Below are 140,591 nucleotides of genomic sequence, written 5' to 3' on the forward strand. Positions count from 1 at the left end.
TCCAGGAGAATCTCAACCACATCCAAGTTCTAGTATGTTACAGGAAAGGAATCTTTTATGGTCCTTCAATATTGCTAACTTAAGACTGACATCTTTCTGTATATATAAATGCAAAAGCCTCTTGTGACCTCTGTTTTGTTGTCTTAAATGCATAGTAAATTCTTCAGCTCATTGGCAAAAGGTTAAATAATGAGGATGCAAATTATTGTGCATTATTAGTAATACTCTGCTTTCATGTTCCAAACCTTAGTTTTCATGGGAAACATTCCAAAACCTGGACAGAAGATAGAAACACTAGTGGAGAACGTATCCATTTAAACATATGGCAATGCTTTGAGGAATATCCAAAAGTAAAATGACCAATTGATCATGTTTGCAATTTAGAGTGAGATGAAAGGACAGCCTAGCACTGAAGCGAGTGTTTGGCTAGCTCAGGAACTGACGTAAAATTCTGGTATTCAATCAACTTCCTTGCTGTACCTCTCCATCTCCGAGTCAGGGCATCTACCATTTGCAAACCAGGTTCTTTAAAGGGCATTATTGCTTCACATTGTTGAAACAGCTTAATGTTTCTAAATCTGAACTCTGCAAAATGCCTAGTAATTTCTCTCCTTGCAGCTCTAGCAGTACTTCAGTTGCAGCAATGGAAGTTACTAACACCAACGTTTGATATCCCAGTGTTTCCAAAAAATATGGAGGAAAAAGACTTCTTAGTGGAAAATGATTTCTAAATAGGATATTTATACAAGATATGCCACTCTGAAGATGTAGCAGGTAAATTCAAATTAACTATTAGATATGGAAGATTTAATTATATTTAATAGCTTAGACTTGTACACAAGCTCATCTGCTTTAATTCTAGTATCTTTTGTTTGTGAAGTTTTAAAATACACAATGATTGGATTTAAGTCAGTAGAGGGACCATGAAAAGTATTTCCTCGGGTATGAGATTCTGAAGTGTTCCATGTATTTCAGTTTATACTGTGCACTTGGATACCTGAATATACTTAGTGTTCTATAGAGACTGGTAAAACTTCCTTTTGATATTCTTTTAGTGAAAGTTGGCTCTGCTGTCCTGTTAAGTCACTTGAAGTTCTCTTCAGGTTGATACGGGATCTTAGAATTAAAAAAGCCATCTTCTGCCATCGGTTGTAAACTGCTCTTAACATTGCCTGACCTTGTAATGCAAGTGGTTACAGGATTTCAGTTATGAATGCCAATAGCATGCTGTTCTGTCAGCTTCTGCTGCTGGGTTAGCAAAGGTCAGTCATGAGCATCACATACACAATATTCCAGTGGCATGTTCACATCTTGAGCTGGGCTTGCTTGTTTTTTAAGGAGAAAATTAGGATTATTTTCTGAATGCTTCCTCTTTCTAAGAATTTTTCCTCATTCCCTGCTGTATGGTCCGTGACTGCAACTAATGGTCCATTTTTCTCTGAACTTGAAAACTAGTTTTGGGAAAAGAGATTTCTGTAAAGAGGCTCATGCCTTTCACACTGCTTGTTCTGAAAACACCCAGTGTGGCTTTGTGGTGGTAAAATGTACTGTGCAAATAGAGCTTACATTCACAACTCTAAATATCTGTGTGTTTTGAGTGTTTATTGACATGTGTTGTCATGTTATAGACACATATGCCCTATCGCTTAAGGCCAGGCAACCTATTTTGATTTGTGTGGTACCTGTTATGGGTAAGATGGTTTCTGCCTGCATGCAAGTATCGACGTTGGAGCACATCTAAGAGCTGCAGTCCTCCACTGCTGGACTCATTCATTGCTGCAAGCTTCTCTTCAGCTGTGTCCTAAGTCTGATTACCCTTCTACCCTCCAGGATGGCTTATGGAGCTTGTGAGTGGATTCTCATAGAATTACTTTTCATCCTCATACAACCCATAAATACCAAATCTCTTGGTTCCAGCCCATATGATCTTGTAAACATGGATCCATGGAAGACTGGGAGATGGAACTGCAGAACTTGCTGCTCAGCAGCTGCGATTATCTCCTTTGATTTGGAAACACTCGGTTATCACAGGCTGATACCACCTACGCTAACCTGAAAAGCTCTGGATTTATCAGCCACGCTGTTACAATACTAAGGGAGTGAGTAAAAACAACCTTTACCAGTAGAAACAAACACCTTTTGCTTACCTACCCGCGTACGACAGGGAGACTTCCCAACTTCACAGCTTCGTATCTTCTTACAGGTGGGCAGGAGATCGCTCCTGTATACAATAATCAATAATCTTCAATGATCTAATAAAAGTCCTGAGCCAAGGAAGGCTTTTCTAATCATTTTCTTCAGTAATGGGGCAGCACTGCATTAGCACCTGCTGCATGTCCTTGACCAGTTATTCACCATAACAGAGAAGCTACTGATAAGTCAGTCGACCTCCTCTCAAAAATCCTGTGCTCATTTAATACTTGAGCTCTAAGGAGCAACAGGAAAGCCAAACAGTTTACGCCCTTGGACCTGTGGGGTAGTGAGCTCTCAAGTAATGACGTATTTTGTGCAATTACAGGGTCAGGCACTTGAGGACAGGCAGGAAACAGGCTCTTGTCACCTGTGAACAATTCATGTCCAGATCTCCATCTCTTTTCACTTGGTCTTGCCCATGTGATGGAGGACAATTAATATAATTATGTGCACTATGATGCGCATTGCCATATACCCTTCAGGGTACAAATGGACAAGAGGCCTTTACCTTAATTTTCTTTTCTAACTAGTCAGGATACAGTGCACATGAGGTATGACGGTATGTACAAAGTGAACCTCAGGTGTGTATCCTTTCCTCCTACTTCTGTGCTGTTAGATTCCCATTTGAGTTGTTAATAGGCCTTTTTAAAGCTGGCTGTGTAAATATTCTCATATATTTAATGCTAGGCTGATACCTCTTTAAAACCTCATGTCCTTTAGCTCCTGATAGCTTACCAGCACTAAAATGGGTTTAATAAACATTTTAATGAAAAGCATAAAAACTCTGCAGATATTTCTAACGTGCCTGGCCCGCAGCTGTTTTGATTATGATGCTTTGTCTAGTGTCCGAATAGTTTCTTGTCAGGGTCCATGATAACATGACACTGCTATGTTTTGTCATAATAAACTGGTACTTATTTGGTACTAATAAACAAAGCTGGGGGCAGAATGAATTCCTTGTCAATCTGAAGAAATGAAAAGCATTGGTGCAGTGCAGATTTTCCTATTTAGCATTACCCTTGCTTGTCACGCAGAAGTCCATCTCGCCCAGTATTTTACTTCCAAGGGTGACCAGGGTGGAAAGGCTGGAAGAAACTTTTCCTACATGCAGAGAGGCATCCCTAGGCTCCCCCTGCTCCCAGCTTCCACTCCTCAGCTAACTCATCAATGAAATTGCTACATATAAAATGCTTCCGCTATTTTAACAGCTGCTTTTGTATAGGGGAAGAGCTTTCACCGCTCAAACGGGATTTATTTTTATGGAAACGGAGGGGAAATAATGCAGACACAGCTTCTTACCCATGAAAACAGTGCAAGAGGGCAAAACATCCTTCTTCCAGCACCCTCGGTGCCTTGCTGGTCTTCCTGTAGCTCAAGCAGCGTTCTTCCCCAGCTGTCCCCCCACAATCCATCATCCTTCATCTTTAAAAGCTAATGGAAAACTTTACTTGTATGCGCTGAGGAGGCTTCCATCCTTGCCCAGCAAGGCTTCGAGGCAAACGGCTTTCCTCAAATTCATTAGATTGAGACTTAATTTGGACAAATACCCCGAGGGAAGGGGCTTCCACCCTGGGACTCCAACCTCTGCTCCAGACATGTCTTAATCTCCAGCCTTTTCCTTCTCGGGTACTGGCATAAGCTACAGCACAGCGGGAGAGAGGGGCTTATTGCTCGGAAACGTACTCCGGCCTTTAGAATGGGTTCAGTTTAATGAGCAGAGTCACAGGTTCATGCTTATCTTTAAAAAAAAAAAAGGAAAGAAAAAAGAAAGACCGCCCTGCCGAAGCCGGGGCTGTATGCGTGATCTTTACGAGCCGATCTTCATCCCCGCCCCGATGCCCCTCACCGCGGTCTCGTTTCACGCAGGTGTTCGCTGCACCGCCCGCGCACACGCGCGCTCCCGGGCGGGCAGAAGGGGAGCGGCCCCTTTAAGGCTCCGGCGGGGAGGGGCGGGGCTTTGCGCGCGCGCCGTCACGTGACGCAGTGGCGGGCTCTTCCGAACCGCCGGCGGCGGCGGCGGCGGGTGCTGTCTGCGAGCGTAACGGCCCGGAGCTGGGCCGGGCCCGGGCCCGCCGCGGGGTGAGCGACCCGGGGCCCAGCCGGCCCCCTCCTCCGCCTCCACTCTCCTTCTCCGGTTCTCTCCGGCGGGGGGGGAGCGGGCGGGTAAACAGCGGCCTGCGCCCCGGTGACCGGTTGGGCCTGGCGAGCGGCCGGGGGAGAGGCCTCGGGCGGCCTGAGGGACGGGGAGGGGCGTCACCTGGGGCAGACTTGTGAGGGGAAAATTAGAAGAAATGATAAAATTAGGCAAGGTGGGAGTAGCCGGTGGAGGAAAACCAAGGGAATTCTAAAGCGTGGTGCGTGGAGAAGTCGATAAAGGCTGGGGTGAGCGGTGGGCGACGGCTTGGAGCATGTGTGCTTGCTGCGGGTTTCTGCTGCCTGCCCGGGGGTATTTGGCTCCGGCGGGGGAGACTGGGCTAAGCAGGCTTGCTCCGATAGCGTCGTTGTCACTAGTGTGCCTGCTCGGGGCTCTCCTTGGCTCCACATGGGCGGTTGGTCTCCGGGAGGTGCTGCTAGTGATTTCGGTATCTGGCTCCTGCCAAGCCCCGAGCCGAAGTCACCTGAGGAGGGTTACTTCCAAAGAGTAGGTAAATTTCCTTATTTCATTCAGTTCCCCTTGACTCTTCGTGCCTCCCATCGTGCTCCTCTGCTTAGCACTCGGGAAGGTGGTGCAGATGCATTGCAGTGCTGGCGGTGGGGGAATCTAAAGATCCCTTCAGACTTCTGCAAGGTGTGAGCAGTGTTTGTGGGTGTCAGGAGGGCCATCTCTTAGGCACAGCCAAGCTAGAATGTCAAGCGCCAGCTTCATGTACTACATCTCCTAACATGACCAAGATACTGCTAACAGCAGTGATGAGATACTGCTAATAGCAAACTAGTTTTGTTGTATTATATTCCTAAATACTGTGGAGCTCTCTATTAAGCTTCTTATTATTCCCTACCAGGTAACACAAGAGTTGTTTGGGTTTTTTTTTGTTTTTAATGTTTAATACTATGTAAGAAAGCACACAAAAGGTATTTCTTACGGCACTCGCTTACCACAAGCTAAGTGGGAGGGGAGAAAACCATCACATACTACTTTGGATGATCTGTTAACATATTTTGAAACATTTTGCACGTGTATCTTGCTTGAATGGTGTATGTTACATCACAGTATTTGGTTTTCTTCTAGTGGGGCTGTCCTGAATACTTGGTGCAATGGCTATGCAGGTACAGTTCGAAGCAAATGCAGATACATCAGCAGAGGAAGAGAGCTTTGGACCACAGCTCATATCTAGGTTAGAGGTAGGTAAGGAGTTAGGTCTATGGTAACTTTTCAAGAAATCTGCTAGTCTTTTTCCTTAAACACAACTTGTATCTGAAAATTGTGTTGCTAAATTCTTACTTGCATTTTGTCAAAAAACCAAAATAAAACAAAAAACCCAACATGTTAAATCATGTTTTATGTTATGTTGCCTTGCTGCATCCCATTTCCTAACATGCATTGGTTACCTCCAGCATCTATTAAACCAAACAGAGAATGATATCTTCTGTCTGTTCTATGCCATCTATATAGTTAGTAGCTTATGCAAACATTACACTGGTAAAAGGATTTTATTTTTTGTGGTTCTTTCTGTGTAAGTGAATAGGGAGGTAACATTCAGTATGCTGACTTGTAATAACAGAGTTTGATCCAAATCTGCTGAAGACAGTTGAAGGTATTCAGTGGAAATTAGATTAAGGTATTTGTGTCTTAGTGTGTCCTTTTTCCTCCCCTCCCTTTCAGCAATGTGGTATAAATGCAAATGATGTGAAGAAATTAGAAGAAGCTGGATTTCACACAGTTGAGGCAGTTGCTTATGCACCAAAGAAGGAGCTACTAAATATTAAAGGCATCAGTGAAGCCAAAGCTGACAAAATCTTGGTAAGGATGTTACGGAAAAGCTTTAAGCCAAGATATTCAAGAAGTTTTATTTCTACTGGCTTAAAGTGTTCTGGTGATTTTGGTCTCCATTAATGATATGCCGAGAAGGGCAGTAAAGATGATTAGAGGTATGAGGTAACTTTTGATGAGAAGAGACAAAAACCACTAGGATCAGCTTCAAGAAACGAAGAGGGAGGGACTATTAGAAAGGTCTATAAAAATTGTGGAAAGTATGGAGCATATGCCTGAGATTACTATTATTTCTAGCTCCATATTTCTCATGATAAGAAGGCTTATGATAAGCCTAAAGCAAAGAAAGTAGTTTTTCATACAGGCTGTAATTAAGTTATGGAAGTCCTTGTCCCAAGACATGGTGGACATCTGTAGCATAAATTGGTTTAAAAAGGGGCTAAGTGGAATGTTTGTGGGGTAATGTTAAGATCAAGAAGCTCGCTAACCGAACCCAGAGGAAATATTAGATAGAAGGTCAGTCCCTTGTTCTCTGCCTTGTTAAACTCTTTCCCTAAGTATCCACTGTTGGCAGTTGTCAAGGCAGAGGATACTGCATTATAACGACTGGACTGACCCAGTACAGTGTTTGTTCTGTTATGTTGTTCTTAAGCATGCTAATTTTGTACCTTGGGTAGATATTCACCATGAGACCTGGGGTTTACTTCTGGGGACTGAGAGTGAAGCCTGAGTTGTAATTTCACAGCATCTTCCAGTTCAGAATGTGGAGTTTCTGCCAAACTAGTTCTCATTTATCGAAATCTGACCTAGCACAATGTTTAACTCCAATACTTTTCTTACTTTGCATATTTATTCACTATTAGCAAGACAGCATTCCTAATAGGGTGTATGCCTTTCCTAAGTATTTCAAGTTTCACAGGGACAAAACTGAACTAAAAGGGTGGGGGATGAGGGGGGGAAGATTTCCATAAAATACACAAAATGGGTGTTGAAGCTTTTTCTTTGAGCAGAAGTTCAGCTCTTTTCAGAGGTACCAACTAATACATGGTCCATAAAATAAAATGTATGCATCAAATTATATGGAGGTGCTTCTCCATTTCACAAAATAGAAAATTACAGTATTAATTACTAGAGGGTGTAAATGAATGGGATGAACTCTCCTTGCACTGCTTAGTTTGGTTTTTTTTAGGCTGAAGCAGCTAAACTGGTTCCGATGGGTTTCACCACAGCAACAGAATTCCACCAGCGAAGGTCAGAGATCATCCAGATCACCACTGGGTCCAAAGAACTTGACAAACTTCTTCAAGGTAATAATTTTATTTCTCTTTATTGGTTAGCCTTAGTTACCTGCTTCCCCCCCCCCCCCCCCCCCCCCCCCCCCCCCCCGAACATGATCCTTGTACAAAACCACATAAGACACACAAGTTCTGGTTGAAGGAAAAATCTCCTCAGGTACTGCTCTCTTTTATCACAATTGATTTTCTTTTAAAAGCTGCAGAAATAGGTTTAAAACCTTTTAGTCATGATGCAATACCCAAAGCTGTTCATTTTGGATGTTTCTAGTTTATTCTAGTCTATGACCTATTTCAAGAAAACAAAATCAGGTATATCTTCTCTCCATTCCTACTTGTAATCAAAAAATCAAAACAAGTCCTTTCAGCTTTTCAGCATCTTTAGAAATACACTTACTTAAACTTCTTATCTGCAACATGAACAAACTTCAGCATGAAAACCAGTTTTTCCAATTAGAGTTTTGAAACTTTTAACCAAAGTAAGTGTTTAACTGAGTCTCTGTAAATGTAATACTTAATATGCGGTCTTTGATTGAAGTATGTGACTTTTTAAATTATTATTATTGTTGTTCTTCTTCTTATTGTTATTGTTATCATCATCATCATTATTATCTTTATTTTTATTTTCCCTTCAGGAGGAATAGAAACAGGGTCCATAACAGAGTTATTTGGGGAATTTCGTACTGGAAAAACACAATTGTGTCATACCCTGGCAGTAACCTGTCAAGTGAGTAGTCCACTTTATTAAAATCAAGTATTCGGACAACACAGCTTTTGGATATTTGCTAATTTGTGCACTTTTCTCAACCAATACAAATGTGATATGTGTAAACAGCTGCACAGAACGTGAGTATTTGCAGCACCCTTGGTTGTACTCGCAGCTTTCTAGGATCTTTTGTTTCATTCTTAATCTGCCTGCTAGGGTTATTTTAGCAGCAATTAAATTTGTGATGGTTTTTGCCTGTGTTTAACATGTTCTGTAGCTTTTTTTTTTTTCTCTCAGTATTCTGACAACAAAATTTAACACGTTAGCCTTGTAGTGTAATTTTAGGTCTTAAATGCAGAGAAGCGTTTGATCTCTCTTCAGGTGCTCTAGACTGCAGAGAACCTTTCTTATCACCGAGAGTGTTGAAAAAGAAGAAACTGTGCTGGGTTCAATGAGTTTCTTTGACTAGCTGCCTTTTTTTTTTTTTTTTTTTTGCTAACAAATCCTAAGCTTTCTTCACTTTACTTTTGTAAAAGCCTTCAGCTGGCTCTTGTGATCCAACAGTGGATCAGTTTGGAATAACCTTTTTTCTAATCTTAGTTTAAACAAATAATAGTGTTTATTACTTTATAGAGGTTGCTATTTCATAAAATATTAGAGGCTTTGGGCTTAATTTGATCACTTAGTTAACACCATTATGCACCTAAAGTTACCAGCTCAAAGCACAGCACCTGTCCTTTTATGTAGGTATCAGAGATCGAAACCAGGAATCTTTCTTCTCACTTTTCCCTGACAAATGTGCCTTTAATCACAATAGCTTGGTATGTTATTTATTGTATGATATCAGTTGAGGGTGTAAGGCAGTAACTGGATTATTTGTTGATACTTTATTTCATGTTCATTCATTTGCTTTTCCTTTAGCTTCCCATTGACCGAGGTGGTGGTGAAGGAAAAGCTATGTATATTGATACAGAAGGGACCTTCCGTCCAGAACGTCTTCTTGCTGTGGCTGAAAGGTCTGTACTTAGGGCTAGAAGTAAACTAGCATTAGTTGAAGAAAGGAATACATTTACTCATGGGACAACTTAGTTAATAAGGATCACTGTGTAAATCAGCCTGTCTCCTCAAATTCACAGAGCTGTTGCAGTAAGACCTGTCCCTAAAAAAACCAACCAAACGAAAACCTTTCTGTATTCTAGTTGTCTGCCTACCTACATGCATGTCAGGCCACTTCATTAGCTGTATTTTACAAACAAAGTTTCTAGTTTTACTTAGATATGACAGCAGCTAACATCATTGTCCCCTGGAATATGATGTCTTCACTTCCTACTAGTGTCTCTTTCAAATTCAGTTTTACTGTTAGTGAAATACATTCAAAGATTTTTCTTAAATTCTGTCAATAGCATTACCTTGAAACAAAGATTATTTTGCAAAAAGGTTATTGGAACACCAGCTGGCAAATTTTTGTTAGGAAATATGACAGCAACCACTGTCCGGTTGAAAAGCTGTTTTCTCATCTCCTGCCTCTATCTCAGAATGTTCTGATGTGTCTTTTATACCAACTGGAAAGTAAAAGTTAATTACCCAAATAAAAATACTGCTGTCTACACAGAGATTCTGGTTAGACTAAAAAGCCTGAAGTACTGGTTTTGCACATTAGAAAAAGGAGCTACTTCTGGTCTTGTGATTTCTTTAGACTTTCTCAAAATTAAAACTGCTTCTATGGGGTTTAATTCTCTGTGATTGTTGTTTCAATTAAATATCAAGATATATTTATGCAGCTTCAGTGAACTTGGGTTGAAGTATTTATTTATCTTGCAGTGCTTATCAATTGCTGAAATTGCATCAGCTTGAACAGAAAAGTAGCCCAATGCTTTGGGAAGGGCTGTGAAGCATGTCATAACTGACTGAAGTAGGAGAGGAATTTTAAGGATGCAGAATGCAATAATTCAGATTGGAATTTGGGCCTAAGCTTCAGATTAACAATTTCAGTTAGATGGTAGTTTTAAAAAATATTTCCACCTAGATACGGATTAGAATGTTCATGTCAGTAAGCTGTGCACTTTCTTTGGGAAGTAATAAGGTGTTTCTAAGCTGCAAGCCAAAATCATGCAGCAAGGCTGGGCTGATTTGAATACAGAGGCTCAGATGTTCTGCAAAGATAAAATCAATTGGCCTGTTTTCTACTACACTTTTGCTAGTCTGATTTAGGTTCATAGTTTTTCAGGCTGTGTATGTGGGGTTTTTTAAATAGTATTTTAAAAACTTTTGTACAAATATCCTAGCTTAAAAAGCAACTGTCTTCCTTTTTTTTTTTTTTTTTTTTACCATGCATTTAGAGAAGAAAGACTTAATTGCCAAGTGACTGTGTTTCCTTCAAGCAGCCTTTGAGTATACTTCAAGGCCTGGCCTATCATTATAGATGTTTTCTCTAAAGTTTCTTTGGTTTTACCCTTCATCATTCCTCAGTGTATGTTTTTTGGTTTTTTTTTTTCACGAAATGATTTTTTTTTTTGCCAAGACTCCATGTGGCCTCTTAGGCAAAGCTGCCTTCCTTATGCCATAGGCTGATTTCACAGTATGTCTGCTTTGTAATATCATGCTGCATAGCTAACAGTCTCTATGGGGCAGAAACTTAAGTTTTAATTTGGTTTAATGAGGCTTGATTCTGTGCCACTGCAGGCAGTCCTGCCATTCCTTTTGCCCCACAGTGTTGGCATGAGTGGCTGTTAGGCTGTAGGCTGAAGCAGAGCAGTTGCTAATGTGGTTCAAAGCAGGGCAGCATAAATTGCTGGTGCTGGAGCAAAGGATGGGGCAAGAATGAGCAGCTGGAAGCAGAGAGAATGAAAGGGTAGGACTGCTGCTTTTTAGTAGCACCACAGATTTATGAGGTAAGGCCAGTATTTATGGGCCTTTCCATGACAGTAGGTAGAAAAATCAAGTAAGATTTAATACCAAACCAATATGACATGCTAGCCCACAAGAGATTCTTCATTTTCTTTATAGAGGGAGATGATCTAATTGACATACCATCCTAAATGAATGAAGTAAGGTCAAGTTATTAAAAAATAGTAAGCTGAAGATTTGGATCAGTACTGGATTTGGATGGTTTGTTACTGAAAGCCAAAAAAAAAATCTTTGGAAGACATTTCGCACAGGTCTTAGAGGTTAATTTGACAGATGTTCACTTTGGAAACATCTGGTATTACTATTCCTCTCCCCTCTTTCTGCTGCTACTCTCTCCCCACAGCTATTGTGTAATTGTTCCTCTGCAGGAAGTAATTTCCCTCACTTTTTTGCTACTGGAAGGGAATCTGTGCTTCCTAATCATCTGGGGACAGTACCAACTAAATCCTGTTAACTCTCATTGAAGACAATTTGATCTAACACTGCTGGCTTTTCCTGCAGCAAGTAGAGGATGACTCCTATATTCCCTGTCACCAGTGGGTATTTGGCAACATTGCCCTTTTGGGCACTGATGAGAAAGTGAAATGATGTTTGCAGCAGTCATAGGTACATCCATAAGAGGGTATCTGTTCGTGGCTGTATACACAGAGTACTTCTTCCAGTCAGTTCCATCCCATCAGCCCTCAGTCTTTTTCTTCAGCTCAGCTAGGATGGAGGCTAACCATCTTTCAACTAATTTCTTTCTGTAGTCTACTGATTTGCCAAATATTTGACTAGCACCCTTGACTTTAATCTTGAATATATAATATTTCAGTGTGGTCTTGCTTCAAAATGCTAGTCAGGATTGGCTCTTATTCACTTTCAAACATAAGGTGCCAGTAGCCTAGTAAGGTTGGATTATTGGATTTGTTAATAGCTATCATGCAGGTAACAAATTTAATTGGTAACTGTGATTCTAAAAGTGTACTGTTCAAAGCTATGCTTAGCCTAGAAGTTGAATTAGGGAGGGAGATGTTAGGTGTCCAGCTGTGAAAAGCAGAATACTGAAGTCATAAAGATACTTACCTTAATTCATGTTCTTAATTTGATGTATTTTGGTGTGACTTGGATCTTTCATACTGTTCACTGATGAAAGCCAAATTCAGCCATACTAGTGTCATTAGAGTGTAAAACTGTATTGTTAGAAGTTGTGGTCCTTCACCGGAGAGCCCTCTTTGACCTGGGTCTTCAGGCAGAATCTAAAAAATAGTTCTGTGACAACAGAAAAGTTTTGCACTCTTCTCTCAGCACATCTTGCCAACTGAACATGCACTTATGTCCATTGATGTGTGCTTCTGCATTCAGTGTACCACTGATGTACGCACTCCATTTAATTTGCTTTACGTAGACATTTTAAGTATGCCTTTCCAAAATGCCTGTACACTCATGCATGCAGAATGGGGAACAAATGGGAGGAGTTAGACATCTGTGTGCAGTTTCAGGCCTAAAAACTCATTGTGATGGCAGAGAAGCAGTGACCATGAGATGGTGGAGTTCAGGATCCTGAGACAGGTGCAAGGCATTAAGTGGGATCGCAATAGTAGACTTCAGGAGAGTGGACTTTTACCTCTTCAGGGATCTGCTTGGAAGAATCCCATGGGACACGCTCTTTGAATGAAGAGGGATGTAGGAGGGCTGGCTGATTGTCAAGGATCAACTCCTCCAAGTTCAAGAACAGTCCATCCTGTTGAATAGGCAATCAAGCAAAGGCAGTTGGGGGCTGATATGGATGAACAAGGAGCTGCTGTTAAATGTAAAAAGGAGGCATACAAGAGGTGGAAGCAGGGACAGGGGACCTGGGAGGAATATAGAGGCACTGTCCAAGCATGCAGAAATGGGGTTGGGAAGGCCAAGTCTGTCTGGAGTTGAATGTGGTGAGGTATGCAAAAGGTAGCAAGGTTTTAGTGTTCACTGTGGCCAAACATTAGAACAGGTTGCCCAGAGAGGTGGTGGAGACTCCATCCTTGAAGATGTTCAAAATGTGACTGGACACAGTCCTGAGCAACCTGCTGCAGCTGATCCTGCTTTGAGCAGGGAGGGGAATGATCCACAGAGATCCCTTTCAACTTGAAAGAGTCTGTAATTCTGTGAAATATGCTGTAGTGTGAAATGAAAAATGAGAACAAATTATGTATGTGTTCTCTCATTGGAAAAAATATTACTACATTTCAGATCCAAGGAGGATAACCAACTGGTTCGCCAAATTCTAAGGGATTTCTCAAAGTGCCATAAAAATAATTTAAATGCAAGATATTGGTTTTATATTATTATTATTAATAATAATAATATTATTGTAAACCACTGACAGAGGTATTGCAGGTGGGAGGCTGTTTATCACTGCTTTTTATTACCAATATACTGCTTTCAGAATATTCTGTTCCAGAATGGTAGCTTTCCTTGCCTGTCGTTTTATTTTGAGGAAAATGTCTGGTGTTCTACTTTACTATTGTTCCTAGACAGGAAAATAGTCTTTAAAAATGGTTTCCAATCATTCTGTTCTCTTTTCATCCCCAAGTTGTGTTGCATTTTTTTCTGTCTGTTTTTATCTCTAAGACTCTCCCAAGAATGTGAATTTTTATTCTCGTCTTTAGGTAAACCTGCTAGATAACTCCTATTGATGAAGTTGTCACTTAAAGGTTTTTATTTTTCTTTTTCACGGATTTCTCCAGATATGGCTTGTCTGGCAGTGATGTCCTAGATAATGTGGCATACGCTCGAGGTTTTAACACAGATCATCAGACCCAGCTCCTGTATCAGGCATCTGCTATGATGGCTGAATCACGGTAATAAGACTGATTTAGATGGAGTGATTTTTGTGCTGGCACATAATCATATTATAAAGCTACCTGTAGATGATGAACAACTGCAAGAGAAGTATAGATTACATAATTGTGAAACGTCAAAGTAATTGTTTACTTCAAAAGTTAACTTTTTTGCAGTATACTTGCTTTCTTCAGTGCTTAGCTCCATTAGATCAGGCTTTGTTACTCTCACATTGGATTGTGCTTTGGCATATCCAGATAATAAGCTTGGTGTATCAGCAATCAGTTGTCAGTTAATACCTCTTGCTGTTGAAATGTTGGGTGACAGTGACTGACTTGAACTGTGACAACTGATGTTACTTTACAAAGAACAAGTGCCAGCCTGAGGAACAATTTTAAAGATCAGTTTATAATTGTTTTCAGAAACAGAGTGTTGATGTAGAGCGTGCCAAGCACTGAACCTGCGCAGACGGCTTTAGCTTGAAACTTAAGATTTATGGGCCCCTTTAGAGGGAAGGAGGTGGTGGTATGATGTGTATAGGAACCTGTCCACAGAATATCTGTGGTGTCGATAGGTTAAATTCTGGGCTAGTTTATAAGAGTACGGTAAATCTAAGTTTTTAATCATGCAGCCACTTTCTTAGGGTTTACTGGGTTTTATCATATAGTTAGTAATCTGAACATTACAGATCAAGTCAGTGTTGTTAAAAATAATAATTCTGCTAACTGACAGGTTGAGAGGAGCTTACATCCACATCTGTATGCAGCCTTAGAATTTGCTGGGTGCTGTCATGCACCCATGGAGGCGTTATTCGTGCCTGGAAATGTTGATGAGAACCTTGTACTTCTCCAGATACGCGCTGCTGATAGTGGACAGTGCCACAGCCCTTTATCGGACAGATTACTCAGGAAGAGGTGAGCTGTCAGCTAGACAGATGCATCTGGCCAGATTTCTGCGTATGCTTCTTCGACTTGCAGATGAGGTAAACTATGAACTTTGCTTTAGTCTCTAAAGGACTGGTGATCAGTTTTCTTTCTCTTGTAAAGCTTAGCAGTGTTGTACAAATGGCTTTCTGCCCGCTCAGTGTCTGCTTCCATTTTGTTTTGAGATGCATGATAAAGTGGCTATGGACAGCAGAGAGGGCAGCAGAAGTGCATGCATGTGTCTCTTCTTTATTTTTCTTTTTTCTTTTTTTCTGCCTGCCTTTTTTCTTTTTTTCTGCCTGCCTTTTTTCTTTTTTTCTGCCTGCCTTTTTTCTTTTTTTCTGCCTGCCTTTTTTCTTTTTTTCTGCCTGCCTTTTTTCTTTTTTTCTGCCTGCCTTTTTTCTTTTTTTCTGCCTGCCTTTTTTCTTTTTTTCTGCCTGCCTTTTTTCTTTTTTTCTGCCTGCCTTTTTTCTTTTTTTCTGCCTGCCTTTTTTCTTTTTTTCTGCCTGCCTTTTTTCTTTTTTTCTGCCTGCCTTTTTTCTTTTTTTCTGCCTGCCTTTTTTCTTTTTTTCTGCCTGCCTTTTTTCTTTTTTTCTGCCTGCCTTTTTTCTTTTTTTCTGCCTGCCTTTTTTCTTTTTTTCTGCCTGCCTTTTTTCTTTTTTTCTGCCTGCCTTTTTTCTTTTTTTCTGCCTGCCTTTTTTCTTTTTTTCTGCCTGCCTTTTTTCTTTTTTTCTGCCTGCCTTTTTTCTTTTTTTCTGCCTGCCTTTTTTCTTTTTTTCTGCCTGCCTTTTTTCTTTTTTTCTGCCTGCCTTTTTTCTTTTTTTCTGCCTGCCTTTTTTCTTTTTTTCTGCCTGCCTTTTTTCTTTTTTTCTGCCTGCCTTTTTTCTTTTTTTCTGCCTGCCTTTTTTCTTTTCCTTTGTTCAGATTGTGGAAAATAAATTGATTTTGATTTATTGCTTTTCTCCTTACAGTTTGGCGTGGCAGTTGTGATCACTAACCAAGTGGTAGCACAAGTAGATGGAGCAGCCATGTTTGCTGCAGATCCCAAAAAACCTATAGGAGGAAATATCATAGCACATGCTTCCACCACAAGGTGAGAGAATAGATTATCATGCCATTAGACTTGTTTTGGAAGATTTTGTGAAACTAGCTAAGTACCTTTAAATTTTGGGTTTCTATATAGTCTGTCAATGGCAAATACAGCCTGCTTCTCACAAATGAGTGCCATTCTGAGCACTCATTAATCTGCAGTAAAATCAACACAACATTTTCAGAAGTTCTTATAGCTCTACAGTGTTCTGTACTCATGTACTAACATAATGTTTTAGTGATTATGATAATGATTTACTAAAAGTAGGCTACATGCCCTTACCTGTTTTTTTTCCTTCTCCCTATTAGACTGTATCTGCGAAAAGGCCGAGGTGAAACCAGAATATGTAAAATTTATGACTCTCCTTGCCTTCCTGAGGCTGAAGCAATGTTTGCTATTAATGCTGATGGAGTGGGAGATGCTAAAGACTGAAGACTCCATTTCATTTCCCATGTAATCCAAGACTAGGTGTCCATAAAACGCTCCTTTCTTTGTGGCACCTTACAGATGCTTTCCCAACACAGCTGCTGTTCAAATGCTGGCAGAGCAATCTGTTGTATTTCAGCATAGAAGTCCATCAGGTAAATACACTTTGAGACACATCTGGAGGTGTTGCTTGGAAGAGATCTCCCATTCTGGGCTTTAGCCACATGTTAGATTAACGTGGTTTCTTGAGAACGTTTTCAGAGGACCATAGCCTTTGTCTTTTCCTCACGTCTGTTGCTCCAGCTGGATTCTACCAGTGGACATAGCAGAGTAAAATCTAAGAGTATGTGGCCGTAGTTCATAACCTGGGTTCACTGGTGGGTTTGTCAAATAAGAACAGTGGTGACTTAAATACTTAATGGATTGCTTTAATTACAAAATAAAGCAGAATGGTATTCCACAACAAGAATTTGAGGATATTGCTAGGATTGATGATGATCACCATTCATATTCTTTATATTAATTTTGTTTTGGATGGTGCAACATGCTAGGTTTTGGGAACTGTTAATTTACATTTCAATTACATTTTTTGTATTTCATTAATCCTCTGTGGAAATCTGCTTTTAATAAAAAGGACCATGAAAATATTGATGATGTTACAGGTTTCTGGGCTTCAGCCAGGTGTTAATTCAGACTGAGGCATTTTTTATCTGCAGGTAGTAAGAAGATGCATAAATCTTCAGTGAATCTCAGTCTGGATGTTTTTTTCTTCCTCTGAGTGGTAACAAAATGCATCAACTCCTTGATTTGAGATGTGCAGTGCAACTGTGCTCTAAGTGCCCTGTAGATGTCTTTTAAGAATTTTTGAGTTAAAAAGGTTCTTTTATATTATGCAATATTTTTATATAAGCTATGCTATTGTGAACTACTCTAAACTTGATTAAAGAGAATAATACCATATGGTGGTTGGCAGCAAAAAGTATTTTCCTTGTTCTTTTTCTCTGGCACAATTTTTCTGGGACGAATAATGAAGAATACATACAGTGGGATCCAACTGTCTCTTACAGGCTAGCAGGCATAGGCTACATTTATTCAGGTACATAAATACTTGTGCTATATTGACTACTAAATCTCATGAGATAGAAAGTTGTCTGCTGTCTCATAGCTGAATGCCTTTGTTCTTAAATTCTGCGTAGCCACGGAGTGTCTGCTGTTTCTATTCAGAAGATGTGCACAAAAGGCCATTGCTGTCACCATTGTCTGCAGCTAAGTTTCAAGAATCAAAGCTTGTAAAAATGTTAACTAGGGGATTAAATTGGGGTTGAACTCATCGGTAAGGAACTGAGATGTTCAGTCTTTGTAGTGGCACAGGTTCAGGATGCACTTGTTACTCAGACTTGCCCTACGTGTAGGTGAAGATGGTACAACATACTGTCTATGATTGCTGTTGTCTGACATGATCCTGTTGTTGCCTAAAGTGTTCCAGATGTTAATGATGTTGGCTGAAACCTGATGTGGCTGGGGTCTGTAATAGGCTGATACTTCTGGGAGGGAGGGTGGGGAAATCGGGCAAAGACTTTCAGCTGTCTTCAGGAGTGAGACTAGAGTAAAAGGCAATGTTATGCCCTGTCCGAAAAGTCCAGATGTCTGAGAAGTTCTAGCCTTTCTGGTTTTAAGAGCCCAGACCTGAAGTTTGGCAGAAGGTTGATCTCTGAAATGAAATGTCTCATGCTGCCCCTGCAGAAAGTTGCTTACAGGTAACCAAGTGGTTTTTGGTTTTTAAGCCCGACTTTGTAAACATGTACGTATGGTGTAGTATCATTTAGGTATAAATGACACGTTATGGGACGATGGAACGGTTTGTTTTATTGCTTTTGGCTACAGTAAAAGTCAAAGTCATGTTTCTTTTCTGCTCTGTTGCTTCTCTTCAGTGTCCTTTGTGGAGAAGGAGTTTTGCCACACCTATATCGTAGTCCCCTGCTGTTTGCATCTCTTTGTATGTTAGCGCTGTGTAATTCAATTTAATAGAACCTTTTTTTTTCTTCCTTTTCAAAGTCTGCTTAGGTCTTTGAACAACTAAAATTATATCTGAAGTCCTCTCTCTTCATGTAGTGCTCAGCATGGAAACCTATTTTTCTAATAGCCTGCAGTACTTCGCTAGCTGAAAGGTTTGTGACTTTGGGAGAGCAAAGGTGAAGAATCTAGGAAATATTTGTTCCTCTAAGCTGTTATATGGCTTAGACTGAACTTGGAGGTGGTTTTGGTCTGTTTCTTTTAAACACAAGAACCTTTTTCAAAAGATCTTTCTCAAGCCATTTATGACATCCCTGTAGCAGCTGCACAGGCAAGTATTTCCATAGAGGGTTTAAGTTGCTTACGACACAATGCTATGAAACACTAATTAAATAAGCTTATTGTCAATGTTGTTTCAACCTCAAGGAGGCATAATTAATATTCCTTTAGTAAACATTTTTCCTGCTGTCTCCTTGAAATAGTTCTCTCAGTGTTGCCCCAAAAGTTCCTCTCAAGGAAGTGGAATATGATGAGAAATCATATTCACTTTTAAATTCTAAAGTGTGTTTTTATGTGTTTGCGCAATTGTCTGGCTCACGTTCATCCAGCCAACTTTTGCTATGTTTGAACCCATGTCTAGAGGTGAAAAGGAAGCTACAACTGAATTGAAATGCATACAGAAGTACGTGCATTACTCTGAACTACTCGTGCCTTACTGGAGCACGATGGAGAGCGGTTTGATGAATTAAACCAACATAGATAGTCTGCAGTGTTTTGTTTCCACGTTTCCCTTGAGAGTTGTGTTAGTCTCCAAACAGCTGTCTGCTTTGCTGCCGGGATCGGCCGCTGCTCCCTCAGCACCGGTTCGTTACCAGTCACGCAGGCTCTGCCCATCCGCGGCTGCATCTGGTTTGAATTGCCAGAAGAGTTGGCGATGCTATTAGCCACACGCAACTTGCATTTTGTACACAAATTAAAAACCCCTCGTAATACAAATGCAAAGCACAGAGACCGCAAGGAGCGAAGCGAGGCTCACAGTTGGAAGGACACGAGTGTAGAGTCATGTTGAGAAATATTCCTGTTTTCTTTAGAAGAGAACAGCTACATCTCCTAACTCCACGCATCTCGCTTTGCAGACAGATAGCTGCCTGGCTGTATGTCGTGGTGTGCGGTCAGTGAAGTTTTCCCAACTACCCAGCTTTAGAAGCAAATGCTAAATTTTTCCAGATGCAGCTGTGGTGGTGCAAGTGTAAAGTGCTGCTCAGTGGCTCCAGTTCACCCTTTTTATTAGCTTTGCAAATACACAAACCCACTGTGTGACAACAGTGCTTCACTGGGATGTGTTTTTAATTGTGGGGAGGAATCTTTTTTAAAGGTCCCAACCCAGACCCAAAACAATCGGATCTCTGCGTCTGGTTTATGTTATCTCAGTTCAGTATTCCTGGTGCCTCAGTTTCCCCACCAAGACCTGAGGTTGCAGCATCAGCCTTACGGGGTGACCTCGTACAACCTGTGTTACTCTAGACAGGGAGGAGAAAAATAACCAAAGGTAGAAGTGTCCAAAGTCTAAGGTCACACTTAGTTATTTTCACTGCATAAGTTAATTAAACTACACAAACTTGTACTTGAGTTTATCGTTATGCTGCTGACCTTGGCTGATAGTGTGTATTAGTCTTGGCTGTGGTGGTTTTTCTTATAAGATTGATCAATGTGTGTTTATGCTATTGAAATGCAGCTTTAATCCTCCATCCTTCCTGGCACAGACCTCACTGTTGACGGTGAAAAGAACTGAAAGGACAAATTGTCAACTCCTGCTGGGACTACAACAACCATGCATGATCTACTGTTTCCCTGTCGGGTAGTTTCAGCCTTTATTTTCAGATAAAATATAAATTAGTTTCTCTGTTCCATAGAGTTACATCTTTCTTTCCTCTGTCTCACTCAAGTGGACTGTGTCCTTTTCCAGGAAAGGCAGAAAATACCTGTATAACCCAGCTACACTCTGGGGCTTTAAACACACTTTGGAGCACTCAATATTTGTTTGTCCAGTTATTAAATGCAATACACAAAGGAGGTTTTAACAACTGTAACCTTGAGGCTTCAAATGGATGAAGAAGAAAAGTAAAATGGAGGGAACACTGCAGCTTAAAGTTACATCCAAAATCTTTATAACATCTTACCAGAAACTAATAGCAAAGCCAAAGATTTCATCACCAGCCTGAAAACAAAGGTAATGTTTTTATTCTTCCTGTGCAGCAAATGACAGCAAGTTGCTGTTTTGGTACACTGAAAGGTGTTTGAGTGTGGAATGGATTTTGGGGAGGTGCAAGAGGGGGGAAGAAGGCGGAGGTGGTGTATCCTCACACCTTTTCAGAAAATAAACTGCAGGACTTCAAATTTCACTTAAAATTGTTCATTTTTATTAAACTAGTTGTATTCTACTGCTTCTTAAATTTATCCTGAGGGTTTTTAATTTTCTTTAGCTGGAGCTTGTTTGTAACTTGACTGTACTTGTTTCTTTGTCCATATTTTGTATAAAATATGATCCTTTAATCACTGATGGTCCATCACACATTTTAAAAACATCTAAATCTGCTGGAAAAAGAGAAAAGTTCAGTTGTGTGCAAATCTCCACCACCACCACCCCCCAGGGAAAGGCTTTGCTGGAGTAGAAACTTGGAAACGAAAGTGAATCTTTGAGCCTGGCTGGTCAGGGTTAATGAGCTCCAGCGCTTCTCTAGCTAACGACCATCAAATCCATCCTGTAGCTGTGGGGTCATCTTCTGCACTACACCTCGGACAGAAAAGTGAAATTAATATTCTTAATATTTGATTAAAGCAATCTTGGGACAGAAAGCACAATAAAAGTCAACTTTATGTATGCTTTGCTCTGTGACTTGCTTAAGTAACAGTTTTAGATGATTAAGTGTATGAAATAGAGGGAAAAGCAGAGCGACCACAGCACCTGGGTGGCACCTGAGAGGGTTCAGAAGACATTCTGGGTGAAGCCTGGGAGTGCCGGGACTTCCAATTGGGTGCACTGAGCAAAGCAAGGAGTTGTATCTACAGCTGCAATAAAAACCTGAGTGCTCAACCACTGCCAGAAATGCACGCGTGTGAATTTATTGGAGACTGAGCAAACAGATTATGGATGCTGTAGATGTTGAAGGACCCTCTAGGTCCAGGGAGGCTGTGTGTCTGGCAAGGCTAACGAGCAAACGAAGCTGCCCCCAGAACAAAGTGGGTTTGCGTCATTTTTATTCTACATCTGACCCTGGTCCCAGGTTTCCCCTCCTGCCCCACGTCTCCTCCGGCCTCGCGTGCGCTCCCCATCCATCGGTGGGCAGGAACGGGTTAAAGGCGCCTTTCCCAAGGTGGGAGCTGGCTGGAAGAGAGGAGGAAAGCAGTCACGCAAGGAAAACCATGCTGGATGGAGAGGGGCTGGCTTCTCACGCATTGCCGTGTAACCCTGTCATCTATCTTGTCGCGGGCCAGCCCTCCTGTCAGCATTAATCTGCGGTGACGGTGGATTAATCTCTTCTCCCTCCCAGGGGCGAGACGGCGGCGGGGGGGAGCTGGTCCCTGGCCAAGCAGCCTGCGCTGCCCTGCCTTGTGCTCGCCCAGAAACAACAGCCAGTTGACGGCGAGCGGTGATTATTTCCCCATTACACATGCCAGAGGGGACTTTCTCATTTCGGCCCCCTTCTTCTCGCTGGCAGGACACTCTCCCTCCCCGCCAGCATGCAAACACTCCTTGAATTGCTTTTAATTACGGGAAAAGAAAGGCTGTCAGACCATGCGTGGCATCCCTGGGTACGCTGGCATCATCTTCTTTGAGCAGGACTTTTAGGACCGGTTTATTAAGTGATGGAGAAGCAAATTAATTCCCTCGGAAGCCTATGGCTGCTGGAGGAGAGGGCTTCTGCACCCAGCCTTGCAGGAGATGTGCAGACCCTTTCAGGAGTATTTCAACACCATTTCCAGAGTCTGAACCCAGCTGGTTTGTAAACGTCTGGACCCAAGAGATGAGCCATCTCCAGCCTTTGCACAGTTGCTCCGTCACCACAGCCCTCTTGGGGCCAGAACTAAGCTTCCAGCTTTTCCTAAGACCTGTTTTTCTTCCCAGACAGAGTCCTTGTTTCACCACAGCCCAAACCAACTCGAATTCCTGCTAGAGACAAGGGCAAGAGTCAAGTGATATGGAGGCTTAACCCTCCTGCCTATAAATCCAGCCATTGCCGTTTATATATCTCCTGTTATATCCACCAGCCTGTAAGATTTGAAAGGTTTCTGCCTTCTCCCGTTGGGCATGAGCACCTGCAGAGCCACACACCCCAGATATTGCGTTGCTCTTTCTTACATCGTGCCAAAGTTCCAGCTGCATAAACCAGGATATTTCAGCTCTCCCTGCATCGAGCACAGGCAGGTTTGCAGATTTATCCCCCAGAATTCAGTGTTCATGCTACTAACGCAGAGGAAACATCCTCAAAGTGAGTGGGCTGGAGGGTAATGGTGGATCCCTGACCTGCAGCTGCTGGTCCATGAGATAGATGTCATCAGCATTGTGTCCGTCTCCCCCGCCCCCCATCTTGGGTTCGTTTTGAGGCTGAACACATGGCAGCAGAAACCCACAGTAACAATTCCCCGACTCAGAAACCCATCTCCCTTTGCTCCGGTTCTTGAGCAGGACAGATCCCAAGTGACCTCCCTCCCCGCAGGAGCTTTTCCAGCACCTCTGTAATCCAGGTCTCCCCATCTTCCAGCCAACTGTGCTGCTGGCCAGTTGCTCTTTGAAAATGTGATGTTCTCCACCCCAGTTTTTCGTGAAACCATGTATAATGGTGTCGTAATTGGTTAGGTAACGGCCTAACCCCACCAACTTAAAGCCCTAGGCAGCTCTGAATGCAGTGCAGGCAACGTCGTAGCATCTAGCTGGGCTACAAGGTCACTTACAGCTATTCAGGTTGAGTTGGAATAGATTTGAATAGAGTCATGACCTCCACAGTATAATTATCTGCTGCATGAAAAACGACTGCCCTTTACTTAGCCCGTACCTGATGCCCTCACGAGCTCGTCTTCTGCAAGCCAGTGCCCATCACAGCTCTTCCCTCACTTGCTCTCAACAACTCGAAGCCTGCTGCTCGCACTGGCAGCAGCTGACGAAGCCTCCCAAGGACTGAGCTCATTGAGAGTCGAGACAACATCGAGAAGACCTCCAGGGGCTCCAGAAGACACCTCCAAGAAGCTCTAAGCAAACCTGCAGGTCCCCAGCACAATCCTCTGCCAGATTTGAGGCACCGCTCAGACTTTACACAACAGCAGCCGGCACCGTGCGAGAGCTGTAGAAATAAACCTCCAGAAGCAGGAGAAGGAAGAACTGAACCAAAAATACCCTCAATGTGGGCAAAGCACTTACAGAGGCAACAGGGCCAGGGTAAAGATGTCTCAGGGGCATCTCGGTAAAGAAGGCTGGGGCTTAAAATAAGGTGAGGATGCTGCCCCGGGTTCCTGTGTGACACTCATCTGCCATATCCACAACTTCTGCATTATATATGTATATCCACGTTGGATGAAATTTTGGCTGTCTCGGGAATAGCGAAAGGGCCTGCCCTTGCCTTCAGTGGGGGAGAAACATCCCACATTGCTTTTTTAATGGATGTGTCAGGCCAAAGTGGCTTGAGTCCAGCGAGAGGGTAGCAGACGGCTTTCATTCCTTGCTGCTCCAACTTTGCGTGAACCCAAGCTGCCTGGAAATAGCATGTTGGCCTTTTAACATCCAAGTGCTCCTTCTGGTAAACCTCAGCCGGCAGCAGCCTCCCAGAGGGATGCAGCACCTTGGCATCAGCTTCCCTCCCTCCGCTGCCTTTCCCATGAGAGCAGGGAGACCGAGTTTATAGCACAGACGGGCTGTGTTGAATCAGATATTAATTTAGGCCAGCTATCAGGACCTCAGCTCGAACCAGGATTGTTGATCTATGGATTTACAGGTTGCAGAAGCCCAGTTTTAAAGGGGGGCTAAAGCTCAGCCTGGTTCAACCATCAGGGTGCAATAACCGTGGAGGAGCAGGTCCTCGCTGCAACTGTGAATGCCCTCCGTGCCTTGCACGAGCTCAAGAAGATCCTTCGACCCTACCTGAGCCATCGGTGCTCTGGGCTCCTTAAATATTTTGTGCTGCTGTTGGAGCAGAAAATCTGTACAAGATGGGGCTGGAGGACTTGGGGAATGTTATCCACCCAGTTACAGAGTGCAGTTGGGATCCTGGCTGGGTGACAGAGCTGGATGCAGTGGGAGAGGGGGAAGAGAGGAGGGGAGGAAAAAAAACCCCAAAAACAAAAACCCAAAAAAATCAACACCAGAGACTCCAGGCACTACAGGAACAGGGCTTGGCCCCCCCTTCTGCTGCTGCAGCTCCTCCGGGGCTGTTGGCAAAGCCGGTGGAGGCCAACCACGTCCCCTCAACTGGGGCAGGACCTCGCATGAGCTCTCAGAGGTTAAACCAAGCACCTGGCTTCGGGAGCTTTCCCCAAACCCACCGCAGGCAGGGCTGTAACCCACCTCTTCAGGGCAGCGTGGGAACGCCTTAACTGCAAAACCGTCAGCTGCCTTTCTCGGTTACAGCTCTGAAACTGGGAAAGAGGAGGCAGAAATAGAGGGTCAGCCATCCCGCAGTGCCCCGTGTCCTCCGTCAGGCAGGGTTTGGGCAAGAAAAGTACCCAGCCTTTGGCTTTATGGCAATCGCAATGCAACCGAGCAGGCAATTTAGTTCCAAAACACCTGAGATTTTAAGGGATTGGCCCTGCGACTCCCGAAGAAATTCCATACCACAAGGAAAACCGCCAGGCTGGAGCTTTGCATCCTTCCTACAGCCCTCTGATGCTTCAGCTAATAAAGCATTGGCAGTAACGAGCTCTTACTGTCTCAGCCAGCCACAGGAGGATGGGCAGACACATTTTGCTGCTGTGTTTTGTAGCTAATCCCCCTCCTTAGTGGTGTACAGCTATCATCTCCCCTCCTTGGGGACATTAAATTAAAATCCCCGTGGAGGTAGCAGCCGGTGTGACCGCGAGGGATGTGGCCGTGAGCTTCCCTCGACCCCCCCATTAAACAGCTCAGAGTGACGCTGACCGTGTTTTCCTCTTTACAACCTTCCTTACATCCCCAGAGCCACCAACCTGCGTCCCCTTTGGGCAAATCTCACCTGATCTTCAGCCGAATTAACCGGAGGGAAGCGCTGGCGAGAGCTGCATCTCTGCCGGCCTCCCAGGAGAGCCCAAATCGGGACTCTCTTCCCCCTCCGGTGTCTTCTCCAGGTCACCCGCAAAAGCACGCGAGGGACTTGCCACTCACTCAAACCCAAATATTAATAGATTTGGTTATTCAAAGCAAATAATTTCCCAACACCTCTGGGCAGGGGTTGAACATCCATTTGCTCAAGGCTTTGCTCCCATCTTCACTGGCTGCTTTCCCAGCTCCCTTATGTGTAGGTTTAATTATTTCTGAAGTGATTACTGTCATTAAGATTTACCATAAGGAGAGCAACATTTCTACCCTCGTTGGGTTAGTAAATCCAAGCAGAATTCATTGCAGGGATTTATGCTGGGGAAGCAGAACGGCGAATGGAGCCTAAGGCTTGTGGTTTTGAACCCCCTTAGCAAGATGACTACTATCAAGCAATGTGCCATTTATCTTGAAATAAATTTGAAAATGGCTAAAGAAAGCACGGCCATGGAGGAGAGGCGTGTATTCCCCAGCTGCTGCAGCGTTTAGTGGGGAGGACCGCCGAAAGAGAAAGTTCTAGCATCCGTATAACCCAGGGAAGGCAAAAATTAGACCAGCAGGAGTTTGGTGAGGAGGGGCGAGAGGAGACCTCCCCCAAAAAGTGGTTAAAGACAATTCTTCTGTTTTTGGTTCCCCCCACCCCGAAAAAAATAATCCCAGTTAAAGTGTACTTGAGGAAGCAGCTGGATGCACCCGGCGAGGGGCTGTGCCCTGGGACCCCCCGAAAACCAGCCTGGGCTCCTCTGCAATCCCAGATCCCATGGTGACGCCGAGGAGAGGCTCCGCCTGCCAAATCAGGTGAATTTTTCCTATTATTTTATGTTGTGCTCAGACACTGGTGGGCTCTTTATAACCATGCGGGATGAAAAATCCCCTCCGGAGCAGTTTAAAATCAGACCAGATAACATGTAAGCCAATCAAGGAGAGGAAATGAGATGTTACAAAAGATTTATTTTTCCAAATATGTTTTTAATTTAAAGAAGAAACCCTCTCCTCCCATCTGACACTGTATTTTTTTTAGGCATTTAATTCGTGTGCATTCACTTTTCTGGTCAGAGTTCGTAGGTGGCCATCAGCCCAAGGGACTCGGTTCGGTTTGGTGTTTGGGGTTTGTTTTTTTTCTTTGATTGATTTCCTAACTGTCTCCTATATTCGTTTTCCTATTTATCTTGTCTTTGATCCAAAGCTCACTGCTGGCAGAGGGAATCTGCAAAGTCTGACCTCAGCCGGTCTCGACTCCAGCTTTTCATACATCAGGCAGCGCCTGTTTTCTGTGCTTATGAAAATGATGTTTATGAAAGTACTGATGCATTCATTTGCAGGCAGGGCATTGCGGGAAGGGACTGGGTTTTGCTGCTGCAAAAGCAACAGCACAAGGTCCCCTTCAGCATCCCCTTAACTTGGGGACGACACCAGAAAGTCCACGACTGAGTTATTAAATTAATGGAAAAACCGTGCAGGTGTGTCTAACGCTGAGGTCGGCGGTGGGATTCAGCTCACCAGCATCGAGGACTTACGGGTTGGGCTCTGGTCCAGGTTAAGCAGCTAAATTGCATCTCTAGACAGTGGATGTGAAAGTGGGATTAATATCTCATTGACAATGCCGAAAGGGAGAACATTTCTTCTTTCTCCTTAAGGAGAACCCTCAATTAGCAAAAGAGGGGTGGGGGGGAAGCAATATAGTCTATAAGTGGCCAGCGTAGTTGAAATGCACCTTAAAGAGGAGGTGCAGAGCTAGCCGAGGTGGAAATTGCCCAGGAGGGAGCACGCCATCCCCAAAACCACGGTGATACAGCCTGCGGCGATGTGAGACGTCCCTTCCTCCCCTGGACAAGGAAACATTTCGGAGCGGTTGGCTTTGCGACCAGAAAGCAGCACCGTTGTCCAACATGTGTCCCGGGGGGAGATGACAGGACGTGCTGGAAATCCCAATGCGTCCCCGTGCCGCGTAACCGAGCGGTGGTACCTTAATTGCGACAGCAGCTTTAAGCCCCCAAATGACACCCCGCTGGCGGCGGGGGCTGGCCGTGTGTGAGAGCTTTGTCCTCCAAGAGCTCCGGGAGAGGAGAGGAGAGGAGAGGAGAGGAGAGGAGAGGAGAGGAGAGGAGAGGAGAGGAGAGGAGAGGAGAGGAGAGGAGAGGAGAGGAGAGGAGAGGAGAGGAGAGGAGAGGAGAGGAGAGGAGAGGAGAGGAGAGGAGAGGAGAGGAGAGGAGAGGAGAGGAGAGGAGGGCTGCGCTCCGCCGGGGCTCAGTTCTGCTCCTGGTTTCTTCTGGACACCTTCAGGCAGGGAAGGACACGAAATATTTGGGAGCTGGGCGATGCCTGGGTCCAAGAAGCAGCATGATTTCGGACCGAACCCTTTCCCAGGAACTTTTCCAAGGAAATTTAGGGGGGGGGGGGGGAAAACCCAAACTAACTTTGGAGAAAACCCCCTGGGATGGCCGAACAAGAGGGAGCAACGTCCCAGCGATTTCAGGTTTGAGCCCGAGCTCCCGGCCAGGTCTGCGCTCGGCGGTCCTCCCGGCACAGACGTCAGCTGCGATTAACAGCAATAACACATTTTTTTTAGGAATTGACCAGCTCCAGCCACCCCAGACACCAGAAGAGGTGTCCAAACCCCAACCCTAGAGCCCACGTACCCCCCCTGGTACCCCCGTGGGAGACGGGGCCGAGCCCAGCCCTCGCCACCCCCCAGCAGACACCTCGGACACCCCCGGACCACATAAGAGTCACCTTTTGGGCCAGCAGTTGAGCAAAGGGCCCTCCACCCCAATAGCTTTTTTTTTTTTTTTTGGGCCGGGGCTGATACCAGCGCAGCCTCCCACAGCCTCCCCCCGCGGCAGGGTGCTCGAAGCCATCGTATTTAACACCTCCCCCGGGCTTCAGCCCTTCAGCATATGCCCAATCCCCGGGTTTTTTTCCCTGCAAATAAGATTTTCAAGCAGCAGGAGCCCAAGTTTTGTCTCCCGGAACCCTCACTTGCAGCACTGCCCATGGGCTGCCGGGATGGCACGTTGCCCCGAGGCTTTTGGCAATATCGGTGACAAGTCCTGCCAAAAAAACGTCACTTTTACTTACATTTTTGGTCGTCTTAAAAAGAATTCACTGACTATGCTGGAATAAAGATTTCAATTATATTTCGAGTGATATGGGACTCTTGGTTACTTGGGCTGAGTTTATTATTTGCATCCCTTTGGAAAAAATGCATCATCTCTCATGTCCATTGATAATTTTAACCTAAAAAAAAAAAAAGTAAAAAAACAAATTAAAAAAAATTAAGTCAATAAAATAAAATATAAAATAAAATAAAATAAAATATAAAAAATATAAAGTCTAAAATAAAATAAAACCATTGAAAAAATCAAGATTATTGGAGGTTTATTATTATTATCTGTAGTCTCATATTAATAATTAATGAAATTATTATCCTTAGTCTCTTGTTTGTCACCCCACGGGCCATTCCAAGTGAAAAGCACTCTGATTCCATGTCCATCTTTTTTTTGGGGTCCCCATTTTCCTCCTCAGGGTCAGCTTTGCTGGAGCTGAGAGTTTCCTCCCATTCTCCCTACAGATTTCCTACACCCGCTCAGGGTTGGGATTTAAAAAACACCTGCATCGGAGATGTGTTTCACTTCTTCATTTCAGAGCAAGAAGTTTTAAGGACTAATTGCAGGATTTGCTGCCACCTTGTCCCCCCCCCCGCCTCTGCTCAATTCTGCCAGACCCAAACCTGAGGCTTTCGCTGCCGCAACAGCAACTCCGGCTCGCCTGGACCGCACCGAAAAGAGGAATATTCCCCAGCAAACAGCACAACAGGTTGGTCCCCCTGCCCCAGGGAAGCAGCAGCACTCAGCAATATTTCTGCCTGCCTCCCCACATCAAAATTCCTCCAGCATGCTCAGATTTTTTTAAATTTATATTTATATGTTTATATATTTATGTATCTGTATATTTATATTTATGTATACATTTCTGTATTTATATATTTCTGTATTTAAATATTTATGTGATTATATATTTATACATTTATACATAAATAGTTGTGCAGGTGAGCAGGCTGTGGGTAGCGAGGCCGGGGCAGCCCCACAGGTTCCCCTCACTGCCGAGCAGGGAAATGGAGCAGTGGTTTTCAAACCAATATCTGCAGTGCTGGGCCAGAGACGAAAAAACCCAAATCCATATATATTTAGTTGTATGGAGTTATCCCACAACCATTTTCAGACTACCTGTTGCACATCTGCCCAATGATTTCGCTATCTCTCTAAAGACATTAAAACTACATTTTTATATATATATATATATATATAAAAACACATAAATATGTAACAAACTAAAAGTTTTCCAAATGAAATGGGAGACACAAAGCTGGAAGAGCCCTACAAGAGCCCCCAAATCCCCTTGCCCTCCCTCCCCTCCCCAGGACAGCATTTCAATTTAACCCTGCGCAGCCTAACATATGTCCCGGGCTGGGGGGGGGGGCCGAACGGGAGCCGCTCTCCACCCCCTGAACCCCAAACAGGGAAAAGAAACCACCTCTGCGGGAGAGACTGGTTTTTCCTTTTCAAATAGCTTAATTATTAATAGCTTAATTAATAATCGACACCTTAATTTCCATAGCCTGATTATACATTTCTGATGTTGTAAAGACTAGACACTCACCAAACCCCAAAGTTTTCAACCTGGATTGATTTAGCTGACATTTTAAACTGTTTTAATGCAGCCTGGGAATCCTGCTGGGAAAAGCTTTTCTGCTGCTGTCTCTCAGCCTCCCGGCGCTGGAAATTCCCATCTGCTTCCTCGCCTTCCTCTGCCCACCCCAAAAAAAGAAGAATAACCCAAAACAGAGGACTAAGGAGCCAAAACCACCGCAGTTGCATCAAGCAGCCATTCCCCATTTTCCCATGGTGTGGAATTTCCCCCCCCCCCCCCCCCTTAATTTTCTTCTCTACTTGCCCAGTGATGCTCCATCCCCGCCTGGTCCGGGATGCAGGTGAAGACCCCCGAGGCGAGGACGGGACTCGAAGGGCAGATCCCAGTTCAGCCCCGGCCGCGGAGGCTGAGCCCCCGCACGTCGGCTGGAACCCCCCAGAGACGTGAACACCCCGATGCCGTCGCTGCCAGCATCCCGCCGCCTGCCCGGCATCTTCGCCAGGACGGTACCCAGCCGTGCCGCTCCCCTCCAGACCCCCCCCAGCAGCAAAAACCTCCTTTGCCGCTCGCACGTGCCCTGGCCCAGCACCAGCGTTTGGACCATGGGACCAACTGTTCTTCCTCTCGGGAGCTTTTAGGAAAATAAAGCAAAAAAAAGCAGAACTTAAAAAAAAAAACCCCAAACTTGCTGAATTGCCCTGAAAAAAGGCTGTTTGGGGAGAGATGGCATGGGCTGCAATGATCACTGCAGCAGCGAAGTTGTTAGTCTGAAAATGGTTACGGTAGCACTCTATACAAGTTGTTTATTATTATCATCATCATCATCGTCGTCGTTGTTTTTGTTATTATTTTATTATTGCTTTTATTATTTTTATTTTCTGTCTCTGGCCCAGCACCACAGATATAGGTGTGAAAACCACGGCTCCATTTCCCCGCTCGGCAGCGAGGGGAGCCTTCGGGGCTGCCCCGGCCCCCCTGAGCCCGGCACGGCTGCTCACCCGCACACGCTGCTTTAGGAACCTGTTGGCTGGAGACAATGCCGAAGAGCCGGGGGGAGCAACGAACGATCCCAAGACACTAGTTTTTGGGGTGACCAGCGTGGGAAATGGCTGAGAAAATTTCCCATTTCACATTATTCATGCAGAATTAATTTTCCTGCACCCAAGCAAATAGGATTTGCTACTTTGCTGTGACCAACGTACTTTTGAAGCGAAGCCTTTGCAGCACCAGGAGCCCTCGACCTTCCCCAGAGCATCCAGCCAGAGCTGCCGAGAAACCTCCCCAAAGCCAGCACACACATGCACCAGGCAGATCGCAAAAGTTACTGACCTCAGTGTTTTAAATGGAAGGAAATGCCATCGGGAATTACAGGCTAACCTCATGCAATGTTGTATGCTGGAAAACAAAGTTTCATCTTATAGGAACCCAAAAATTGCAGCTTAATCCAACCAAGCATCATTGTTTTGCACACCTATAAATATGAGGAAATAAATGCTGGTTTTTCCCTGGGATGGTTTTTCCCTTGCAGTTGGTGCTGGCTTCCCCAGTCCAGCAGAAACCTTACGTGATGTGACGTTTAATTCCTGAAAAATGAGACTTGATTGATAACAGGCGTGACAATGGCTGTAGCGTTACAACAGGTAAAACCGTACGTGAGCTCCACGGCTGAGCCATAAATCTCGAGGCTGTAGAAAAGCTGCCGGAGGGAAGGAGGGGACACACTCCTCTCCTCACTCCAGCACTGGCACTTGGGATGCTGCGGACCGTGCCGTCTCCCTGCCGGTGCGGTCGCTTGGGATGCTCGGCCGTACACTTCGCCCCTACACTGATGCACTTTAGCTTGCAGGTGCCTAAGATTTGATTTCGCGTTGCCGCTCCCTTGGGATCCGCCAGGAAAATGTCCGTTCCCCAGCACTGAGATCTCATGCAAACTACAGAAATCCCAATTTTCACAGGAAAATGCGGCAAGTACAAAATCCCTCCTGGAACAACAAACGCACTGCTGCGTAATCCTGATGCTGCAATAACTATCTAAAGGCTCCTCTCACGAGAAGACCTAGGCTTTGCCCGCTGGCTTCGCTCGCCGTGGACCGGCACACTTTTTGATTCTCCGTCCATCTCCGGACACTGCAGGGGCGTGGGGTTCGGCTCACGGCTCCTCCAGGAACACGAGCACGTGAGAATGAGTTACACCTCCATGGCCACGCTCCAGCTAAACCACGTGTGATCCCCGGTGTTCGCCCATTGCAGGACCTGCGGCACGGGGATGGCGACAGCGACGGCACCCACCGGGAATCCCTGTTGGCATCAAACCTGGGAAAGCTGCTCGTCAGCCACACTCACTCTAACTAACTGAGGTGGGGAGCAGCAAGTCTGGAGGACCCCCAGACGACCACGTAAATGCTATGGCTGTTTTACCAGACCGCATACACTCTGCTCTCTCTTTTTTTTTTGTTCCCACCGATACCACCATCCCTTTTTTTTAGAAGAAATCCAGTCTTTCTTTCAGGGGCATCGCCAGCACCCAGCTTCGCTCCATCCTACAAGCCCTGAGCGGGTGCGATGGGGGGCTCTGCCAGGGACCGCGGCTCCCCACCCGCAGACAGCCCAGCCGAAGCCGGAGCAGCTTCTGGAGGTGGGAGGCGGCGGCAGAGCCTCGGCAGGAAGGTGACACATCCCCGGTGTGACAGCGAGCGCAGAAATCCCCGCAGCACCGTGTTTGTTCCCGATTGTCTCGGTGGGACCTTCTTCTTCGGCATCCCGGGGGACATCACTGAGCAGCGTGTGTGAAGGGGGATGCGTGAGAAAAATGCCACTTCTCCTAATGAAAATAACCCTCTTTATCACTTCTCAGGCATTTCTATCCAGCTGTTTGACAGTCGCATGCAGGGGTGACCGCTTCACAGGCAGGAGAAAAGGGGACCGGGAAATTTGGGGCCAGCCAGTAACGCAGCAAACCTGAAATGTGCCCGCGCGTCCCCGCACCCCGTCCCGGCCGGTACCCGCAGCCTCACCTCTGATGCGCAGGCCCAGGCGATGCTCAGGACGCGGCAACGCTCAGGACCAAGGGCCGGTCAGGATCGGTCAACATCCAGCGTCAGATTCACAAAAACCCGCCCGGAGCCCAAATTCCACCGAAAAGCCGCAGCATGGGGCCAGGCTCTCAAAAACCGCAAGCGCCGAGGGGCCCTCTGCAGCACTGCGTGGGGAAAGGGAAAAGAGGGGAAAGCGCTTGGTGGGGAGAGGGGACACGGAGCATCCCCCGCCCTATTATTGCCCTGGTGGGTTTGGGGAGGGCGGCAGCCCTATTATTTTTTTTTTTTGCGGGGGGGGTGGAATAGGGCATTATACACATTCCCCGCTTCCCGATACATTTTGGTTGCCGATTACCTCTCCACGTTTCCACAGCGGAGCTCGCAGCCGGGCAGAGACCCCCGGCGCACCCCGCTTTTCCACCCACCCCCCCTCCGTTTTTCTCCCCCCCCCCCCATCACCGCGGCTCTGCCCGGCTGCGTGCGCCCCGTCGGGGTCCGCATCCCCCCCTCCCCAGCACCGGGCGGGCTCTGCCCGTCCCCCTCCGGAGCTGGGGGCGGCCGGGGCCGCTCCGGGGGAGGGGAGAGGCTCGTCCTCCCCCCCCCCGCCCCTTCGGAGGCGGCTATAAAGCGGCTCCGAGCGGCGGCCCCCGGGCAGAGCGGCCGCGGCCATGAGCGCGGCGGGGAGCCCCGACGGGGCGGCCGCGGCGCCGGCGCTCGGTGCCTTCCTCCTCCTCCTCCTCCTGCTGCTGCTGGCCGGGGCCCGCCGGCGAGCCGGGGGCCGGGGGGGGTCTTCGGGCAAGAGGAGCCCCCCGGGCCCCTTCGCTTGGCCCTTGGTGGGCAACGCGCTGCAGCTGGGCCGCCTGCCCCACTTGGCTTTCGGGCGGCTGGAGCGGCGGTACGGGGCCGTCTTCCAGCTGCGGCTGGGGCGCCGGCGGGCGGTGGTGCTCAACGGCGAGGCGGTCATCCGGCGGGCGTTGGTGGGCTCGGGCGGCCGTTTCGCCGGTCGGCCGGATTTCCCGTCCTTCGAGCTGGTGTCCGGAGGGCGTAGCGTGGCTTTCGGGTCCTGCTCGCCCCGTTGGAGGGCTCGCCGGCGCCTGGCCCACGCCGCCCTGCGCGCCCGCTCGACGGCGGCCGAGGTGGAGCGGCACGTGGCGGCCGAGGCGGGGGACCTCGTCCGGCTCTTCCTGCGGCGCAGCCGGGGCGGCGCCTACTTCGAGCCCTCCCCGCTCCTGGTGGTGGCCAACGCCAACGTCCTCTGCGCCCTCTGCTTCGGCCGCCGCTACGGCCACGCCGACGGCGAGTTCGCGGCGCTGCTGAGCCGTAACGACCGCTTCGGGCAGACGGTGGGGGCGGGCAGCGTGGTGGACGTGCTGCCCTGGCTCCTGCGCTTCCCCAACCCCGTGCGCCGCGTCTTCCGCGACTTCCAAGCCCTCAACCGGGAGCTGCACGGCTTCGTGCGCGCCAAGGTGGCGCAGCACCGCCAGACCTTCGACCCGCGCGCCCTCCGCGACGTCAGCGACGTCATGATCGCTGCCGTCGAGCGCAGCGAGAGGCCCCCCGAGGGGCTGGGACCCGAGGACGTGGAGGGCGCCATGACCGACATCTTTGGCGCGGGACAGGACACCACGTCCACGGCGCTCTCCTGGGTCCTCCTGCTGCTGCTGAAGCACCCGCGGCTCCAGCGGGACCTCCAGGCCGAGCTGGACCGGGTGGTGGGACGCTCCCGGTTGCCCACGGCCGAGGATCGGCCCCACCTGCCCCTCCTGGAGGCCTTCATCTACGAGACGCTGCGCTACACCAGCTTCGTGCCCATCACCATCCCGCACGCTACCACGGATGACGTGGAGCTTGAGGGCTTCCACATCCCCAAGGGCACCGTGGTCTTCATCAACCAGTGGTCCGTCAACCACGACTGCGGCAAGTGGCCCGACCCGCAACGCTTCGACCCCGCGCGCTTCTTGGACGCGCAGCAGCGCCTGGACCGCGACCGCGCCGGCAGCGTCATGATCTTCTCAGCCGGCCAGCGGCGCTGCATCGGCGACCAGCTCTCCAAGCTTCAGCTCTTCCTCTTCACTGCCATCCTCCTCCACCAGTGCTCCTTCCACGCCAACCCGGCGGAGGACCTCACCATGGACTGCATCCACGGGCTGGCGCTGAAGCCGCGGCCCTTCACTGTCACCGTGCGGCAGAGGCAGCCCGTGCTCATCCAGTCCTGAGCGTCTGCCGCGGGTGGCTGGTGGGTCCCACCTGTGCTGCACCCCACCTTGGTTTGGAGCTGGCAGGGCCGGGGCGGGTGGGGGGGGACGGATCCTGCCTTGCCCGCAGGTGGATCTCGCCGCAGCGCATCCCCGTCCCTGTTTGCAGGGCGAAGGGCAGCGAGTCTCCGCAGCAATAAACGCCTTTGACACAGGACCTGGCTCCGCTCCTTTTCTCCGGGAGGGTGGTGGCTGGAAGCATCGTTCACATCTGAGCCCCCATCCTGCACCCCCCTGAGCCTTCCCACCCCCAAACAGGTCCAAACCCACCTCCCCACAGGGACCTCCCTGCAAGGACCGGACCCCCGCTTCGCCCCAGGGTGCAGCAAGGAGTAATTTGCTTCACCAGAAAGCTGGAGGAGGATGTTTGTGGGGAGGGGGGGGTGCAACTCCCAACATCAAGGAAAGCCACGCGGGAGCTCAGGGAGGCTAGGCAGGGCGGGGGGGTGTGTGGTGTGTGTCGTATTGATGGAGCTTAGGAAGAGTTTAAGGACCAGCTGCTGGGGAGTGGGAGGATGGCCCCATCAGTTCAAAGCTGTGAGCAAGTCTCCCTGCTCCGGTTTGGGTGTGAAAGGAGGTTTGGCAAGGTTTTGGCGGGGGGGGGGGGGCTTTCTCACCCCCTTGCCCCCAAAAGGTAGGACAGAAACAGCCACACAAGCTAAAACCGTGCTTATCTCAGTGCCACCAGCCTGTGGCCACCCCAAGGAGCTTCAGAGGATGGCACAAATCCCCTCCTAATGACAATAATTTACCAACAGGCAATTTATCTCCTTCAGAGGCTTTACCAATGGGTAAGGCTGGATTTATGTCTTTTGGAGGGGGAAGGTGGCAGAAATAATTTTCCACCTGCCTGTGCTGGTGTTCGCTCTCATCAGGAAAACTCTGGTCCTAAAAATCACGCTGGGATTTCCCATAACAACTTAGAGTCAGTTGTTCTGGTCGCAGCTGCCTTTCACCTCTTGACTTCATTTTCATTTCCCCCATTGAAACACTGTTAGTAATGTTTTCTGCTACAGCATACTTTAATACCCACTCGCCAGCTCTTCATGTGTTACTAATGGTGCAAATGCATGACATAAATCCTTACCCAGAACATGAATAGTACGAGTAGGATTTGAAAGTCCCCTGAAGTATAGCACAGAAATGAAGTCCTGGTCGTGAGCATCAGGACTGGTGGGGTCCCAGTGCCACCGCGGTGTCCCCTGGGTATGCCACGGCTGCCTCCGTGGGCCATTAAAATCGCTGAGCGTGAACAAGTCAGTGGTCAGCAACAGCTCTGTGGTACCAAGGTTTGAAAGCAAGTGCAAGTTTTCTCCTCCTCGTTAGACACGCGTCTGTGAAAACATCCCTTGAGATGTCCTAAGACGGAAACCAGTAGTTATCTCGGCATCATATCCTGCCTGCTCGGAGTTTTGCCACCGATGGTCGTCTCCAGCTTTTGTGGTCCAGCCGGAGACCCTCTGCCCGACAGCAGCACGCGCTGGAGACGCCGACACCGCACGCTCCCACGGTCCTTGCCCGGTGGCCAGCCTTCCCGCCCGGGACCGCAGGCTGGTTATTTCTTCAACCTTATTTTATGGGTAGACTAAACCAGAGAATGAACATGGGAACAGCCCCGGGGCCTCAGCCCTTCTCTTTAAGCCATCTCAGAGCACAGGGACACGCTCAAGGCCATCTCACACCGCAGTGCTACCGGTGGCACCGGTACGACCACGACACCCATGGTCAACAGAAGCAACAGGCCCACCATAACCCCACGGGAACCGGCACGAAGCGAAGGCAGCGGCAGCCGTTTGAGTCGAAACAAGGCGAGATTCAGATCCCTAAGGCTCTGTGTAAACCCACCTGCACGTTGAGCGTGTTTTGCTCCCCCTTCTTGGCCCCCACCCACCAAAAAACCAGGTGAGGTTGCTGATGCTCATCAGGAATACTGTCAGATGCTGATAAATATCCCTTGGTTTTTCCTTGGCTTTATATTATTCTCTACCTGCCAGCAGCTAACACGGGAACACGGCGTGCAGGCCATCCTCTGTCATTAAAACTGAACATCCCTCTACTCTTTACATTAACCAAGGGCAAGGAGGAGGCAAAGGTGCTGGGCTGGATGAAGAGCCCCACCGTCACTCGCTCCCAGGCTTCGCCCCGCGCCATGGCATTGCCCGTGGTGCCGCCTGCCCGGCGCGCAGCACGGTTCAACGGCCCCGGGAGCATCCCGCTCCGCTTCCCCAGCCGCGCTTCCCCGGCCGGCTTGCCTCCCCACCTCCAGTTCCTACCGACCCATAAGGCATTTAAAGTTGGGGCTCTTCCAGCCCAGATCGTGAAGATTTAGGTGTACGCATTTGCTGCGGCACCGAAATGCTGCCGCGTAGGTCACGGCGGCGGCGTGCAAAGCGTACGACCGCAGCTCTTTCCCCGGCGGGGGAGGAACCCGCTTCCAGCACTTACTTGAATGATTTTGCAATACTTTGACCACCTCATTTCTCATGTTTAAGGAGAGCTGCTGCCAGGAAATATGATTTTTTTTTTTTTTTTAACATGGAAGCTGGATGCCAGGAAACGCATTTTGTATTCACAGTCCCCTGCGTCCAAACTCATTCCCGCTCCTCGTCCGCGACAACAGCCGTCTTTGCACGCAGGCAGGTACTGCACCCCTCCCACCCCAGCTTCTGAGCCACCGAAATGCTGGAACGTGCTCTCTATTATTAAGCAAAAGACACACAAGAGACCTGGCTGGAGAACTAAGCCTTTTACTAAGAAGAAAAGCAATCAGCCCATTATTAATCTTGCCTTCAAAACAATTCACTGCAGGTATGTAAGCAACCCAGCACAGGGAGCCTAGACAAATCTCAGAGCCTCTTCTGCTTTTCATAAACATCTTAATTATTAAAGCCTGATCCAAAAGGTCTTTAACTTCTACGTCGCAGTCAAGCTGACATCAGGCCAGTCTGTAAGAAGCTGACTTTTGTTATATATATGGGACTCTCCAGAGACAGGGGACAATCCTGTATTATCTCGTCTGCCTTCAGGGTCTTGAGTCCTTCTCAGATTTCTACTTTGGAGAAAGCAAAAATTAAATACATTTTATGAAAAGAACTAAATCTCTGGCTACTGAAGTTACAGAGATCATGTTTTCATGCCCGATACTGCCGTGGCTGCCTGTATGTGCAAAACCAGAAGCACGGCAGGTCTATAGGAAGCAGTAATTGTTCAATCTTATTCCCCACTCTCTTCCCCCACTGCCTTTTGACCTTGATTTCCCTTCACAGTGAAAACATTTCCCTAAGGTCTGCTTTTTCTCCAATTTTACTGTTTGCTTTGCATACAATACTCAAATATTAGCCAAGTCAACTTATGTAAATTTTAATTCTATCAGTGTTTTCTGCTGAAAAAAACCCCAACAGTTTATTTACCATATTCAGGAGACTTTGAGGTGCACTTATGCTAAATAACTCCGAATAAAACAGCGACTGGTCCTTCACATCACCTGGCAGTTAGTCATGTAGCAGCAAGAATTGCTGTAAAAACAAGACAGCAAGGCCATTGCTTGTAACCCTCCCGCTTCAGGTTGTCTCTCAAACCAAGCAGAGTCTGTGCAGGTCAGATTTTGCCAGGGAATTTCCAAGGAATTACAAGTGTCATTGAACCAAAAAAATCTGGGTTTAGCAGAAATAAGCCAGGGTGGGAGTCGGAATGACTGTCCCATTCCTAGGAGAAAGGGATGTTGACATTCCTGTTCCGAGTCAGAATTTTCCCAGCACATGGGAGAGGTGGTCACAGCTCTGGTATGCTCTTTTTATTGGAAACCAACTACATAACGTAATTTGTCTGCTTTCAAAGCCCTCTTTCTGACCAGGCTACCCTGTCCCAAGCCAGAGGATCCATGCTGACCTCCTCTCCCAGATGTCCAAGCTGCTCAAAACCATTTTCCCAACTGCGTTCTAAGCCACCACTCCCTCAATCACTGAGTTATCACTCAAGTATTGCAAAACATCCCTTTTAAAAGTCATTCGGAAACTTCTGATGATCAAAGAGTCAGAGATTTACACTAAATGACAGGGTACCTATATGTCCATCCCCGACGCGGTGTCCTCGGTGTGTCACACCTCTGGCTAAGCCAAAGACCTGCCTGTGCCACAGGTCCCATCCTGCACAAGCCCCTTTTCTGCTTTTGGAGTCCTCTCCAAATCAGCAGACCTTGGCAGGATGCCCCTCGTAACGGCTCCGGCTCCTTTTCTTCAGCAAATCAAAACTCTCTGTAAGGTGACCCTGTGCACTAGAGGATGCTACAATCTCACCTTGAGAAGGAAATAAAAGGAACGAGATCACAGAGACGTTGCACACTGAAGACAGCCCTAATTCTGCACCAGGGAAAGACAAAGCTGTCTAAGCGATGCTTGGTGGTGCTCAGGCCACCTTCTGAGAGAGGACTTCTTCCACGCTCACGGTTGCAGGCGACTCCCATGTCCCTTGTCCGAGGATGAGGAGCCTAAACCTTGTTTCCCACTTTCCTTATTCCTTTGTACGACTACTGCATTAGAACTCCCGAACTGAGCGGATTTTGAGGAGCACTGAAGCACAGTTGGTGTTATCACTCACTCTCTCTGCAAAGTAATTTGAAGTAAAATAAGCTAAAAATCAGGCGGTCTAAACCACCCAGACCCAGCACTAAACATAGCCTGCAAGCCCCTTGTTTATGGTTTTTGTCCCAGGGAAGCTGAAGATGGCCTTCAGGATCGTGAAGGTTGGACGCAGAATACTCACACTGGGTCACAACCGATTATCCGCCTTTATTTAAAAACAACTTCACTTGGAGTACATCATGTGCCACAAAGTGTGGCTGGATTACTTTGGTGCATTTTAAAAACGTAAGCAGTAGTCCTTGTATTGACATACAAAATCTGCTACAGGTGTAACCCACATCATTATGTATACAAACAGTGATCTATGAACAATAACATTGTACGTTACTTTCCCATAATTTCCTACTGCATTTGGCACAGCCACCATGCGTACCAGTACAACGATATTACGCAGAAGACCTCCACCCGGCTGTCGGGTTTCTTCACCTATGTATGTACTGGCATAAAAAGCAAGAGAGCAACACGGGTAACTTTAAGCAGGATCCTCTTCTCCTTATTTATAAATACTTTATTTCAAACAGAACAGCACAGTGAGGATAAATTAGCTAAATAGCTTCAGTTATTCTTTAGTATCATAATTTAACCACAGGTAGGTATGTTTTAAAATTAAGACAACAGGAGCCCCAGGAAATTATTCTCTCTCACCCTGGGATAAGTCCAGGAAAACTTATCTGGATGGGAGCAGGATAGAGTGTCTCTCTACCAAAATCGTACCAGGCAAATTAATTTCTTCTGGTCCTGGAATGTATACAGTGCAGGCGTCTTCAAGAAATTCACATTGTACTCTGGGATTAGTCTGCAAAGCATGTGCAAATTTTAAAAAGTCTCGATTTCCATGTTGTCTGAAAGCTACTGAAACGTATCCTCCCCTCACAAACAGGAGGAACGGCTTCCCCTCCCCAGCGTGCGGCATAGCAAGAGCCTAACAGGAGGCTGCACATTTTATTGCTAAAGAAAAAAATAAACCCCAAGCATTGTTGATTGGGAAGTGTTTTAGTTACACAGCCTTGCCTTATCTCCACATCAACCTGCAAGCTATGCTATTAGAATTAAATTATGTTAATTAGTCACATTCTTCTTATTCACAACAAGCCAGGAAAAGGGAAAACCAAAATGAAAAAGGTTCTTTTGATCGTTATGTCATAACTTCCTGGAGATCAGACTGAAAACGGCAAAATACAGCTTTTATCTGTACTTGAAAGGATCTGCGAGTTCTGTCATTGCCTTTCATCGTCATCTTAGAGACGCATTAATTAGGTTCCAGCAGATACAGCAGACGAGAAAAAATAACACGCTAGACACAAACCTCCGCCCCAGCTCTCCCGGCAGGAGCTGTGCCGCCGGAGGAAATCCTTCCTGTATGAAAACCAGAATAACAGACCTCTCGACTTCAGATCCCCCAAGAAAGGGACAAGACCACACACACAAAGGATATGGGGGAGCAAAACGCCAGACCCTGCTCTTTTAAGCCAAAACTGATTTAAAAAAAAAAACCAAACCAAAACATAAAAAGTGAAGCAGGCAATCAAACACACAGAAAGCTTAAAGCATTCACCGAAGGTCTGAAATAGAATAAATGAGAGCTGAAAGGTTGCATCCATGTAAAATCATCTGAGAACGAATGCCAAGTGAGAAGAATTACCATAATTTAATTACCACCTTTTCCTCCAGGAAAGCAGGTTATTTTTACTCAGAGACAGCAGAGGTTCTGGTCACAGCCCAGTATGGCCCACACGACTGCACCAAATGCCTTCTCCCCCCCCAGAAGAAAACAACTTCAGTTTCTATTGGTAAGAAAAACAAGATTTTTGGTATCAGTTTCCGAACAGGCAGTTTGGCCTGTAACCCAAAGCTGTGTTTTTACAACACTCTTTCACGAGGACTTTTAACAGCGGCTGCTTGTCCGGAGAGGTGCTGCCAACCAATACGGCCCCTTGGCAATTAACAAATTAACAAAATGCTTTCCTCATGCATCCCCCTCTTAAAGACTTAACAAACATAAATGGGATGAAACACTCAAACCTAACCCAGCGCAGAATCCCAAGCAGCAGATGAAAGGAACAGCAAATTGGCACTTTTTTTAACTCAAGCCTACAACCCCTTGTTGTTTTGAAACAGACACCCCCCAAAAATCAAAGGAGAATTTAAATCTGTGGAAACACAGAGTGAAAGTTATCTCCAGAAAATACATAATCCAAATGCTCCTCTGAACAGTTTATGTTTTGACAAGTTAAACAACAGGTGAAGGCTTGAAGAAGTCTGCAAGTAAGTAAAGCTACGGACTCTTTGTAGTGTAAATATTTCCTTTTCGCACTCTTCCTATTACATACACTGAAACCATTTACTTTTGGAAGGCAGCAACGTTTGAGCAACACACAGAACAGCAAACATTACTGATTAATATCACTCTGGGATTTGCTGGCAAGGAAAAGCAATGCAAGTACAGCTAACTATACGACTGTTTTGAGAGCTATTACCATTTCTCTCCAGAAAAAAACCCCTGCAAATCCTCCATGAAGGAATCAAGTTGCTGATCATCACCTCTCGGATATCACTGTTGAGGATTTCCCAGCTTGGCTTAAGCAACCAAAAAGAAAACAGCTGAAAAACTTGTGCAATTATTTAAGGATTGGATGTTTAGAAGAAGAAAATGGTCATCCACTGGGAAATACTCAAAACAAGACAGATTCACACTAAGTAAAAAAGGCAGCTTCATCATTCCACTGAAGAACTGCAAGAAAAGCATACATTAAGTACAAAAATGTCCCACAATTACAGATCAAGTGCCCTCTCATTGCAAGGGGAGCTCTGCGCAAAAACACAGGGATCAACTGTACCCTGTCAGGATGCAGTTCTTCATTTATAAGTATCAATTGTTAGCGTTTTAAGCAAATAAACTTGCTTGGATCTCATGAGACGAGTTCAGCACCAAAATTTTAGAGAGTTTAATTGGGGGGGGGAGCTAAAAAGTGCCAAATCTATAAAATGGGACGTTTTTAAGCTCGAGTTTGCTACGCATTTCCCCTTCAGTGTTATTTTCACAAAGTAAAAACCCCATCAGTTTAACACACATGTGCAAGGGACTAAAAAGGTGATTAAGAAATGTTTTACTCTTGCACTTTTTTACTTTACACTTCACAAACACTATACAACGTGGCAAGACATAACAAACATTAAAAAATAAGCATCCGGTTAGCTGCCAGTTGAAATTTGAAGGGATATCAAGAAAGCCTTGCTAAATATTTGGGGAAATTTTTTGAACATAGCTTTTGCTTCACCATTTGTGTCCGTGTACAGCACAGTTTACTTTTTCTGTTTGGTACCCAGCAGCTGTCAGAGGAAATGTCAGTTGTCAGCTTCACCTTCTCAGTGTCACCTCATGAGTCAAGAACTGGTAGAAGAACATCACAGGGAAACATCGCCTTTGCCACAGAATATTCCTGTTCCTGTAACCAGTGTTTCACTGATAAATAACTACTTTTCAGACTAAGTTATTACATCTACACCATAGCAGCGTAGTTTAGGACGTAAGAAGTTTTCAATCTTGTGTGAGTGAAGGATGAAGTCTTAAAATCTTATTACTTGCTTCTCTGACAAAAGCAGTGCACCTCTTAATAATAAAGTTTGTATTGTGAAGGAAATCTGTTGGTCCCCTGGTAATAACCCACCATAGTGAGCGGTGCTGGTTTCCCCCCAGTGGAAAACCAGTAAGGTAGTTTAGACATAGTTGGGAAGGACCAACAAGAGTATGTTTTGGCCACCGCCATCCATTTTTTCACAGCAAGGAAGAAAGGGCTGACAACTCGCTCATTTTAAGTCATTTTTGTCGTCTTTTTTTTGTAATTGCCTTTTCTTAGGTCACAGTGTCAGTGCCCATTTGAATCACCAGGCTGAGGGCAGGGAGAACATCCCGCTGCCTCCAGTGCGTCACGCTGGTAAAAATCAGCGGCACACTGACCGCCGAGCACAGTGGCTTGAAATTTTACCTCACCTAAACATCTATGAAAGGCATGCAATCAGTTATTATTTCAACTGATTCAATTAATACTTATTAATAAGGAAAAGAGAAAACGGTTAATTGGAAAAAAATTTTGGCTGAAGACTTCCTCAGGAATCAGTTGAGAGAGCTCACCAGCAAGCAGGCCTGAAGTTCAGGTTGTTAGATAGGTAGAGTCTGTGACATAAAATAGGTATGTGTACATATAAATATGTATATATTTGTGTCCATATTTTTATATCACAAAGTATGTATGTCACATATATCTATGATATATACATAATCACAAATATTTTTATATCACAAATTCTACCTATACACCCCCGCCCCCTGTTTTTAGGAATTTTACATTTTTTAGGAATTTTAAAATCAAACAGATGCAGTGCTGTAAGAAGGAAAATAATACAAAATTTTATCTGATTAAATCCCACCAAGCATTTTTCCTGGACATGCTGATGAGACTGCTGCGTGTTTTTTTCCTGTAAACTCTTGTGGCTTATCCATGAAGTGCAATCAATCAAAGTGGTCAGGATCATGAAACCCTTTTAACTGGAATTTTACTGTCTGTGCAGTATCAAGTGGAATAAGCCTTTACATATTTATTCTTCCCAGACTGACCGCATCTCTTCAAGTTCTCTCTCGCTTTCTGCATCCTGGAAATGCAGTAAGAGAACAGATAAATATACAGCTTAATTGAAACAATTAAAAAAGAGAATTTCCCTTTTCTTCTCCAACCCCATACCAGGTTTTAAGTATACATTTTCCTCCTAATGCTTTTTTTTTCCTCCCCTGTACCTCCCTCTTGACGCTACTGTCTTTGAAGCCTATTTAAGTTTTCTAAGTATCAAAGAGAGTTTTTCTTATGTTTCCTTTTGAGAGACAAGAACTGACAACCAAACCAGCAGAATTCAAACCTCTGCTCCCTCACTGACTTTCATCGTCTGGATAAATGCCTTTGTTTTTCCTTCTCAACATGATGGAAGTTATTTGATTGATGATGAGAACTAATATTTGCAAAGACTTAACAAAACCACTTAAGCACTGGCTTCCTTCCTCAACTCCCACTTTTAATTTCAGAGCGGGAGAGAGAATTAACTGTTCATGACTTTTCTGCCTGTCGTGCTCTCCTCATCTTTCCTGAAAATCTCAATGCTTCTCTGATTAAACTCTTATGCCTCCAACACATGTATTTCTTGTTCTTTTGGAAAAAATCATCTTCTATTTATCAGACATACCATTCTAACTCTGTCTAGAGAGACTTCCAACCAGCATACAGCGAGGAAGCTCCTCATCAGGCACAGTTAGGATATTTCCTTCTGCAAGAAGGGAATAAATCCTGCTCCATGCCCTGGTTTCCCCAGACTTGGCAGCAGCCGGTGGCCAAGTGGTTTATGCAATACTGGACAGTGCCCTGCAGGTGGTAGCACAGGCAAGCCAGCTCCTTGCCAGATGGTTTGCCCAGATCTCTTGCATACTTGTGGTCTGAATCTCAGCAGAATACTTTTACTACAGCAACTTAAAAACTTATGATGGCCTTAAAAACAGAGTGGCATGGAAATGCTGCGTATTTCTATGATTCTGCCTTCCACCCAGAATGTTTATTCCATCAGACTAAGGCTGAAGCTGTAGAGCTAGAGGACCTTGCTTACATTGCTTCACTTGCATTTTTCATGACAGTGCAAATAACATCAGATTAATATTAAAAGCTGATGTGTTTTTATTCAGTTTCTAACTGGCAGTAATTCGAGGGCGCCGTCTATACAGTTTCTACTTAACAGTAAAAGTGCAAAGGAAAGGAAAGTGCAAAAGAGCTCCCAGCTGGGGAACACTGCCAGATGGCAGTTTCTAAAACGCAGTACGGTCTGTTCTCCAAAACCCTGTAAAAGTAATAAAAGAGCTGAAATATCCTAGATATGAAAAAAAAAAAAAAATGCTGGGCAGCACACGCAAACTTCTGAATGGCTCAGCACAATCAGCTCCAGCCTGGGGGAGCTTAGGAGCTAACTCGGCACAAGAGTCAAATGTTGGCTGCTCCTCCAAAGCTACACAGGTAATTAGAAGAGGTAATACAGTGCTCCAGCCCTAGGACAACCACTCAGCTCAGGTGGCCCCATCTGAATTCTGCTGGCCACGCATGATAGTGCCCAGACAAATAAACCTTCCCCAGAAATGGTCTACTGGGAAGGGTACTGCAGTTGCTCAGCGGTTCTGTAGAAATTCCAGTTTATGAGCTGCAGTGCTGAATACGTGCTGCGCATTCAAATGTGTCTGTAACCTAACCCTGCAAGTATTTGCATGGTGGTGTGCTGGACTTTTAAGCCTGTATCAGACATACTCTCGACTTTTTAATATTTTTCATTATTTTGCTGAATTGCTTTAGGCATTCGGATAACAGGTCCCAAGAGGAGAAAAGAGTTCACACTAAGGAATAAAAGACTTTAAAACCTGGGCTTACAAGCTGGAACATCTTTTAGAAAACAATTTTATCTCTGTAGCCATTTTATCTCTGCTCATCATCAACGTGTGCTTACTGAGACTGCTACCTCTTTTGTATTAGCTGGCAGTTCTGAAGCAAGATTCATCCAGAGAACAGCTGCAGAGTTGTTCCCCAGGTCCCTGTAACACTGTGAAGAAAAAATGACAATATGAGAAGAGTTAAACGGGAAAAAATAGGCAGCAAATGTAACTGAGCAATTGTGAACCCTGGCAACTGATAAAAAGAGCTATTTCTACCTCTTAACCATTTGCACCGTGTAGTTTCAGGCTTCTGACACTTCCTGCAGTATCCTTCATTCACAAAGCATTATAATCACCATCAGATTATGGAATACTAGATTTCCTTTTTTTTATTTTTGTGTTGGGTTTTTTTGTTCGTTTTGGGCAAGGAGATTGGTTTTTCAGTTGGAAATTTTAAGGTGTCCCTGTGGTTTTCACCATTTTCGAAACTATTTTTATTTCCACTTAGCCACTACTCCTCACACTGCTTTCATCATAAAACCTCTACACCAAGAGCACATCATCTTATGAAGCTTACATTCCCTAGGCTGTTAAAAATTAGTTCAACTGCAAGCACTGTAACATCCAATATTTACAGGTCTCTCAGGTTTCACAACAGGTGTGAAATATTCTGCATCATGAACTCTTCTCCAATAGCAGAGAAACAGTCATCCCTCTGTGTAATAGGAAGGTTTTCGATGCCTAGAGAGTTGCGGAGGCATTTGGGGACTATGAAATAAGCATGGTAAAAGGAAGTGGTTGCTAAAAAAAACCCCATCAGCAATGCAGTTAATCATTGTTGTAATTGCCATAAAAAGCCAACATTCAGTTAGGATAAGGATGACAGTTAAAACTCCTGCAGGGCTATTACTTCAGACTCTGAAATGTCACTGCACAGTATGTGCATGTGTGTATTTTGGTGGTTTTCCTGTGTCATGGGATAGTTATGAAAGAGAACTATCTGTTCTGCTGTGAGCATTGTCAAATTTCTGCATCTGGTGAATCCAAAACAGACGGAGTCATGGACATCCTTGAAGCCTTTAAAAACCCTGTGTCCCTGCATATCAGTCAAAAATGCCAGAAGATGACTATAAAACACAATTCTTTTTTTCTTTGCAGTTTGACCCATCAGAGTACTATCTCCTTCAAAATAATTAGATACCAATTGCACTTTTCAAATTTTGTGATTAAGTATGTGATCCAAAGTGACAGAGCCTGGGATTAGGAAAAAAAAAAAAAAAAAACCAAACCAAAATCAAACAGATGCAACTAGTCCTAATAACCTCTATGGTAATCTGTGTTTGCAGAGTATTTCTGAAGCTCAATCACATCTGCCAGACATGGGGTGAACTATTAGCCCAATAAAAAACTATCAGATTACACACAATGAAACCCAAATTTTTACATCAACTCTGAAAATCTGTTCAGGTTAAGACTTGCAAGAATTTGCTGCTGCAACTTCGCTGGAAATAAGTTCCAAGTCTTCCACTCTTCACTCTATACAAGACATTTAGGGGTGATTTTGTATTTCCATGAATGCTGGCTATATTTACACAAGCAGAGAAAGAAGCAATTAAGAGCACATTCATCATGGTATATAAGCAGCCAGAAACAAAAGGCTAGCTGATTTGCAAATACATACCTGATTTAACCTAATAGGCTCATGACTAAATACACACAGTGAGTTGCAATGTATCAAAGACAAAGTCCAGCTGGTGTGAAGGCTACTCCTCCTCTGCTATCACCTTCACTTTCCTTTAACAAGATGCTTATTGTGAAATAAATTCTGCACCTAGGTTCCAGTAATAATGTACTCCAGACCAAGCAGATCCTACAACTTGCACGCTACCCTGATAAAATTCACATTCTTTGGGACACTGGGAATTCAGGAATTTCACAGAGAATGACTACAGCTACTCTTTGCTACACCCACTCTGGCTAATATTTCTAAAGCTATTTGGGCTTTAAATATTTCTAGGCTCCAACTGGAGGTTGTAGGAGTTAAGCAGCAATTTTAACACTTAAGAGTTCAAAACCAATTATTCCCTCAATGCAAACAAAGATCTTTGGAGCTCCAGCTCCATTCACTCATGGTGTATTTAATCATCGCTCAAGACTCCCATCTGCATTGGTAAAATAGAGACATACTTTATCCTTTACTTTTCTCCATGATTCTCTTTCTGTACACACCACAGAAATCCATGGTGGTGGTGGGATTAAACCCCCAGCCTGTGGTTTACAAGTACCGCTTTATATAGAATTTGATCTGTTAAAAAACAAGGAGAGTGCTCCACTGGATGACTCAAAGGCAAAATCTTCCCTGAATTTTAATGCCTCTGCGCTAGATAATTTGGCCTTTTTTAGAAATGTAATCATCTTATAAAATCTTGCTTCTGCATGGAGTAATTTACACGTGCTTAGCACTTTACAAAGACAATTTTTTAATACAAATATTTCTTATCCTAGAAGCATATGACTGAACGAAAGAAAGCAACAAGTGACTAGTTACCTTGGCAATGTATACTCTTCCTGCTTTGGAAAATCCTGGGCTCAGTTCCTCAACCTACAAAGAACAGAGGGGAGAGTGGGACAGGCTGAGAAAAGCAGACATTAGGATATAAAAAGGACACAGTTAATGCTTACATCAGGCTTACTGTATCCCTTAAAAAGAAAAGAAAAAAAAAAGATGACTAAGCCCTACTTTTGTAAATACATAGATCACTGTCAGAATTTCTCATAGGTTTGCCTGGCTGGGTTAAGAAAGTCCTCAGGTTCTCATAAAGTGCCTGTGACTCAATGAACAACATTCATACTCTCACCTAATGTCAGTGTCGTGGAAGAACGGCGAGGTGGTGAAGTTGAGCACTCAGAAGCAAAGGGAAACTCAGAACCAGCTTGACGACCTCCTCCTGAACATGTGCGTGCACTATTTTTAACCTCCTTGCCCATTCAGTCTCATCCACTGGGGCTTGTCCTGAATATGCTGGTGCCAAACCTCAGGAATATTCCCCCAATTTTTTATCTTCTCCTTCCCGGCTACTAATTCCCAGTTTCCTAGTTACTCATGTCCCTCTGCCTTCTTCCATTCATCTCAGTTATAGTCATCACTCTCCAACCAACTTTGCTCCAGTATGTTCCTATGACAAACCCTTGGGTTGACCCGTATCCCAGTTGCATTCAAACTCCCCAACGTGCTCCACCAAGACGCCTGAGCCCAGACCTCAGAAGAAGCACTGAGAGCACAACACAGACAATGTTCCTCCTCTTAATGCTGTTGTCTGGCCTTAGACCTAGTTCAGCTTGTGACTAACCCAGAGCTGCAATTTGCCGGAAGATTTCCATTCCCCTGAAGCATGCCAACTGTGGCTGAAAGCTGAAATGGACTCTGCTGAGCACATGGGAAGCGCACTTGTTCAGGGGATAATTACCTTCCAGAGGGATGTTTTTGTGTCCTTTTAAAATTCTCTCTGTATTTGACCAAAGTTAAACCTCAGAAAAATGCAAGTTTCTGTTTCAAACCACAGCACTGCTCTAACTTATCAGTAAAAGTGATAAGCTGTTTTTCTCTCTAATGAAAAGAAACAAAACACTTTGCCTCAAACTTATCTCTGAAATGATTTAACCACTTTGGTTGAAAAGTGCATGGCATAGGGCAGGTACCTATCACAAACTTCCCTCTCAACCAACTACATTTTGGCAAAATTATAAGAAATTGAAGTAAGTATGCTATTCCCTGACACTTTGCAGAACTGGTGGCCCAATCTATGAGTTATAAAGTGGTAGGGCAATTTGTTTCTGTAACACTTCATCAGATGTACTTAAGAGTAGTTCTCACAGGCACAGCCAAAGACAGTCTGTTTAACTCATTCATCTTGTGCAGACCCTTGCAACAAGAGCTATATGCTCAAACATGCAACTCAAGTCACGTCTTAAATCAACAATGGGAGGACAAAAAAAAAAAAGCCATTCAGAGGGTAAGATTCTCACAACATAGAAAGTACTTGTAAGAATTTCTTTCTAGAAACACATAAGCAATGTGCCCCTGAAACCTTAAAGTAGTTGCCTTCAAAAGTCTGAAATGGAGAAGTTTGACCTAATAAAATATTCTGAGAGAAATTAAAATGACAAAATATATCTACGCAAGCATTCCCAGGGATGCACTCAAACAGATCTCACAGACCCTGAAAGAGTACAGACCATATGTATTTAGTACCAAGTAATGAATCACTCCACTATGCAGCTTTTAAAAGGAAAACGAAAACCCTTAAAAACAATTCTGAACACTTTGGGTCTAGTTCTGACATCTTCAAAATCACGTTCTTCTGTCTGGCTGTTCTGTAACAGAGGCTCCAAAATTTTTGCTTTCACCAGCTTTTTCTTCCACAGGTTCTAGTCAATGGAGCTGTATCATGGAGCGCTTGGGGAGTGATGAGTTTAAGCAGAACACAAGTACTCCAGTTCCACACTTGTGATTGTATTTGTCAGGTTAGCGATTCCCTTGCTTATCAGATTTCATTACCCGTAAGAAGTTTTGCAGTGCGTCCTGTACAGTGGCTGTAGGAGGGGCTTCAAACAAAGCAGAAGCAGTCTTTTTTTCCAGCCATCCCAGGTGGGAAACCTGCAGAGACAGTAAGATGAAACTGTCAAACCCACTAGAGACACAGCATATGTAAAAGCATACAGACAAGGAATTATCCAGTTTCTTGTAGCTGGCTTGTGCACCTGGGAGAAAGCCAAAGATCTTGGTAGTGTCAGCAGATTCTGGAGGAGTATCCATGTCTGGCCACAGAATTAAATGTGATTTGCTTTTCCTTGTCCCGGGTCAGCTTTTGCAGTTCCATACATCAGCTGCCACATGCATAATGCTCAAAGTAAGATTTGTCTCTACAACTGAATATTGCAGTGTGGGTGGTCTGAAATCCCAAACCGTCGTATTGCAACCACACCAGTTCCTGGCAGTTCCCACCTATGCATCAGAGCAAATGCACATATGGAGCCCTCTCGGCTTAAATCTTGTACAAGAATACGTCCTCACCATACAAAGATCCCTCGAAAGAGGCAGGCTAAAGCCTTCCCACCAACAGATAGTCACATTTTGAGAAACAGGTAGCTATTATAATTATTTCATGAAATCTTATTCTCCCAGCTCCTCTGTCATAAGAAACACCCTGAAATTTCAATGGGGGAAAGGATGCATAGGACCGTAACTTCTGATAATATCTTCTTTGTTTAATACCATTTAATTCTGATAATGCAGAATAACAGAAGCGCTAACATATTTCTACATACATCTGTTTTTGTTTCATAGCTTCAGCAGCATTAAGAGCAGTAAGGCTGAGTAGAAAGTCCACAACAGAATAAAGAGCTAGGAGCTCCCCCTAGTTTAGCTCACTGTTTCTCTGTAATTACCAGTGTCAATTACCTCAGCTACAATCTCTGCAATGTGACTTCAATTTTGACAGCAGCAAAGCACTTTCAAATTGTATAAACTGAAAAGTAGATAGTTACTGCAAACTCTTATTTCTTTTTATAGGCACTAAATCTGATGTATGGTATTTGACTCCAAGCTTTTCCCTGTCAAGAAATATGAAGCAGCCGGCACGCTGCTTCTAATACCTCCAATACTTTGTGTAGCAAGGGCAGAGGAAACACATGCAAAAGATTATACAGATACACTGTGTGCAGAAGCTCTTGCCAGCCCTGAAATGCCCTTGATCGCATCCATATGTGCTTAAAGAATTGAAGGTAGTTTGTTTTTATTGAGTAGAGCATGGGGAACAGCAAGCTAGTTTGCAGCTAGTGCTTTTCCTAATCCATTCTTTGCCATTTCACCTCCCATGCCGCCTGCAGTGACTAAAAAACCAAGTCCGGAGCCCCAAACCCTCCAGACCTCCAACTCAGAGCAGTTCAGAAATAATACTTTTAGCAAACAGCTTCCCTCTGGGAAAGAGGCAAAAACCAGGGGAAAAATGAAGAGCAGAATAGTGGCAATAAATAAATGAAACAGCAAAGACCCCAACAGCTTTTACTCTATTGCACAGAGGTTCACCAAGTACTTTTAAAACCTTTTGTTGATTTGGGGACAAAAGTATTACAATAGCAAGAGCAAATGACATTGCCAATACAAACACTCTTAATGATTTTAAAAACTTCAGTGTGTCTTCAATACCACTAACCTTTCTCTATCTTCTCCTGGCCTTTGATTGTTAGCACAGAGCAACACGCTGAAAATGGGCTCAGCCAGCACTTGTCCTGATCACCACCTCCGTGTTTCTGTAGTCCCTCTCTTGCTATGAACTTACATAAACTCTTATTAAAAACCTGTACCATTTCAAATCTAGTGCTTCGAGTGGTAATACCAGTATGAAGGTACACATTTCAGGTTTCACAGGAGGAAGACAAGAGGGAGATGGACTGCCTAAGACTTCTCAATTACAGTTAAGGAAACAACTTAGATGGAAAGCTGAGAGATTCTGAATGACACTGTGTCCTGGCAAACAATAGTTGCAATAGTGCTTTTATAAAAGCATTGCGGTGCTACATGTACAAGAACATGGGCTTTTACATCATGAGAGGTTTCTGAATGCAATGCATTTATAGTATTGATCAGTGAAGTGTTTTTCCTGGCACTGTTTCAGAATTGAAATGAAGAGTTTCTAGATCCCCTGCAAGTGCAACTTTTAAACTACTTCTTCAGGCAACTAGGACATTTCCATACCTGTCCTTTCTGATACAGTATCTGAGTTCAGCAACTAAAGAGTGTCCTCAGTCCTTATGGCTGGTGGTTTGAATCCACCTATCTTTCATTCAAACAGGGAATTAAAATCCAAGGAGGAAGAAAACAGCAATAAGTAGTAATAAACTATTTTACCTGGTAACACCACCTGCCCAAAAGATAGTAAGACTGCGGATCCTCTGGTTTCAGTTCAATTGCTTTATCAATGTGTTCCTACGGAAAATCACGACCAAGACACATCACATTTTTGTTATAAGCAAATACAATATCCACAAAAGCAGATGAACAAATATGGAAAGAGGAAAGGAAGACGTCCACAATTTAAATGAAAGTGATCAATAAAATTACAGCTACAAAGAGATGTCAAACTTTCTTAAAATGGTTTCAGTGAACACAGAAAAACAGCATTTTATCAGCCTCAGAGACAAGAATCACTACACACAAAAAAATGAAGCTGCCTTTCAGTTTATTCTACCACCTTTTCAGAGCTTTGACATAACCAACTTACTGGTCATGTCAATAGCTAACGAGGTAATAATTATATGTGGCCTGTTCTGTAGTAACTGTTCCAGGTGCATCCTCTTACCGTGTAACATCCCCACTGTGGATGAAAGGCAAATAAAGGAGTCTGAGGCAGACTAAGTCCTTTTTGAAAAATAACTGCTTTGCTTTTAGGGAGGGTGCAGGCATGCTCACAGGTAGTTACTGAAGAAGAGTTGGTGCTGTATCCTATTACCACATGGTAGTTTCAAGTTTCAAGTTCTTAGTCTCATCATATACATAAATTTTATTTGCAAGACTTTTCTTCTTCTTCTTTCTGAGATTATAGTGTGCAAAAGGGCAGAGCCATACCAGTCACCCTCATCACATGTCGCTGGAATCACCATCCTCAGCCCAAACCACCCACTCACAGCATCTCTTTGAGACCTATCCCTTCCCTAATAAGAGCTGGAGCCAATTTTCCTAACTTACTACTACAGAAATAAGTAGTGTTCAATACTTACACAAAAACCAGCATGTCTATTCTACTCACCTTAAAAACATATCCAGTTTGAATGCGCTTCTGAATGCTCTCATGTTCCGATAACTGCCCGCAAAGAATAGCATACCTACACAGAGGAGACATTTGCATGAAATCAAACCTTTTAAAATACACATTCACATTCTGTTGATATCTTCAGAAGGAAAATATATAGGCACATTAAAGCTTCACAACTTACTGGGGAAAACAAGTAATACTCTATACCTTTTACAGGGAAGAGACATACACAGTAAAAATTTAGGTATTAGCTTGAAGGATGCTGGCAAGTCAACAGGAGTGGATTGATGTGACACGAAAGTTCATTGCACTGGTGGCTGGAAAGCCTTCCTTCTACATAAACACTTCTACACCCTAAATTTCTTCACTCGGCAGCGAAACTGCATCAAAACGCAGAGCAATGAGGAGTAAACGCTACTGCAGCAAGAGCCAGAACTACGAAAAGCTCTAATTAACTAAGGTGCGCAGCAATCTTCCATACACAACACTCAACCTATAGCACAGCAGTTGTCTACTTCAAGGGAAAACACTGAAAACCTACCTATATCCTGCAGCCCGACACGGCCACCAAACTTGGGAAACAAAATAACGTGTTTTCAGTGGTGCCAGTGCAAAGCCATTTAGTTTTGTCTAGTAAGAGATGGCAAATTTTGACCCTGAGAAGCACAGTACTTAGCAAAATTAGTTATTTCATGGGCTGTGAAAGTTAAGGAAGGTTCGTTACCCATGGATCTGCACCTTCCCATCTCACCTCCCCGCACCACAGTGGTTCAAACCCCCTCCCTCCCTGCATTGCTTCCCAGAAAACAACAAATCATAGAGGTGTGCAAGGGCACTGCTGTTCAACAGAGCAGGGGAACTGAAGTTTCAGCTGGGCCGATTCGGTCTTTGACCTCTGCCATCCCACTTAGGGGAGAGCTGTGGGAATGGAAGAGGCTTCCCCCCTCTTCTCTGAGTTTGGTTCAAAAAATAAAGCTGAAAAGAAGAAAGATGCAAGTAAGCCTCCCTTGAGATTTCTTTTACTACATCCACATCCCAGTGCTGCTGGATACTGTGTCTCATCTCACCACACGATATCCCAAAGCATCCCTGGTGATAGTTAACCACAACAGATGTTCGTGCAGGAATTTGTCAGAAGACTTTTGAATCTCCAAGTACACTTTCTTCAGTGTCACGAAAAAAAAACACAAAACATTTCACACCTCATTGCTCTTGCCTGAACTAAGTTTTCAATGTGTAAGTTACAATACAAAGAAGTTGCATTTTCTGAATATTTACAAGTTTTGTCATTAAATCTCATTCCTTTAACATGTTAATTCTCTTGTGAAACACTCTGGTTCAGTTCTAAAATTCTTGTTTTTTATGATAATGGAAAAGATTACCAGATCAATGTCTTGATTGGGTAAAATCCTTTTCCCCCAGTTGAAAAAGTTCACAGCTGCACTGCCATAACCTGTCACGTGCAGACGATGAAGTAAGTGTCATGACGATCTTTTCCAGTTTGTTTCACAACAAACATCAGCCAGTGCTAAATATCCCTAACCACAACATAACTAGGGTTTAGAAATACAAGCCAATAAAAGGCTTATTTTCTAAGATCACAAGATAAAATATTCCTGTACAATAAATCTTGTCGTCTGTAGCCCTGCCTAATGTACAGGAACTTGCCAGAATATAGCTCCTATAACCCTACTGTTTAGGCTCCCAAATATGTGGGCAGGCATTAAATACAATTAGGTCAAGTTTAAAGTTTTGCAACAAAACAGGGAAACACCGTGCCTTTTTAAAGTGGAAGCTAAAACGCTGCATAACCTCCCTTTATACTACCCTGTCCTTCTCCAGGGAAAGCCTAACGAGCCCCTTCAAAGCAGCAATAAATCCCATGGGACACTAAGCTAGTTCAGTCTGATCCCTCCACCAACAATCATATAAACGTCAAGTGGTGTGCTATGCAGCTGTCAAGAAATATAAATACCAGATATTTTTTAATAGCCTGGTGAAATGTTACATAAAATAAGCATTAAATAGTAGTCTTATCTTTGTGTCATGAAATAAACTTTAAAAAAAAAAAAAAGATAAGAGGTGCCTGAACTGTTTTTTTTTTCACTGCAGTCCCAAAAAAAGACAACTCTAGCTGACCCAGCTTTGCTGGTCTCAGCCCTTTGCATGAACCTTCCCTTTCAACTTGTGCCTCGAGCTTCAGGGCCACCGGCCTGTTGGTGATTTTCATATGCAAGGCTTTGCAGTTCTGAGATTTTAGGCTCCGGAGGTCTTCAGATCCCAACTTCCCTTCATCACTCAGCAGCACCAACATGGTTTTCTGCTTTTATCTCTTTTGCTTGTTTAGCTTGGCTTCTTGAAGCTATTTATTCTAGTTCATTTTGTGAAATGCCTTGGGATGAATGTCACAAGAGGCACCATTGAGTTGCAGGAGGACTGACTAGCAGTAATAGGATAGATTAAAAATAATGAGTTAGGGAAGGGGATTTTCATCTTCTGTAAACAACATGTAACCTCTGAAGCACTGTTCAGATCGATGTCTCAGCAGTTACCGAAACCTTATATTATGATATTGCTTGACTAATTATTAACCAGAACTACTCATTAAGCCGCTGACACTGGTCAAACTGTAAGTTCCCATAGGAATCTCATCTCAGTAAGGATTTCCCCATTTATTAGAAAATAAACTCTGTGGAAGCAGATACTACCAGTTAAGAGAGAGCGTCTTAAGCGTTCCAGCTTAAATCCCCCAGCTCAGAACACACAGCTTTGAAGAAACTTCATTTTCAATGCTGCACTCTGGCTGACTCCCACCGAAGCAGGACTTTTCGGCCTCTGAACACAAAACACACAGCTCTGCGCAGCCCAGCACCTCCAGCTCCACGGCCAGGGTGGTTTGCCAACCCAAATACATCTCTTATCTCTTTTAACTGTTTCAAAGACCCGCTAGCTGAGTGTGCCAGTGCTCCTTTCTGCATAAGACAATCAGTAAATTAAAAAGAAACGGAGAGGCAAAGAGGAATAAAAGGAGGAAGGGAGAGAAGTGAGGAGAAGCAGCTATTTTGCAGCCAACTGATAAAAGTGAGAGTGTTTTATATTGCCAAAGATGAGTCAAACACAAAAGTCTGACCACTGACAACAGCACGAACACATGAAAGTTCTTTCCTTTTATTGACATAAAAATTTGCTTCATAAGTAAACTAATTTTTCATCACAACACCCAACAAATTAATGAGCTAGAATATATTCCTATTCAAATCAGCATTAGCTGTGAACTCAATATATCAAGGCTAGCCTGTAAAAATTGTTCAGTGCCATTCAAGCAGCATTGCTAGTGAATCAAGAGAGATGTTTTATCACACACAGACAAGGAGATAAAAATCCTTGTCGGGGCTCAACTTTCAGTTACCAGAGTCAGATCAAAGCTAGAAGAATAAACCCCTTTCCAATCAAGTAAATAATTCGGAGAAACAGAGCTCCGAAATATACACCTTGATAAAGAATTTAGACGTTTTCCCAGTATTTTATCAGCATTAGCAGTTTTTCACCTTCCTATGCACCAAATAGATATATGTTAGTCTCTTCACTTGAGTAAGCAAAGGAGACAGATAATTAGCATGCAGGTATTTAGACTCCCAAACACCAAAAATGAAAATAATCATTAATTTAGGAATTAGTACCTTGGGAGAGACAGCAGAATTCCCACTGACTTAACCTGAAATTAATGACCGTCTGGTCATAAAGAGTTTGGAAAAAAACCTTTGGCTTTTCTAAGGGGAGACAAGATTGGAAGAAAAAAATGAGGAAGGCAGAGGCACTCCTCTAGGCATGTCTGCACAGAGAGCTCAGCGAGGAGGTTGGGGTGTAAATTCACAAAGCATCAGTTAAGCTGAATTAATTCCCCATTTGGATATACTTAGCGGTGCCGTACTGCAGTTGCACAACCAGAAGATGCCCCTTCCTTTCAGGCCATGAACATCCATATGGGAGGGTTTCTATACTCTCTATGTACGACCTAGTTTCTGCATTAACTCTCCAGCGCACGAGTCCCAAGTCTGTTTGGCTTTGCCCTACCAGCAGCGGAAGTCTATGAGCTGTCTGCCAGTTGAGTTATAATAAACGTTGGTTTACTTTGTAGAAAGCCGTGTCACTGCTGTGTTCACTGCTGGCCATACATCTTCGCAGATAGAGGAGTTCATCAAGAGCCTTGCTGGCTTGACATGGGAGATAAAAGCCCAGTTTGAGGCCTAAAATAGCCAAGATATATGCAGAGATAGCAAATCTATATGTATGGACTAGTTGAAAAGGGTACTTGAAAATGATAGATTTCTAGCGTACATGCTAAGCACAACAAATCATGTTCTTGATTAAAGCAACACTAATTTTCTACTGTCACTGTCTCAATTTTCTATGGGGATTAAAATTTTATACATGTATTTTCACACGAAGGGATCACATCAAAAACTGAAGTGATGAACATTGGCTTCATCCCTGTTCTAACTCACAAAAGTACTTATAGCTGCTCTTAAATTGTAAAAAAAATAATCAAGTATGTATACAGGAACACTTTTCAGGATGCTTTCCACCACTCCTCCAATAAAGTTTCATTTAATAAATTCTGAAAATTGGCCACAGCCCAACAAGTTTTGAGACATCAAATATTTTAGCCTTTAAATGATCCACACCGGTTACCATATGCATATTATTCACAACTTTTTGAATAGTTAATAAGTAAAGATGAAGTCCTCTTTGCATGCACATGTAATTATACAGCTTTGTTGTACAGGGTTTGCTGTTTGTGCTAAGCAATGCTTCAACCACCCAGGGTTTGCTTTGGCTCTGTGTTTCAGAAGCCTGACATTTCCTAACAGCAGAAAATTCTTCTTTGCACATCTATGTCCCAAACCGTCAAATACTGTGAGTGGGCATGGCAAGCTCCTTTGACATAAACACCTAAGTTCCCCACTCTAGAACAGGCAGCTAGCAATAGCAACCTTGATTTCCTGTGCATTGCTGGCATTTGCAGCCTCCTATTTGATTTTCTTGATAAATCAAATGCTACCTGCAATGTTGCTAGAGCCACAGCCTGAACCACTGTCCTAAGAGCACAGATCTTCTTGGGTAAGTCATTTTAACACTCTATCCTTAAAATTAAAAACCAAGTCGCACAAAAAAATAGTGTGTGAAAGACTTTGCAGCAGTTCCTCCTCTGAAGTCTTGCTGAGGGCTGTATCTTTTCAGGAAAAGATTGGCTTCTGCTTCCTACAGAGCAGGAGTAGACTTGGTCTTACATTATAATTAAAGCTTTGATATATCACAAGCTACCTGAGCTACAGATATTACCTGGAAAAGGTGTCAACAGAAATATTCTAGAAAGCAGCTCTTGGTTTTGCCTGGCATCACTCCAACCGAGGTCACTGAACATCAAATCCGCACAGCTTGTTTGAACTGTCCATTATTAAGATGATGAGTTATTCTAAAGAAAAGAAACCTGCCATACTTACTAAAATATTATTTTTCCTGGCACACCATTTGATGAAGCCAGAAAATATTTTGTCAAGTGAGAGCAGCTATGCTGGATCAAACCAAAGGGCACCCCGACCCACTATCCTATTTCTGTGTGCACTGCTGGAAGCAGCTTAAAATCAGGAAAGGCACAGAGCCATCGTTTACTGAAAGCTGGGAGAACAACCAGCTTTTATCAAGGCTTTAATGAAGAACCTGAAGTTCAGTTCACTTTCTTCCGAGCTGAAAAATCCTAGTGTATTTAATTGCTCCTCTAAACTTTCTTTTATACCATTAATCAGTCTTATCACCTTCATGGTAATTTCTCTACCTCTTTATCTATTCCAAAAAGAAACTGCCATGTAGATATACTATAGATGCGTACAGTGAATTAAGATGCTTTCTTCGTTCTCCTCTTTCAACCCATATTTTGCCTTTTGACTCCTAGGAGTGAACACTTTCAAATAACTGCTTAATTAAGACGCAATCTCTCTTGTTTTAAAAGAAATAGAAAACGACACAATCTCTCTTGTTTATACATGCATAATCAGGAATGCTTTTTACCTGTGATTATTACTTTGCCTCTACAGACAACCTCTGCCATTTTTGCATACTTATTTGATGCAGTGACATCTGTCTGCAACTTTCTAAAGTCAGATTTAGCTCACATTTTAGCTCTATTTATGAATATGCTTAATAGTACACATCCTGGCACAGACTTGGTAACCTCCCCCAGCTCTGAAAACACATCTTCCTCGGTTTCCCATTTTTTAGCCTGTTAAGCCAGCACTGTTTACTCATGATAGCTTAGTCTCATTCAGACCTGCACGAGGGAGTTTGTCCAGGAATTCTGAAACTCCAAGTACACAGTATCAGCGGGCTAGCACCCTCAGCCCCACTGTGAGGCACTTCTGTACAAGAGTTGCATTTTCTCACAGAGGTGGCACATCCTATTGGTCTACAACTTATATTTAAAATAGCTTTGAGTGACAGGGCAGGCAGGGAAGTTGGGTAAGTTGCTAGTTTCCTGGATCCTCTCATTACCCTCTAAAAATCAGCATTATGTTTGCCACCTTTCACTGCTCTCTTAGTGGTGCAAATTTAAGCCATTCATAATGTATCACAGCTAATATTTCTCAATTTCTGGTAATAGTTCTATTTTTAACACCTCTGAAACACTTTAGTAGTGATTTTAATTTAACTTGCTAGAGTTTCCTCCCTGTTCTACCTTCCTCTGCTGTACAGGACATTGAAAGATGTCTTGTTGTAGTTCTAATAGTCTCCTCTGCTGTTTAAAGGAAATTTAAAAAGTACTATGATTAAAGGCTTCTTTTATTTTTATTAATGAGTAGCTTATTATTTACCCTGGACCTCAAAATCTGCCTTTAAACAAGCTTTGAATTATCTGCAAGCATTTTACTCCTATGGCTCTTCCTGTACTTTAGCTTCCTCATAGCCATTTCGTTTCTTTTGAAGTTATCATTACTCGCTGAAATCTTTCCTCTGCTCCTACAAGGATGTTCAATCTCAGTATTTTATGGTAATGACTATAAAGTGGGTTTGCTGTTATAACACCTTGAACCAGACCCTATTCATTGCTCAATGCCAAATCAAGACTTGTTTCTCTGCTTTTAAGGCTCAGGGACAAGTCATTGTCTTATCATATCATTTATGATGCTTATAAAAAAAAAAAAAACAAACCCACAACAAACCACAAAAATAATTGCTACAACCACTATGAACTTCTTTAAGTCTGATTTTTTTTCTTCTTAAGAAGAATTTTTACCTTGGTTATAGCAGTAGTACATATTGCTACGTCTCACCCACAGCCGTGCACACTATTCCCGCCCTCCCAGCATCTTAGCAAATTTTCAACTTTCACAACAGCCAGTTGCTCTTAGCTCCACAGCTCCATACTTTCCTGGATATCTACTATACTACTGTATCATCATCAAGCAAAAATTTTCCCCAAGTTTTTAATTGTATTAATATTCACTTACTGCTACAAAACTGTCAATAATGGTGCTGTAAATTGCTGTAGCTCTTGCATTTCATGTCAGACTGTCATCTATCAATGGCTAGTTCAAGGAGATCTATATAACTTTTATCCGACTCAAGGGAACAGGACCTCTCAGATTTAACTAGCATACAAGATTATTTGGAAGAGCAATTTTTTTTTTTTTTTTTAATATTTTCCTCTTTTCACTCCTGCAATTTCCTAGACAGATTGGTTTGGGAATACTACAGAGGCAAGATTTCTAGCTTTATATAAGAAAAGTAAACAGAATACAATTTGTACAACTTGGGCTTGAGCCACGCGTATTCCCTTAAAAAGAAAAGAAAACAAAACCCAGCAAAAAAGCAAACCACGCAGCAGCACAGGTCTTTGAGGATGAAGAGTGGTAGGATGGGAGAATACAAAATTTGGAATTCAGCAGGGAAGCCCACGGTCTATAGGAGAATCCATCACACTCCAAATGACAGTGTCAAGACTGACTACATGAAAACTGAAAATCACCATCTAGTATGGAAATATATAACACTTGGAGGGACTGTCTTACAACTGTGCCTTGGAAACCAATAGACATTTAAATAAACAGGCTTTCCGCTGTTCCCATTCACCCTGAAGCCAAGCATCAGCAAGGAAAGCAAACCTACCGAGATGTTTTGTTACTCAGCATAACCAACTGCAAATCCTAAAACACTTAAGACAGTGCTTTCAGTTCCTGGGACCTGCTATACAAAACATTTAAACAGCTAGTAATTCATGGTGACGTTTGCAGTTGGCTCCAGTTAAGAGAATATTCTTTCTTTCCTTCTCTAGCTGTTGTACTGGCCAGGCAACACAAGGCTGAGAACAGGAACAGTGCCACGTTAGTGGGAGTTCACATGCTCCTCTGAGCACCCAGGGGCTGGCTAAAGGCAGGGAAACCAATCAGCCAAGTGTGGGGTGAGAAATGGGATCCAGAAAAACTTACCCCTGAGGTCCATAACTCCTCCTCCTTCTTGCAAGCTAGAGGTTTTAAGAGACATATCTATTTGTTCTGCCTGCCTCCTGCTGCCAGAGAAAGATTCCACAGTTATATCGGAAGATGACAGCTGTAGGGAATGACAGTTCAAAACCTGCAGCCAGGGTGCTGGTTTGAAGTCAAGGATCATACTCAATCTTGAACTGGGAAATTATTAATGAATTTCAGGTTTCTTGCCCGTTTGCAAATCTTGCACCCAGAAACAACATGGCCGAACCATACTCCACGTATTAGCCTTCTTTCTGAGCGTACACGTTTGATGGTTGCATACTTCCCATTCCGGGAAAATAAGGAGGCATAAAGACATAAGGAGGCATAAACTACTGACTATAAAGACTCCACCTGCATGGAACAGTTCATAAAGTTAAAACAAACTATGAAGAAACATGATTTTAAATTAAAAAAAAAAAAAAAAAAGTAACACTGAGACTATTTTTAGCTCTTATATGCTGACAATTATTCCCCTTCAGTTAAACGCTGCAAGATTAACTAAGGAAAATGGTGGCAAAAGACAACACATTTTGAACAAGATAGCCCATATCTTGACTACCCGTCATCATTATAATGTCATATGTCTGCAAAACTAAAGGTGTTGACACTGGCAAACAGGATGAACACAAGAATGGCCACACAAACTCCACGTATTTTCTCCGAAGTGAGAAACAGCAGGTGCATAGATAAGCATGTAAGAAAGGGCAAGCACATAACGCCGCTTCCTCAGAATATTCACCCAGCCTCCATTTGGTCAGGTATTGTCTGAATTTTTCTTCCAAGGCATTGTCTGAATTTTTCTTGCCATGTCCACTTGCTTTTTGAACCCACATAAGCTTCCAGTAGCCACCACAACCTGGCGCATGGCATTCTGCAGCTTAACTGTGTGCATGATATAAAACACTTCTGTTTGAGCCTGATATAAAACATTTCTTTTGGTTTGAGCCTGATGCTTAGCAACTTTATTTGATGCTATCTAGTTCTTGCTTTGGAAGAAAGTGTTCCTACTTCACTCTCCCCATGCCACTTGATGTACAGATAAGTTATATTCCTCTCAGTTACCTTTCTTCCAGCCTGACAAGTCTTAAATCTATTAACTAATTCCATTTACAAAAGCTGTTCTGTGCTTTTGATCTCCCTTGTCACACACCTCTCATGATTCTGCAGTTTTACAATACCTTTTTAGAGAAGGCAAGGATAGATTTGCATAGTTTTTAAAGAGATTATGTTCATGATATTTCCATTTCACACAAGTATAACTCCCCTTTCTTCAAGTGAAAAATTATTCATCACAGCCCACAGATACTTACCTAAATGAGTTTTTACTCACTTGAACATGATGCTGAGCCTACTTAGCACTTACTGGTTTAGTTGCAGACCCTCAGCTCTGGTGAAACAACTAATCTGGCAGCTTTCTGCACATTAATTCCCCTTACAAAGTATTAAAACTGCATAATGCTAAGTAAGTTGACTAATATAAGGCTTAAAAAAAGACATACACACACTTCCTAAGCCACAGACTTGTGTCTGCAGGTTATTTGTTTTGGGGTTTGTTTTTTTTTTTTTTTTACTAGTATAATTATTTTACTTGCATGTGTGAACTTTTTTCTCAATACACCATAATTAAACTGTGTGTCTCCTAATCTAGAGACTGGTATACTGATTTTAACTGCAGGTATGTACACATGTATGCATGGTGAGAAAGTGAGGAAAAAAAAAGAACAACCCTCACTTCTTAAAATTCCCACAGACCCACTCCAAACCTTTTTTCTTTAAGTAGCTATCCTCCCATCACATGCTTGCACAACTTGGTGGAACAAGTAATAAGAATACGTAGTTCTAGCTGAAGTGATATGGCAACTGGGAGCAAAACTATGCAAAAAGCTCTCTGTAGGCTTCTCGTGACTGCTCTGGATGATAGTTTGGGAACGACTTCAGTGTTACTTACACAACCGCAGGAGACCTCATATGAGTTTGACTCACAAGTAGAATCCACAAGAGCCATGGTTACAGCAAAACGAACATTAGCCCATTGCCAAGCCATAAAATTCCCGAATGCCCAGATATTTGTATGAAGGTCTTCACTATTTTACATGAAAACAACTTTAATTTTTAAAATTGAGACAATACTGTATATTTTTTTAATTTTTATTTTTGTTACTTATTGCACAGTCGAGGCAGATTATGGCTCATGTCTGCCAAGTAACAAACTTCTCAGCTTTGCTCTAGTGGAACCAACAAAAACACACAACTGAAGCAATTCACAATAACTCTTGTCCCTCTGCAAAAGCAGCCAAAGCCTGCTACACAAGCAAAGCCTCGCCCTTTCCAAGGGCAATCAGCTCCACAAAGACTACTTTATTTGACCAAGATACACTAAGATGGAAGCAAGAGTCCAACATACACTAATGAGTAATTCCTATACCACCTTAAGGGCTTGAGGCAGAGTATCACTGAAAATAGTATCTCAACTTGGAAGACAGAAAAGTGCAACCCTAGGAATCTCAGGATGAATTCAGACGATCACTCAAAACCGCTTCCAGTTACAGACAGAAAACCTGCTCAGATGCTTGGTGTCATCTTTAACTTCTGTGCTTTGCACTGGTCACTATCAGTGAGTTGTTCATGGTTAATGCAGTCTCAATGTCTTAGCAACAGACGGCACGCAGAAGTTTCTAGCAACTTGAATTCCCAGTCTTGCCAATAAGAGAGACAAGAACAAAATACCAAAATAACCTAAATCTCCTGCTTTTAGAGAAATGAACAGAGGACAAAACAGACAGACTGATGTATATTAAGTTTTAGGATTGCTAGCATCCTTTTTGTGAAATTCCCGTAAGCAAATAAAGGAAACACGGTATAGCTGTAACTGGTATAAAGTTGATTTTGCCATTCATTGAAGGGTGAACGTGGGAGGTTCATCACTGGAGGTCTGCCTAATCTGTTTTGAAAAGTACCCACCAGAAAGAACATGACTTTGTTTTGGAGTGAATAAATTACCTGAGTTTCCTTTACCCTAATTTTTCCATGATTAACTGTTCTTTGAAAATTACTGTGAACGAATGGACATTGAATGGAGTGGCAGAAAAATCCCCTGATGACAACACTGACGCTATTAAATAACTCCATTAAGTTGGGTAATATAGTAGAGCTTAAATTTCAATAGGCTGCAGACTAGCATATGCTAGAAAATTTGTCAATTAATGGGGGGCTGGCTGCAGAGAATTGAATTTAAAGGTTACAGTACATCGTAAGCAGCCCAAGGCAGTAATATGACGCTGTACCAGCCAGCCTCAGCTAAAGTACTATATACAATTTTTGAGTAAAAAAAAAAAAAAAAAAAGACAAAAAACTGACGAGCTGGATAGAGTCCGTAAGACAACAATGAGACTAGGAGGTTTGCAGAACACCACCACACTAAAAGGTTGTGACAAGTAGGTCTGCTTTCTTTCAAAACACTGGATGAATACAACAGCTATTGTATTCTCTTACAAATAGTTCCTCATGTTAAACTTTTTTCCCATGTCTAGAGAGGATAGAATACAAAGCTTAGGTTGACATCAGGAAAAATCCATATAGTTATATATATTATAATTAAATACACCACTTGATAAAACAGGAGAAAGGGGAGAGAAAAAGACAGGACAAGCCCCATCACTAGAAGTTTTTAGGGATCAGGGACAGTTTCGGTATACCTGGCATGCACCATTGCAAGAAGATGAGCAAGATGACTTTCTGGAGGTCCCTCCCAACTCTGTGTTCTTGATTCCTTAAACACTAGAAACCAAACACTCTTCTGGATCAGTGCTCTGTTTCATACTTAATTAACATTGCTATGAACATATTCAGGTTCCAAGGAGACCTGGCAAATTATGTTAAGATACATGTTAGCTAGTAAGGAGTTTACTCAGGCACATGGCTAAAACCAAAGTTAATTTTCATTAGTGATTTAAGTCAAAATTCAAATGACTGCCACAGAAAAGAAAGGCTGAAATATCCCCTTCTCTACCTGCACTGAAATCCATCTTTCCTTGATCCTAAAAAAGTTAAAATCTTCATTAGCTACCTCAACTGAGACACAAAATGCGTCTTCAATTTTGTTCAGTTTCTATGCTGGTTTTATCTGCTGAAGATCTGTAGTCTGCCTCGGGAGGTGGTAGTAAAGGACTATATGCGTTCTCTTCGTAGAACAAAATGTATTCATCCCCAGTGAAATCTGAAGATACAAATGGTATTTATTGTTTAGAACATACAGTTTTTATGGAGTGACCTCATGCTTATTTAAACCTCTGTTTTTACCCAGAAGACTTGCAGTTTCAGCTGTCCTCCCAAGAGCTACCAGCAAAGAGCCTGGACATACCTGTGCAAGATGTTCAAACTACAACAAAAGACTGCAGGAACTACTAGTGCTTTCAAGGAAGGTGTCACCTGCAACAACACTGATGAGAAGAGCTGCAGAATGAAGCCTTTTGTAGTGCATGAGTTATTTTCCACATTTGTACCATTATCACCTGTGCTATGAGAGCCTTCTACTGACATACTCATGCTCTTAAGGTCTCAGTTCTCAGAACTTCTCTTTTCTTTATGCCTAACAAATAAAAAGCAACCCACAGACTGTAAATGTCAAGTTACTTCACTATTTCCAAGGGAAGGAGGGAATACTGATCCCTGCTGAGATTTCTTTTGTCCCTGCTCCTACTTTTCAGTACTTTCTCTTCCTTGGCTCCTCTCTGGTGTTCCCACCCTCTGAGCCTCTGTGGCTTGGGACATGGAGATGTTTCAGGGTACCAACACCCCTGATGAAGGGAGCAACCCTCCTGAGTCGGGGGATGCTATCATGCGGCTCTAGCTGCATGCTATTTTTCCTCCTCTAAGTTCTGAAGTATCTTCTAAGGCCTATTGCTATTTGCTATAGTTGCTTCTGCCCCTCATCTATATCGTTAGTAACTTCCCTGTTTAATCCACCCGCGGAACAGAAAATGCTCAGCTCATAAATCCAGACATAGCTCAAAATTGGCCAGATCTGGGCAGTAACGAAGAGTTAAATCCTGAAATAATGCCAGTTCTTCAAATTAAAGCTACCTTCGAGACATATCCAGAATGCTGTCACTTTTTAAAAAAATGGTATCTACCCATGGACAGCCAGACGTATGAACAGAATTTAAGAGGGCTGGTACACAATTCAGTGGCTATCAAGTGTGCAAGATGCTCCACCAAAGTGACAGACTCTTTAGAAGAGAGGGCACATTTCAGAGCCTCATCCAACCCAAGAACGTATCCTCCTCCCGCTTCTTTATAACTTATTATCTCCAAGAGGGCCAAAGCTTATTACTTCTTCTGCAATGACAGCTTTCAGCAGTCAGCAAATAGCATTGAATTTCCGATGTGAAATATTCAACTCAAACAAAAGCTGCTAATACAGCACCTGCAAGTTTTTTCCCAGATGGACCTCTGAAATCCCTCGCTACTCTGGTTGTACTTCCAATATTTCTTTTAACAACAGGAGTAGAAGCCAAGGCAAACACGTAGCTCGCTATCCTTTCCTGATCCCTAAAGCTGCTGTTACGTGCTTGCAGTTGTGCTGCAAACAGCCACACCAAAATGGACAGGGGGTTCTAACAAGGCCACAACTGTTTCTCCCACTTCATTTGTGAGGATGTGACATATTCATGTCTAAGCAGCAAACTGCACAGGTTTGTGCAATGATCGATGCCTCTTCCATCTATCCCTAAAAGCAAGCAAGAACAGACTTACAAACTTGCTCTGTCCTCCTATTCATGAGCGAAATCAGCTAAGGGAGTAATCGATTTAGTTGGACGTAATATCTATCTGTTCAGAGATCTTTTACAATTAAAGCAGAGAATGACTTTGATGTCCGTATCAAAAGTAAGAACCAGGTAGTTGTAAGACAGGAGTATATAGACATTAAGAACACTTGGTGTAATATCAATCGGCCTACAATACACAAATCTATTCTAAAGGTACTAAATACATCAAACGTCCAACACAACTCTCACATGTTTCTATATTCCTAAGCAGTGCCTACAAGGAAAGCACAGCCAGAGATCAGTCCCACCGCACAAAGGCTGACTTGTCTGTGTAGCCCTGATCAAATCTCAGTTCTGTTTCGACCAGCTCTGCGAAGATGGCTCTCTTGGGACCAGCTGACTTCCAAGAGCAAGCGACTACAATAACAGCTTTGTATCAAATCTAATGTCAAGAAGACCCAAGAGATCCATGAAAGGACTCTCCTTCATATTTGGGCAGATCCCAAAGCTAGTCCCAGACATAGTCCCAGACACTTACTGCTTTCTCTATCATTCTTGACAAACCACTTACTATCAAGCTGCCAAAGCCTTCAAACCATCCAGCCACAAAATGCTCCGAAGCTGCAGCCAGTCACGCTCCACTCAGTGTTGCCTTTGCCAGCCCTCAGAAATCCCTTCTCGTTCACAGTTATTTTCTTTGTTTGTTGCTTTAAAATGTCAGTCATGACTGCAATAACTATGAGGCACTGAGAGAGGGGAAAAAAAGTTTTACTTGCAACGATGATTGTATGCAAAGTATCTTCTGTCTTGCTCGACAAGCATCACACCTTAAAGCCAATAAAACAGGGAATGATTTGTGCAACAGTAGCAAATAATACAGCATAGAGAACAACGAACACCAAAACCCAGCACAACTGCATCTTAAGTAATCCAAAAGCATTAAGTGGCAATTGATAAAACAGAAAATTACAGTAAACGTGAAATAACGCACACAGAAAAAAATGCAGCTGTAACAAGACCTATACAATCACAGGCTTCACACAGCCTGTATCACACAGAAGGGACATTAAAATCACTGGGAATATTTCTATTAAAATGTCCATTTAGTATGTTGTGGAAAAGAAAAAGCTAGGGTGTCAAATCAAAACCAAAAAAGCTTTAAAACCTCTACGGGCAATCTCAAACAGAGTAAGCAGGTTTTGGTTTTTTTTTTTTTCTACACAGAGCATGTTAAATTATGGCATCAGTACCAGAGGATGGTATGGAAACGGAAGGAACCAAGTGGCTAAACCAAGATTACACAAACTCATGGAGAGTAGCTCCATCACGGGCTATGAACTCACCTCTGCACTTCTCCCTGCTGGAGGTAAGGATGGCACACTGAAGGAAAGTGATCACTGTATTCTGACAAGTTTTTTTTGTATTTTCCTAAACATTGCTACCACAGACAGCATGGTGAACTAAACGTAATTCTGAGCAATGTGCCCATTACTTGAGTAAAGGGAAAACAACCTATAACGTCTTTTGAAACTATGTTTTAACCTACATTTTTCACATACATGTATCTTTTAATGTATTAAGCACCATTTCATGAGCAACAATTTTTTTCTCAGGGTAAATTCAATTAGCATAAAAAGAGACTGCAATCAAAACAGCTTGCGACCATCCCATGACCCATACAGAGCTGGAAAGGGAATAATTTCCTGTTCCATTCATTGTAGAAAATAATTATTTCTGTGACTGATAAAGGTAGTTACATATTCATTTCCAGTAAATCCCATGCCTCCCACATGCTGCTCTGCTATTTGCTTTCTCCAGCTGCCCTTTCTGCAGCTGCTCTCTAGAATTAAAAGCAAGATGTAGATGTGCAGAAGCCTTACCCCTGTTTGGAAAAGAGACAAGTCTAAGAGGACGAGAATTGTGCACTCTCTCACCAAAACCACTGTGGGAAGAGGTGGGCACAGGCTGTAACACAGGCACTGAGAACATCTCAGCTCAAAAGGCTTAAGATTTTCTACTGGTGACACACGACTAAACATCACATTACAGCCATTAATTCTGCACATTATAAACTCTGAATTACAAAGCTAAGATATCAATATTATACCCTGAAGTAGAACCTTGCTTTGTAAAATACCAAATGATTGAGTATCAAAGTGGCGTACAAACTTTAAGCCTCAGCCTGGCAACTGAAACCCCATTCTTTCAAGATGTTAAGCCAGCAGACAAAGCCAAACACCGTAATCTGCTAGAGATTAGTCACATTGTCTGTCCCAGTATTCTTCCTTCATATCAAAGCTTTAATTGAGAACAGCAATTCATTACTAAGAGCTAAAATACACAGTCTTTTCAAGACGATAAAGGCATTTATTTAGATGCCAGTTGTCCAAACCAATCCTCCGAATAAATTTACTCATCTCAGAAGAGTGCAGATCTTGTTTGGTAAAGATCTTCAGCGTCCTGTTTTCCCGATAATTTCCATTAAAAAAAAATCATTTCTCTCTTATTCTATTTTACATGTTGTCAGTCCTTCACAGTTACTGCTGATAAACACTGTTCATCAAGGAATTCACCAGAATACCAGACAAGCATATTCCCTTACCTCTACAAATACCTGTACCACTCTACAAACTCTCTTTTGGTGTATTTTTGAAAAAAGGAGAGGAATCCTTTCAATTCCATACATGAGCTGCAACCAAAGCCTGTTTATTCAGGCTGCTGAAGAGAGCAAGGTACCTTCCCTCTTGCCTACCTCCTTACTGAAATCCCAACCAGCTGCAGCATTTATACAAACACAGCACACCTTGCTAGGCTAAACTGCAGATCATTTCACCTTTTTTCATGGGGAAAAAAAAAATTGTAAAAAAAAGAGCCATATGCTGCTGTTTCAATTCATTGCAAAGCCAGAGTGCTTTGCAGAGTGACAGGCAGCATGCATGAGCAGAATACAACAGTGCCAGGTCAGCAGACACTCTCCAGAAGACTATGAAAGGCTGTCTTGTAAGAATGATGTTTCTACTTACTCCAGAATTAAGATGAATATAAGAACATTGGCACAGCACTAAGCCCACGCTCATGGCCCTAGCTGATTGGGGCAAATATATCAACTCTTGACATAAAGCAAGCATCTCTGTGCAGCAGAGCATTATTGAAATGTCAATAACAGAGTAAAAACCAACAATTAACCCAAGAATGTTGGAGGAACACAAAGGAAAAACCTCATTCATATTTAACATGTAACACTTAAGACTTTGCCCCCACAGCTGTGCAGCTGGCTGTAAGCTTGGCTTTGAAGGACATACACATTACTCTATAGGGGGCTGAAAAGGGGCCAAAGGAAACAGAGGAGTCGTGAAAGAAAAGAAAGAGAGCCTCACCATACTGGGCTCTCAGACTCAGGAACTAGCTTTCTGCAAGTTATCTGCATGAAACATATTCTTTGGCAGCCCATCTACACCCAGCACAGAACAGGGCGCTCCGATACGCATTTTCCCAGGGTCTGCACAATCAAAAGCGCTGCTGACAGAGTTCAGCTCATTTCTGAGTCAAGATGCTTGCAGCCTCCCACCCAGGCACACACATGGGCCCAAAAGCCAGCTGCTGAGCAAATTATTGTCTCCCACTTTTAGAAAGGAAAATTGCACAATTCCCAGGAAAGCTTCTAAACAAACTTTCCTTCACTTCACCTTTTCAAAATATATGCACTTAAGCGACAAGTAGCCCAAAGAATATGCAGTTTATTCTGCTAAATTTAGCCTGGTGAACACCAAATGGAGCTCATTGTACTTACTCATCTCAAGGTCATTTTGTCAATAGCTTGTTTCTCCAAGCCTCATCCAAAACTTCATCCTTAACTACCACCACCAAAGTTCATCTTAGGTGCAGACTCACAAAAGCCTTGATACAATCTGTTCTTAGTATCCAAAGAAGTTCATTATTCTATCTGGGAGCTTTTGCTCAAGAACTCCTCTGGCCATCTCATCTCAGAGAGAAATTCATAATTAAATTGGCATAAGCAAAGCAAAGTTTATTACTATAATCACAACCAAACCTACCATCTGTCAAGCCATTACTTATGCCAATTAACCAAAGCTGTTAAAAATGGCTTTTTATGGAAAATAACATCAATGTGGTATACACCAACTAAGAGCAAATAAGCTTTTTTTCTTTTTTTTTTTTTTTAAGTTTTTAAATGCAGCTTAGCTCACAACAATCTCCAAGTCCTTTTCCTCTCTGCTTAAAAGCAAGAAGCAAGAAGTTACATACCATTGATGGCACTCAGCACTTTGATCCCATTTCTGTAAGGCAATTTCTATCTCTTCTTTCCCTGCAAGTAAGTGGTCAGAGGTAAGAAATTCAGCCACTTTCTCTCAACTTCTTTCTCTGAGGCAGTTAGAGCACAATAACAGAATGGCATAAAAGTCATATATTTTTTAATTTTATAATACATTTGGCTTGAAAATGTCCCATAAATAATTTCATACTCTTGCAGTGATATGGAACATCCAAGACCACTTAGAGAGATCACGCAAATTTGTAGTACAGTAGCAAATTGTGTTGACGTGTCAACATGGTTTCACCTCATTTGGAAGTACAGTTATCTATAATGAAAACATCTTCCACGCCATATTAAGGAAAGTTAATTAGAGCTTTCAGTGGTTTTGTTCTGATGCATTTCACAGCCTCAGATCTAGGACCCGCCCCACTTCCCCCTCTCTCCTCCAAGAACCTGCAGTCTCAAATAGCTGAAAACTAAGCGCCTATCGAAGGCTAAATGGACTATCAAAATAAAACTTAAAATTTCATGTTTTAAATGGCTACACTGATTTCCAGAAACAAATACTATAACTGTCTAATATAATTATTAACTAACTATATTTAGTTATATGCATAATAAGCAGAACAGAAATTATTTAGAATAGTATCTTTCGTTGCACATCTTAACTGTAACAAAGATGATTTTTTTTGTTTTATTCTGACCCACCTACAATCTTGCAAACAAACCACATTCGAGATAGTAAAGAAGAAGGAAGGAATGAAACTAAATCGATTCCTCTAAGTAAACACACATTTAGCAACACAAAAAATTAAATGCATTACAGGAAAAACTTATTTATCTTAATACCACACAGGACATGGATGATAGGTTTGAGAAACAAACTTTTACACCTTTAATTAGCCTTTGGTCTACTTATACTATCTTTCAGAAAGCAAAAATTTTAAACATACCACTGCAGTAGTGCTAGCTACTCACCATAAAAAAAATTACAAGGGGAAAAAAAAAAATGCACCACATCGTTTGCAAGTGTAGGATTTATAAATCTGAAGTGTAACGTCAGCTTTGAACATCCTCCTTCCTTTGCCTCAAACACACAATTCCTTACCATCAGATGCGTATGATCTCTTCTCATCTGCGTCTTCTGTGATTTCACACATATCACTATGTGCTCGGGCCAGGCGCCAAAGAAAGTCTTTCTGGTCTGCATACTGCAGTAAAAACATAAATGTTATATATCGAGACCTATTCTGCCACTGACAAAGGGCATGAGAAAGAAAAATCAAGTTGGGGCATATCCTAGAAGTTGCACAGACATTTTTTGAAACCTTAAAAGGCCCCAGCTCTACAAGACCTGCAGCAGAACCACAAAAGAGCAAACTGGACAGCCAACTTTATAATTAAGCTTACAATGCTACACCACTGGTACGGGTCTAATTGTTGCCGCTTTCTAACAAGGAACCCCTCCACTTCAAAGGCCATACTGGGGTCAGTTCTTCAGCAGTCTCCACTAACCTTGAAACACTGGGAAAAAAAAATCACCCTAAATCTCACCACTTCATTAAAATTCACAAACTGAATTTTACTTTTTTCATGCTTCAGTCCACATTCAAACAGTTTCACACCCTGCCTCATTCTTAAACCCAGGACAGTACTGTAGGTGTACTGCTAAATTTGGAAGCAGATATGTTCCGACAAAAACAAACTTACTTAAAAAAAGAAAAAAGTAGAAAATTAGAACACAACCACCTAACAGTCTGGTTTCTTTTGTGACAGTATTGCAAATAAAAGAAAGTGGGAGAATCACCAGAAAGAAGCATGCAAGAGAATTTCAGAAGCAAACAGGCCTGTCATTTCTTCCTCATGGGGAAAAAAAAAAAAAAAAAATCTACTTGACAGTAGAACTGATCAAGTTATCTGTTATTTCTTTCCTTCTATTTCTCCTGGAAATACAGAAGCCAAAATGGTTTTGCTCTTTAAAAGGCTGGTAACCCAAAATGTTTTCTTTGCTGGCTACCCAGTACTCTGGTAAACACTAACAGAGGCTGACAGTGCAACTGCAGCAGGCACAGGCATGCCTACAACGGCCGCAGCAAGACACATTGCAATGCTGGGTGCACCCGCTGGCTGTGGCCAGAGGTATAAGCTAGCTATAGAATAAATAGCTAGAGTAGAACTATCACTGCCCCTTGCTATGTTCCCACACCTCAATGGCAGCGCCAATGTCCACTAAATCAGGGGATCAATTCACATCGCCAGTATGATATAAAGAAACACATTCTTTAAGGCGGCAAAACACCTGCACCATCTGGATTTCTAATCTCATTAGCTAATATATATGTAAGTGTTGCCTAACCCTTCTGTTTGAATATGCAACTTATTTATTTCATGAACCACCACACACGTGTACTGGGCAGCCCTCAGAAAGACCAAGTTTCCTGAATATAGATCGAGTCATTGCATATGCAATGAGGTAAACATCCTCAAAACATTTGCTGAGTTTACCGTATACACACAGTACTGTTATTTTACAGATGTACAGTGTGTTCACTCAGGGAAAGTGATGACATGATGAGAGACAGAGTTCCAAGACAGAAAGCGACTGGGAACCGGCTGCTGCTGTAGCCTGAACAATATTGGCCTTCAGCCCGCTCCAAAGCTGCTCCTGAGGAAGGGGGCCACTGGAAGCTGGCCCAGTTGCTGTGTAGGACCTGGACCCTGCTAAGATATGCAATTTCCTCTTTCCCAGCTATTTAGCTGAAAACACAAATCACTGCTGGAAAATATAAAAAGGCAACCTTTACCGCCAGTTTATTATTCAGCAGCAGCTGGAATCCCTCTCTCTTCTCCTGCTCATCCCCATTGTGCAAGCGGTCAGCCTGCTGCAGTAGCTGACCCAGTCCTTCCTCTAGTGAGGAATCTAAGATTAAAGGCGCTTCATCCTCGTTGACGAGATCCAGGGAATCCCGTCGCGCAGTTCTCACTGTTTCACAGCTCACTTCATCTTCTCCTTCTTCGCTCTCTCTCTCGGACTCCCGGTCGTAATCAGACTCGGCGTTGGCTGTGGTGTACCTTTGAGAAAAAAAACCAAAACCAAAACCAACGCAAAATTAGTTTGAGGAGATGCTGTGCAGCCTATGACAGTTTTATACATACGGCACAGAAAAAACAACTATTCCTAATAGAGGAAGAGGAGTATCTGAGTTTATCCTGGAGAACACTGTACAATCCAAGGGTCTCAAATAACACACCAATCATTATTTTTCATGCAATATACACAATGTCAAAAAGCTGAAGAAAGAAGGCCCCCCAAAAGTTAAGTAGAACTCGGGCACAAGTGTCCACATCTCACTTGCACACTGTAACAGCTTCTGTTAGGCCTTCGAACTTCAATGTAAGAGAATTAAACAACTAAGAACAGAGCCAGGACAATTCAGTTAAATGTATGGATTATAAAAGAGAATTTCAACAAAAAATCCGACATGCTCATCCATGTGGAAAATATAACCTGAGGTTTTTAGCCCGTTCCAGGGAATTTCAGACACAATAGCTGTTTTGGCAGTATCTGGTACCTCCATCATCTTGTCTGAGTGCTAAATATGGAACAGCTTGTTCACACTGACATGTGAAAAGGTGCAAAACAGTAGGAGAGCAATCAAAACTATTTCCCATGAGCAAGAAGTCCAGCAAGGAGACAGCAGATGAGCCACAAAAACACACCACATGTACAAAAACCCGGGCAATGATTATCTGCTAAATTAGTCAAATGAACCAGGATAAAGCTCAGATCAAAGTTCTGAAAAAGGCTAAAATTAAGCTCTCACAAATCATATACAGGCACCTAAGCTGGAAATTTAAAACAGGATTATGTATTGACTGATACCACTGCAGCGGGGTGTCTACCTACAGAACTAATTTTTTAAAGACGACTATTTGTCCCCCTCACACTTACCTGCAAGCTCTTAACCGAAGAATAAGCGCAAGTCAGCCAGTAATTTAAGAATGTATGCTTTTATATTTGGATTTTGTTGATTTATCTGAACAGAAAGCTCTCTTCCTGAAGCAAGCTACTTCAAATCCCATAAACGCTTAATTCTAGGGGATGCTTGCAATTGTTACCCAATTAAACTGTGCCCAAGCCAACTTTACAAGTTCTGCTAGAATTAAAAGTCATTGCAGCCTGGGGGCATTCGGTAACTACAGCCACACTCCCTTTTGCCCTGACTGAATTTCTCCTCCGAGGGAGAGCCTCGCGTTCTGTGTGAAGCTGCCTTTGTCTGGAGACAAAGATACGTGACCAAAGTCCATATCTGAAGAAAGCAGTTACAGTAATTTGGCCACACATAGATAACAAGGCGCATTTGGCTATCAAAGCTTCCACTTTCTGAGAACCATCAATAACACTCAAGCATTTCCCTCTCTGGTAGAGGGTACACAAATACCCTCACTCACCACAGCCTCCAACCCTCATCCATAAATTTAAAAACGCACCACTTTGCACTGAAGCATTTTAAGACAAGAAATAAAGTAAGAGGCAGCCTTATCACTGCAAAGCCAGGAAAATCCAACATGCTGGAGATTACGTAGGCAGCACTCAATTAATGGATAACGTAGCAACGTGGTGGTTGGTGACACTGGCATGGCTCCGTTTCAGACTAAAAGCTTCATTTCTTGATGTTTTCTTAAGATTAATGATGTTATTAGTTCTTTAGACTACCTCATTTTTGGTACTTAAACACAAACTCCTCAAATTCTCTTATTTCCCATCCTAACCTACTATGCAGCACAGTTGTGGGCTACGCAGTTGTGATACTGTCCCACTACAACATTTTACTGGCAGCTGCAAAGATTTCAATACTTCAGCTGAAAAACACTTTCCACGTTGAAGGCTCCTGAAACACAATGTGGTCTTTAAAAACAGGCAGCAATGGATGGCTCCTACACACTTTTTTTCTCCACCACAAAAACGTGTTTTCTCCAAAACAGCTCATACAAGATGCTGCCAGTTTAAAAAGACAAGTAATACCATACATAACTTCACAAACTCAGAGTTTTCAGGAAGATTAAGGGATTTAGATGTTATCAGCCTGTTTTCTCAGTTTTACGATGATGGAAAGTTCTTAAATGTTTTAGTATGTTGAGGCCTCTGGCTAGCACACATCCTGAATGAAAATGAAAACATACTAGCTGGAACAAAAAAGCACATGGAAAGAGGAGGCAAAGAAGCCCAAAAGACCAAAGCAGTGCCAAAGCAATATAAAGAAATCAAGCAGCCCAAGACCTCTGAGCTCCTGAAAGTTTGTGATGATTTTTTTAATTGTATATGAAATCGGAGAAGATGCTTATGTCCATGTGGTTTGCAAAATAAAGCTGAAATGTGAGTTGTTCTTGCTGAATTTCATTAAAAGAATACAATTGCCAGAAATGAATACACAGCTGAAATCTATCTGTTGAGAATAGTCTCATTCTTCCTCCCAGTGGCTGCTAAAAAGCTTGAATAGTCTTTTCCAAAATTTATATTTCCTACCCTGATTTTCTACCAGAAATTTTAGTATTTACATCTCTAAAAGACAGTATTGCGCACTAAAGGCAGCTGGGCCTGAACAGACTAATATACCTATTTGTATGGGACAAATACCAGAGTAAGAAATTGTATACTATTCGAATTTTTTTTAAATCAGATGAGAGCTGCTTATCCGCTAATTCTCCACACTGGTCATTAAACCTAATTACAGATTTTAAATAAAATGTAAGAACTCCTCCAACCATCGCTAGGTTCCCAATAAAGTAATGAGGTTTTGCAGTGAAATACATCCCTGCTCACCAGTTCACCTGAGGTCCCCTAAGGCGGATGCCTTCTCTGAACCTTGGAACTGTTGTCAGCCTCTATCACGACTTAAAATTTTCTAATGCTCAGATGACACCTAGGGCTGGTATCTGTTGAAAAAGACCACCCTTTTCAGCACGCTTTACAAAATACATTGGCACCCTGATGACTCAATGCATCTGTTATTATCTAGATAGCAAGGTCTTGTCTTCAGAACCAACTATATAGTTTTAAAATCTGTTATGCAGCCTTGTTACCTATTACACCACCATGAATCACTTACTCCCTAATTTTGTTTTCATATGAACACCCACTTCAGATGAATGAAGCAGTTCTATAACCTAAATGAGATCACATCAGCTCTTTCCTGCTTCACCAATTCCAACTACTAAAAATAAAATACTAAAATGACACGGGTTTATGGCAGTCACAAAGCCTGCTTTCCTGCAGATCCATGCCCTTTGTTCCAGGAGGCTGCTACAGTAATTGCTGTTTTGTCCACTCCTTACAAACCTGTGTTACCAAGTGTCCATTTGCACCAGCTGACTGGTCATTGACCTGCTACCCAACAGCATGTCAGGTCCAAATTCTGCCTGCCTTGCCCTCAGTGCTATAATTAACTTCTCTCTTTAAATTACATATCATTTCAACTTCCCTGGGAGAACACATACAGCCAGTACTGCGTGTTTTACAACATACTCGCATACCTCAAAAGCTACAGAATTCGTCTTATTAAGGCACAGAAGTGTTTCATCAGAAAGGCAGCAGTCACATACATGTATGCAGTAGACCTCTTGTTATCTAATATGACAATACTTGCATCTATACTGTAATTTTTACCAATGTTCCTAAACTACATGGTACTTTTCACCTGTTTTTAAGCTACAAGAACTTAAGCAACACAACCGATCAGTGTGACACACTGAGAAAAATCCATAAGAAATACCCTAGCTGAAGACATTTTAGTTAACTGGAATGTATTTTTAACTTTCTAAAGTTTTCCAGACATTCTAAAATATATTATTGTATGGAAATTTTATTTATAAACTCTCTCATTAAGTCCCAGGGTGGACTTCTACTTCCCTTCATCCTGCAAGGTTCCCTAATCAAATCATTGCTTAAGAAAACCCTCAAAAACTATATATATGTTTTTTTCTTCCCCCTCCTTTCTCTAAAAGTTGGAATTGTTGCAATTCTCTCCATCTGGCCCTGGCAGTAGAAGGCTTAGTGTAATAAAAGCAAATAAAACCAGGATGACAGACACCTAGCGGGGAAAAAAATCCCTTCCTTTATGTTATAAACTCCTCAGACGTAAGTAATTGCGCACCAAAGCCCATAAAAGCTGCTTCTAACCTGGTGCTCTGCTTACCCTCCTTCACTTTCTCCATCATCCGTATTAGCTGTTCCCGAGCTGGCTGTGAAATAAATTGAACTGGAGCCTGTGGAATCACTTCTTTCCCTAGGAAACGGGAACCGCCTCCGGCGAGTTACCTTCTGGGTTTCTTCCAGATGGGACCTTTGAGGAAGGCAAAGAGAAACAGATAAACATTTGATAGTGAAACGTCTGCTATTTCACTTCCCTTCTTCTCTCTAGCAGATTCTGTCAATTTGCTTTATATCCAAATAATTCACAAGGTGACTTACTCTTGCTTATACAAACATCCCGCTGCCATACACTAAGCATCGTATTCTACAGTTAAAGCACGTCTGACCACAGACTTGGTCCATACACAATCCATATATGCAATCCATATACAAAGGGGTAATCATATCACATGCGTTCCTCTGATTTCCTCAATGAACAAAGGAATCCTGAAACATCTTGGAGAATAGAGGACCTTTTACTCTATATCAGAAGTTACCTACAGTTGGCAGCAGTCAGAGAGAAAATAGCAGTAACAAGAGACAAACATTTACAGAACAAATAACCTTCCCAGTCTAGAATATGAAGCAAGTGACACTACTTGATACTCCATAAGAAAAAAAAACCCAACTCTGGCTAAACATACAATTCTTTTTAAAATTAATCTCAATGGAGGTCAAGATGTAGTGCCAGTGGAAACTAGAGAGACCTTTTTTCCACTTTTGGATTTTGAATTTAACATACTGAGTCATGGCTGCTTTACCATGCTATGGAGTAAATACGTGCAACAGTAGACAAAGGCAGAAAGGGGCAGGGTCGATACCTGACTTCAGCAATGATTTCTGCAGCTAAGTGCTGCAGGCTGCTCCGTAGCTCCTCCACTTCTTTTCTTAGCTCTGAAATGTTTCTCAACACGAAGTCAAGGCGCTCCAGCACATCCACCTGCTCATCGTGCGTTAGGAGAGGTGTGTACATAGCACCATCTCCCGCCTCTACGGGAACCGGCACTCGGGGCACGACTTAAAAGAAAACAAGAGGGGAAAAAGTTCATTAGATGCAAATGGGAAAGGATTTCACATGGGAAGCCTCAGTATAATTTTGTTTTCAGAAGATGAAGGATATGAGGCTTGGTCTCAAGTGTTGCCGCCTGACCTGGCCTGAGATTTTGGGTTCTTCAACCAGTTTACAGCTCCCTTCTCTGACACCAGCATCTAGCCACACTTAACAGACTGGCAATAGCAACTGGGGGTAAACAAAGCTCTTTTAACTACGCTTCTACAAAAATCCGCTTGTAAAATTTTTTTTAAAAGAGCAAAATCCATACTCAATATCACAAAGACTACTGTAGATGAAGAAACTGCTGGGGTTTTTTTTAAAGTCCTTACTGCAAGTTAATTTAACTCCTATTCTCTGCAATTCTGTACTAACATCACACTGAAAAACTACACTCTGCTTTACTCCTGAATTGCAATCAACTCAGGAGGCCATCAGCCAGGAAAGCTGGCCAAAAAAGACCTGTTCTTTGAAAAACAAAAAAAAAAACCCACTCTATTCTTATTCAAGGAAAGAAACCCCACAGAAACCCAAAGAGGAGACATCAGACCTTAAAGAGCAGTTTAGTCACTAAAACGTGTCATTGCCTTCTACTGAGTATCTGGAACCTTTATCAGTCTGTCTGATCCTTAAAGCTTCCTGCAGATATAGCATGGTCAACCAGCGTGTAAGAACAGATTTACATCTGTGGATTTTAAATACGTTTTCTTGAAAACTCATAAATATTATAAAGGTACTACCAGTTAAGTCCATTATTTGAAAAGGAACGCTCTTTTTATACTAACAACAACAAAAACGAGAACCACTGTCAAAAAAGCAGCCAGATTTGCGGAAATGAAGGGCTTATCTTCCAGAGTAGCCTGTGTTAACGCATCTAAACGCAGAGATAAAAATCTAAGTTGTCTTAAATAAAGAAGTACTGTAATCTTTTCCCAACTCTCTTTTTGCTTCTCAGAAATTATGCTGTTTGCTCTGCTGTTTTCTCTAGAAGGGGCTGTACCGCAGCCTGTTGTTCCTGAGCACCTGCCCTACTCCCGCAGCATTTGTCGCTGCTCCCGTTATCCCGTCAGCAGAGGCCGATCCTCCCCATTTCTGCTCAGGACCTGCTGTTTCAGGGTGAAGTCCGGTGAAACGGGATGCACCTATTCCTGCTATGCTATATGGTCAGCAACCAGGGGCAGAGACTGACCGCAGCGATCGTTACCGGCCTGTCAAAGCCACAGGGGTCTACCCATTCTCCTGCTCCTGCTGCAGCGCTGGGTCGGTGTACGCTGCGCGCAGCGCGGCCGGAAAAACATGAAGGTACAAGCATCTAAAACCTGGTTCTGCAGCATCACGGGTGAAAACACCTGGTTCTGCAGCATCACGGGTGAAAACAGCGTTCGCAAACCACTCGTGCCCCCACACAGCAGCGCAGGCAGGCCTTCGGACACCCCCGAAGAGGTAAAAGTTCCTCCCTGTAAGTAACGTTGTTTTTAAATCTGGCCTGCTGAGCTGAACGTGTCTCTCCAGGCGAACAGCCGGCACTCTGACTGGCGCGTCCCCCCCCCCCCCCCCCCCGCGCTGCCGGCTTCGTCTTCAGAGCCGGGCCGCCGGGAACGGACGAAGGCGGCTTCGCTTCCCCTTGCCGCGGTTTGTGCGCGGACTCGGAGGAAGAGGAGCGGCCGCGGTGGCCGCCTCAGCGCTCGTAACGGTCCCGTAACGGCCCGCAGCGTCCGCCCGGGCGGAAGGTCGGGACACGGGCAGGGCCCGGGCCCGGGGCCCACCGCCGCGCTGGCCCCCCCCCTACCCGTCCGCCCGGCCTGCCGCCGCCGCCGCCGCAGCCAGAGCAGGCCCAGGCCGGCTCCCGCCGCCGCCGCTCCCAGCGCCAGCCCCAGCGCCAGCCCCGGCCCCGGCCGGCCGGGCCCGGCCCGCGCCGCCATCGCGGTCCGGCCGCCCTCCGCCTACTGCCGCCGGCGGCGCGCGGGGCTGACGGGCGGAGGGAGGCGCCCTATGGCGGGCCGCCGCGTCATCGCCGCGCGCCGAGGGGCGGGCACCGCCCTGCGGCCGCGGGGCCGCCCAGGGGGCGGAGTGAGCCGCAAGGTGAGCGCGCGCGAGAGCCTGCGCTTACACCTGCATCTGCGCTTACACCTGCGCTTACACCTACACCTGCACCTGCACCTACACCTGCACCTGCACCTGCACCTGCACCTGCACCTGCACCTGCACCTGTACCTACACCTGCACCTGCACCTGCACCTGCACCTGCACCTGTACCTACACCTGCACCTGCACCTACACCTGCACCTGCACCTGCCCTTAAACCTACACCTGCACCTACACCTGTACCTACACCTGCACCTGCACCTACACCTGCACCTGTACCTACACCTGCACCTACACCTGCACCTGCACCTGCACCTGCACCTACACCTGCACCTGCCCTTAAACCTACACCTGCACCTACACCTGTACCTACACCTGCACCTGCACCTACACCTGCACCTGCACCTACACCTGCACCTACACCTGCACCTGCACCTACAGCTGCACCTACACCTGCACCTACACCTACACCTGCACCTGCACCTACACCTGCACCTGCACCTGCACCTGCACCTGCACCTGCACCTGCACCTACACCTGCACCTGCACCTGCACCTGCACCTGCACCTGCACCTGCACCTGTACCTACACCTGCACCTGCACCTGCACCTGCACCTGCACCTGTACCTACACCTGCACCTGCACCTACACCTGCACCTGCACCTGCCCTTAAACCTACACCTGCACCTACACCTGTACCTACACCTGCACCTGCACCTACACCTGCACCTGTACCTACACCTGCACCTACACCTGCACCTGCACCTGCACCTGCACCTACACCTGCACCTGCCCTTAAACCTACACCTGCACCTACACCTGTACCTACACCTGCACCTGCACCTACACCTGCACCTGCACCTACACCTGCACCTACACCTGCACCTGCACCTACAGCTGCACCTACACCTGCACCTACACCTACACCTGCACCTGCACCTACACCTGCACCTGCACCTGCACCTGCACCTGCACCTGCACCTGCACCTACACCTGCACCTGCACCTGCACCTGCACCTGTACCTACACCTGCACCTGCACCTACACCTGCACCTGCACCTGCACCTGCACCTGCACCTGTACCTACACCTGCACCTGCACCTGCACCTGCACCTACACCTACACCTGCACCTACACCTGCACCTGCACCTGCACCTGCACCTGCACCTGTACCTACACCTGCACCTGCACCTACACCTGCACCTGCACCTGCCCTTAAACCTACACCTGCACCTACACCTGTACCTACACCTGCACCTGCACCTACACCTGCACCTGTACCTACACCTGCACCTACACCTGCACCTGCACCTGCACCTGCACCTACACCTGCACCTGCCCTTAAACCTACACCTGCACCTACACCTGTACCTACACCTGCACCTGCACCTACACCTGCACCTGCACCTACACCTGCACCTACACCTGCACCTGCACCTACAGCTGCACCTACACCTGCACCTACACCTACACCTGCACCTGCACCTACACCTGCACCTGCACCTACACCTGTGCTTACACCTGCATCTGTGCCAGTGCCTGTACCTGAACCTGTACCTACACCTGAACCTACACCTACACCTGCAGCTGTACCTGTGCCTACGCCTGTACCTACACCTGTACATGTACCTACACCTGCGCCTGTGCCAGTGCCTGTACCTGAACCTGTACCTACACCTACACCTGCACCTGTACCTACACGTGTGCCTGTGCCTGTACCTGTACCTGAACCTACACTTACACCTATACATGTACCTACACCTACACCTGCGCCTACACCCGTACCTGCACCTACACTTACACCTGCATCTGTACCTGAACCTTTACCTACATCCACACCTGCACATATACCTGCACCTGAACCTATAGCTACCCCTGCACCCGCACCCACACTTGCACCTACCCCCCCACTACCCCAACCCCACCAGCTCCGCACCCAGCACCCCAACACAACCGCTAGCGCCGCACCACGGCCTCGCTAACCACCGCCGCAGCACCACCGCCCCACAAAACCGCGACAGCCCCCACCGCGCCGGCACACCGGCCGGCACCCCCCCGGCGCAGCGCAGAGGTGGCACGGCGGTTCCGCCTGGTGCTGAGACCGTGGGCCGTTGGGTGGGCTTTGGTTCTGGTGGTATCGGGACAAACACCGCGACTGCCGCTGGCTCTTCACCCGCCGTGACCTGTCCCCGTCCTTTCCGACGGATGAGCGACAGCCACGGGGACACGGCTGCTGCGGTGACAAACCCTTGAACGCAGGCGTGGAGGGAGCAGGCTGAATTTCTTCACGCGGTTATGACGTACAGCCCTACCGCTCCGGGCAGCGCGAACTCCGGCTCCCACGGATATTAAAGATGGTATCTGAGTAACCCCGCGCCCCAGCCCTGCTGTTGCTCTTCCCCATCGCGCTTTAATGAAAGTAATAAAACCAAGCTTTTTTTAAAGAAATAATTTCCGGAAGGAATAGGCGCTTTGCTCCTTCCCTTTAACCCCTTTATACCAGCAGAAAACAACCACACACCAGTGGGTAGGTGGGTCTGAAATCCCCGTTGGATTTGACATTCCGTTATTATCTTTTTGCCCCGAAACACGCCAGCCCCGCAAACGAAACCCCCGCCCCACCCCAAATTGCGCCGGCATTTTTGTCATTGTCATTAAACCGTTGTGCAACCGCAGCAGGGATCGCTGCTGGGGGGCAATGCGGTGGTAATGCCCCTTCCCCTTCCATCGCGGATCCTTTTTGCTGGGGCTGTTGGCTGGGGGGGGGGGGCAAATCATGAACCCCCGATGGACTGGCTGGTGGGGACTGGTCGGCGGCTGGGAACAACCCCAGGTCTGGCCTGAAATCCTTACCGGTCCCAGAGCAGCTGCCATCAGACCCACCTTGTGCTGCACGGGAACGTGGTGGGGCACTGGGTAAAATAAACACTCACGTAGATGTATTTAAGGTATTTTCTTTTCCCTGCACACTTTGCTGTTCCTAAAATAACCTTGTGATGGGGTTTTGCCAGGACACCTTGGGCCCGTTTGCTACGGCGGGTCTCCAGCAGACGCGCCGGATGAGATGCTGAGACCAGTGATGCACAAACCGAAGCTCCTCAAGAAGCAAAAGGGGGTTGCGCAGGGTTTTTTATCTTCAGCTCTGGGGTGGGGAACTCTTTATTTCTCCCACGTGGCATCAAAACGTGGTACAAAAAATCACAGCTTCGTCATAAAAACAAGTCCACGACTTCATCCCCCGGAGCGGGATCAAGGCCAAGAGGTTGCAATGACCCCACGCTGCGCATCAGCGACTGCTTGAGTAATTGGGGACACCGCTAAGAGGAAAGGCAATGACTTTTATACGCATCGAGTTGTCATGAAGCGCCATACCCTTGCAATATCCACCCTTTTAATGCGGCGAGGGCAGCTCATCCCCCCGAGCGGAGGTGCTCGCAGGCGGCTTGGCCCATCGGCCAGCGAGCTCTGGGACAGGGAACATGCCCCGAGGGATGCTGCCCTGCTCCGGGAGCAGCGACGGGACCACACGAACCCGGGGAATGTCCCAAACCTCCCTCTTGGCTGGCTGGGGGTTGGACAGCTTCCAGGTGTAAGGGACAAATGTACAAAAAAAAGGTATTCAGGAAAGGCTGAAGCTGCCAAGTGACGTAGCGGGGGTGGAAAATGGTTATTTTAGCGAGCGAACCATTCACAGGACTCGTCGTGGTACAGGGGTCGTAAAGAGCTGCCAGTTCTTGGGTCGAGATTGCAGTATTTTGGGTGGAAGTAAGGTGAAGAAGGTAGGAATGGCCAAATAATCAGCCCGGGACTCTTGGGTTTGAATTCTCTGTTCTACAGTAAATGCAGGGAACGTGTGGGGCAGTTACATTTCTGGAGCGATCCCTCAAACCTGTAGTTTGTAAGAAATTGCTTATACCAGGATTATTGAAACTAGAAATGCCTTTTTCTGGAACAGCCAAAGGAAAAGTAGTGATTCCTTTAACACCCTCTGCAGTGTGTCCATTACTAGCTAAAAAGATGGATTAAACACTTTCTTTTATTACATTGTCCCAAGTACAGAGCTAATCAGCAGCAGCCTCAGATAACGAACAATACCATTTAATCAGCTTTATCATCCAACCTCTTGGGGATTTCTCCTTGCAATCAGACACAGCGATCAGCAGTTTGCTTGCCTTCCACAGAGCAATTTGCCTTCAAGAAGCAAACCCAGCCCTCAGGTTCAGGGGATGCTGGCCCTAAGCTGCTGCCCTCCACCCAATTAGGAATATTCTGGGCAGGAAACTTAATTGGGTGCTGCAGAAAGAAGGGGGTGTTAATTAGAAAAAGCTGTTGCTGTCAGAAGAGGAAAAATAAAGCTCTTCATATGCCACTTGCCTCTCGTAAGCGTGGGTAACGGGGTGATGATTTCTGGCAGAGCCAAATAACCTTTTGCTTCCTTTTATCTGAATTATTGGGAGAGATTTAAAGCCGGCAGGTCCCACTGGCCCCTGTTTCTCTCTGTGTCCGACCAGGGCTGTAGGCAGACTGGTCGGAGCCAGCGCCAAAGGGTAATGAGTTGCTTTCGGATGATGAATGGTACCACTGAGATATATCGCACCACATTTCATAGCTCGCTCTCACGCCACTGCAGGGCTGAGCACTCGGCCTGTCTCCCAGCTTTCAGTATCTCATCAGGAAATTCAATACTGAAATATTGTGTGCAGGCTCTGCTTTCATTTTCCGCCCTTACTCTGCCCCTGCCCCCGAAAGAGCGGTGTACGAGCCAGACCGACCAGCGAGAGCGAGAGCTGGGCAGGCTGCCACGCAGCGAGAACCCTGGCTATATTTTTCTTTAATTTGTGGATAGACCGAAGGGTCTGGATTTCGTATCTGTATGATTTTCTGCGGCCAGCGGGACGGTAACTGTGGGACCACACTCGCAGTGAGAACGCCCGGTTAAGCTCCAAAGGGGTTGGGGATTTTGGGACTCCTGTCAAAATCAAGCACAGCCCAGGTGAAATGCGTGGGAGGCAGCCTTTCCTTTTCATGAATTGGGCAACAGAGGCAATAACGCTTTAATTCGTCGCACTAGAAGCCAAACGCAGGTTTGCACTGGAAAATAAGAGTTATGAGTAAACACTCGTACTGTTCCAGCAGCCAGGATTTGGGGAAGACACTCCTTAGAACAAAAATGATCGAAATGAGCTGATGTATAACCCATGGAGTGAGGTATCCCACATACAGCTCGAAATGAATATATCCGGATATTTGGGGCACATTTTAGGAAGATGATACCATCAACCTCTGTTGATTATTTTCTTTGATCATGCCAAACCCAACAAACATGCTAATAATAACATTAATGATAATGGTTAGTAAGGTTTGGCTTTGTCAGAGCGTCTCCTTTAGCCTAGCAAGCAGAACTGTTAATTTTCTCCCTTGGTCCCTGTTGGAGTTAATCAGTAACTCGGGGCAGCGCAGAGAAACGGGCCCCAGGTCACGCAGGAATGACGCGGCACAGCGCAGCCAAGGCTCTTCGGCACAGGAGCATCCTTCTTCTGCTTTCTCCTGCAGTCATTGATTTCTGAAGATTATTAGCAAAATTAGGAACCGATTACGGCATGTTAATTGTTTCTGGTGAGCTGCAAGGAGAGGTTTCTGTTCCAAGTCGTGAGGCTAGGGAACTCTTGTTTGCTATTTATAGAAATATTATTTGCTTTATATATAGTTTTCAAACTGCTAGGGTGGGTGTTGAGGGGGGAATTACTCCATCAGCACCTCCAGAGGAAGCACCTCTGTCTGCCCCGGGCTCAGGAAACGAGCTTCTCCTCAAATTTTGAAGGGATTTAAACCCCCAGGTTTCCAGACAAAAACTCAACAGCCCGTTGAAAAAGGAACTTTTTTCCCAACATGCTGGTTCCGCCAAACACCCTGCTTCAGGGGAATGCTTAGAAGGGACCCTGGGATGGTACCTGGGCTGCTCTGCAGGGCCCAGGGCTCCCCACACACACCCCCCCTGGCTCCTGGTCCATCATCTCCCACTCCTCATTTCCCCGTCCATCATTTCCCAGTCCTTTGTCTCCCTGTCCATCGTTTCCCTGTTCACTGTCTCCTGGTCCTTTGCCTCCTGGTCCATCACCTCTCTGTCCATCACCTCTCTGTCCATCACCTCCCAGTCCATCACCCCCTGTCCATCACCTCTCTGTCCATCACCCCCCGTCCATCATCCCCCATCCATCACCCCCCGTCCATCATCCCCCATCCATCACGCCCCGTCCATCACCCCCCGTCCATCACCTCCCAGTCCATCACGCCCTGTCCATCACCCCCCATCCATCACCCCCCGTCCATCACCCCCCATCCATCACCCCCCGTCCATCACCCCCCGTCCATCACCCCCTGCCCATCACCCCCCGTCCATCACCCCCCATCCATCATCACCTCCTGACCGCTCACCCTTCCCGGGAAGGCAGACCCGACATCCCCGGGGGCAGATGGGCGACCGGCGGTGCCCCCCAGGGGCTGCCGCCCCCCCCCCCGGCCCAGGGCTGCGTTGCCCAGCGGGGCCGCTCCACGACTCGGGGCCAAGCACCCCCCCCCCCGGGGCCCTCGAACGCTCTGGCGGTTCCCCCGAGCCCCGCATTCCCCCCGCCCGACGGGGCGGACGGGCCCCCCCTGCCCGGTGGGCGGCGGGGCGGGACGCTGGGGCCGCCCCCGGGCACGGCCCCCGCCTCTTCCCCCGGGAGCGGCGGCGGCGGCGGCGGGAGGATGCCGTACCTCCTCATCAGCACCCAGATCCGCATGGTGAGTCCGCCCCGCCGCTGCCCCCCGGCACCCGGCGGGGATGGGGGGGTGGTGGGGGGGGGTGGCGGCCGCCCCCGGGCCGGGCAGGGACCGACGTGAGCGGCGGGACGCGCTCAGCCCCCCCCCCCCCCCGCCCCCGGTTGCACCGGGCGCCGCTGCCCTCCGGCCGCCCTCGGTGCTCCCCCGGGCTGGGGAGGGACGGGACGGGGACACGGGGGGCAGCGTGGGGCTCCGGGGGTGACACCCCACGGATTTGGGGGACCCCACCCCGGCACGGCCACGGTGCGAGCTGTCCGGCGTGACCGCGCCGCGCGGAACCCCACTCGCACCTCCCCGCGCCCCGTCCCGTCGGCCCCGCTCGGGGCGGCGGGTGTCGGGGCGGAGGAGAGCATTGGGGTGCCCGTACCCCTGCTCCTTCCCCCCCGAAACCGCTCCCCTCTTGAACAGCAAGTAACGTCACCGGGCAGACTTGGAGGGTCCCATGAACGTCAAAGCGGCAAATCTCCGGCCACGTGTCCTCACGCTGGGTTTTCCCTCTTCCCCAAACAGCCGTTTCAGGGTGGAAAATGCCACCGTAGCCAAAGGGAAGGGCATTACCGGCAGCGGGGTTGTTGAGCAGCGGCCCGGATCTCTGGCCAAGACCTGGGCTGAGCACAGAGCCCGTTATTCTCATTTAAAGTCATAAAGGAAACATTACTTCCTAATGATTGCAGCATCTGCAGTCCGCAGAGCAGTTGCTGCCGACCCACCGTCAGCTGGCGCGTCCTGCCAGGACCGCAAGAGCAGATAGCCACGTATTTGTCTGGGGTTTTCTCCTTTTCTCAACACAAAGGGGAAATATACGTCTGAAAGTCAAAATATGATGATGTGGTTTTGCGATAGGAAGGGGGCAACGGTGAAAAAAGCAAATGGACAAGCTGGCAGGAGTTTGGTGAAAGATGCCGCTGCTGTCGCTGAAGATGTCCCGTTAGGCACACATCTCAAACCAAGCGAGCAGTGAACTGAGAATGAGGACGTGTGGCGATGCTGCGGCACCAAAGCATCTGTTGGCCCTGATCCTTGGCATCGTACAGATTGATTAAGTGATCATGGACCGAGCTACAGAAAGCACCACATGCTTGGGGTTGCTAGCACTTTAGGGAAAGGCATGCAGCAGGGTGGACTGGATTAGCGTAGCTTAGCCTGTTTCCCCTCCGCAGACTTTGGAAACTCTGCTCTTTAGCAGGGCAAAGCAAACATTTCTGACCTGAAACCTGGCATCGAGCTGCCGGCTGGAAACAGCCCGTCCTGGCCTAGCAGGGGGTGATTGACTTTGCTGCTTTTTCCTGGCAGCGATTGGGGCAGGGACGAGTCGCTCCCTCCCACGGCATGTCTGCCGTGGGGCTCACAGTGCTGGGCTGCGGGCAGGAGGGCTCCGTGGGCAGCGGCGAGCAGGGAAGGCTCTTCCTCTGCTTCAGTTTCTGTCTTTTCCAGCACTCCAGGCAGCTGAGCGTGCCTGCGTGTTTGCACAACTCGCTAAAGTGTTTGATTAGTGGCGCTGCGTAAGTGCTTCTAGTTGGGATCTGATTGAGGCTCATGATTGACACGCAGTTTGCCAGCGCCGGTTTGTAGATGGATGCTGTCAGGGAGGGATTTCACCCTCTCCGCTGCATTCAGTCCTCACCCATCCGCTCTCCCCAGACCAGCTCGCTCAGCTCTCCCAGCCAACTAGAAATTCTCTGCTTTCTCTGCCGTCAGACTGTCCGGCCGCTTCGTTGCGAAACTCACCGTGGGTCAAAGCGCACGGCCTCCCGTCCTGCTGCCCCGGGACCAAGGGGTTCACGCCACGGTGTAACGTGGAGCGTGCAGCCCACCAACCTCCGTGTGCAACCTCTGTTTGAGGCTCAGGGACCCTTGTCCTGCTCCTGGGCTTTGCTTTCTCCAAGGGGTGATAGAGAAGAGAGGCGTCAAAAAGGGTCTGGCTGATACTTAAAATATTTCTGAGGTCACCGAGGGTTGAGCGGCCCTTTGCGTATTACAAAGTGATAATAATGGTGTGACATAGGTTTGCCAGTGAAAGGGGGACATCCCTCAGAACAGTTTTCACCTGCAAACTTTTCCTAAGTAGCATGGAGGAGATTTAAAAGGAAACAATTGCTGCACCTATCAAAATCAATCAAACGCTGCTATTTTCAGGAGTAGCCTGGAAGGTGCAGGGGTGGGTTTTGGAGCACAGAGGGTCTTAGCAGCCCCAGCAGTGCTGAGCAAGGAGGGGTGGGTTGTGGGTCCCATGATGGACGTGTGTGCGATGTCTTTGCCACCCACCGGCCCTCGTAGCTCTGCACAGTGTTCCAGGCTGTGTTTCCCTGCTCTTCCAGCCTTGGTGTTGCAGGGCGGCTGGATGCTGCCCTCCCTGGCTGCTCCCCAGCTGTGCCGGCGCTGGGCTGGGAGCGGGCGATCATCGCGGAGGTCACATCGGCACTGTCGTTATCTCCTATGCCCTTGTACTTAGTTCTGGAAAACCTCCAGCCCAGGCATATCTCATAAAATAACTTTTGGAGCACCGTACAGAAATGTCCCTGTCCCCCCCATACGACGTGTGGGAAGTCCACCTGATGGCTCTGGTGGCGAGATGACTCACGTCTCTGCCTTCCCCCAGCTCCTCTGGTCTCCTGTCGCTTCCAAGGGAGCGTGGCTGTCCCCCGCCATCCCGTGGGTGCTCATCTGCCCCAATCCCTCTGTGCTGCCTTCTCACCCCGATCTTCTCACCCTTCCCAGTTAGCAGAGCCATTCCCAAAAGCTGTCTTCTACCAGGACAGGCAAATGGTCCCTAACTGGCCCGGGGTTGCTCATTTCATGGTAAAACACACAGATTGCCTGTTCTGCACGATGAGGCTGGGAGCAGCGCCTCGTTGCTGTCCTACAGACTTCCCAGTGGAGGATCGCAGAGGACCGGAGCCACCGCGAGCTCAGGCAGCAGGTGGTCCTCCAGGAGCAAAGCCACCGAGGTCCTCTCCTGGGACGGGCAGGTGGCTCACAGTAATTCCCTTCCCAGTAAAGCTCTTACTGGAGCTGTGCTGGGGAGCGGGGAGGGGGGGTGGCTGTGCTGCAGCCCTTTGCTCACCTGCTCTGCTGCCTTTCCCTGCAGGAGGTTGGCCCCACCATGGTGGGAGACGAGCACTCGGATCCCAGCCTGATGAGCTTCCTGGGAGCCACGAAGAGGAACATGCTGGGGAACCACTTGTAAGTCCTCCTCTGCGACATTTCAGGCACTCCCCTCTCCTTATTTTCCCAAGAAAATCTGGAACATTTTCACTCCTCATATTCACCGTGGCACCTTCCAGCTGCACATTTAATCCCGGGACTAGTTTGATGCTGAAAGGGCACGCACGTGTCCTTGCCCCTTCCTGTTAATGCTCACCCGAGGAAACGCTGGCTCATATTTCATTAAGTTCTTTCTTTTTCCTTGCTCTGACCCCATTTTAGCCCTGACCCACCTCCCCGCCTCTCCTTACCCCTTATACGCTGGGGATGCTTCTAGCTGTTACTTGACGCATGTCCTAGCTGAAAAAAAAAAACGGCACAGGGAGCATTTGAATTGTTCTGCGTAACTTTACCTGCCTTCACCCCACCCTTAATCCTGAAAGACAAACCTCCCCTGCCTTATTATCATTTCCAGCCCTGAGGTGCTCAGAAGCAAACGGTGCCCATCCCAGCCTTGCTCTGGCTGTGGCCTTTTTTGGTGCCAAGCCACCCGAGATGCTCGTCCGCAGTCTGTCCCATCCCGTCCCAACCTCTAGTGCAGCTTGAGGTTTCTTCCCGTTACCGAGCATCCGAGCCAGCCCCCCCTTGATGGCTCCTGAAGCTTTTCCTTGGTCTGCTGAGCCCCAGGGTTGGAGCTGCTCCCCATCGTGTCCCCCCCCGTCTCCAACCCATTAGCCTGCGTGTTCCCAAGCCGTATGTATTTGACGCTTCTCCATGTCCTCGTCTCTCTCTCTGCCCACGCTAAGTTTGACACCAGCCTTCATCAAAGTGCAACTTGGAGATGTTACCAGCATGTTCATTACATCTTGGCCCATTTTTTTCCCCACTTGATATCTCACTTCTTGTTTTTCTCCGGGCAAAAAAACCCCACAAAGCAAAACAAAACCCCAAATGCAAATTGAAACAACAGAGAGGAGCGGTTAGATTTCTGCTCAGCTTGCCCACTCGTGCCGTGGTGCAGAGGAGGAGTAGGAGGAGAACCAGTCGTTAAACAGAAGGGGCCTCTCGGTCCCAGTATGTTCTCAAACTTCCATCGGCGGAGCTGGGAAAACCCACCTACTCAGTACCAGCCTGGCAAACATCGAGGTCTGGGTCCTCAATTCCTGCAGCGTTAAAAACCTGAATGGGGTGGGAGATTTTAAAGACAGAGGAGATAAAACAAAATACTGAAGGCCCCCTATTAAAGAGAAACCCTTCCAGGTGCAAACTCAGGCCACTGCTGTCTCCCCGCATCTGCAGGAAGGCTGATCTCGGACCCCTCTCGTCGCTCGTCTCCCTGCTGAGCAGCCCTGGGTGGGTTTGCTGGGCTGGGCCAGCACCGGCTGCTATTCCCAACCCTGTGGGTGGCCAGGAGATTGGCAGCAGTGTCAGCTTCGTGCCGCTGCCTGCCAAGCCGAGCCTGGGAGCAGGCAGGGAGTTATGCAATGAGAGAAGGGAGACCCGAGGGGGGAGAACAAGAGGAGGCTTCAAGGAGGAAGAAGTGCAGCTGGCTCCTGAGAGGTAGGGGCAAGGATCCCTAGGATTCGGGTGGAAAAGAAAGGCAAAGAAAGATAAAACGCCTCTGCGGTGTCTGCCCCAGCAGCCAGGGAGGAGATGCAGCGTTGGAAGGAACCAGAGTGCCACATTCTGCTTGTTTGGGAGAAGGGTTCTGAGCTTTCTACGGGATCTCCCTGGTGGGTTCACCACCTTCCTTCCCTCCCTGTGGCCTGCAGCATTTTGAGCTCCCTCTTGCCCCACCTGCTTCTTGGTACGGCTTGTGTTATACCCGGGCTAACTCCACTGCGTCCCCGCGGCACGTCTTCCCTGTTTGCGCTTGAACAACAGGGGGTGGAGAAAATAACCCAGCTGGAATGTGGCTGCTCACGCCCCGAGAGGCACGGCAGCGTGCCAGCGGGGTGAGCTCTGGCCGCCTCTCTGCCAAAAATCCCAACCAGGGATGACAGCTCCCATATTTGCACCGCGGCCAAGCAGGATTTTCCATCCACCTGACTGCAAGGCTTCGCTAGCAGTAAGCCCGGCTATAGGATGCTGCAAATCTTGCCCTTCCTGTAGCACCGTGGGCCCCAAAACTTTAAACATGACCTTGGAGGGAGCCTGAAAGAAAAGGTCTAAGCAGTACGGACCTGCTGGGGCACTGTAATATACAGCTGAAGTGCTTAATTGCCTCTAATAAGGGAGAGCGCTGATCCTGTTATGCAGCTCTGTGCTAGCTACTGCAAATGGCACATCATTAAGATCAATCAGCTGCCGGCACAGGCACGCACTATCGCTCCCCTATCTGATGTGCGGAGGCAGAACCCCGGGGGGGCATCTGGGCTTTAGCAAGGGGAGAGCCGGGCCCTGCCCCAGCCTGCACTGGGTCAAAAGCCTGACCCTTGGCTGCTGCAGAAAAAGGGGATCCTTCTGGGTCCCCCCAGGTGGACGGGCATGCGTGGATGACTGCTGGGCACCGTCCCCGGCATCTCCTGTAATTATAAAGGCTATCAGCACTGTTTGGTCTTAAAATGAAACCCGATGCCTCTCCGTCAAATTCTGGGAGTCGAGGTCTGAGGCACCTGCTAATACTTTAACTTAGCTGTTCCCCAGGGCACAGCCAAACCCTGTCCTCGAGGAAGCCAAAAGGACAGCTGGGCAGGTATCACCAGGAGGTTGTCTGCTCCATCACTAAAAAGAGCTGCGTGTGGAGGACGCTCCTGCCCCAGCTCCATCCCATCCCCATGCACACTCACTCATCTGGGCGCTCTGGTTTTGGCACATCTGGGAGGCAGGGCAGCCGGGGTCATGCTCTTAACGATGTGCAAATGCAGAAGTCCTCTCCAATCTCGGGTGACTTTTCTGTTCCCTGCTGGCATTTAGCTGGGAGGAAAGGCTTTGCAAATGTTGCCAGCCACTCCATCCTGATTCAGACCAGTTGCACGCAGAGACGGTGGCATGTTTGATACGCACTGTGTGCAATCTTTTGTTTCATTCAATGCGGAGTTGTGTTTGAAGCCCTGGGCAACTCAGCTTTCCTTCTGCTTTTAGCTCAGCCACTCAGGTTTTTAGGTTCCTACAAATAACAAACAATCCCTGCCTCAGCTCCTTCCTCTGCATAATGGGAATAATATTTACCAACTCCAACATGTGAATCTGAAGGGTATGTGGCAAGCCTCTTAGAGAAAGCATTAAGTTCAAAGACACTTATAATAATACATATTATCTTTACACCACATCTATAATTATAGCAAAGTATAGTCTGTCTTGAGAAACTGAGAAAAAGCTTTCACATCTTGGTGTTATTTCATGCTTTAAAAGCACTCACTACTCCATTAATGTTTTGCAATCTTAGCAAGAGCAACTTTGGAAATGCTTTTGGGTCTTTTTTTATTGCTATTAGTATGAAAATGAGGAGAGTTTTTGTTAAGGTGCCCAAACAAGATCACCAATGATCCTGTAGCCCATCATTACCAGCTTATCTGGCACAGTGAGTCATCTAAGAGCTAAACTATTATGAAGCTTATCCCATCTGCTTGAATAAATACTGCATCCAAAAAGACTGCATTAAAGGAACAGAAAGGCTGCCAAATCCAGCACTGAAGGTTATACTTGCCATTTCAGCTCTGCTACTTCCCCACCTAATTCAGCCCATTTTGTGTCTGTACTGCGCTACTCTTCCACTCTGCAATCACTGTCTATTTTCTTTACGGTGGGAGCAGTCTCACAGCCCTCGAGTCTTCTGCAGAGAAGCAGCCTCAGGGATCAGGCAGAGGGAAGGACAGCTTCTGCTCCAAGTGCATGGAGCCAGCAGAAACCGTAGAGGAATAAAACTGGACGGAGATCCCCAGTGTCAGTTCCTAGACATCCACAGTGTGCAACTGCTCTGAACAGCTGGGGTAGAGAGGAGCCTGTGCTCCACCTTATTTGGCAGCTCTGTTGAGGACTGATGACTTCTGGTTTTTCAAAAGCTTAATGCTTTTGAATGGCTGAAGGCAGCATTTTTTTCCAATTCCTGAATTTCAAGCACAGGCTCTCAAAAACACCCCTTCTACAGACATGCTCTGACACAGGCAAAACATTGGTTTTTCATTCCTTAGGAACACCTAAATCATTCTTCCCTGCTTTGCAGAGATTATCCTCTTTTTCCACGAATTCCCTGCTGTGAATACTTGGGAACCCCCTCTGCTGCAGTTTCAGCCCAGTTAACCGAGCAGCATGTGGCTTTGGACAACCGGTCCCCAAACCACGTTTCCTTTTAACATAACCCTTCCATTTTGGACAGGCTTTCTCCTTGGTTTGGTAGCTGTGGGTTTGGCCTTCCCCATCTGGTTAACCAAGACATTGCATCACACAGACGGTATGCCGATGTGGTCATTGCTGTGTCTTGTATCAGTTTAGTAGTGAGGCAGAGTCATTTCCACAAGGAAATTCTTGTCTCTTCCTTCTCCACCTCATTTTATTTCTTCTCCCCTTTCCTCCTTGCAGCTGGGAGTACTACGTGAACGATGCACCGCGGATAGTCTTGAACAAGCTGGAGAGCTGTGGTTACCGGGTGGTGAGCATGACAGGCGTGGGCCAGACGTTGGTGTGGTGCCTCCACAAGGAATAGTGAGGAAGACTTCTGCGTTCCTCCCAGACACTATCCTGCTGGGGATCATCTTACACAGGACTGACAGCAAACATTTTCCCCTTAATTCCTTTCTGTCCCAGACTCCAGGCACTCGGGCATGGGGGGAGGAGTGGTGTAGAGGCAGAACTTGACCCAGTGGAAACTTGCCACCCCGCCATTTCACAAGACTGGGGGGAGGAAGGTATGCCCAGTCCAGAGGAAATCACGCACAGAGAACAGATGGCTCCATCTCTGCATTCATCTGAATGGCAGTCTGGCAAATACCATCTTTTTACATTTTAATCATCTCCTATTTAGCATGCATTGGCGGAAGCTCAAATAACAGACTTGTCTGCCTGTTCTTCAGGGCCACCCCAGAGAGGTACATGCTGAGCTGTGAGAGTTCAGGGCATGCCTTCCTCCCAGGCCGTGGTGGGTAGGGAGGGGAGGCCAAGCATGGATGGCATACTATCTCATCCCTGACACACAAGCAGGAACCGCTAAACCTGCACAGTGCTCTTTGAGAATCCCTTCACTCGGCAGCAAGGCCTGTTTCTCTCCCCAATGGGATTGTGGTTAGCAGCATCACCAGACTTTCAGCCTCAAGACTGCCATGCAAGTGTAACACATTGTTCCTGAAACAGCCTTAGAGCAGCACAGAAAGGTCTTGTGAACATTTCGGGTACAGGCTCTGTAATCTTAACAGCAGCAGTTGCAATGCTGGATTGTTTGGGACTGTGTATCTATCAATCCTGCTGTAGGGGTAACACCAATAAAACATTTCTCTAAAGAGACCAATGTCTTTCTGTGGGTTGTCTTAAACAGTTGTTGCCAAAGCCTCCTGAACCCACAGCTCCTGAACAAGCTTTCAGGAGCTAAAAGAAGCTCCAAGGTTTGGTTTTCTGACAGCACCTCTCACACCACTTCCTCTGTGACTGGGCGGCTGCTCTGAGTACACGGACTGACAGGTCAATACACTTACTCTGAAGCTTATGCAGCCATTTTCTTATCCTCACTCTAGAAAGCGATAAGGGCTGCCGTCACTGAGAACTTGTATTCCCACAACAGTTTTAAAAAAGGAGGTTTATTGACTTAATTTAAGAAACAGCTTTGGAAATGAAGAATGATGGGGTGGGGAGAATCCATACTCTCTCATGCTAGGTGTGAGACTCTTCCTCTTCTTCCCGCTTGAGCTGTTCAATAAGCTGCTGCCTCTCTGCTGCTTGGCGCATCCGCATCATCACCAGGCTCTCGTAATCCCGTTCCGATACCACTGACGCCTAGGAGCGGAAAACAAAGGCAGCCTGTCAAGGACAGTATATATCCCAGCCCCCCTTCTCCTTAAATCACACTCACAACACGCACATTTGAGTCAGGAAGGTGGTTCATAGCGGTATGACCCCAGAGAAATCAGGTAAGGTGCAAAAGCTGCCTGGCCTACAGAAAATAACCTGCTTCATAAGCATTGCTGATGAGATAGAGTGGGACAGACAGGGAGCATAAATTACCCTCTTGCTGCTGGAGCTACTCCCTGCTCACAATGATGTTGGATGGGGAAACATGGCTTGCCTTGCTGTGGCTGGTTATTTTGGATGACAGACTTGCTCTGCAAGTACAACACTGGTGCACTTTGTGCACCAAAGTCCAGTATACGCTTCATCCGTTACAAAGACTAATGCCATAAAAAAAAAAAAAATCAAACCTTTCTGTGGTTCAGTCATGGAAGCAACTGCAGAAAGAAAATGACCAGGTATGTTCCCAAACCTGACACAAGACTGTTTTAGTTCTCAAAAGCTCTTGGAGCCTTTCTGCTGTGCGTGGTAGCAACTGTCACGTCAACTAAGTTGATTGCAGACTCTACCTAATAAATGTAGGCAGCAGATGACAGCTGCTATCGCAGAGCAAAGCGGTGGTTTTGGCACTCTACTTTCAAAAGCCATTTAACATTAGTAGGTGGCCTTACTATTTCGGATGTATTCAAAGCACTGCAATGCTTGGAAACATCCATCTCATTTGCTTGACAATTCAGGTAGAAATAAAAGCATGTTGACAGAAGGTGAATAAAAAAAAAAAAATCACGTTCATTTTTCTAGGAACTAGATTTAGTTGTGATTTAAGGACATCTTAAATAGAGAATAGAAGGGATGAAAAGGCAATAGAATAGCTAAGTAAGATTCTGCATGAAAATGGGGCAAGTACAAATTTGTTATCATGTGCCAGCAAAGTGGTTCTTCCAGCTGCAGAGTGTCTAGCTGCAAGGACAAAATAGAAGCCCACAACAGATGAGAAACTTAGACTGGGAAATTAAAGAGACTAATATGCCATAATTGGTATGTTAGGAGCCGCGTGAATGAAATAACCTTTCAGTACTGCACAGCACAGATTTTCACTGTATCTGAGAAAGCACCAGATTGTATCAGCCTTCAGTGGCAGAACTAGGCTTCTTCAAAGTTCCTGTCCACTAACCACAGATACTTACTGTCATTTGCTTGGCTGAATGACATAGTCTACATGCGACTCATGCAGATGAATCACCCATACAAACCTGAATCGCTACCTCACACTCTGGATTTAAATTTAACAGACAAGAGATTATTTCCAGCCTCATTTGGGAGCCCTGCTGATACAACAAGCCATCAGAAGTGGCAGAAGGGAGAGCACCAAGAGAAGAAACAGCCTGATTCAAGGTGGGCTACAAGTCGGTATTCACGTTGACAGTTCTCAAGCAATCTGGATGCCTCTAAGGGAGCTTGCTTTCTCCTCAGGCAGAGTGTGGGCTGATGCTTTGCCACTCCACACACCTACTTCCTGCAATCCTGGCAATTACCAATAGTGTAAAACCCAGTTTCTGACGTGGCTGACTCAGCAAGGGCTTGGCTCAAAACAAATACGTACGCACAAGGAACTGCAGCCTGGGAAGCAGTAACAGGAGGCACATGAAGAGAAGGAGGCATTGTGGATTTTTAGCATTTCGGGTCCAACCTGGCTGAACCATCCCTGGACTTGCTTCTTCCAACATCCCAGCATACTGGTGAACGTGGTGGTCGCAGTTCTCCGAGTGCTTGAGCAGTTTCTTCTCCCCGCCTGTTGGGCTCAGGTGCTGCTCCGACACAGCGTAAGTCTATTTTGCATTCAATTTTCCTAATGTTTGTCTTTTACATCTGCATTTTGTTGCTTTTTAGAATTCCATTTGACCGTATTTCTTTGGTTTCCTTCAGTGTGACTGAGTCACCATCTCCCTTCCTAACCACCCACTGAGATTTTTATACTGTGCCCTTCACCATGAAGGTGGCTGGTTACCATGGTACCAAAGTGCCCTTCTGTTCTAGATGCTAGATTAAATCTGTTCTCATGGTGACTGTGTGCCTTTGCTGTTCTTCATCAGCTTGTTTCTGCAGCACAGATTTGAGAAGCTCAGACATCGCCATTCCTTCTCCACTGAATAAGGAGACTCCTTAATATCTAAGACAGGCCAATTGCTCCTTAACACAGGGACATAGTGTGAAGTTTGCATTTCCTGCAATACCAGCCTCTCTATTTTCCTTCCAGCTACAGGAACAGGGAAGGAAGAGGTTGTTCCTGTTGTGTGACTTGCTGCTGATCCTGCGACTTAAGTCGAACACCTGACTGTGAAGAGTCAGCAGCCTCCTTCTTCTCGTTGCCTTTCATCAGCATGGATACTTGGCGGAGAGGGTCCATTAAGTCCACAACGTTCTTCAGACGTTTCTCACTCAGGAGACACAAAAAGCTGGGCAACCAAGTCATCATCTTGAATCAGAACAGCCACACTCTGGACAGTGATGGACAGTGCCAGAAGAGGGAATGCTTGAGGGATCTGAAGGACAAGTCTGATTACCTGTCATGTCAGAGTGAGCAAAACCTAGCCAAGGCACAAGCACCTCCCAAGCCTCCCCGGCTGTACCTGGACAGTTCTAGCTGCCCTAACATCATAGATCACACAGATTCTCACTCTGACATCTCCTTTTCTGGTGCTGCTCATCAATACCACAAAGCTACTCAAACTCAATTCCACAAGGACCAGGCTACAGACTGCGGGACCTCAGAGACAGGTTCCCAGAATGGCACCACTCTTTCTGACCTGTCTGATCCCTTCCTGTCCTTCAAAGTGGATTTGGGGCTATCACTTCTTGAGGATGTTCTGCAGACCCTCAGGAAACAGAATCCAAGAGATTACGCCATTTGAAGGTATTTATCATTTAACATTATCACATTTACTTACTGCTGCTGCCAGTTTCTCTAGTCCTAGCAGGAGGAAGGATACTGCAGCATTCCTGTTGTGTGTGGCCTGTTTTGTTGTTCTCACCTAACCCACCACAGACTGTCCTTGTCCTTGCCAAGGAGTCCTTTGGAGCAGAGCTCACAGGCTCTGTGCTCAGATGAGAGCACTGTCTCTGCTGGAACCTCGTGGGCAAGTTTCCATTCTCCACACTGGGAATTTCCCACTCTTGACTGTGCATCTCCTCCTCCTCATGGGAGAATGGCATTGCATGGCAAAAGACTTGTTATTTTGGGGATGTGACTGTGATACTGCAGAGCATGGACAGAAAGGGATATGGCATACATCATTTGTGGATAAGCAGGGACCTTGCAAGGAGGCAGTGGCATTGCCTCTCAAAGCCATAGCTATGGCAAGGGTCAAGAGACAGAAACTGGTGTTTCTTCTCCCACCATGTTTGGATGTGAAAAATGAAAGCTGTTCCCCCTTTTTTTTTTTCTTGTGGGTTTCTTTTCCCCTAACTCAACTGCAGTTGGCACTCCCAGCCTGGAAACAGGTAAGCATCCGTATAGTCTCGAAATACAGCAACAGCAGTTTATTTATCCTACTAGCAGAAGACATTTCTCTAAATACTGCTGCCTGAAGCATGCACTGATCTATCAGCTGTACAGATATGGAAGAATAAATGTATCTGTGACTGGAAACATCTTGTTGCCTCATTTCATTGGTAGCAAGCCAGAAAAAGCCCAGGCACCAAGAGCACAGGTCCCTCATCTGTAGTGATCAAGATCCATCCTCTCTAGCACTTCAGGTTTTTATGAGGGTGGGGAAGCAGTGTGGCTCTGCTTTTCTGGGCTGGGAGAAGGCTAGAGCTGCTGGTACTTTACCTTCCCCTGAGGAGACTGCACACAGTTCAGGTCAAGACCCAGCGTGGGAATGAACAGTTCTTTACCCTGTGAGCTGGACAGTGGGAAGGGCTCTGCCAGGCTGAGAACATTTTAGGCAGTATCAGGGCAAACTATTAAAAGGACACTGCAGAAACTACTGGGTCACCAATTCTTACCTTTTTCATAGCTAGATTAGATACTAGGGTTCTTTTTTAAAAAAAAAAACCAAAACCAAAACCTCCATGCACCCAGATAAGCACAAGCTTTGGAAGCCGGCTACAGCAAAGTACACAGAGACATTTCAGAGAAGGCACAGACAGCTTTCAACCTACTAGATTCACATCAGGCTGTAAAGTCAGATAATATAAAACAAACTCTATGAAACCTCAAAGGAGCTTAGGAAAGATGCAGGAGTGCCAGACAAAAGGCTTTTCTCAGCACTTTAATGTGGCTGAATGAATGGCCCAAAATGAATGAGGAGCACTGGCAGGGAGATCCCACTACTAAAGGTGCAAGGAAGACCTTCCCAGAAGCGAGTACTTTATGCTGTTGTCGTGGCGAAAATATGCTCTTCATAGCTTTGTACAGCTGTTGTGTGCTTTGAACCATTCAGAGCTGCAGCAATCAAATAGTCACTGCTCTAAAATAGCGTAGAGTAACACTGGCCAATCCACAGCATAACTCACCTGTTTGGCTCCAGCAGCTCTCCAGGAACTGCTGGACAACATGCACCCAAGAAAACAAGCCAACCAAGACTGTGGAGGCAAGTATCTTGCAACTTACTGCCTCCTCACGACACAACTTTTGAACAATCAGCCTTGCTTTCACCTGGGCACTGCTTCCAAAGCTCCCCTGGTGTAATTAGTGCATGGCTGTCCTTTATTTGAAGACTCTGGTGCACAGCTCCTGGCTGACTACCCCAGGCAGGGAGCAGACACAGCTCTGAAGCGGGTGAGTAGTGAGCGCGTTGCCATGAGAACGCTGCAGGTCTTCGGCTGTTTTCTGAAGCAGAGCAGGGAAGGAGCTGCATTTGCAGAGCAGGAGCAAATGGGGGTGGATTCAGACAAAAATAGGAGCAACCCAGAGGGAGCAGCAAATAGGAAGTGAGGGCAGCTTAAATCAAAATGAGGTTAGTGCAGCTTGAAAGCAAGAATGTGGACCCTGACGGCTGGGAAGCCAGACTGGGTATGAAAGGATGAGGCAAGGAGTGGGTTGCGGCAGTGGTAAAAGATATCTGAAAAGACCTAATATTGTATAGTCTAGAGTTGAAGAGCTGAGGACAAAGAGGATAAGTCAACTAGAAGCACTACAGCCAAGAGAAGCTATTACCAAATTACAGATTTTGGAAGCATCCTAGTGGAAGCAGCAGGAGGATTTGGGGAGGGTCTGGAGTAGGAAGTAGGAAAAGCAGGAACCAGAGCAGCCTGGAGATCTTAGCCTGGACAGCAAGACTGCAATATAACCAAAGAAATTGCAGCTGCTCACACATAAAAGCAGTAGAAAAGGACAGACAAGCATCAGTAGTGCAACTCTTGGGAAAGGATGCAAGTCACTGGCCATAACTCCTCACCATTTTGAGAGCTAATATGGGATTGACGAGGCTGTGTTGGACAGAAGTGAGTCACCACTTCCACACAGCATGAACACCATTTGCTGCTTTAGCCTGCTCTCCCTTGCTGCTCCACCAAGCTAATCCTTCACAGCAGGCAGACGCTGCAGTTCCACACTAACAAGCTTTGGTCATGGAAACAAGCCAAGATAAACTCAGTCAAAACTCAGTGAAAAGCCTGGCCAAGCTTTTGAACCCAGAGAGGCAAGAATCCACACCAAGCTCCAATTGCACCAGCAACCCCCTTAGGTATGAATGAGCCAGTTCTCATTCTCTACTAGCGAGATACTCAAATAAGCTGGACTGGATTCTGCTTTTTTCCCCAATTTACCTTCTAACACTCTGGCAACCTCTGTGAATCTGCTGCGTCTGCAGGACTCTCAGTGGTTCTACATTGTGCATGGAGATCTGTCTGGCTCCTGGGCTATGATGTTATAACTGCCTTTGCCTGAGATTTCTGGGAAACTATGCTTCTCAGACTGTCCAGACAAAGAACATGCATCCCAAGTGAAAACATACAATCCTAAACAAAACTAGGATAACAACAAGGCATTCTGATGTATAAATGCATCTACTATAAATAAAGTAGTTAACAAAAAGTCAGGAGAGTGGATGTCCTGAACAATCTCACAAGCTGCTAAAATATTTAGGTAGTGAACACACACAAGGCTGATCGAGACACAGACTAAGGGCACCCGTAGAGCATGAGGCAGGAGTCCTCTCAGCAATTACATCTTTTTGATCTTTATACCACAGGGAAGGAGGAGAGGGGAATATGTGTCACACGAAGTTTGAACTGGAACTCAAATAAGCAGCAAAGGATCTCAGGTCCCTTCACAGCAAAGGAATTACTAACTAGATCAGAAGACATGCAGAGCACAAGATAAATTCTGTGCTATAGAGCAAAGTGTAATGTAACATGCTTCAAAAGAAGTGGATACATCTCCCACTGCAGAGAGCCAACAATTTGCTGCAGGACAGTCTCAGGTTGGTTTCTATGTTTTAACCACTAGATGTTATTGCCTTCCATGTGTTTTGTGATTGGAATACATTTGTTATACAAGACCAACAGCTTCAGAGGGATTATCTGGTGAAATAAACAGGAAGCAGCTAAGAGTTAACAAACACCTTGCGCTCGAAGTAACCATACCAGTAAAGAGGACCCAAACCAGACAATAAGGTCTCTACAAGGATATTTAATTTGATATTGCCTTCTCTTCCCTCCTGCAGACCCTAAAAATATAGGTTTCCTTTCAGCACTGAAATTTTCATCCTCTTGTGAATGCAGTGAGTAACCAAGCCTCTCTTAAAGAAACCTTCTAGGAGACCCACTTCAACCAGCTATCAGCCAGAAGATTCCCACAGTCAAAATATATTAGAAAAAATTCCAGAAGAATGGCATTAGAGGCTTTGGGCTGAGCAAGGAACATCCTTATTTTTCACTTGGAAGAGAGAGAGTCAGATTGTGTGAAGATCCAGTCATCCAAATAGTTTGTGTTCTCAGTGTGCTGCTACTCAGGCAAAAGATCCTTTAAAAAAAGCCACTGCTTCAGCACAAAAAGGCTCATCAGAAAGCCAGGCCTTTCATTAAGAGCTCCTTTTCAGCTCTGCTGGGAATCAACGTATCTTACCACAAATGCAAGACACACTGTTAAATTTAGGTTGCTATAGAAACAGGTTTAAATAACAGCAGCCTATGTCTCCTTACCTGTGAAGTCCTAGGCTGACTAGTGCTGTCAGAAAGGACAGTGCTGGGATTGTTCCGGGGCTGGCCCTCCAGCCAGGAAATCTTTAGAGGGTTATTTATCAGGCCAACTTCATTCTTCACAGCCATCTCCTAACAATGAAAATATTCTTCCATCACCATCTGAATTTCAGACCCCACTCCCTCACAGGTCACTAACAATCATAAGAGTTTTTCCATCTCAGCCTGGCATCAAGGCCAAGTAGAGCACAAACAATAAAGATTTCACAGCGCCCTACATGAGAAGCACCCTTTAAAGTCCACATCTGCATCAAGCATAGATAGAACATATCAGTGCCAGTACTTTTGATAAACAGGTCACAGACAATTCTGGTGGGTTTTTTTGATTATTTGGATATATGAGTGAAAGAACAGGTGACAAGGAATAGACACTCTTGTACAGGATAACTTTACGTTGATGGAACTACTAAAATTAAGCGTAACTGATGATTTCTGTTTCCACAGCCACATGAATTATTATAACTCATAGTGAGTCAAGAGATTTTAATTTCTTTTAAACTGCAAATGCCCGATATAACCTCTAAAACTCATTAAGCCCATTTCTACAATGGGTAATTCACCTTCAGTGAGAGCTGATCAAATAGCTCAGTGCCTGCTTTTTAAAGCAGTGTCTCTTTCCTCAGCCTTTTACATGCACAGCCTGCTTGTTTATGTGCATGATCTGCTCTGGGTTTATGCCTCCAGCTTTGTCACTCCTTTCATGCATCTGTACCTTTAGACTCTCATTACCCTTCTCCACTGCCTTAATGACAAGGCAGTGTCTCTAGGCCGCCAGTTTGCTAACCCTTCTCTTCTGCAACACCCCTTCTTGCCCACCCTCCATTACACACATCTGGGGTCTCCACCAGACTTACAGCAGCCTTAACTGTAGCAAATTCCACGACTGCGCTCCCAGTCTTCCTACTTGAGATCAACAAATTAAGCACATCGCCATACTGTTAAGACAGAGAAAGAAAGAAAAGTTAATTACAGACCCAGAAGAGATGTCAAGTTCATTTATGGAACAAATGCAAAGAGAAAACATGTGTTTTCACAGACATGAGGCTTGAGCCGTCACCCTTTCTGTCTTGCATCATGATTTCACTGATCCCAACCTGTCATAATTTCTGTCCCTCCGGGAAATAATTCTGGGGAGGCATGCAGCTACACACTTTGCTTCCAGCAAGCCCCAGTGCAAGAGGGCTGCTTAGCTCAGAGTCAGAGCTACAGGAGGTATTTGCATGAAGGGAAAATAAAGATCACATGCTGGGATTAATCAGACCAAAGGCTTGTCTATTCCTGTCTCTGAACTTCCCACAGCAGCTAATGTACAGTGTTTTAAGTGAAGGCAAAAGTGCACAATAACCACACAGCCAGACTAACTTTTATGCAGGGTGTGAACCATTCAGTGGGAAGAGTTTGCAGTTGCTCTGTTTCAGCAGGAGTCCCTGCTGGGAGTGAGACAGAGGTGCTAGCTGGGGAACAGTTCAGAGCTAATGGATCATGCTGATGATCTCTGAAAATTGCATGAGAAAGCTGGACAACAGAGAAGAAAATGAGCCACTCCAGTTTATATGTAGCTTCTCAGAATTTACTATCCTTTCTTATACCATTGAGAGAAGAGGAAGATCAAGTAGTGGGAAAGTGTGTCAGACAGGACCTTTTGCAGGATCTGCAACAGAACATCTTTTGAGTATCCTCCTCTCGTCTCATCTTCTTTCCTGCATTTCCATTTTAGCTGGGAAATAAACATGACAAGTTAATTTTGTCCATTTGAACACGTTGCCATACTCAATGCAGCTCCTGCCACCTGCACGTTAATCAAGTTTGCTATTTACAGTTACACTCCCAGAATTCCCAAGACAGTGATCTCAACATCAGAATGTGCAAAGGGAACAAATTATTTGGGGAACAGGGAGAAACATTGCTCACTGGAATAAAAAAGAGATCATACTTGAAAGCATACTAATAGCTGTATCAGGGTAATAAGCAGCTGTTTCCCTGTGCTTAAAGCAGAGACAACTCAATCTCAGGCTCAAAAATCTAGACCAGACACTAGAGAACAGAGTGAGGGAGGAAGGGTATTTTAAAGGCAATGACAGGAGCTGTTCATGTGCGTGATGCACTTTATATAGTGGCACTTCACCTCCACTGTACAAAGGGACAGGCCAGTTCAGCAGAGTTGAAGCGTCCCTTCTGTCTTACAAAGGTGCATAATGTTCTATCGGTTTTCACCAAAACCCAGCTTTATAATGATGTCTTACTTTAAGTTTAGGAGTTATTTTGCCTTCTGCTCCATTTCTTTCTTGCTTGCCTAAAGAGGGGAAAGGAAAAAAAAAAAAACAAAAAGATGGAAAGGACATGGGTGAAAACTCCTCAGCTAAAGAGCATTTAGCACAAAATTCACCCTGAGAATGTGCATATGGCAATAGCAAACACTTCTGGATTTCCACTAAACCATTTCAGCCCCAAAAGTCTTGTGCAACACTATTATCAGGAACTGTAGTACAGACTGGATATTGGATGTCAGCATTTTTCCCTTCTATGATGCCCAGACTTGCCACAATCAAGGCTAGAAACAGCTAAGCAAAAATACAAGCAGGAGACCTGCTAGACGCTGCAACATTTTTCCCTGCAAGAGTTGTGCTGGTGGGAACAAGTGTGGAAAAATTAAGGGTAGACAAAAAACAGGATACCATAGCCTAAGAATTTAGCCTGGCCCTGCAACTAAATACTTTATAATAGTGTGCTCTCATAGCAAGGATCTCAGAATATTTTACACTAAGCAAATGCTCAATATCATCCCCAATTCCTGATATGTGAAATTAAATTAAGAAAGGCTAGGGTGGGCTGAATGACTTACATACAGTCATACAGGAAACCCCCGGTGACCCCAAAAAGAGTTTCTGCATCTGGACCTCTGGTGGTGTTTTTTTTGTTTGGGTTTTGGTTTTTTTTTTTTTTTTTTCCATTCATTAGATCAATATTTTTCCTGTGAGAAAGAAACAGATCTTATATTATAGCCTCTGCCAGAATGAAAGGAGTAGGAAGCAAGAGATAACAAATCTTCCCATTGAACTGAAAACCTGAACAGCACTCTACCTAGTTTTGAAACAAAGAACAGAACTTTCTGAAACATAAAACTGTATTTTAAGCCCACACAGATACACAATATTTAAAAAGGCAATTCACTATAGAAATGTGTGAATGGGAGTGAGGTTCAGGAATACCAAAGGATGAGGTTCTGGGATTCTGGAAAAATCTCACTGCCTCCTATATGAAGGAGACTAATTACAGCTACTGAACAGCCCACAAGAATTAGAGGGCGACAACTTCAAATACGACAACTACCTATTGCATTGCAGCACAGAATGCAGATGTTTTTCAGTTCAGTATGTTGCTCATTTCCTGAAAGATTTGTTGCTGGTCTTTGTACAAACCTGCGATGAAGACTGTGTATGCCCAAGCAACATGAGAGAATCAAGTTCCAGAAAGTAAAGCCTCAGCAACCATAGACTAAACAAAACTTTGTTCTCCACACTGAGTCTCTTTTGGGTGGTAAGTACTGAGAACTTTCAAGGGGATACAGAAGTAGTAACCCAATGACAACTATTATTTTTTGCAAACTCAAGTCATTCCCTATTTAGAGTCTGCAACGCTGACTGCTTTAATTGTGACAGATAAGCAGGACTTTAGGCTCTCTCCAGCATAACTGTGGGGTTCCACATCAGACCATCCAGATTCAATGCTTTAGAATATTTATTGAAAAGCAGCAGCAACAATGTGTTAAAGAAGAGCATGCCACATATAAGAAAGCAACACCACAGAAATACTAGTCTTTTGACTTATCCGTGAAAAAGGTGCTAAGTAGGATCCTATATATGGCAACATGACCAAGTCAGAAGGCTGCATCTGTATGTGAGCTCTGTCTACAGAAGTGTTGGAGTCCCACATGCATGTAGTTTGGCTCAGGGCTCCAATCTCATCTGTTCTCACCTTGGATGTGCTGCTCTCTTTCAAGCCGGATCTGTTCTTGAATGAGTCTCTGCTGCTCCTCAAGCTGACGGGAGCCTTCTTCACGTAGGCGTATTATCTACAGCAGAGGTAAGACAGCACAGATATCTGAGGGCACAGTTCCATGGTTGGTTCATGCCAGCTAAAGACTGCCAAGGAGAGCTTTTGTCGTATACCCATCTCCTGAGGCAACCCTCCTGCTAGTTCCCCTGTGACAGCTCCAGTGCTCATAAAAATGGACCCCTCATGTTCCTAGTGACACAGTCCCTATCAGCCAGCACATAACCAATTAGCTGCTGTTACTGTCTGCTATGCAAAAGGAAAAGGGCAGACAAAAAATAAAATCCTGAGACTGACTCATTTGCCAGACTGCTACAAGATCCCATCTACATGCCTCTCCTTCATAGAGCCCACTAATCCAAAAGACTGAAGGACTGCTATACATAGATTTGCTGCATCTCATCACATGGTTTTCTTTATGACTGTAAAGACTTTCAGCAATTCTTCTCAAAAGAAGCAGAGAAATCTAAGAATTTATCATTACTTCTTGTTCTAATGATCTCGTTATCCTGATCTCCTCCTCTTCACTCTCACGAGTCTGGGCTTCTCGTTCTCTGGCTTCAAGATCTGCAGAGAAAGAAACAAAATTAAAACAATCCAAAGAGAATTTTCACTGCTGACCAAAGGCAGATGGAAAGATCACAAACTTGGCTACACCTACACCAATTTCAAAGTAGAGTCCCAAGAGTTCTGCTACCTCTCCTCTGCCCAGGCACATCAATGTATCAGCAGTCTTAACAGTCAAAGCCCCTAATTCCTTCCCAGAGCAGGACCATCCCCAGCTATGACTGCGGGAGGAGATTTCAGATTGCTACTCTATTGTACCAGGCATAAAGAAACCACAGCCATCACAAATGGACAGCAGATTAATCAATGGTGAATTCCAGCAGTAGAAGAAATGCAAACACCCAGCTAATGAAGACTTCAAGCCAAGAGAAAACAAAGTTTTGATTTTATTACCAAGCTTTACTTTCTTTCGCTTCTCATCAAGTTTTTGTGTCCTTTCTGCAGCTTGCTTCTTAGCCTTTCTCACTTTGTCATACGCCGCCTGTCAAAGAACCGACACAATAGTGCAAAACTATGTAAAGTGGAAGAGATAAAATGGAAAGCAGTGAATAAAGGCGAGATCAGATATTGAAACACTGTGAGCAGAGGTAAAGCATTTTCTGCTTCTTGCTAGCATTCCACCTAAAAGTGTTGGAAGTTAACACAAATATCCTGAAAGAACTTACTTATTAATTGGGGTGAACTGGCACTTTCACAGGCACCTGTTTAAACCAGTTGATAATCTGTTCATCAACCTACGCAGAACCTTTCTGTAGTAGGTAAAGCATAGACCAGCACAAATGCTCAAATATTACTTGTAGAATAGTTGTACAGAAAAGCACTGGTCTTGATTTATAAACTAGAAAAGCTGATATTTTTCCTTCCTGCATAGGAAGGGTTTGCTAAACACTTTTTCCTTTTTAAAATGTAGAAGCCAGAAAGTTCTTGGATGCCAAAAGCTTAACTGCCCCTTGGAGGGGAGGTTACAAGCTTTGCCAATGTTTGAAAAGAGGAGAGTTATTTCACATTTTTAAATCTTATAATCTGAAACTTTAACATGCCTTCTCTCCTGAGTTTATCTGGATAGAGTTACTTACTCATTTTTATTTTGTTTTTATTCTTTCCCTTCACATGTCCAGATTACTTTCAGGCCTTGAGCAGTAGGCACTCAGCCACTTCCTGACAGCAAGAAAAGAGTCCAAGCTACATCTGGCAGCCTGCAAAGCTCTTGCAGCAAAAGGACAGGGATTGTGACTATGATTCAGCTTTTCTGTTTACAAGTCTCTTGTGCCCCATGGAAAGAAAGGCTTTGAGCCTTAGCAATCACATCTAGATATTACTTATTTGTCAGACCTTGACTTCAAGGGAACTGCAAATGCACCGTTGTCACGGGAATTTAATGTGTCTCTGAATCAGTGGTAGTTATCATTTATTTTTTTTTTAAGTGGGATATGCCCCAGTCTAACACATTATTAAAGACAGTATCTCACTCATGCAGCAAATGGACAGAGCTACACCCAGCACAGATAAAGAATGCTTGTCCAAGTTCTTATCTGGCACCCACTACTTGATCTCATGGAGAACTACAGGGAATAACAGAGGAGACTTGCATTCATGAAGTCACAATCAAAGGGAGCAGGACAGACAGTAAGAGAGTTTCCAATACTTCTCTAGCATGCTTGCAGAGAGTAACACCACACAATCCCAACATCACCAAGGGATGGGCATCCTTACCCTTGCTGCTGCATCTGTTAGTACGGCTAAGGCCTGAGACAGTTGGTGGAAGACTTCCGCTGGGAATTAGAAGAAAAAAGGGTAAGATGCAGAAAACCATGCTAGTGGCCTGGAGATCCACCAGAAAAGACAATCCCTTATGGAAGAGACCTGCAGAACATCAGAAAGAAGAATAATCTTTCCAAAGCATTTGTAAGCCAACCTATAGCCAGGACCACCTCAACTTAAAGAACGACATTTGTTACATAAACTTCAGTGTGAATTAAGAAACAAAAACTGGGACCATTTCACTTTAACAGAAATTGTGAAAACATGAATTCAACAGAACCCCTCTACAGAAATGTACTACTCAACCTGCAGTCAGCCCAAAATACAGTTACAAATAAATTCTCCCTTTCATATCAATAGCTTTTCAGCCCAAGATTCAAACTTTGTATTTTACATCAACATTGCTGACCCTCTTCTTGGAAGGTTACACATATAAGCCGGAGGCCTCCCCGCACACTTCAAATCACTTCTCAACCTTCTGCAGACATCAAAGCCCCTGGCTTTCCTCTCACTGCTGCTAAAAATCTTTTTTTTCTGATGGAAAAATTCTCTGTACTACAGTTATAAGTTTTCAATCTATAAGACTGTAGCCCATCAAACTGGAAAATGCAAGATACAGAACGATGTTTATTTTGAGGTGTCCTGATTAACAGCATCCTTCTAGTTACCACTGCTGTTCACTGCTACAAGTAGCTACAAAACCCAAAACCAGAGCAGCTGTAGAAGCCAGACCTTGCTAACAGTTTAGGTGTACTCAGTCCCACACAGTCATGGCCTTGTCTCTAACAGACAGAAATGGGCATCGCCCATAGATAATATGATTTGTGAGCTTGTTATTTAAGTTTTGACTGTGAGGTATGAATTGAAATAGCAACCAGCCAGTAAACACTGGGGACAGCATGGCCAAAGGTCTGGGATTCAAGTACCATGTGGGAAGATTCTGAGAGGTGCAAATATAATTTCAGCACTGACTTAACACTGATGTTTCTAAAACCAACATGTACGCATTCAACCTCAAAACCCAGAGCTCTCTAATAGTTATGAAAATAATTCTTAGTCCTGCCTATGTATAACTTCACATGACATATATCCAGGCATTCCCATAATTACGTGCAAAGACAGACCTGAAGTTAAGCAGAGCCACTTCGAGGAGTCTGCACATGTGAAAACAAACATGAAGAGTTGTCTGTGTCCACACAGCCCCATCTCACCTGCTCTGGGATCATCTGGGTTCTTATCTGGGTGACAACTCAGGGCCTTCTGCCGGTATGCTTTCTTAACCTGCAAGAGCCAGAATTGAGATTTACTGGTTGGTGCCGTTTAGCCCGTGTTGAGAAAAGCGACTTGGAAAAAAAACAAAAACAAAACACTGCAGAAACAAAAAAAATTACTATTCAGACTGTTTCTTTTGTTGTTTTTGTTGTTCGTTTTGCTCAGCTTAAACCACACCTCCCTGTCATAAGTAGAAGGCTGTGGCTGAACCAGCATTCATTTGCATGACTAGATGTCCCCCAGGCCTGAGAGAAAATAGAGACACTTTCTGGAGTGCCAATAGCTCCATTACCCCCTCCTATTGAAAGGTAAAGCAGCCTACTGTAATAGCAAGAGACCTCTGAAAAGCTCAGTTTTCAACCTGAGCACAGTGACCTGTCCTTTTTAATCACACTGTACTGCAAGGACAAGCATTTGAGCCCAGGACACTTAGTAGGCAGGCAGCCATATTTTGAATGAGTCTAAGCTTTTCAGAGCCAGAAGTTTTACTTCTAGGTGCACTGTATTACAGCAGTCAAACCTCACAATCATCAAAGCCAAGTCTGGTTCACCGAGGCAGTTTTCTAGCCAGAGGGATACTGCGTTCTTCGCAGCTGTAACTTTGGGACAGAGAAAGTACCATTTACTGTGCCACACCTGAGTTTGGCAAGGTGAATAATGTTTGACCAAAAGTTGTTTAATCTCATCTACACTTCAAAGACAGACCAACAACTTTCTGAGCTAAGTCACTTCTAACAATCTGAGCTCCCTTTGTCAAGGACGCATCTGCATGCAAGAAAGGAAAGGAAGAAAAGCTGCTCCATTCCACTGCCAAGCAGTCCTCTGTGGAAAACGAGCAGAGTAAGTGGTGACCTGGCACCACCTGGTGGACACAGCTCTTGGAAAGGAAACGGGCAGCGCAGCCTCACAGGCCTAATCCTATCTCCTGCCTAAGCAAGGCTCCATTTAAGAGAGAGGTAAGCCTCCTCCCTGTGCATCAGGCACAACTACTGCAATAACCATTCTACGTGGAAAGTTCAGATAAGGCTTCTCTAAACAGTGAGGTTAAACTACTTTGACAGCCTTGCTCCCCCTTGTTCATCTCTTTTGGCCATGCTGCTCTGCATACAAAGGGTCTTTGGGTTGGTTCAAGTCTTTTACATCAAGGATTAGCACTCTAAATTACACTTATCACTTTTTAAGTTGCACCATAACATCCAAGTCGTAATTTTATCATCCTTTTCCCCCAGTGACTAGCTCAGCAGGTCACCTCATCTGAGGTCACCTGAAGTCTTTCATCTCATTCAATCCTGTGCATGACATTGGGCTTGTTCCGCCGCTTTGTGCTTCATACACATGGAATTTCCAGGCAGCCTCAGACACAATTGCTGGTTATGCCCAGGCTGTAGCTTCCAACTTTTACCCTATTGTACTGCTACTGCTCTTTACTGCTAATGAAAAGAAAAAACAAAACACCCAAAAGAAAGCCTAAGGAGCAAAATGAAAGTTTGCCTTTCAACTTTAGCTTTGTTCAGTTACTAATGGTTTTACTCAGAGCCCTACTTCCCTTGAAAAGATCACTTTCCCAGCTCAGTTGCTCAAACCTCATGTTTAGTGTTGACCTACCAATTAAATTAAGGAAAAAATGGAAACGTGTAATTCCAAACCCACAAAGTTAACAGGATAACTTACGGGAACCTACAGTGCCCAGACCCACCTCTAACAACTGGATTTTTGGTACACACAGTAGGAGCTCTCCTTCTGAAGGCACGTAAACAAACAAACCGAGAGAAACATCGCCCGAGACAAATTTCGCAGTTCTCTCCAACTGATTTCATCCTCCTCCGAAGCCGGGTTTCGCCCCACAGGCTTCAGAGGAAGAAACGGAAGGGTAAGTTGAGGGCAGCAGAGCCGACGCCAGAAAAAAACGGGCTTTCCCACCGACTAACAGCTCCAGCCGACAACGCGGCAGCGCCCAGGGCAGCGACATGACATTAAAACAGCGGCTGGAGCAATCGCTTAGCTAAATATTCGGAGAGCAGCAAACACAGCCCCACGTCCGAGCCGCCTTCTGCCCTCGGCAACAGCCCCCGCTCCTGAGGGAAAGAAGAGCGGGGGCCCCGGCCCGAGCGCCCCCGCAGCCCCACGAGGGTTCCCGGCCCGCGGACACTGACCTCCTTCTCCGACGCCTTCTCGCCGACCCCCAACAAGCCGTACAGGTCCAGCTGCAGCAGATCCTTATCAACCGCCATCTCGGCGCTGACCGCCTTCCCCCCCCCCCCCCCCTCCGCGCCTCCCGCCGGGAAATGGAGTCTCCCCTCACCGCCGTAACCCGTCCCGCCCCGGCAGCTTGACTACATATACCAGGATGCACCGCGCTGCCCGCCGCGGCGGCCGCTCCCAGCGGGCCCAGCGGAGCGCGACGGTTGCTGGGGGTTGTAGTTTTCTGACGGCGGCTGCGAGCGGGCCGGGGCGGCAGAGGGACTACAACTCCCGTCGGGCTTTGCGCCGCCGCCGCCGCTGAGGGTCGGGAGGGTGGCGACGGGTGTCGTTCGCCGCAGTGTTAGCGGTTTCTTGTCGAGATCTGTGGCGGTGTGAGAAAAAACAAAAGCTCCACAGAGCACCATAACGATGCACCGGCCTCGCGGGGAGAGGCGAGTGTCCTTCGGGCAGCCATTTCCTGAGGAGGCAGCTCGCTAGGCCGGAGCAGGGCCAGGCTGCGGGGAGCTGTGGGCCCCACGACAGGCCCTTCCCCAAAACATCCTAAAATACAAGCACAGCTCCTGGGGAAATGCCTCTCATCCTTCTTATTTTGTCATGTCTTTAAGATACCTTCATTTTTTTCCATAGCAGTAAATAAGTAGGGAGCACTGTAGAAGAAAGTCTATTCATTTAATCCAATATACAGAGGAAGGAATTCCCCCCAACCTTTACTCCAATATTCCAGCAGGACTTGTGTCCAGGTGGCTGAAGACTTAAGAGCCGTCGTGCCATTTGTCTTAATCAGCCGCAAATAATAACTAATACGAGGTCAGCAAGAAAACTGGATAAATGTGAATCCAGCAAGGTGGATATCTGAGAGAGGCTTTCTCACCCAGTACTGTAATAAACCTAAGTCATGGTCCGTTACCATGGAGCCTAGCCCAGGGTGAGCAGGAGGCTTAGCAGTGCTCTCGGTGGGTGCAGACTAAAGTCTAGGCAGAGATTGAAATGCCTGCGTTGTCTTAAAACATCACTGGAGTCAATTAGAAATAAGATTGTACATTCAAAATGGATTCCACCTTGTTGAGGAAAAGTTCGCACCTTCTCTACTGCATACTGAATTGAATGGACTTGTGATACATAGCTAGCAGGGCTTTACCCAGTGGAAAAAATATTTCACTGGAAGCCTTATTAGTTATTATAGTATCTGTTATTAGTTATTATGAAAGCAACCAAAACCTGGATGCCTCCCATTTGTGTCATCAAACACATCTCTGCGGGGACAAGTGACAAAGAGACCTGTCTCCAATGGCTTTGTTCAGAATCCCTGCAGATAAACTGTTAGAAATCGCTCATTGACCTTGTCTCAGGGCAGATGGCTCAGACAGGTCCAACGAACGGGACTCTGCAAAGAGTCCAAGGTCAGGATCTGCCTGGAGATTAAGAGACTTGAGGAAAACTACCTGGAGGCTGATGACTGCGGTTCGTGTTTCCCACAAAGCCCCACACCTTTGGCCCTCAGCAGCAGGGCTACGGTGCACCGGTTATGCCCTGCCCCTTGGAAATACTGGGTTACTCGCGGGACGTTGCACCCGAGGCTCCTTTTCTTTTTCAGGATTCCGAAACCTCAGGTCATTTCTTTTGTTTCTGTGCTTTGGACTTTCCCCACAAGCATGTCCTGCTTTCATCTCCTTTCCTGGCTTGATGGAAGCGCTAACGCTGCAGTTTCTCTAAGGGCTCTGCCCCACGCAGGGCTCTGGGGAAGAAGGGCTTTGTGGAGGAGCCTCCCTGGTGCTCCCCTCCACCAACACCAAGGCGAGAGGCCTCAAGGTCCCAAGCGTGAAGAGGAGCAACAGAGAACCTCAGCTTGCCCTCTCGCCCTTCCCTGTCCTCTGCCACCGCACCCTGCACCCCCCAGGTCCAGGCGCCTACGCTCCTGCGCGCAGCCCAGTGGGGCAGCGGTTCTCCAGTCCCTTCGCAGCGGTATCCAGAGACAGGACAAGACAACGGGCACCAGTTGAAAGAAAAGAACCTCTCCCTAACTGCAGTACAAAACTTGTTTATTTGAAGGGAGGTCGAGCCAGGGAACAGGTTGCCCAGAGGGGTTCCGGAGGGTCCGTCCTTCGCCATCATCAGCGCCTGACTGGATGCAGCCCGGGGCAGTCTGCTCTGGCTGACCCCGCTCCAGCAGCGGGCTTGGACTAGGGGATCTCCAGAGGTCCCTTCCCACCTCCTCAAACCCACGATTTGTCGTGAGAGGAGACGACAGGAGCGGTGCCTGCCTCAGCCGGAGCAGTGAGGCTGCCTTGATCCTGTTCGCTGCCGCTGCCAGAGTCGCAGACGACCCAGGTTGCGACTGTCCCGCTGCCACCGTCCAGGTGCCCCTCAGCAGCCACACAACCACCCCCTCGAGGGCCTTCTGTGTCCCTGGGCTCTTTGCGCTGCCCCAGCAGGTGTTGGTCGGGGGCGAGCGTTGCGTGTCCCTTCTTGGTGGGATGTGCTACCAGGCCCCGCGCCTGGCACGGCTGCGGGACCTGCGCCGGGATCGGCTCCGTGTTGCGCGCCCTTGCCTGGAGGAATCCCGGCCTGCTCGCGGGCGGCGCTGGCTCCTCCTTGAGGAGGGCAGGACGTCCCGTTCGGACCTCGGAGCTCGGCCCTCATCATCGGGATCCCTGCTCCGCCATCGCTGTCGGCTGCGGTGGGCCCGTGAGCGCTCCCACCCAGCTTGGCCCCCGGTGCTGCGGGACCTGCGCCGGGATCGGCTCCGTGTTGCGCGCCCTTGCCTGGAGGAATCCCGGCCTGCTCGCGGGCGGCGCTGGCTCCTCCTTGAGGAGGGCAGGACGTCCCGTTCGGACCTCGGAGCTCGGCCCTCATCATCGGGATCCCTGCTCCGCCATCGCTGTCGGCTGCGGTGGGCCCGTGAGCGCTCCCACCCAGCTTGGCCCCCGGTGCTACGGGACCTGCGCCGGGATCGGCTCCGTGTTGCGCGCCCTTGCCTGGAGGAATCCCGGCCTGCTCGCGGGCGGCGCTGGCTCCTCCTTGAGGAGGGCAGGACGTCCCGTTCGGACCTCGGAGCTCGGCCCTCATCATCGGGATCCCTGCTCCGCCATCGCTGTCGGCTGCGGTGGGCCCGTGAGCGCTCCCACCCAGCTTGGCCCCCGGTGCTGCGGGACCTGCGCCGGGATCGGCTCCTTGTTGCGCGCCGTTGCCTGGAGGAGTCACGGCGTCCCCGCTGACGGCGCGCTCTTCTCCCAGAATAAGCTGGGACTTCCCGTTCGGGGCTTAGAGCTCGGCCCTCGTCCCAATCCGTCCTCCTTTGCCACTCCCGCTGTGCTCGGCCCCAAGTGCTGCGGGACCTGCGCCGGGATCGGCTCCTCCTCGAGAAGGCTGGGACATCCCGTTCCGACCTCGGAGCTCGGCCATCCTCGGGATCCCTGCTCCGCCATCGCTGTCGGCTGCGGTGGGCCCGTGAGCGCTCCCACCCAGCTTGGCCCCTGGTGCTGCGGGACCTGCGCTGGGATCGGCTCCTTGTTGCGCGCCGTTGCCTGGAGGAATCCCGGCCTGCCCGCTGGCGGCGCTGGCGGCTCCTTGAGGAGGGCAGGACGTCCCGTTCTGGACTTGGAGCTCGGCCATCATCCCGAAGAGCAGCCCGAGCCCTTCTCCGCTGCCGCCTCCGGCTTCTCGAGGAGTTGTAGCCCCGGGTGTGCTGAGCCCGTCTGTGGCCATCGTGGTGCCGCCTCGGGGACCTGCTTTGGCCCCTCTCTGGGGCCCCGGTGTGGCCACCACCACGGTTTCTGCTGGGAGAGCTGCGGTGCTGGCGGCCCGAGGAACGATGCCGCCTCCTTTCCGCAGAGCGGCGTCGAGTTCTATTTCTCTTGACGCTATGCACCTCATAGTTGTCACCTACCACCTTGCGGAAGATGAAGTGAACAGGCTGCTGGCAGACTGGGCACACGGCTTTTATGCGGGCCCACTTCTGTATGCAAGGAAAACAGAAGCGGTGCTTGCACCAGTTCAAGTAGGCTTCGTTGCTGATGGTGTCCAGGCAGATGGGGCAGTCCGCGTCCTCAGAGGCTTCCAGCGGCGCGGCCTGGGGCACCTGGCTGGTGCCGGCAGCAGGGGAAGAGGTGCCCTGTTCTGCCAAGTCCTCCTCCGACCCCATCTCGCCCTGCGAACCAAAGAGGGACAAAGCTCGTGCGCTGCCCTGGAGACGCCTGCGGGAAGCAGCAAAGATGCTGAAGAGGTGCCTGCTCTGCCTGGGGGCCGTGCTTGTGCTGCCACAAACACCAGGGACCGTCCTGGAGCAGACGAGTGACACCAGGGGCACCTCGGTGTGCTCCTGCTCTCCGGGCGGGACGGCGACTGACCTGTGGGACACGTGCGGGCAGGAATTGGGAAGGCAGGAAAGCGGTTCCCAGCCTCTCAGCGAGAGCAGCACGAGGGTGGGGACGCGGCAGGTCGGGACCGGTGCCCCGGGCCCTGCCGGCGTCCCTGTCCGGCAGATCCTCTCTGCGCCCTTGGCAGGGAGCCTGCGGGATGGGGGTCCTTCGTCCCCCCAGCTGCAGACAGACGGCTGTCGCCCACGCACGAGGACAGCACTGTGGCCCTTCAGGGCTGCCCCACGCCTCAAAAGCATTGATGTCACGGGGGTCACAGTGACTCTGGTGACATCACAGAGCTTTCGGGGACCACACCCCGGAGACGCAAGCCCCGGCCTCGGGGGAAGAAAAGGCCCATTCGGCAAGCGTTCTGTGTCCAGCGCTGGGCTCCCGCTCCAAGAGAGATGTGGAGGTACTGGAGAGTCCAACGCAGGGCCGCAAGGGTGCTGGAGAGACCGGAGCGTCTCTCCGACAAGGAAAGGCTGAGCGAGCTGGTGGTCAAGGGAGCTTACGTGCCTTGGTCACACACAGTCACCGAACTTCAGGTAGTTCTCCTCGAGTCTCTTAATCTCCAGGCAGTCCCTGAACAGAACGGAACAGAACGGAACAGAACAGAACAGACTAGACTAGGACAGAACGGAACAGAACGGAACAGGCTAGACTAGTCTAGGACAGAACGGAACAGAACAGAACAGACTAGACTAGACTAGGACAGAATGGAACAGAACAGAACAGACTAGACTAGACTAGACTAGACTAGAAAGGAATAGAATAGAAAGATCAGATCAGATCAGATCAGATCAGTTGGACGGGACCTACAACGATCATCTAGTCCAGCTGCCTGACCGCTTCAGGGCCGACCAAAAGTTAAAGGACATTTTGTCGCACCAGAGGCTCCTCTACTTTTTCTTGTTTCTCAAACTTCTGGTCAAACCTCTGCCCTTCTCAGGGCGGGACGGTGACTGACCTCTCGGACACGCGCGGGCAGGAATTGGGAAGGCAGGAAAGCGGCTCCTGGCCTCTCCGCAATGGCAGCCCCAGCCAGGGCGCAGCAGCGTGCCCCGGGCGGCTGCAGGACGGAGCTTGTACCTGCGTTGGGGGCGAGCACTGTCCCGGCGTGATCCGGGGCTGCGCCATCACAAAGGCGTCCCCGGCCACAGGGCTGTGACCTCACTGCCGTGTCCCTACAATACAGATGCCAGCACCCCGCAAGCCTCCGTGTGTCCGTGCCGGACTCTGCGCAATGAGCGGCAGCAGCTGTCTCCTCGGCCTCGGCATCCCGCTCCTGGCCGCTGGGGCCGTCCTGCTCAGCACCAGCCGACGCCAACAGGTACGGGGCCGCGTAGGGCCAGGGGGACCCCTCGGGGCTGGCGGTGGCAGGGGCTCCCCCCAGGCAGGTCACCGTGCTCCGTTCCTGTGCCCCCAGGGTGACGGCTGGAGCCGACGATGCTGGAGATGGTGGCAGCGAGCGACAGCACCAGAGAAACGTAAGTCCCCTGCGGGTGTGCCCTGCGCCCCGGGGGGTACATCCCCGGGGCAGGTCAGGGCCCCAGCAGAGGCGGACAGTCCCCGGGGGTCCCAGCGGCCCCAGCCCCGCGCCCCTGGCACCCCTCCCTCTTTTGCAGGCGGCGAGCGGCGGGCAGACCACGGCTGCACCCACTGCAGCAAGGCTGCCCAGGAGCTGCAGCGACTGATGCTGTCGGCACGAACCAGGCCCGGGGCGTCACCGGGGATGGGCTCCCCGTTCCCGCAGGACCCCGGCGCCTGGCAGGCAGCATGGCAGGACCTGGAGGAGCTGGCGGAGTGGGGCCGCTTGCCCTGCCACAGCTGCAGCTTCTCTGGCTCCTCTGAGAGCCTCAGCCCCCCCGAGAGTCTGAACGATACCCACCCCATCCCAGATGGAGGGGCTCCCCTCGAGCTGGGGTCCGCCCGCTCCCTTGGACCCGCGCGTGGCAGCGGAGCCTGCTCGGCCCTGAAGATGCACGTGGCCAGGAAGGGACTGGAAGTGCAGCTGGGGGCCCTGCCCGTGCCGGTGCAGCTGTCCCAGCAGCGAGCGGCGCAGCGGCAGGGCCGCCGCGTCCTGCCAAAGCTCATCCGGCCAGGGCAGAGCCAGCCCTTGCGGCGGTGCAAGCTGTGCCCCTCGCTGCAGGGGAAGGCGGACGCCATCGCGGACAACATAAGCCAGAAGGAAGTCCGAAGGCTGTGGGGGGACCCCAACCCCACCGAGGAGTCCCTGGCCCTGCTGGTGCCGTGCCCCCCACCGCTGCTCGCTCCTCTGGACCCGCAGCTGCCCCGGGAGCACAGCGTGTGGGGGCCCCGGGCCAGGCCAGCGCAGCGTGGCACCCCAAGGTAGGACAGCAGGAGCCGCACAGCCGGCATGGCTCCGAGGAGTCTGTGCACGCTCCTTTGCCCGCGCGCCCCGTGTCACTGGCTGAGCAGACCTCTCCCCGCGACCTCTCCGTGAGCAACCGGCACCCGGACCCTTCCCTCGCTGCCGGTGGTGGCGTCTGCTCCTCCATCCAACCACCAGCCGTGGGCGACATCGTGCGCGAGAGCCTCCTTCAGCCAGATGGGCAGCTACCCCGGAGCGAGGAGTTCCTGTGGCCTCTTGGCTTATCCTTGGCCCTGCCAGCCCTTCCCAAGCTGGACAGCAAGGCAGCGGGACCAGCAGCAGCAGGACCGGCTTCAGTCCTGCCGGAGGAAGGCGCTGGCCTTCAGACCAGGTTCACTGCTAGCCGAGGCAGTGGTGAGGCCAAACTTGCGGACACGAGCCGGCCTAATGCTGCAGCGCCCGTTGTCATCTCCAAGGTGGAGCTGAGCCGGGAGGCGCGCAGCAAACTCTGGGTGCATGCCGCGAGGAAATGCCTGGAGATTAAGCTGCAACGGCTCCCTGAGGCAGCGCAGCAGTCCATGGAAACGCTGCATCGGTCACTGCCCAAACGCTTGCGGACCGGGACTGGTTCCCCGTGGCCGCACCGTGCCCGTGTCCCCGTCCTCAACCCCCAGCGCCATTTCCAGCCCGGCCAGGGCTCGCCACCGCAGCGCGAGGCATCCCTCGCCCGCCCGCTGGCCTCCGCAGCACCGCCTTCCCACCCGGTGCCCACGTACGTCTGCAGCTGCGAGGCCACATACACCTCAGAGAAGCAGCACGAGGCCCTGCAGCTGCACTTCCGCACCAAGAGGCTGCAGCGCTGCAGGGAGCAGCTTGGCAGAGAGGGGCCATCAGAGCGAGCCGTGCCCGGGGAGGAGGGCGGTCGGGCAGTGCTGCGGGACAGCAGCCGGCCCAGCGCACCCCAGGCAGCCGCACCGGCACCCAGCACCTCCCGGGGCCCAGGCAGCTCCCCGCCAGTCTCCCTCGAGACGCTGCGCTGGAGCAGGAGGCAGGTCCTGCGGGCGCTGGATTCTGGCTTTCGGGACATGGCCCGTAGGCAGAGACAGCGAGACGTGCCGCAGAGCCCCGGTCCCGCGCCACCTCTTCCCCCTCCATCGCACGTAGGGAAGGGGATCGGCAAGAGGGCAGGGGGGCCGAGGGTGCCTACCGCGTCAGCCACGATGGGGAGGCCTTGACGTGGCTCTGAGAGGGACATGGGTGCAAAGAGGAGAGGAGAGGAGAGGAGAGGAGAGGAGAGGAGAGGAGAGAGGCCAGACCCATCGCTCCGATAGTCCAAATAAATCCCGTTTCTAGCCCCACCGTGGGAGTTGCTTGCTTTCTGTGAAGCGCCAGCCGACTCGGAATGGGATGTGCCCGCAGGCTGGAGAGGGGAGCCAGGGAAAGGGTGTCCCGTGGGCAGGGTGGTGCTGGCTGCTGCGGGGGTCCCTGCCGGGGAGACAGGCTGCTGCCCCCCTCCGTGCCTTGTCAGTGCCAGTGTGCCACGGAGGCCTGTCAGCTCCCTTGATCATCTGCTCTCTCAGCCCTTCCTGATAGGGGAGATGCTCCAGTCCCTTCCTTTGGGGTCCGTCCTTGGACTCTCCCCAATACGTCCGTGTCTGTCTTGACTGCGATGACGCGGAGCTGGAGACGCGGTGCCTTTGTTCAAAATTAACGAGAGACGGCCCAAGTTGCGCTTTTCAGCCATTCCTGGTGTACCTGCGAACACGCGTTCTCCTCCGGTATGTCCACGTCCGTCTTCTACTGGGGAGCCCAGCACTGGACACAGTAAACCAGCACTTCCAAGGGGTAGGGGACAACCTGTGCACCGCAGCCCTGCTGGCCGGGGCCAAAGGTGTGGGGCTTTGTGGGAAACGAATGACCTACCACCCAGCCTGGCTCGCGTTTGTGTCACCGAGCACACTTCTCTGCGGGGACGAGCACCGAAGAGATCCTTCTCCAGAGGCTTCGTTCAGAAGCCCTGCGGAGCGGAGACGCTGGCCCTTGTTAGAAATCGCTCGTTGACCTTGTCTCAGGGCAGATGGCTCAGACAGGTCCAACGAACGGGACTCTGCAAAGAGTCCAAGGTCAGGATCTGCCTGGAGATTAAGAGACTTGAGGAAAACTACCTGGAGGCTGATGACTGCGGTTCGTGTTTCCCACAAAGCCCCACACCTTTGGCCCTCAGCAGCAGGGCTACGGTGCACCGGTTATGCCCTGCCCCTTGGAAATACTGGGTTACTCGCGGGACGTTGCACCCGAGGCTCCTTTTCTTTTTCAGGATTCCGAAACCTCAGGTCATTTCTTTTGTTTCTGTGCTTTGGACTTTCCCCACAAGCATGTCCTGCTTTCATCTCCTTTCCTGGCTTGATGGAAGCGCTAACGCTGCAGTTTCTCTAAGGGCTCTGCCCCACGCAGGGCTCTGGGGAAGAAGGGCTTTGTGGAGGAGCCTCCCTGGTGCTCCCCTCCACCAACACCAAGGCGAGAGGCCTCAAGGTCCCAAGCGTGAAGAGGAGCAACAGAGAACCTCAGCTTGCCCTCTCGCCCTTCCCTGTCCTCTGCCACCGCACCCTGCACCCCCCAGGTCCAGGCGCCTACGCTCCTGCGCGCAGCCCAGTGGGGCAGCGGTTCTCCAGTCCCTTCGCAGCGGTATCCAGAGACAGGACAAGACAACGGGCACCAGTTGAAAGAAAAGAACCTCTCCCTAACTGCAGTACAAAACTTGTTTATTTGAAGGGAGGTCGAGCCAGGGAACAGGTTGCCCAGAGGGGTTCCGGAGGGTCCGTCCTTCGCCATCATCAGCGCCTGACTGGATGCAGCCCGGGGCAGTCTGCTCTGGCTGACCCCGCTCCAGCAGCGGGCTTGGACTAGGGGATCTCCAGAGGTCCCTTCCCACCTCCTCAAACCCACGATTTGTCGTGAGAGGAGACGACAGGAGCGGTGCCTGCCTCAGCCGGAGCAGTGAGGCTGCCTTGATCCTGTTCGCTGCCGCTGCCAGAGTCGCAGACGACCCAGGTTGCGACTGTCCCGCTGCCACCGTCCAGGTGCCCCTCAGCAGCCACACAACCACCCCCTCGAGGGCCTTCTGTGTCCCTGGGCTCTTTGCGCTGCCCCAGCAGGTGTTGGTCGGGGGCGAGCGTTGCGTGTCCCTTCTTGGTGGGATGTGCTACCAGGCCCCGCGCCTGGCACGGCTGCGGGACCTGCGCCGGGATCGGCTCCGTGTTGCGCGCCCTTGCCTGGAGGAATCCCGGCCTGCTCGCGGGCGGCGCTGGCTCCTCCTTGAGGAGGGCAGGACGTCCCGTTCGGACCTCGGAGCTCGGCCCTCATCATCGGGATCCCTGCTCCGCCATCGCTGTCGGCTGCGGTGGGCCCGTGAGCGCTCCCACCCAGCTTGGCCCCTGGTGCTGCGGGACCTGCGCCGGGATCGGCTCCGTGTTGCGCGCCCTTGCCTGGAGGAATCCCGGCCTGCTCGCGGGCGGCGCTGGCGGCTCCTTGAGGAGGGCAGGACGTCCCGTTCGGACCTCGGAGCTCGGCCCTCATCATCGGGATCCCTGCTCCGCCATCGCTGTCGGCTGCGGTGGGCCCGTGAGCGCTCCCACCCAGCTTGGCCCCCGGTGCTGCGGGACCTGCGCTGGGATCGGCTCCTTGTTGCGCGCCGTTGCCTGGAGGAATCCCGGCCTGCCCGCTGGCGGCGCTGGCGGCTCCTTGAGGAGGGCAGGACGTCCCGTTCTGGACTTGGAGCTCGGCCATCATCCCGAGCAGCATCCCGAGCCCTTCTCCGCTGCCGCCTCCGGCTTCTCGAGGAGTTGTAGCCCCGGGTGTGCTGAGCCCGTCTGTGGCCATCGTGGTGCCGCCTCGGGGACCTGCTTTGGCCCCTCTCTGGGGCCCCGGTGTGGCCACCACCACGGTTTCTGCTGGGAGAGCTGCGGTGCTGGCGGCCCGAGGAACGATGCCGCCTCCTTTCCGCAGAGCGGCGTCGAGTTCTATTTCTCTTGACGCTATGCACCTCATAGTTGTCACCTACCACCTTGCGGAAGATGAAGTGAACAGGCTGCCGGCAGACTGGGCACACGGCTTTTATGCGGGCCCACTTCTGTATGCAAGGAAAACAGAAGCGGTGCTTGCACCAGTTCAAGTAGGCTTCGTTGCTGATGGTGTCCAGGCAGATGGGGCAGTCCGCGTCCTCAGAGGCTTCCAGCGGCGCGGCCTGGGGCACCTGGCTGGTGCCGGCAGCAGGGGAAGAGGTGCCCTGTTCTGCCAAGTCCTCCTCCGACCCCATCTCGCCCTGCGAACCAAAGAGGGACAAAGCTCGTGCGCTGCCCTGGAGACGCCTGCGGGAAGCAGCAAAGATGCTGAAGAGGTGCCTGCTCTGCCTGGGGGCCGTGCTTGTGCTGCCACAAACACCAGGGACCGTCCTGGAGCAGACGAGTGACACCAGGGGCACCTCGGTGTGCTCCTGCTCTCCGGGCGGGACGGCGACTGACCTGTGGGACACGTGCGGGCAGGAATTGGGAAGGCAGGAAAGCGGTTCCCAGCCTCTCAGCGAGAGCAGCACGAGGGTGGGGACGCGGCAGGTCGGGACCGGTGCCCCGGGCCCTGCCGGCGTCCCTGTCCGGCAGATCCTCTCTGCGCCCTTGGCAGGGAGCCTGCGGGATGGGGGTCCTTCGTCCCCCCACCTGCAGACAGACGGCTGTCGCCCACGCACGAGGACAGCACTGTGGCCCTTCAGGGCTGCCCCACGCCTCAAAAGCATTGATGTCACGGGGGTCACAGTGACTCTCTGGTGACATCACAGAGCTTTCGGGGACCACACCCCGGAGACGCAAGCCCCGGCCTCGGGGGAAGAAAAGGCCCATTCGGCAAGCGTTCTGTGTCCAGCGCTGGGCTCCCGCTCCAAGAGAGATGTGGAGGTACTGGAGAGTCCAACGCAGGGCCGCAAGGGTGCTGGAGAGACCGGAGCGTCTCTCCGACAAGGAAAGGCTGAGCGAGCTGGTGGTCAAGGGAGCTTACGTGCCTTGGTCACACACAGTCACCGAACTTCAGGTAGTTCTCCTCGAGTCTCTTAATCTCCAGGCAGTCCCTGAACAGAACGGAACAGAACGGAACAGAACAGAACAGACTAGACTAGGACAGAACGGAACAGAACGGAACAGGCTAGACTAGTCTAGGACAGAACGGAACAGAACAGAACAGACTAGACTAGACTAGGACAGAATGGAACAGAACAGAACAGACTAGACTAGACTAGACTAGACTAGACTAGAAAGGAATAGAATAGAAAGATCAGATCAGATCAGATCAGATCAGTTGGACGGGACCTACAACGATCATCTAGTCCAGCTGCCTGACCGCTTCAGGGCCGACCAAAAGTTAAAGGACATTTTGTCGCACCAGAGGCTCCTCTACTTTTTCTTGTTTCTCAAACTTCTGGTCAAACCTCTGCCCTTCTCAGGGCGGGACGGTGACTGACCTCTCGGACACGCGCGGGCAGGAATTGGGAAGGCAGGAAAGCGGCTCCTGGCCTCTCCGCAATGGCAGCCCCAGCCAGGGCGCAGCAGCGTGCCCCGGGCGGCTGCAGGACGGAGCTTGTACCTGCGTTGGGGGCGAGCACTGTCCCGGCGTGATCCGGGGCTGCGCCATCACAAAGGCGTCCCCGGCCACAGGGCTGTGACCTCACTGCCGTGTCCCTACAATACAGATGCCAGCACCCCGCAAGCCTCCGTGTGTCCGTGCCGGACTCTGCGCAATGAGCGGCAGCAGCTGTCTCCTCGGCCTCGGCATCCCGCTCCTGGCCGCTGGGGCCGTCCTGCTCAGCACCAGCCGACGCCAACAGGTACGGGGCCGCGTAGGGCCAGGGGGACCCCTCGGGGCTGGCGGTGGCAGGGGCTCCCCCCAGGCAGGTCACCGTGCTCCGTTCCTGTGCCCCCAGGGTGACGGCTGGAGCCGACGATGCTGGAGATGGTGGCAGCGAGCGACAGCACCAGAGAAACGTAAGTCCCCTGCGGGTGTGCCCTGCGCCCCGGGGGGTACATCCCCGGGGCAGGTCAGGGCCCCAGCAGAGGCGGACAGTCCCCGGGGGTCCCAGCGGCCCCAGCCCCGCGCCCCTGGCACCCCTCCCTCTTTTGCAGGCGGCGAGCGGCGGGCAGACCACGGCTGCACCCACTGCAGCAAGGCTGCCCAGGAGCTGCAGCGACTGATGCTGTCGGCACGAACCAGGCCCGGGGCGTCACCGGGGATGGGCTCCCCGTTCCCGCAGGACCCCGGCGCCTGGCAGGCAGCATGGCAGGACCTGGAGGAGCTGGCGGAGTGGGGCCGCTTGCCCTGCCACAGCTGCAGCTTCTCTGGCTCCTCTGAGAGCCTCAGCCCCCCCGAGAGTCTGAACGATACCCACCCCATCCCAGATGGAGGGGCTCCCCTCGAGCTGGGGTCCGCCCGCTCCCTTGGACCCGCGCGTGGCAGCGGAGCCTGCTCGGCCCTGAAGATGCACGTGGCCAGGAAGGGACTGGAAGTGCAGCTGGGGGCCCTGCCCGTGCCGGTGCAGCTGTCCCAGCAGCGAGCGGCGCAGCGGCAGGGCCGCCGCGTCCTGCCAAAGCTCATCCGGCCAGGGCAGAGCCAGCCCTTGCGGCGGTGCAAGCTGTGCCCCTCGCTGCAGGGGAAGGCGGACGCCATCGCGGACAACATAAGCCAGAAGGAAGTCCGAAGGCTGTGGGGGGACCCCAACCCCACCGAGGAGTCCCTGGCCCTGCTGGTGCCGTGCCCCCCACCGCTGCTCGCTCCTCTGGACCCGCAGCTGCCCCGGGAGCACAGCGTGTGGGGGCCCCGGGCCCCGGGCCAGGCCAGCGCAGCGTGGCACCCCAAGGTAGGACAGCAGGAGCCGCACAGCCGGCATGGCTCCGAGGAGTCTGTGCACGCTCCTTTGCCCGCGCGCCCCGTGTCACTGGCTGAGCAGACCTCTCCCCGCGACCTCTCCGTGAGCAACCGGCACCCGGACCCTTCCCTCGCTGCCGGTGGTGGCGTCTGCTCCTCCATCCAACCACCAGCCGTGGGCGACATCGTGCGCGAGAGCCTCCTTCAGCCAGATGGGCAGCTACCCCGGAGCGAGGAGTTCCTGTGGCCTCTTGGCTTATCCTTGGCCCTGCCAGCCCTTCCCAAGCTGGACAGCAAGGCAGCGGGACCAGCAGCAGCAGGACCGGCTTCAGTCCTGCCGGAGGAAGGCGCTGGCCTTCAGACCAGGTTCACTGCTAGCCGAGGCAGTGGTGAGGCCAAACTTGCGGACACGAGCCGGCCTAATGCTGCAGCGCCCGTTGTCATCTCCAAGGTGGAGCTGAGCCGGGAGGCGCGCAGCAAACTCTGGGTGCATGCCGCGAGGAAATGCCTGGAGATTAAGCTGCAACGGCTCCCTGAGGCAGCGCAGCAGTCCATGGAAACGCTGCATCGGTCACTGCCCAAACGCTTGCGGACCGGGACCGGTTCCCCGTGGCCGCACCGTGCCCGTGTCCCCGTCCTCAACCCCCAGCGCCATTTCCAGCCCGGCCAGGGCTCGCCACCGCAGCGCGAGGCATCCCTCGCCCGCCCGCTGGCCTCCGCAGCACCGCCTTCCCACCCGGTGCCCACGTACGTCTGCAGCTGCGAGGCCACATACACCTCAGAGAAGCAGCACGAGGCCCTGCAGCTGCACTTCCACACCAAGAGGCTGCAGCGCTGCAGGGAGCAGCTTGGCAGAGAGGGGCCATCAGAGCGAGCCGTGCCCGGGGAGGAGGGCGGTCGGGCAGTGCTGCGGGACAGCAGCCGGCCCAGCGCACCCCAGGCAGCCGCACCGGCACCCAGCACCTCCCGGGGCCCAGGCAGCTCCCCGCCAGTCTCCCTCGAGACGCTGCGCTGGAGCAGGAGGCAGGTCCTGCGGGCGCTGGATTCTGGCTTTCGGGACATGGCCCGTAGGCAGAGACAGCGAGACGTGCCGCAGAGCCCCGGTCCCGCGCCACCTCTTCCCCCTCCATCGCACGTAGGGAAGGGGATCGGCAAGAGGGCAGGGGGGCCGAGGGTGCCTACCGCGTCAGCCACGATGGGGAGGCCTTGACGTGGCTCTGAGAGGGACATGGGTGCAAAGAGGAGAGGAGAGGAGAGGAGAGGAGAGGAGAGGAGAGGAGAGAGGCCAGACCCATCGCTCCGATAGTCCAAATAAATCCCGTTTCTAGCCCCACCGTGGGAGTTGCTTGCTTTCTGTGAAGCGCCAGCCGACTCGGAATGGGATGTGCCCGCAGGCTGGAGAGGGGAGCCAGGGAAAGGGTGTCCCGTGGGCAGGGTGGTGCTGGCTGCTGCGGGGGTCCCTGCCGGGGAGACAGGCTGCTGCCCCCCTCCGTGCCTTGTCAGTGCCAGTGTGCCACGGAGGCCTGTCAGCTCCCTTGATCATCTGCTCTCTCAGCCCTTCCTGATAGGGGAGATGCTCCAGTCCCTTCCTTTGGGGTCCGTCCTTGGACTCTCCCCAATACGTCCGTGTCTGTCTTGACTGCGATGACGCGGAGCTGGAGACGCGGTGCCTTTGTTCAAAATTAACGAGAGACGGCCCAAGTTGCGCTTTTCAGCCATTCCTGGTGTACCTGCGAACACGCGTTCTCCTCCGGTATGTCCACGTCCGTCTTCTACTGGGGAGCCCAGCACTGGACACAGTAAACCAGCACTTCCAAGGGGTAGGGGACAACCTGTGCACCGCAGCCCTGCTGGCCGGGGCCAAAGGTGTGGGGCTTTGTGGGAAACGAATGACCTACCACCCAGCCTGGCTCGCGTTTGTGTCACCGAGCACACTTCTCTGCGGGGACGAGCACCGAAGAGATCCTTCTCCAGAGGCTTCGTTCAGAAGCCCTGCGGAGCGGAGACGCTGGCCCTTGTTAGAAATCGCTCGTTGACCTTGTCTCAGGGCAGATGGCTCAGACAGGTCCAACGAACGGGACTCTGCAAAGAGTCCAAGGTCAGGATCTGCCTGGAGATTAAGAGACTTGAGGAAAACTACCTGGAGGCTGATGACTGCGGTTCGTGTTTCCCACAAAGCCCCACACCTTTGGCCCTCAGCAGCAGGGCTACGGTGCACCGGTTATGCCCTGCCCCTTGGAAATACTGGGTTACTCGCGGGACGTTGCACCCGAGGCTCCTTTTCTTTTTCAGGATTCCGAAACCTCAGGTCATTTCTTTTGTTTCTGTGCTTTGGACTTTCCCCACAAGCATGTCCTGCTTTCATCTCCTTTCCTGGCTTGATGGAAGCGCTAACGCTGCAGTTTCTCTAAGGGCTCTGCCCCACGCAGGGCTCTGGGGAAGAAGGGCTTTGTGGAGGAGCCTCCCTGGTGCTCCCCTCCACCAACACCAAGGCGAGAGGCCTCAAGGTCCCAAGCGTGAAGAGGAGCAACAGAGAACCTCAGCTTGCCCTCTCGCCCTTCCCTGTCCTCTGCCACCGCACCCTGCACCCCCCAGGTCCAGGCGCCTACGCTCCTGCGCGCAGCCCAGTGGGGCAGCGGTTCTCCAGTCCCTTCGCAGCGGTATCCAGAGACAGGACAAGACAACGGGCACCAGTTGAAAGAAAAGAACCTCTCCCTAACTGCAGTACAAAACTTGTTTATTTGAAGGGAGGTCGAGCCAGGGAACAGGTTGCCCAGAGGGGTTCCGGAGGGTCCGTCCTTCGCCATCATCAGCGCCTGACTGGATGCAGCCCGGGGCAGTCTGCTCTGGCTGACCCCGCTCCAGCAGCGGGCTTGGACTAGGGGATCTCCAGAGGTCCCTTCCCACCTCCTCAAACCCACGATTTGTCGTGAGAGGAGACGACAGGAGCGGTGCCTGCCTCAGCCGGAGCAGTGAGGCTGCCTTGATCCTGTTCGCTGCCGCTGCCAGAGTCGCAGACGACCCAGGTTGCGACTGTCCCGCTGCCACCGTCCAGGTGCCCCTCAGCAGCCACACAACCACCCCCTCGAGGGCCTTCTGTGTCCCTGGGCTCTTTGCGCTGCCCCAGCAGGTGTTGGTCGGGGGCGAGCGTTGCGTGTCCCTTCTTGGTGGGATGTGCTACCAGGCCCCGCGCCTGGCACGGCTGCGGGACCTGCGCCGGGATCGGCTCCGTGTTGCGCGCCCTTGCCTGGAGGAATCCCGGCCTGCTCGCAGGCGGCGCTGGCTCCTCCTTGAGGAGGGCAGGACGTCCCGTTCGGACCTCGGAGCTCGGCCCTCATCATCGGGATCCCTGCTCCGCCATCGCTGTCGGCTGCGGTGGGCCCGTGAGCGCTCCCACCCAGCTTGGCCCCCGGTGCTGCGGGACCTGCGCCGGGATCGGCTCCTTGTTGCGCGCCGTTGCCTGGAGGAGTCACGGCGTCCCCGCTGACGGCGCGCTCTTCTCCCAGAATAAGCTGGGACTTCCCGTTCGGGGCTTAGAGCTCGGCCCTCGTCCCAATCCGTCCTCCTTTGCCACTCCCGCTGTGCTCGGCCCCAAGTGCTGCGGGACCTGCGCCGGGATCGGCTCCTCCTCGAGAAGGCTGGGACATCCCGTTCCGACCTCGGAGCTCGGCCATCCTCGGGATCCCTGCTCCGCCATCGCTGTCGGCTGCGGTGGGCCCGTGAGCGCTCCCACCCAGCTTGGCCCCTGGTGCTGCGGGACCTGCGCTGGGATCGGCTCCTTGTTGCGCGCCGTTGCCTGGAGGAATCCCGGCCTGCCCGCTGGCGGCGCTGGCGGCTCCTTGAGGAGGGCAGGACGTCCCGTTCTGGACTTGGAGCTCGGCCATCATCCCGAGCAGCATCCCGAGCCCTTCTCCGCTGCCGCCTCCGGCTTCTCGAGGAGTTGTAGCCCCGGGTGTGCTGAGCCCGTCTGTGGCCGTCGTGGTGCCGCCTCGGGGACCTGCTTTGGCCCCTCTCTGGGGCCCCGGTGTGGCCACCACCACGGTTTCTGCTGGGAGAGCTGCGGTGCTGGCGGCCCGAGGAACGATGCCGCCTCCTTTCCGCAGAGCGGCGTCGAGATGTCCCCCCGTTGTCGGAGTGTGCACTGCTGTGCACCTCACAGCCGTTGCCTCCCAGCTCGGGGAAGATGTGCTGAACAGGCCGCCGGCAGTGTCTGCAGACGGCTTTTATGCGGGCCCACTCTTGTATGCAATGAAAGCAGAAACAGTGCCTGCACCAGCTCCGGCAGACTCCGTTGTTCCTGGTGTCCAGGCAGATGGGGCAGTCCGCGTCCTCAGAGGCTTCCAGCGGCGCGGCCTGGGGCACCTGGCTGGTGCCGGCAGCAGGGGAAGAGGTGCCCTGTTCTGCCAAGTCCTCCTCCGACCCCATCTCGCCCTGCGAACCAAAGAGGGACAAAGCTCGTGCGCTGCCCTGGAGACGCCTGCGGGAAGCAGCAAAGATGCTGAAGAGGTGCCTGCTCTGCCTGGGGGCCGTGCTTGTGCTGCCACAAACACCAGGGACCGTCCTGGAGCAGACGAGTGACACCAGGGGCACCTCGGTGTGCTCCTGCTCTCCGGGCGGGACGGCGACTGACCTGTGGGACACGTGCGGGCAGGAATTGGGAAGGCAGGAAAGCGGTTCCCAGCCTCTCAGCGAGAGCAGCACGAGGGTGGGGACGCGGCAGGTCGGGACCGGTGCCCCGGGCCCTGCCGGCGTCCCTGTCCGGCAGATCCTCTCTGCGCCCTTGGCAGGGAGCCTGCGGGATGGGGGTCCTTCGTCCCCCCACCTGCAGACAGACGGCTGTCGCCCACGCACGAGGACAGCACTGTGGCCCTTCAGGGCTGCCCCACGCCTCAAAAGCATTGATGTCACGGGGGTCACAGTGACTCTGGTGACATCACAGAGCTTTCGGGGACCACACCCCGGAGACGCAAGCCCCGGCCTCGGGGGAAGAAAAGGCCCATTCGGCAAGCGTTCTGTGTCCAGCGCTGGGCTCCCGCTCCAAGAGAGATGTGGAGGTACTGGAGAGTCCAACGCAGGGCCGCAAGGGTGCTGGAGAGCCCGGAGCGTCTCTCCGACAAGGAAAGGCTGAGCGAGCTGGTGGTCAAGGGAGCTTACGTGCCTTGGTCACACACAGTCACCGAACTTCAGGTAGTTCTCCTCGAGTCTCTTAATCTCCAGGCAGTCCCTGAACAGAACGGAACAGAACGGAACAGAACAGAACAGACTAGACTAGGACAGAACGGAACAGAACGGAACAGGCTAGACTAGTCTAGGACAGAACGGAACAGAACAGAACAGACTAGACTAGACTAGGACAGAATGGAACAGAACAGAACAGACTAGACTAGACTAGACTAGACTAGACTAGAAAGGAATAGAATAGAAAGATCAGATCAGATCAGATCAGATCAGTTGGACGGGACCTACAACGATCATCTAGTCCAGCTGCCTGACCGCTTCAGGGCCGACCAAAAGTTAAAGGACATTTTGTCGCACCAGAGGCTCCTCTACTTTTTCTTGTTTCTCAAACTTCTGGTCAAACCTCTGCCCTTCTCAGGGCGGGACGGTGACTGACCTCTCGGACACGCGCGGGCAGGAATTGGGAAGGCAGGAAAGCGGCTCCTGGCCTCTCCGCAATGGCAGCCCCAGCCAGGGCGCAGCAGCGTGCCCCGGGCGGCTGCAGGACGGAGCTTGTACCTGCGTTGGGGGCGAGCACTGTCCCGGCGTGATCCGGGGCTGCGCCATCACAAAGGCGTCCCCGGCCACAGGGCTGTGACCTCACTGCCGTGTCCCTACAATACAGATGCCAGCACCCCGCAAGCCTCCGTGTGTCCGTGCCGGACTCTGCGCAATGAGCGGCAGCAGCTGTCTCCTCGGCCTCGGCATCCCGCTCCTGGCCGCTGGGGCCGTCCTGCTCAGCACCAGCCGACGCCAACAGGTACGGGGCCGCGTAGGGCCAGGGGGACCCCTCGGGGCTGGCGGTGGCAGGGGCTCCCCCCAGGCAGGTCACCGTGCTCCGTTCCTGTGCCCCCAGGGTGACGGCTGGAGCCGACGATGCTGGAGATGGTGGCAGCGAGCGACAGCACCAGAGAAACGTAAGTCCCCTGCGGGTGTGCCCTGCGCCCCGGGGGGTACATCCCCGGGGCAGGTCAGGGCCCCAGCAGAGGCGGACAGTCCCCGGGGGGTCCCAGCGGCCCCAGCCCCGCGCCCCTGGCACCCCTCCCTCTTTTGCAGGCGGCGAGCGGCGGGCAGACCACGGCTGCACCCACTGCAGCAAGGCTGCCCAGGAGCTGCAGCGACTGATGCTGTCGGCACGAACCAGGCCCGGGGCGTCACCGGGGATGGGCTCCCCGTTCCCGCAGGACCCCGGCGCCTGGCAGGCAGCATGGCAGGACCTGGAGGAGCTGGCGGAGTGGGGCCGCTTGCCCTGCCACAGCTGCAGCTTCTCTGGCTCCTCTGAGAGCCTCAGCCCCCCCGAGAGTCTGAACGATACCCACCCCATCCCAGATGGAGGGGCTCCCCTCGAGCTGGGGTCCGCCCGCTCCCTTGGACCCGCGCGTGGCAGCGGAGCCTGCTCGGCCCTGAAGATGCACGTGGCCAGGAAGGGACTGGAAGTGCAGCTGGGGGCCCTGCCCGTGCCGGTGCAGCTGTCCCAGCAGCGAGCGGCGCAGCGGCAGGGCCGCCGCGTCCTGCCAAAGCTCATCCGGCCAGGGCAGAGCCAGCCCTTGCGGCGGTGCAAGCTGTGCCCCTCGCTGCAGGGGAAGGCGGACGCCATCGCGGACAACATAAGCCAGAAGGAAGTCCGAAGGCTGTGGGGGGACCCCAACCCCACCGAGGAGTCCCTGGCCCTGCTGGTGCCGTGCCCCCCACCGCTGCTCGCTCCTCTGGACCCGCAGCTGCCCCGGGAGCACAGCGTGTGGGGGCCCCGGGCCCCGGGCCAGGCCAGCGCAGCGTGGCACCCCAAGGTAGGACAGCAGGAGCCGCACAGCCGGCATGGCTCCGAGGAGTCTGTGCACGCTCCTTTGCCCGCGCGCCCCGTGTCACTGGCTGAGCAGACCTCTCCCCGCGACCTCTCCGTGAGCAACCGGCACCCGGACCCTTCCCTCGCTGCCGGTGGTGGCGTCTGCTCCTCCATCCAACCACCAGCCGTGGGCGACATCGTGCGCGAGAGCCTCCTTCAGCCAGATGGGCAGCTACCCCGGAGCGAGGAGTTCCTGTGGCCTCTTGGCTTATCCTTGGCCCTGCCAGCCCTTCCCAAGCTGGACAGCAAGGCAGCGGGACCAGCAGCAGCAGGACCGGCTTCAGTCCTGCCGGAGGAAGGCGCTGGCCTTCAGACCAGGTTCACTGCTAGCCGAGGCAGTGGTGAGGCCAAACTTGCGGACACGAGCCGGCCTAATGCTGCAGCGCCCGTTGTCATCTCCAAGGTGGAGCTGAGCCGGGAGGCGCGCAGCAAACTCTGGGTGCATGCCGCGAGGAAATGCCTGGAGATTAAGCTGCAACGGCTCCCTGAGGCAGCGCAGCAGTCCATGGAAACGCTGCATCGGTCACTGCCCAAACGCTTGCGGACCGGGACCGGTTCCCCGTGGCCGCACCGTGCCCGTGTCCCCGTCCTCAACCCCCAGCGCCATTTCCAGCCCGGCCAGGGCTCGCCACCGCAGCGCGAGGCATCCCTCGCCCGCCCGCTGGCCTCCGCAGCACCGCCTTCCCACCCGGTGCCCACGTACGTCTGCAGCTGCGAGGCCACATACACCTCAGAGAAGCAGCACGAGGCCCTGCAGCTGCACTTCCGCACCAAGAGGCTGCAGCGCTGCAGGGAGCAGCTTGGCAGAGAGGGGCCATCAGAGCGAGCCGTGCCCGGGGAGGAGGGCGGTCGGGCAGTGCTGCGGGACAGCAGCCGGCCCAGCGCACCCCAGGCAGCCGCACCGGCACCCAGCACCTCCCGGGGCCCAGGCAGCTCCCCGCCAGTCTCCCTCGAGACGCTGCGCTGGAGCAGGAGGCAGGTCCTGCGGGCGCTGGATTCTGGCTTTCGGGACATGGCCCGTAGGCAGAGACAGCGAGACGTGCCGCAGAGCCCCGGTCCCGCGCCACCTCTTCCCCCTCCATCGCACGTAGGGAAGGGGATCGGCAAGAGGGCAGGGGGGCCGAGGGTGCCTACCGCGTCAGCCACGATGGGGAGGCCTTGACGTGGCTCTGAGAGGGACATGGGTGCAAAGAGGAGAGGAGAGGAGAGGAGAGGAGAGGAGAGAGGCCAGACCCATCGCTCCGATAGTCCAAATAAATCCCGTTTCTAGCCCCACCGTGGGAGTTGCTTGCTTTCTGTGAAGCGCCAGCCGACTCGGAATGGGATGTGCCCGCAGGCTGGAGAGGGGAGCCAGGGAAAGGGTGTCCCGTGGGCAGGGTGGTGCTGGCTGCTGCGGGGGTCCCTGCCGGGGAGACAGGCTGCTGCCCCCCTCCGTGCCTTGTCAGTGCCAGTGTGCCACGGAGGCCTGTCAGCTCCCTTGATCATCTGCTCTCTCAGCCCTTCCTGATAGGGGAGATGCTCCAGTCCCTTCCTTTGGGGTCCGTCCTTGGACTCTCCCCAATACGTCCGTGTCTGTCTTGACTGCGATGACGCGGAGCTGGAGACGCGGTGCCTTTGTTCAAAATTAACGAGAGACGGCCCAAGTTGCGCTTTTCAGCCATTCCTGGTGTACCTGCGAACACGCGTTCTCCTCCGGTATGTCCACGTCCGTCTTCTACTGGGGAGCCCAGCACTGGACACAGTAAACCAGCACTTCCAAGGGGTAGGGGACAACCTGTGCACCGCAGCCCTGCTGGCCGGGGCCAAAGGTGTGGGGCTTTGTGGGAAACGAATGACCTACCACCCAGCCTGGCTCGCGTTTGTGTCACCGAGCACACTTCTCTGCGGGGACGAGCACCGAAGAGATCCTTCTCCAGAGGCTTCGTTCAGAAGCCCTGCGGAGCGGAGACGCTGGCCCTTGTTAGAAATCGCTCATTGACCTTGTCTCAGGGCAGATGGCTCAGACAGGTCCAACGAACGGGACTCTGCAAAGAGTCCAAGGTCAGGATCTGCCTGGAGATTAAGAGACTTGAGGAAAACTACCTGGAGGCTGATGACTGCGGTTCGTGTTTCCCACAAAGCCCCACACCTTTGGCCCTCAGCAGCAGGGCTACGGTGCACCGGTTATGCCCTGCCCCTTGGAAATACTGGGTTACTCGCGGGACGTTGCACCCGAGGCTCCTTTTCTTTTTCAGGATTCCGAAACCTCAGGTCATTTCTTTTGTTTCTGTGCTTTGGACTTTCCCCACAAGCATGTCCTGCTTTCATCTCCTTTCCTGGCTTGATGGAAGCGCTAACGCTGCAGTTTCTCTAAGGGCTCTGCCCCACGCAGGGCTCTGGGGAAGAAGGGCTTTGTGGAGGAGCCTCCCTGGTGCTCCCCTCCACCAACACCAAGGCGAGAGGCCTCAAGGTCCCAAGCGTGAAGAGGAGCAACAGAGAACCTCAGCTTGCCCTCTCGCCCTTCCCTGTCCTCTGCCACCGCACCCTGCACCCCCCAGGTCCAGGCGCCTACGCTCCTGCGCGCAGCCCAGTGGGGCAGCGGTTCTCCAGTCCCTTCGCAGCGGTATCCAGAGACAGGACAAGACAACGGGCACCAGTTGAAAGAAAAGAACCTCTCCCTAACTGCAGTACAAAACTTGTTTATTTGAAGGGAGGTCGAGCCAGGGAACAGGTTGCCCAGAGGGGTTCCGGAGGGTCCGTCCTTCGCCATCATCAGCGCCTGACTGGATGCAGCCCGGGGCAGTCTGCTCTGGCTGACCCCGCTCCAGCAGCGGGCTTGGACTAGGGGATCTCCAGAGGTCCCTTCCCACCTCCTCAAACCCACGATTTGTCGTGAGAGGAGACGACAGGAGCGGTGCCTGCCTCAGCCGGAGCAGTGAGGCTGCCTTGATCCTGTTCGCTGCCGCTGCCAGAGTCGCAGACGACCCAGGTTGCGACTGTCCCGCTGCCACCGTCCAGGTGCCCCTCAGCAGCCACACAACCACCCCCTCGAGGGCCTTCTGTGTCCCTGGGCTCTTTGCGCTGCCCCAGCAGGTGTTGGTCGGGGGCGAGCGTTGCGTGTCCCTTCTTGGTGGGATGTGCTACCAGGCCCCGCGCCTGGCACGGCTGCGGGACCTGCGCCGGGATCGGCTCCGTGTTGCGCGCCCTTGCCTGGAGGAATCCCGGCCTGCTCGCGGGCGGCGCTGGCTCCTCCTTGAGGAGGGCAGGACGTCCCGTTCGGACCTCGGAGCTCGGCCCTCATCATCGGGATCCCTGCTCCGCCATCGCTGTCGGCTGCGGTGGGCCCGTGAGCGCTCCCACCCAGCTTGGCCCCCGGTGCTGCGGGACCTGCGCCGGGATCGGCTCCTTGTTGCGCGCCGTTGCCTGGAGGAGTCACGGCGTCCCCGCTGACGGCGCGCTCTTCTCCCAGAATAAGCTGGGACTTCCCGTTCGGGGCTTAGAGCTCGGCCCTCGTCCCAATCCGTCCTCCTTTGCCACTCCCGCTGTGCTCGGCCCCAAGTGCTGCGGGACCTGCGCCGGGATCGGCTCCTCCTCGAGAAGGCTGGGACATCCCGTTCCGACCTCGGAGCTCGGCCATCCTCGGGATCCCTGCTCCGCCATCGCTGTCGGCTGCGGTGGGCCCGTGAGC

The 140,591-nt window shown here is 48.5% G+C and overlaps 6 protein-coding genes across 13 annotated transcripts in view; 3 read left to right on the forward strand and 3 right to left on the reverse strand.

The window, feature by feature from the left end:
• Positions 1 to 4,156: 4,156 nt before the first annotated feature.
• Positions 4,157 to 16,855, forward strand: RAD51 (RAD51 recombinase). 3 transcript variants are annotated; one of them, XM_052811884.1, is made up of 11 exons: positions 4,208 to 4,272; positions 4,862 to 4,981; positions 5,423 to 5,535; positions 6,017 to 6,154; positions 7,314 to 7,431; positions 8,052 to 8,143; positions 9,044 to 9,138; positions 13,738 to 13,851; positions 14,684 to 14,813; positions 15,726 to 15,847; positions 16,153 to 16,855. In XM_052811884.1, the coding sequence occupies exons 3-11, from the start codon at positions 5,449 to 5,451 to the stop codon at positions 16,274 to 16,276; spliced, it is 1,020 nt and encodes a 339-aa protein (XP_052667844.1). In that variant the 5' UTR covers positions 4,208 to 4,272; positions 4,862 to 4,981; positions 5,423 to 5,448; the 3' UTR covers positions 16,277 to 16,855. The 3 variants fall into 3 exon arrangements, with proteins under 3 accessions (XP_052667845.1, XP_052667844.1, XP_052667843.1); XM_052811885.1 differs by lacking the exon at positions 4,862 to 4,981 and having other exon boundaries at positions 4,157 to 4,272; XM_052811883.1 differs by lacking the exon at positions 4,208 to 4,272 and having other exon boundaries at positions 4,525 to 4,981.
• Positions 16,856 to 33,847: 16,992 nt separating this feature from the next.
• LOC128152744 (cytochrome P450 1B1-like) lies at positions 33,848 to 35,523 on the forward strand. Its single transcript, XM_052811350.1, has one exon. It carries the CDS (start codon positions 33,916 to 33,918, stop codon positions 35,461 to 35,463), a length of 1,548 nt encoding a protein of 515 aa, XP_052667310.1. The 5' UTR covers positions 33,848 to 33,915; the 3' UTR covers positions 35,464 to 35,523.
• Positions 35,524 to 40,269: 4,746 nt separating this feature from the next.
• On the reverse strand, positions 40,270 to 83,161 carry RMDN3 (regulator of microtubule dynamics 3). 3 transcript variants are annotated; one of them, XM_052810722.1, is made up of 12 exons: positions 83,012 to 83,161; positions 80,993 to 81,188; positions 80,176 to 80,322; positions 75,784 to 76,051; positions 74,088 to 74,190; positions 72,970 to 73,030; positions 54,405 to 54,480; positions 53,507 to 53,584; positions 51,155 to 51,253; positions 49,145 to 49,198; positions 46,683 to 46,763; positions 40,270 to 44,792 (listed from the first exon to the last, which is right to left on the reverse strand). In XM_052810722.1, exons 1-12 carry the CDS (start codon positions 83,142 to 83,144, stop codon positions 44,739 to 44,741), a joined length of 1,350 nt encoding a protein of 449 aa, XP_052666682.1. In that variant the 5' UTR covers positions 83,145 to 83,161; the 3' UTR covers positions 40,270 to 44,738. The 3 variants fall into 3 exon arrangements, with proteins under 3 accessions (XP_052666682.1, XP_052666681.1, XP_052666683.1); XM_052810721.1 differs by having other exon boundaries at positions 46,671 to 46,763; XM_052810723.1 differs by lacking the exon at positions 53,507 to 53,584 and having other exon boundaries at positions 46,671 to 46,763.
• A 6,839-nt stretch (positions 83,162 to 90,000) lies between these two features.
• GCHFR (GTP cyclohydrolase I feedback regulator) lies at positions 90,001 to 98,712 on the forward strand. The gene is made up of 3 exons (XM_052811022.1): positions 90,001 to 90,090; positions 93,218 to 93,312; positions 97,795 to 98,712. The coding sequence occupies exons 1-3, from the start codon at positions 90,055 to 90,057 to the stop codon at positions 97,916 to 97,918; spliced, it is 255 nt and encodes an 84-aa protein (XP_052666982.1). The 5' UTR covers positions 90,001 to 90,054; the 3' UTR covers positions 97,919 to 98,712.
• Positions 98,713 to 98,986: 274 nt separating this feature from the next.
• On the reverse strand, positions 98,987 to 116,371 carry DNAJC17 (DnaJ heat shock protein family (Hsp40) member C17). Of its 4 annotated transcripts, XM_052811015.1 has the most exons (11): positions 116,223 to 116,371; positions 114,009 to 114,078; positions 112,750 to 112,808; positions 111,430 to 111,517; positions 110,954 to 111,036; positions 110,392 to 110,488; positions 108,660 to 108,709; positions 108,056 to 108,133; positions 107,271 to 107,351; positions 106,360 to 106,488; positions 98,987 to 99,198 (listed from the first exon to the last, which is right to left on the reverse strand). In XM_052811015.1, exons 1-11 carry the CDS (start codon positions 116,298 to 116,300, stop codon positions 99,076 to 99,078), a joined length of 936 nt encoding a protein of 311 aa, XP_052666975.1. In that variant the 5' UTR covers positions 116,301 to 116,371; the 3' UTR covers positions 98,987 to 99,075. The 4 variants fall into 4 exon arrangements, with proteins under 4 accessions (XP_052666975.1, XP_052666974.1, XP_052666976.1 ...); XM_052811014.1 differs by lacking the exon at positions 111,430 to 111,517 and having other exon boundaries at positions 112,750 to 112,899; positions 116,223 to 116,355; XM_052811016.1 differs by lacking the exons at positions 98,987 to 99,198; positions 111,430 to 111,517 and adding an exon at positions 100,026 to 101,753 and having other exon boundaries at positions 112,750 to 112,899; positions 116,223 to 116,356.
• A 24,028-nt stretch (positions 116,372 to 140,399) lies between these two features.
• Positions 140,400 to 140,591, reverse strand: part of LOC128152433 (translation initiation factor IF-2-like) — a 612-nt gene continuing 420 nt past the window's right edge. The window contains exon 1 of the mRNA XM_052810650.1: positions 140,400 to 140,591. This exon is cut by the window's right edge and continues 420 nt beyond it. Coding sequence (XP_052666610.1) covers positions 140,400 to 140,591 — 192 coding nt within the window.

Source organism: Harpia harpyja, chromosome 16 (genome assembly GCF_026419915.1).
Source record: "Harpia harpyja isolate bHarHar1 chromosome 16, bHarHar1 primary haplotype, whole genome shotgun sequence".
NCBI lineage: Eukaryota > Metazoa > Chordata > Aves > Accipitriformes > Accipitridae > Harpia > Harpia harpyja.

Bases quoted from the DNA above. Each gene is read 5' to 3' on its own strand.
- RAD51 (XM_052811885.1), top strand. From the start codon at position 5,449: ATGGCTATGCAGGTACAGTTCGAAGCAAATGCAGATACATCAGCAGAG. The intron at 5,536-6,016 runs GTAGGTAAGGAG...CCTCCCTTTCAG, and splicing joins AGCTCATATCTAGGTTAGAG to CAATGTGGTATAAATGCAAA. The intron at 7,432-8,051 runs GTAATAATTTTA...TTTTCCCTTCAG, and splicing joins ACTTGACAAACTTCTTCAAG to GAGGAATAGAAACAGGGTCC.
- LOC128152744 (XM_052811350.1), top strand. From the start codon at position 33,916: ATGAGCGCGGCGGGGAGCCCCGACGGGGCGGCCGCGGCGCCGGCGCTC.
- RMDN3 (XM_052810721.1), bottom strand. From the start codon at position 83,144: ATGGCGGCGCGGGCCGGGCCCGGCCGGCCGGGGCCGGGGCTGGCGCTG. The intron at 73,031-74,087 runs GTAAGGAATTGT...ACTTACTTGCAG, and splicing joins GAGATCATACGCATCTGATG to GGAAAGAAGAGATAGAAATT. The intron at 49,199-51,154 runs GTAATGAAATCT...TGTTCTTTGTAG, and splicing joins CACTGCAAAACTTCTTACGG to GTTGAGGAACTGAGCCCAGG.
- GCHFR (XM_052811022.1), top strand. From the start codon at position 90,055: ATGCCGTACCTCCTCATCAGCACCCAGATCCGCATG. The intron at 90,091-93,217 runs GTGAGTCCGCCC...CTTTCCCTGCAG, and splicing joins TCAGCACCCAGATCCGCATG to GAGGTTGGCCCCACCATGGT. The intron at 93,313-97,794 runs GTAAGTCCTCCT...TCCTCCTTGCAG, and splicing joins AACATGCTGGGGAACCACTT to CTGGGAGTACTACGTGAACG.
- DNAJC17 (XM_052811014.1), bottom strand. From the start codon at position 116,300: ATGGCGGTTGATAAGGATCTGCTGCAGCTGGACCTGTACGGCTTGTTG. The intron at 111,037-112,749 runs GTAAGGATGCCC...CTTTCTCTGCAG, and splicing joins TAACAGATGCAGCAGCAAGG to ATCTTGAAGCCAGAGAACGA. The intron at 108,710-110,391 runs GTGAGAACAGAT...TCCCCTCTTTAG, and splicing joins AAGAGAGCAGCACATCCAAG to GCAAGCAAGAAAGAAATGGA.